The sequence below is a fragment of the Coregonus clupeaformis genome, chromosome 36, assembly GCF_020615455.1.
Source record: "Coregonus clupeaformis isolate EN_2021a chromosome 36, ASM2061545v1, whole genome shotgun sequence".
Classification (NCBI taxonomy): domain Eukaryota; kingdom Metazoa; phylum Chordata; class Actinopteri; order Salmoniformes; family Salmonidae; genus Coregonus; species Coregonus clupeaformis.
This window is the reverse complement of record NC_059227.1, coordinates 1010655-1127544: the sequence shown is the minus strand read 5'-3', so window position 1 is coordinate 1127544 and position 116890 is coordinate 1010655. Positions and strand designations below refer to the sequence as shown.

General features: G+C 44.2%; 1 protein-coding gene across 1 annotated transcript; it reads right to left on the bottom strand.

Annotated features, from left to right (window-relative positions):
- Nucleotides 1–4944: 4944 nt before the first annotated feature.
- Nucleotides 4945–80529, bottom strand: LOC121552615 (tubby-related protein 4-like). The gene is made up of 16 exons (XM_041865580.2): nucleotides 80416–80529; nucleotides 78243–79476; nucleotides 37045–37173; nucleotides 36645–36806; nucleotides 35593–35773; nucleotides 27393–27500; nucleotides 26112–26278; nucleotides 25744–25968; nucleotides 24229–24463; nucleotides 21643–21787; nucleotides 11965–12109; nucleotides 11773–11866; nucleotides 10975–11399; nucleotides 10588–10629; nucleotides 7951–10473; nucleotides 4945–6650 (listed from the first exon to the last, which is right to left on the bottom strand). Exons 2-16 carry the CDS (start codon nucleotides 78492–78494, stop codon nucleotides 6534–6536), a joined length of 4950 nt encoding a protein of 1649 aa, XP_041721514.2. The 5' UTR covers nucleotides 78495–79476; nucleotides 80416–80529; the 3' UTR covers nucleotides 4945–6533.
- Nucleotides 80530–116890: the final 36361 nt, after the last annotated feature.

The window sequence follows — 116890 nt, the reverse complement described above, 5'->3', positions numbered from 1 at the left end:
CAGACTCTGTCACGTCTGTCACATGTGCTCAGTGTGAACCTGCTTTCATCTGTGAAGAGCACAGGGTGCCAGTGGCGAATTTGCCAATGTTGGTGTTCTCTGGCAAATGCCAAACGTCCTGCACGGTGTTGGGCTGTAAGCACAACCCCCACCTGTGGACGTCGGGCCCTCATACCACCCTCATGGAGTCTGTTCCTGACCGTTTGAGCAGACACATGCACATTTGTGGCCTGCTGGAGGTCATTTTGCAGGGCTCTGGCAGTGCTCCTCCTGCTCCTCCTTGCACAAAGGCGGAGGTAGCGGTCCTGCTGCTGGGTTGTTGCCCTCCTACGGCCTCCTCCACGTCTCCTGGTAGCGCCTCCATGCTCTGGACACTACGCTGACAGACACAGCAAACCTTCTTGCCACAGCTCGCATTGATGTGCCATCCTGGATGAGCTGCACTACCTGAGCCACTTATGTGGGTTGTAGACTCCGTCTCATGCTACCACTAGAGTGAAAGCACCGCCAGCATTCAAAAGTGACCAAAACATCAGCCAGGAAGCATAGGAACTGAGAAGTGGTCTGTGGTCACCACCTGCAGAACCACTCCTTTATTGGGGGTGTCTTGCTAATTGCCTAACATTTCCACCTGTTGTCTATTCCATTTGCACAACAGCATGTGACATTTATTGTCAATCAGTGTTGCTTCCTAAGTGGACAGTTTGATTTCACAGAAGTGTGATTGACTTGGAGTTACATTGTGTTGTTTAAGTGTTCCCTTTATTTTTCTGAGCAGTGTATATAAATCAGGCAGACAGGCATCGAGGCATTCAGTCACCGTTCGATTGAATGTTAGAACGGGCAAAACCAGTGACCTAAGCAACTTTGAGCGCGGTATGATTGATGGTGCCATGCGCGCCGGTTCCAGTATCTCAGAAACGGCCAGCCTCCTGGCTTTTGACACACGACAGTGTCTAGAGTTTACCAATAATGGTGCGACAAACAGAAAAAACATCCAGTCAGCCGCAGTCCTGTGGGAGAAAACAGCTCGTTGATGAGAGAGGTAGAAGGATAATGGCAAGAATCGTGCAAGCTAACAGGCAGGTCACAAATAGGGAAATAACCACGCAGTACATCAGTGGTGTGCAGAACAGCATCTTGGAATGCACAACTCGTCGGTCCTTGTCAAAGATGGGCTATTGCGTCAGACGACCACACCGGGTTCCACTCCTATCAGCTAAAAACAAGAAGAAGTGGCTCCAGTGGGCACCCAATCACCAACACTGGACAATTGAGGAGTGGAAAAACATTGGCAGGTCCAACGAATCCCGGTTCCTGTTGCGTCATGCTGATGGCAGAGCCAGGATTTTGTGTAAGTAGCATGAGTCCATGACCCCATTCTGCCTGGTGTCAACGGTACAGGCTGGTGGCGGTGGTGTAATGGTGTGGGGAATGTTTTCCTGGCATTCGTTAGGTCCCTTGATACCAAATGACCAACACCTTGTAGAATCCATGACCCGAAGAATTGTCTGTTCTGGAGGCAAAGGGGGGTCCGACCCGGGTACTAGATGGATGTACCTAATAAACTACATGTACAAAGCACATTTCTGCTCAAACAAAAAGCCAAATCCTACAATGTCTACTATAGGTCACCACCTCATCAAATCAATTCATGGAGAATCCTAAACCAGTGTCCACAGGAGATTTGATCATGTTTTCAGTGGCTTATTCAAATGTCTGAGTTGAATTGAAATAACACACAATCAAAATCAAAATTAACCAGTAAGTCAACATCATGAACATGTTGAAATCCATTGCATGGTGAGAATAATAAACAAAAGGATAAAACGCTTAACGGAGTGAAAAAGGTTGAGCTTTCTAAGTGTGTGTGTGTGTGTGTGGGGGGGGATACACTGAATTAGATAATATAGATATAACACTGATGGGATCGGTGGGATCGGTTGACCTTACAATTGAACACAGACAAACTTCAATTGACAGATACTATACTTCCTTAACAACTAGACTACAAACTACAGTACACTCAACAACATGGTACTTACTCATTCACATCTTCTCCATCCACTGCCAACTTCACATGACACTGACTGAAAATGTGCCCCTCCACTACTTGCCCACCCACCTCCCATGACCTAACAAATAGGCTACACCAGTAACAAACCCTTTTCAACCCAAAGAAATGTTCAGCAAAGTCAACAAGTTATGTACAGCCTTTAGCTTAAGAAATAATCTCATATAAATAAAATGTACAGACCAGCAAAAATAAGTCAAATTTTATAGTCTTTCCACATTACGAGTGTGAAGGTAAAGTGTTGTCAAACAGTGTTGGTGAGGGGAGGACACTTATTTTTTTTAGAAAATATTGCATAACTAAATGGTCTGTTAACACAAAACGAATATTGATGGATATTTTAAATTACAGCGCCTTCAGAAAGTATTCAGACCCCTTGCCTTATTCCACATTTTGTTGTGTTACAGCCTGAATTAAAAATTGACTCAATATTTTTTCCTTTACGCATCTACCTCATAATAGCAAAGTGAAAACATGGTTTTAGACATTTTTGAAAATGTACATACACTACCGTTAAAAAGTTTGGGGTCACTTAGAAATGTCCTTGTTTTTGAAAGAAAATCTTTTTTTTTGTCTATTAACATAACATCAAATTGATCAGAAATACAGTGTAGACATTGTTAATGTTGTAAATGGCTATTGTAGCTGGAAACGGCTGATTTTTTATGGAATGTCTACATAGGCGTACAGAGGCCCATTATCAGCAACCATCAGTCCTGTGTTCCAATGGCACGTTGTGTTTGCTAATCCAAGTTTATCATTTTAAAAGGCTAATTGATCATTAGAAAACCCTTTTGCAATCATGTTAGCACAGCTGAAAACTGTTGTGCTGATTAAAGAAGCAATAAAACCGGCCTTCTTGAGACTAGTTGATTATCTTGAGCATCAGCAATTGTGGGTTCGATTACAGGCTCAAAATGTCCAGAAACGAATAACTTTCTTCTGCAACTCGTCAGTCTATTATTGTATTGTTCTGAGAAATGAAGGCTATTCCACGTGAGAAATTGCCAAGAAATGGAAGATCTCGTACAACGCTGTGTACTACTCCCTTCACAGAACAGCGCAAACTGGCTCTAACCAGAATAGAAAGAGGAGTGGGAGGACCCGGTGCACAACTGAGCAAGAGGACAAATACATTAGTGTCTAGTTTGAGAAACAGACCCCTCACATGTCCTCAACTGGCAGCTTCATTAAATAGTACCTGCAAAACACCAGTCTCAACATCAACAGTGAAGAGGCGACTCCGGGATGCTGAACTTCTAGGCAGAGTTGCAAAGAAAAAGCCATATCTCAGACTGGCCAATAAAAATAAAAGATTAAGATGGGGAGTCTGAGATATGGATTTTTCTTTGCAACTCTGCCTAGGTCAGCATCCCGGATAATGGGCCTTTTTACGCCTATGTAGATATTCCATAAAAAATTAGCCGTTTCCAGCTACAATAGCCATTTACAACATTAACAATGTCTACACTGTATTTCTGATCAATTTGATGTTATTTTAATGGACAAAAAAATTGCTTTTCTTTCGAAAACAAGGACATTTCTAAGTGACCCCAAATGGTATTGTAAGTATTCACACCCCTGAGTCAATACTTTGTAGAACCACCTTTGGCAGCAATTACAGCTGTGAGTCTTTCTGGGTAAGTCCCTAAGAGCTTTCCACACCTGGATTGTTCAACATTTGCCCATTATTCTTTAAAGCAACTCCAGTGTATATTTAGCCTTGTGTTTTAGGTTATTGTCCTACTGAAATGTGAATTAATCTCCCAGTGTCTGGTGTAAAGCACACTGAACCAGATTTTCCTCTAGGATTTTCCCTGTGCTTAGCTCTATTCTGTTTATTTTTATCCTGATAAACTCCCCAGTCCTTAACAATTACAAGCATACCCATAACATGATGCAGCCAACACTATGCTTGAAAATATGGAGAGTGGTACTCAGTAATGTGTTGTATTGGATTTACCCCAAAACAGAACACTTTGTATTCAGGACATAGTCACATTTTTGTAGTATTACTTTAGTGCCTTGTTGCAAACAGGATGCATATTTTTATTCAGGCTTCTTTTTTTTCACTCTGTCAATTAGGTTACTATTGTGAAGTAACTACAACGTCTCTTATCACAACCATTAAACTCTAACTGTTTTAAAGTCACCATTGGTCTCATGAAGAAATCCCTGAGCAGTTTCCTTCCTCTCCGGCAACTGAGTTAGGAAGGACGCCTGTATCTTTGTAGTGACTGGCTGTATTGATACACCATCCAAAGTGTAATTAATAACTTTAACATGCTCAAAGGGATATTCAATGTCAGCTTTTGTTTTTTTAACCAATCTACCAATAGGTGCCCTTCTTTGCGAGGCACTGGAAAACCTCCCTGGTCTTCGTGGTTGAATCTGTGTTTGAAATTCACAGCTCGACTGAGGGACCTTACAGATAATTGTATGTGTGGGGTACAGAGATGAGGTAGTCATTCAAAAATCATGTTAAACACTATTTATGCACACAGAGTGAGTCCATGCAACTTATTATGTGACTAGTTAAGCACATTTTTACTCCTGAACTTATTTAGGCTTGTCATAACAAAGGGGTTGAATACTTATTGACTCAAGACATTTCAGCTTTTAATTTTGAATGAATTTGTAAACATTTCGAAAAACATAATTCCACTTTATAATAATAATATGCCATTTAGCAGACGCTTTTATCCAAAGCGACTTATAGTCATGCGTGCATCCATTTTTGTGTATGGGTGGTCCCGGGGATCGAACCCACTACCTTGGCGTTAAAAGCGCCGTGCTCTACCAGCTGAGCTACAGAGGACCACTTTGACATTATGGGGTATTGTGTGTAGACCAGTGACAAAACATCTCAATTTAATGAATTTTAAATTCAGGCTATAACACAACAAAATGTGGAAATACTGAATACTTTCTGAAGGCACTGATTGTTATTTTCGTATCCGTTATATCTTCTGTTCCTTTTTTATTTTATTTCATCCGTTTTTTTACAAAGAGCTATCCTCCATCATTTTGAACCTACACAGTGGGCTACGATGAAAACAGCTGTTTGTCCAACACCACCAGATCGTTTACAATATGTATGAATGATGTGGCAGATATTTACATTACTTAAAAAAATTATGAAATGGCATAGTTGAAATATACGTTTAGTGTGGGCTTAAGAGTTGGACACACCTACATGCTGACTCTCACTTCACAGAAGTGACAGCAGGAAACAAATCACTTCATTTCAGGGAAACAAAGGTCAGAGGTCAGATTACTAAACTCTGACTTCTAGGACCTTTCTATGTGCCCCTCGCAACATGTCACCATGACATGGGAGATACAGGATAACGGTCACAACTACTCCGTAAAACAGTTTTAACACTGATTTTGTACTGTACATAACAGTATTTCAATTCAGTCTCTGTCTCTCCCAAATAAAGTAGACATCTTGAAATGCATGTAAACAAGGTACTAAGATTGTATGGTAAGAACATGAATACGAACAACAATCATAATGTTAAAATTCATATCTGAATAATGTAGGACCTATTTGTAACAAGGGGAAAAACAGATAAATTAAACAATTTGAGTAACAACATATTTTTTTCCTTCAAATTCCAAGGAAAAGTAGAAAAAGGGACTGCCGTCCAGCTTACATAAATGTTTTCCCTCCCGAGTTCATGACAACAGGGAAATCAAACAACTTGCACATTCGTGTGTGCTAGTGCTCCAACAACACAATGCATATATTGAAACCTCAAATCCAGCCTATGTAGATGTGGAGTGTAACAAAACAAAAGGCAGATAACAAAAAAATTACATTTCAAAAGCCTAAGTTTTCCCCCAGCAAGTTTCATCTTTAGGTGTAAAAAAAAACTAAAAGCAAAAGCAGTGTTACAAAGTGATGATAACAGTTTCACTTAAGTTTCATACAGCAATGGATTTCAATGCCCACTAGTATCTGTGTGCTCTGGAAAGAAAAAAAACGACATCTTCAATCTCCCAGATAGTTTTTTCAAGTATTACTGCTGCTCTTTTTTAAAACCACACAGAGAGAACTCATCTCTCGTACCCATGCTGACAGGAAACCCAAACCGTTATAAGGCTGTCAGTCAAAAGTCTGTTTCCACTAGCTAGTTTCCATTAGCTAATGCAGCAGTTGTTTGCATTATGATTACAGAAAGCTGAGCTCTTGGTCCCTGTAAATAGTACAAGGGATGGCTGACTGTGCCAAGGCAGACTATGGCTCTGCTCCGACGCCTGTAGCCCATGCTTATTGTACTCTCTGGTGGCCACATTGGGCAGTGCAGCGACAGTGTAACGCAACAATGCAATATGCAGAGTTGATTTCAGTCTCTTCTCTAATATTAAAGTAACTTCAAATTAAATAACTGTGTCCTTCCAGCAGATGTTCCAATCCATACTAGGATTCAGGGTAAGAGGAGGGCGGGACCTCTCATTTGAGGCGTTGAGTGACATTGGCCAGAGCCACTGCGAAGGCTTGAACAGCAGAGAACGGGTACTGGAAGTCCAGGATGTAGGCGTTGCCGTCGATCCTGCCAAACTGCATCACCTGGCCACAAACACAAATAAACACACAGTCACTTTCTGATTGCCCTGACTCTATGGCTCTCTGAGCTGTTTCCCTATTGAATGCTGAATTATATTTATATTTGTTCCATGTCATATTCTTACAAATAGATACACTCTCCTACTTTCCTACACTTCCCCATCAGCCCTTGCTATGCAAACTAACCCTTATTTAAGTGATAATGCCCTTGAAGCCGGTGTTTGGAGGATATATTGGCACGGGTCCCGTGCCAATATATCCTCCAAACACCGGTTTCAAGGGCATTATCACTTTTATTCAACGGTTTACCAACATATTCAAATAATGATAAAAAATGTTATTTTGATGAATTTATTCATACTATTTCATCCTTCCACAAGATATAGTCCCGACACAAATCTAGGGTTGCTGCCCAAGCCGGCTGGTCGTTCGTTCTATCTATTCGGTTGCTAGAGACGCGACCCAGTCGTTCAGTTTTCTTGTTTTGTATCTATGGACGCGACCCAGTCGTTCGTTCTGGATTTTCCATTTTTATACTGGCTGGCAATGTTCTTATCCCTTGCTTGCTAGCTAGCCAACTACGGCTAACTTACAGTCACGTCAAAAAGCCAGAATAACAGCAAAGTAGCTGCATTTGCATTTATTTGGATACATCCATAACAATGAGCTAATGAGGCGCGATTTCGCCTGGCATAGAAAATGTGCTCTCTCGTCAGGATACTGTTGTTCAGAGGAGCTAGCCAACAACACAGCTAGCACAATCACTTCAAACTGAAGCTGGAAAGACTGCAAACTAGCTGCACTTCGTTTTGTTTTACATTCTTTCAATGTACATTTCTTTGTATATATCCATAAAAATTATGCCAGCTTTTTCATGACTTCATTCATGATTTCGACTGGTTGAGAAACACTGCCTGTCTGTCTCGTCCCGATTCCCGACACGTTCATTACTATTACTGTACTACAGACAGCAAGGTTTATACAAATCTGCTGTTAAAAACTAAATGTTAGTCTAAAAGAAATGCAAGATAATGTCTAGATGCTTTTTATAGTGGAGATCACGTTTATCAATTGCTTGGCTGGGCTGATGAGACAGTGGATTGCGCAGTCAGATGGAACAGAGTAAAAAGGCATTTTAACATCATAGATTTAGCCGGTGGTAACTTGTGGAATAGATACCGGCTGGAATGCGCTTTTAACTAATAGGATTCAGGATTAGACCCAACAGTTGTATAATAAATAACATTCCTATCGTACAGGAGAAAACTATCTATACCACCCCATCTATCTGAAGCCACCTCACCGGTCTCCCCTCCAATTCGATCTGGAAGTTCTTGGCCGACTCCTGTGTGACGCGTCCCCCAAAGTCCAGCTGGTAGACCTGAGTGGCCTCATTCCACAGTGGCTGCTTGTTTGTCATGACATAGACAAAGCCTTGGCTGCCGAGCCCGCGGTCCTCCTTCTCGTTGGCCTTGCGGTACTTGATCTCCTCCAGCTCACCGGCCGCCCGCAGGCTTCTCTTGCTCTTCCAGCCCTTCTTGCCACTCCGGCACTGGTTGAGCAGCTCGTCCCCACTGATGAAAAGCTCGGGCTCGCTCTCCGAGCTGTCCTGGAACTCACTGTTAGTGTTGTTGGGAGCTTTGCTCAGCTTCTTGGCATTCAGCTGCTGCTCCTTTTGGCCCTTGGGCTTCTTTTTGTCACTGCCGCCCAGCCGCGGGCTGGAGATCAGAGAGTTGAAGTCGGCCAGGGCCCGGCCCTCCTTCTTGGACTTGCCTCCCTCGGCAATGGCCGGTACGTTGGCCTCCTCAGCCCTGACGTCGGCCCGCTTGCGGTTCTTCTTGCCTAACTTGTCAGCACGGCTGGGCAAGGGGCTGTCGTCAAGGGAGAGGACCTCCTGGAAGCCCTCTCCAGCCTCCATGGTCATGGCTTCTGGGGAGCCACCGTGACCCTGCAGCTGCAGCTCTGCTGTGGGTGGGGGAGCCGGTGGGGGAGGAGGGGTAGAGAGGACTGACTTGTCCACCATCATCTGCGAGAGTTTGGGGGGCAGCGTCCCCGAGGGGCTGGGCAAGGGGGGGCAGGGGTTGTAAGTGCCCCAAGGGGTGTGTAGGGTGATGGGGTGCTCGGCACAGGAGCCACCCCCTGGGTATTTGGGAGGGAGGGGGCAGCATGCCAGATTAGCCAGGTTGGCAGGATAGCCAGGTGGTGAGACCAGGGTGGCATCCTGCTGGGAGAACGGGACCGGGACCACCACCTCCTTAGGGGAGCAGGGCCGGGGAGAGCCTGGCATGGGCTGCAGCTGGGACCCACTGTAGGCTGTGCCAGGAGTGTACTGGAGGGTGATCTGGTAACCTGCGGCATCAGCGGCAGCCTGGAAAGAGGCAGCACTGGGGCTGGTGGGGGACTTAGGGGAGAGGACGAAAGGCAGCCGGGAGATGTCGAGGTGCTGGGCCGGGCTGAGGATGAGCGGGGGAGGTTTGTGGGGTCCGGGGGGGGCAGCAGAGGTCAGAGTACTGGTCCGTTCCTGAGGCACCCACACCTCCTCAGTTGCGGCTGGGTCCCACTGGTACGGCGGAGGCCTCTTGACCGTCAGTCCAGACACATCAGCACCCCCTAGCGCCAAATGCCTCAATGAGTGACTCAGTACTTCATCCTCTGTGAAGGCTGAGTTCACATAGTCAGCCCGGTCTCTGTTCCCACCTCCTCTTCCATTACCAGAGCCATCCAAGCTCAGCAGGTTGTAGGATGACTGAGAGGCCTGGGGAGAGGCACTGTTGGAGTGGACAATCACCGTGCTGTGAGGAGCTCCATTCCCTGGAGGGAAATCCTGTCTAATGATTGTACCCCCTGCAATTCCATTCGCACTCCCACTGGGAGCACTGCTGGCAGCACTGCTAAGCCCACTGCTGTTACTACTGCACTGACTGCAGGTGTACAGCGCGGTGGGCACCCTCTGCTGGGAGGAGGCCGCCAGTGCACCGTTTTGGGATTTGGCTTTAGGAGGAAGTGTCCTCTGAGGGTCCAGCATCTGAGAGACTTTGAGAGCGGCCTCTCCACTGTTCTGTCTGAGCGTGAAAGGGATCAGACTGCTGTCCAGCCTCTGTCCGGGGCTCCTCCCCCCTGTGGTGTTCTGATTGGCTGTGTCAGGGTAGGGGGGCGGGTCTCTGCTGGGTATAGAGTAGCGGGGCACAGTGAGCCGGTTGAGGGTGGCCGAGGCGTAGGGCAGCTGGATCTTTTTCCCATCTGATGAGGAGGAAGAGGAGGTGACCCTGAGGGTGGCTGAGCTCCCCGGGCCATGGAGCGAGTAGACGTTCTGGTTGCACACGAGCCGCATTCGAGGCCGGCAGACCTCTTCCACGTTACCGCTACTGTCGAACGTCGTTATCCGCTCATAGCCTAATGGGGTTGGGTAATGTGTCGCCTGCTGGCTAGGAGGATAAAGGGATAACTCGCCCTTCTTCAGGCACAGATCCACTGGTGGCGGTGAGCCGTTACTGCCCACAGCCTGTCCAGAGGAGCCGTTGGCTGCTGCAGCAGATGCTGAGGCTGCTGCGGTAGCGGCTGCAGCCACAGGAGCGTCCACCGTCCCGGGGTAGGGGGGCGGGGGGTTCATCTTGCTGAGCTCCAGAGGGGTATTGAACACCACTGTGTCCCCCTCAACCAGCTGGGGGGCAGAGCGAGTGGGCTTTATTTTCAGCAGTTGCTCATATTCCACGCTGACCTTTCTCTCAGCCACTGCAGGGTGGGGGATCTGAATCTGTAGCGCCCCTTGTTGGAGCTGGTGCACCGTTGCACCTGACACCTGAGAGGGGACGGGGATCTGGAGCTGCATCTGATGGTGCTTTTGTTGTTGTGGTATCTGCTGCTGTTGTTGCATTTGATGATGTTGATGATGTTGCTGTTGAATTTGTTGTTGCTGTTGCATATGCTGCGGTATCTGTTGATGCTGTTTCTGCAGCTGCTGTGCGAGTTGCTGCTGTTGTAACTGTTGCTGTAGCTGGAGTTGTTGTTGGTGTTGTTGCTGGATCTGCTGCTGCTGTTGCTGCATGTTCTGGATCTGCTGTTGGATGTGTTGCTGCTGCTGATGGATCTGCTGCTGCTGCATCTGTTGGTGTTGCAGCATCTGCTGCTGCTGGAGATGCTGTTGATGTTGCTGTGCCAGTTGCTGTTGGTGATGTTGTTGCGCTAGTTGTTGTTGCTGTTGTTGTAGCTGTTGTTGATGCTGAATTTGTTGTTGCTGATGATGTTGTTGTTGATGGCTCTGTTGTTGGTGATGAGAGGGAGGAGGCCCAACCAGAAGCCGGCTCATCTCCAGCCCTCTAAAGATTACCTGTCCAGGACTGGAGTACCTGCTGGGCACCGTGTACTGGGCGGTCAGGGTGGTGTCCTGGCCCTGGTCAGATGACCCCCCGGTCCCTGCAGCAGCTGTGGTGGAGATGGCAGTGGGATTGGACAGGACGTCCAGATGGACGTTCTGATTGGCTAGGAGGGACTGGACCAGGCCGATGCTCTGGGTGGGGGACATGGCCTGGGCAGGGCTGTGGATGGGAGCGATGGGGATGTTGACGGTGCAGGGAGGGTTGTCGTCTGTGACGCCGGAGGCCCCTGTGACGGGTAGGTCATCCTCGTCCTCACTGAATACGTTGGGGCTGAACATGGGCAGGTTGATGTAGTCCATGGAGATCTTACGCACGTCCGGCAGGTAGATGGTCATCTGTCTGGGCTGCAGGTGGAGCAGACTCGTCTTGTAGATCACTGAGAGGGAGATAGTGAGGAGAGATAAGAGGTAAGTGTGGGTAAAAATAAAGACAGATAGAGAGATAACGATAGAAGGGAGGCAGGAAATAGGAGAAAAAAGAAAAAGGGGAGGAGTAAGGTTATTACATACACTACCAGTCAAAAGTTTGGGCACACCTACTAATTTGAGGGTTTTTCTTTATTTTTTACATTGTAGAATAATAGTGAAGACATCAAAACTATGAAATAACACATATGGAATCATGTAGTAACCAAAAAAGTATTAAACAAATCAAATTATATTGTATATTTGAGATTGTGTGTCCAAACCTTTGACTGGTACTGTATATTGGAACCATAGTTAAAAATGCATTTTTTGATTGGTAGTTACCTGCTCCAAGATTGGTTGGCAAGAAGGTGGCAAGTCCCACAATCTTAAACTTTGTTCCCCAAATATTGGATGTGACCTGAGCAAGGTAGTTATGCTGCAAAAGACAAAACCCACAAATAAATCAGTACTTCTTCAAATCACTGTAAATGTATGATGATAGGAGATCCAGGAAAGCATAACACAGGCCATTACCTGTGCGACGTCATCGAAGGGAAACTCTCTGCAGGTGAGACTTGGGGAGCCAATGGAGGGTTTCCGGATGGGTAACCGTGGCGACCAGGAGATGTCCTGCATAGCGCGGGACAGTTTGGGGGACTTCCTAGGGTCAATATTGATCCTGTTGGTAAAGGGACAGACTAAGTATCAACAGAGGAGGTAGCACATGAAAGAAAAGGTATAGACATGCAGTGAAACAAATGAAACAATACCGTGCATTACGATACCGTGCAATACCGTGCAGACGAAACAGTTCGGAAGAGTTCGTGCATATATTATGTATGATATGTATGATTTGAAGCTGGTTCTGAATTCGGGTAAAACAAAATGCATGGTATTTTCAAATGCCAGGCATGTTACTAATCATGTCATTGCTACATTGGATCGACATACTATAGAGCAAGTCAAAGTGTACAAATATTTGGGAGTGTGGGTGGATGACAAGCTGAGCTTCACTGTTCATGTGGAGAACTTGATAAGGAAGCGCAAGCTGAGAATAGGTTTTTATTACCGGCATAAGGCTTGTTTTTCTCTGGAGGCCAGGAAGGAGCTGGTACGATGTACATTACTTGCGGTTTTAGAATGTAGTGATGTTATATACAGTCAGGCCCATAAGTATTTTGACAGTGACACAATTTGCATCATTTTGGCTCTGTACGCCACCACTATGGATTTGAATGGAAAGAATCAAGATGTGCTTTAAGTGTAGACTTTCATCTTTAATTTAAGGGTTTTGTCAAAATTATTGTATGAACCGTATAGGAATTACAACTATTTTTATACATAGCCCCCCAATTTTAGGGGCTCAAAAGTAAATCGGACAAACTAACATAATCATAAATTAAACTGTGAGTTTTAATACTTGGTTGCAAATCCTTTGTAGTCAATAACTGCCTGAAGTCTGGAACCCATAGACATCACCAGATGCTGGGTTTCTTCCCTGGTGATGCTCTGCCAGGCCTTTACTGCAGCTGTCTTCAGTTCCTGCTTGATCTTGGGGCGTTTTGCCTTCAGCAAGTGAAATGCATGCTCAATTGGGATTCAGGTCAGGTGATTGACTTGGCCATTGCAAAACATTCAACTTCTTTGCCTTAAAAAACATATTGGGTTGCTTTCGCAGTATGCTTCGGGTCATTGTCCATCTGCACTGTGAAGCGCCGTCCAATGAGTTTTGAAGCAGATACTATAGCCTTAAACACTTCAGAATTCATCCTGCTGCTTTTGTCAGCAGTCACATCATCAATAAATACAATGGAACCAGTTCCATTGGCAGCTATACATGCCCACACCATAACACTACCTCCACAATGCTTCACAGATGAGGTGGTATGCTTCGGATCATGAGCAGTTCCTTCCCTTCTGCATACTTTTCTCTTCCCATCATTCTGGTACAAGTTGATCTTTGTCTCATCTGTCCATAGGATGTTGTTCCAGAACTGTACAGGCTTTTTTTTGGCGAACTCTAATCTGGTCTTCCTGTTTTTGAGGCTTACCAATGGTTTACATCTTGTGGTAAACCCTCTGTATTTACTCTGGTGAAGTCATCTCTTGATTGTTGACTTTGACACAGATACACCTACCTCCTGGAGGGTGTTCTTGATCTGGCCAACTGTTGTGAAGGGGTTTTTCTTCACCAGGGAAATAATTATTGTGTCATCCACCACAGTTGTTTTCCGTGGTCTTCCGGGCCTTTTGGTGTTCCTGAGCTCACCAGTGCGTTCTTTCTTTTTAAGAATGTACCAAATAGTTGATTTGGCCACTCCTAATGTTTTTGCTATCTCTGATGGGTTTGTTTAGATTTTTCAACCTAATGATGGCTTGCTTCACTGGCAGTGACAGCTCTTTGGACTTCATATTGAGTGTTAACAGCCACAGATTCCAAATGAAAATGCCACACTTGAAATCAACTCTAGACCTTTTATCTGCTTACTCGTAAATCAACTAATGAGGGAATAACACACACCTGGTCATGGAACAGCTGAGCAGCCAATTGTCCAATTACTTTTGGTCCCTTAAAAAGGGGGGGGACCACATCTAAAAAGTGCTGTAATTCCTACAACGTTAACCCAATTTGGATGTAAATACCCTCAAATTAAAGCTGAAAGTCTGCACTTTCAGCTCATATTCATTATTTAATTTCAACTCCAATAGGCTGTGGTAGACAGCTAAAATAATATTAACTTGGTCAATGTCCAAATATTTATGGAACTGACTGTATATGCAGGCCTCAACCACTACCATGAGAGCACTTGATTCAGTATAGCATGCAGCCCTCTGATTCAGTACCAATCAAAAACCTCTAACACATCATTGTGATCTCTACAGCGCCGTTGGCTGGTCGTCATTGACCTTGCGTATGCTTAAACACTGGTATACACTGATTTATAAGGCCATACTGGGTAAAATGCCACTTTCTCTGATCTTTTTTAAATCAGGTCAGTAAATAAATATAAATTATGGTCCCATTCTCATTTGCTATTAACAGAACCAAGAATTAGAACAGGGCATGGTAGAACTAGTTTTAGTTACTCAGCTCCGTGGACCTGGAATTCTCTTCTGAACATTTTAAAATGTGATGATCTAGTCACGTTGGTGGAGTTTAAACACTTGATCGATGTAAATATCATAGAAGAGTGTAATTTTCTTTAGGACAGCTGTTTTTTAGTTATGATATTCGTGTTTCTTTACGTAATATGTAATTGTTGTACTGTATTTGTGTCTATAGTTTTGTTCAATGTTGTGTTAGTGTATGTAAGTAGTTTTGACTGAAACTTTGTTCCCCCTGCTGCTGTTGGACCAGGTCTCTCTTGAAAAATAGATTTGATCTCAATGAGAAAAACCTGTATAAATAAAAAAAAATAAAAAAAATTACAAATACACACAATTATGACGACATTTTGTGATGTTTTTGTTCGTTTTGGACATCGGTAAGGTTTTTTTTCGGTTGTTCGGAAAGACAATTGTTTTTTCTTGAGGCAAGCCGAAGTCTGTAACCGGAGTCTATGTCCCTTTGTCGGTGATTGGTAAACAGTAGGTATTCTTCAGTAAAGTCTGTTGTCATTCAGCAAGAGACGATTCGTTTTCATGCACATTTTTTCATTGAAAAATACTGCACCAAACATAGTTAGTTAGATGTAAAATTGCGTGACTAAGATCTCCTTGGCAAAAACGTCAAAATGAATGACAGATTTCTTGAGTTATTTTAGGTTAATTATACTGAACAAAAATATAAACGCAACATGTATAGTGTTGGTGTTATGTTTCATGAGCTCAAATAAAAGATCCCAGAAATTGTCCATATGCACAAAAAGCTTATTTCTCTCAAGTTTTGTCCACAAATTTGTTTACATCCCAGTTAGTGAGCATTTCTCCTTTGCCAAGATAATCCAAAAAGCTGATTAAACAGAATTATCATTACACAGGTGCACCTTGTGCTGATGACAATAAAAGGCCACTAAAATGTGCAGTTTTGTCAAAACACAACGCCACAGATGTCTCAAGTTTTGAGGGAGCGTGCACTTGACATGCTGACTGCAGGAATGTCCACCAGAGCTGTTGCCAGAGAATTGAATGTTAATTTTTCTACCATAAGCCGCCTCCAACATTGTTTTTGAGAATTTGGCAGTATGTCCAACTGGCCTCACTACCGCAGACCACGTGTAACCACGCCAGCCCAGGACCTCCACATCTGGCTTCCTCACCTGTGGGATCGTCTGAGACCAGCCACCAGGACAGCTGATGAAACTGATTAGTATTTCTGTCTGTAATAAATCCCTTTTGTGGGGAAAAACTGATTGCGATTGGCTGGGCCTGGCTCCCCAGTGGGCCCACCCATGGCTGCGCCGCTGTCCAGTCATGTGAAATCCATTGATTAGGGCCTAATGAATTTATTTCAATTGACTGATGTCCTTATATGAACTGTAGCGCAGTGAAATTGTTGCATGTTGCGTTTATATTTTTGTTCAGTATAGATTAAATTCTGGCTACAGCGTCTCAAAATGGACAAACAGTACTATTGGCTTTTTTTCTAGTTTTTCAAGCAAAGGTCTTTTAAGGGAGTATGCGAGCACATACTTTCAGTTCGCCTAGCCGACTTCAGCTAGACGCCAGCATAACTGAAGCATGCGGACACCTTTAGTCAGTACTCTGTATGGATTAACATGGGTAACCGGGATCCCGGGAACACTTCACATTTACCGAAATAATTAAAATTGAAATATTTTTTTTCAATCCCCAATGTCGCACTAATACAATTCCACATTTACAGCCACAGATTAGCAAAAAATAAAATAGCACTTTATCCAAACAGGTTGTCGCGTATTTACTTCACACAAAGTCGCCATTAATTCAAAGTAGACACATAATTGATACTTCACACGCGACCCGAGTTAATAAACCCTACAGGAAACCCCTTCAGTATAGCCTATAAAATAACATGTGCCTCCTTGAGCTGTCAATGTGACTCTTCAGACAGTCACACATTTGATAGGCCTATGCACAATTCACTACATAGGCATCTCTGTCATAAGCCCTATTCAGACAGGATTAGTTTTACTGGGGGTGGCCGGGTAATGTAATTATGTGCACGAGCACAAAACACCACATATCTGTAATTTTAGTCCAGTCTGAATATGCCATGTCAGTAATTTTTACACGGCAGGAGAGTAACAATTTCAGCCAGAATAACCTATTGTTTTTTGGCAGACTCCAAGGTCCTCTGATAATACTAGTCCGGTGTGAATCGACATCCCTGTGTTTTGAGAGAAATGTCTGAATTTGACAGGTGTTGCTCACGATTTGAGCTAGAAAACAATAACTGATTTGTTGAATTAAACGAAGTGCTGCGCATAAGCTACAGTGCATTCGGAAAGTATTCATACCCCTTGACTTTTTCCACATTTTGTTACGTTACAGCCTTATTCTACAATGGATTCAATTATGATTTTTCCCTAATCAATCTACACATAATACCCCATAATGACAAAGCGAAAATAGGTTTTTAGAAATGTTTGCAAATGTATTACAAATAAAAAACAGAATTACCTTATTTACGTAAGTATTCAGACCCTTTGCTATGAAACTCCAGAGTTCCTCTGTGGAGATGGGAGAACCTTCCAGAAGGACAACCATTTCTGCAGCACTCCACCAATCAGGCCTTTATGGTAAAACAAGATTCTCAGGTCTGATAAAACCAAGATTGAACTCTTTGGCCTGAATGCCAAGCGTCACGTCTGGAGGAAACCTGGCACCATCCCTACGGTGAAGCATGGTGGTGGCAGCATCATGCTTTGGGGATGTTTTTCAGCGGCAGGGACTGGGAGACTTGTCAGGATCGAGGGAAATATGAACGGAGCAATGTACAGAGAGATCTTTGATGACAACCTCCTCCAGAGCGCTCAGGACCTCAGACAGGACAACAACCCTAATCACACAGCTAAGATAACGCAGGAGTGGCTTCGGGACAAGTCTCAATGTCCTTGATAGGCCCAACCAGAGCCCGGATTTGAACCCGATCGAACATGTCTTGAGAGACCTGAAAATAGCTGTGCAAGTTGTAGAAACATCTCAAGGATGATCAATGGAAACAGGATGTAGCTGAGCTAAATTTCGAGTGTCATAGCAAAGGGTCTGAATACTTACGTAAATAAGGTATTTCAGTTTTTTTTTTCAATCACTTTGTGATTATGGGGTATTGTGTATAGATTGAGTAGGAAAACTATTTAATTCATCCATTTTAGAAGGCTGTAATGTAACAAAATGTGGAAAAAGTAAAGGGGTCTGAATACTTTCCGAATGCACTGTATATGTTTTGTGCGTATGAATTGAATATTGCCAAATGCATCAGTAAAAAGTATTGTGCCTATTTAATGTAACCCTTGCTGTTAATAGATGACAAAGCAGCATACAGCTGACCTAAACTTTTGGAAATTGTAAGTTCACTTTCTCATCCATAGACTTAAAACGCATCTCAAGTGCAAGTGCACTGTTTAGCTCACATCTGAAGGCTGGGGGGCATTTAGGACGTCTACTGTGGAGCGCTAAAATATCCTAATGATCACACTTCCGCAATTCAAATATTATGGCGACAATATACCAAAGATGGTTTTGTATGGTTTCGAAACTTGGGAACCAAGCTCGAGTTATCAGTTTAGCCCTGTTATCGTTGGACTTGCTGAAATATCTTCACGCCTAGAAAAAAACCCTCCAGGCTTTCGTCATTACTGTCAATTTATTGAAAATAATTAAGAATTACAGGGGGCAGTTTGGAAAAAACAAATCCCATCCGAATCATCCACTGGAATAACGGACATTCTGTTGTAATACTTACATAACTTTCTCTAGTAATACTAGTCCCGTGTGAATAGGGCTATAGACATAACAAGTCTTAACAATTCAGAGGGGAAATTATATATTCTCCTGTCCTAGAACCTAGGCTATTTTCCTTATCCAGTCCAAATCCCACTGAAACCCAAAATCTTGACTCCTGTCTTGCATGAAAATTCCTAACTTTATTCTGTAATCCATCCTTATCAAAACACGGCTCTCGCCTATGCATATCAAAATACAGCTATAACATTTCCCCCGCTTCTCTGTGCTGTCTCGTACTTAGTGTCCTGTACCCAAGAAAGCAAAGGTAACTAAACAACTATCGCCCCGTAGCACTCACCTCTGTCATCATGAAGTGGTTTGAGAGACTAGTCAAGGATCATATCACCTCTACCTTACCTGCCACCCTAGACCCACTTCAAATTGCTTACCGCCCCAATAGATCCACAGACGATGCAATCGCCATCACTCTGCACACTGCCCTATCCCAACTGGACAAGAGGAATACCTATGTAAGAATGCTGTTCATTGACTATAGTTCAGCATTCAACACCATAGTACCCTCCAAGCTCATCATTAAGCTCGAGGCCCTGGGTCTGAACCCCGCCCTGTACAACTGGGCCCTGGACATCCTGACGGGCCGCCCCCAGGTGGTTAAGGTAGGAAACAACACTTCCACTTCGCTGATCCTCAACACTGGGGCCCCACAAGGGTGCATGCTCAGCCCACTCCTGTACTCCCTGCTCACCCATGACTGTGTGGTCAAGCACGCCTCCAACTCAATCATCAAGTTTGCAGACGACACAACAGTAGTAGGCTTGATTACCAACAATGACGAGACAGCCTACAGGGAGGAGGTGAGGGCTCTGGGATTGTGGTGCCAGGGAAATAAACTCTCAATCAACGTCAACAAAACAAAGGAGATGATCGTGGACTTCAGGAAACAGCAGAGGGTGCACCCCCCATCCATATCGACAGGAACACAGTGGAGAAGGTGGAAAGCTTAAAGTTCCTTAGTGTAAACATCACTGACAAACTGAAATGGAACACCCACAGATTGTGTGGTGAAGAAGGCGCAACAGAGCCTCAACCTCAGGAGGCTTAAGAAATTTGGCTTGGCACCTAAAACACTCACAGACTTTTACAGATGTACAATTGAGAGCATCCTGTCAGGCTGTATCACCGCCTGGTATGGCAAGGGTAGTGCGGTCTGCACAACGTATTACCCGGGGCAAACTATCCGCCCCCCAGGACATATACAGCACCCGATGTCACAGGATGGCCAAAAAGATAATCAAGGACATCAATCTCTGAAGCTGGAGACTCTTATCTTCCTCACTAACTTTAAGCGTCAGTTGTCAGAGCAGCTTACCGATCACTGCACCTGTACACAGCTTTTCTGAAATTAGCCCACCCAACTACCTCATCCCCATATTGTTATTTATTTTGCTAATTTGCACCCCAGTATCTCTATTTGCACATCATCTTTTGCACATCTATCATTCCAGTATTATACGAAATTGTAACTATTTTTCACTATGGCCTATTTATTGCCTTACCTCCATAACTTACTACATTCGCACACACTGTATATATATTTTCTGTTGTATTTTTGACTTTATGTTTTGTTTACCCCATATGTAACTCTGTGTTGTTTTTATCGCACTGCTTTGCTTTATCTTGGCCAGGTCGCAGTTGTAAATGAGAACTTGTTCTCAACTGGCTTACCTGGTTAAATAAAGGTTAAATAAAAAATAAAAAATAAACACCCAAGCCACTGCCTGTTCACCCCGCTATCATCCAGAAGGCGAGGTCAGTACAGGTACATCAAAGGTGGGACCGAGAGACTGAAAAACAGCTTCTATCTCAAGGCCATCAGACTGTTAAATAGCCATCACTAGCACATTAGAGGCTGCTGCCTATAGACAGACTAGAAATCACTGGCCATTTTAAGAAATGGAACACTAGCCATTTTAATAATGTTTACATATCTTGCATTACTCATCTCATATGTATATCCTGTATCTTAGTCCATGCCACTCTGACATCGCTCGTCCATACACTACCATTCAAAAGTTTGGGGTCACTTAGAAACGTCCTTGTTTTCGAAAGAAAAGCAATTTTTTTGTCCATTATAATAACATCAAATTGATCAGAAATACAGTGTAGACATTGTTAATGTTGTAAATGGCTATTGTAGCTGGAAATTGCTGATTTTTAATGGAATATCTACATAGGCGTACAGAGGCCCATTATCAGCAACCATCAGTCCTGTGTTCCAATGGCACGTTGTGTTTGCTAATCCAAGTTTATCATTTTAAAAGGCTAATTGATCATTAGAAAACCATTTTGCAATTATGTTAGCACAGCTGAAAACTGTTGTGCTGATTAAAGAAGCAATAAAACTGGCCTTTTTGAGACTAGTTGAGTATCTGGAGCATTAGCAATTGTGGGTTCGATTACAGGCTCAAAATGGCCAGAAAAAAATAACTTTCTTCTGAAACTATTCCATGCGAGAAATTGCCAAGAAACTGAAGATCTCGTACAACGCTGTGTACTACTCCCTTCACAGAACAGCGCAAACTGGCTCTAACCAGAATAGAAAGAGGAGTGGGAGGCCCCGGTGCACAACTGAGCAAGAGGACAAATACATTAGTGTCTAGTTTGAGAAACAGATGCCTCTCACAGGTCCTCAACTGGCAGCTTCATTAAATAGTACCCGCAAAACACCAGTCTCAACGTCAACAATGAAGAGGCGACTCTGGGATGCTGACCTTCTAGGCAGAGTTGCAAAGAAAAAGCCATATCTCAGACTGGCCAATAAAAATAAAATATTAAGATGGGCAGTCTGAGATATGGCTTTTTCTTTGCAGGTACTATTTAATGAAGCTGCCAGTTGAGGACCTGTTACTCTATCATTACTAATTATCAGTTTCATTTGCTCTGAAATCTTTACAAAGTGGCGCAGCCAAGCTGACAAGGTGGCGCAGCACCCCTCTAATTTGGGGAAAAACCTGGCATTATGACCATATCTTGGTTTTAAACGCTTTAAAAAATGGGCACTGCTGTATTTCCCGGGACTCTCAGGATGAATATGAATTATGCCCAGTACTGAAATTTGGTAGATTTTCAGGAAAATATTAATCTCTAGTACTTTGTAGGTCCAAACAAAACACTTGGGTTTAATTTTGAGCTACACATAACTGAATGGTCCTATAAAATGGTGAATACAACAACTAATCAAAACACATGCTTGTTATTCATTAATGATATGAATTAATGTTTTATGAATGAATGACAGTGCTGTATAATGTCTGTGTTCATTACCTGGGGAGTTTAGGAGACTTGCTGCCTCTGGATAGCTTTGGGGATTTCTTGCCGACCCAGTCGTCACTCAGCTCTATATCACTGGAGTCTGAACAGTTACAGCTGTCGATCATCGCCGAGATCAGACTGTTCCCATACACCTCATCTGGAAGAAGAGAGGGAAACAAGGAATGGAGAGAAAGGAAGATGAGTGAAGTGTATTAAAACGAAAGTGGTGAGGTGAGGAAATGATGGGTGTCTGTCTACAACATCATGAATGATGCCTGCTGGTTGGTCATTCATTGAATGTCACTAACTCATGGGGACCTACAGTGGCTTGCAAAAGTACTCACCCCCCTTGGTATTTTTCCTATTTTGTTGCCTTACAACCTGGAATTAAAATTGATTTTTTGGGGGGTTTGTATCATTTGATTTACACAACATACCTACCACTTTGAAGATGCAAAATATTTTTTTTTTATTGTGAAACAAACAAGAAATAAGACAAAAAAAAAACAGAAAACCTGAGTGTGCATAACTATTCACCCCCCCAAAGTCAATACTTTGTAGAGCCACCTTTTGCAGCAATTACAGCTGCAAGTCTCTTGGGGTATGTCTCGATAAGCTTGGCACATCTAGCCACTGGGATTTTTGCCCATTCTTCAAGGCAAAACTGCTCCAGCTCCTTCAAGTTGGATGGGTTCCGCTGTTGTACAGCTAACTTTAAGTCATACCACAGATTCTCAATTGGCCATTCCAAGACATTTATATGTTTCCCCTTAAACCACTCGAGTGTTGCTTTAGCAGTATGCTTAGGGTTATTGTCCTGCTGGAAGGTGAACCTCCGTCCCAGTCTCAAATCTCTGGAAGACTGAAACAGGTTTCCCTCAAGAATTTCCCTGTATTTAGCACCATCCATCATTCCTTCAATTCTGACCAGTTTCCCAGTCCCTGCTGATGAGAAAGATCCCCACAGCATAATGCTGCCACCATCATTCTTCACTGCTGGGATGGTGTTCTCGGGGTGATGAGAGGTGTTGGGTTTGCGCCAGACATAGTGTTTTCCTTGATGGCCAAAAAGCTTAATTTTAGTCTCATCTGACCAGAGTACCTTCTTCCTTATGTTTGGGGAGTCTCCCACATGCTTGCTTAATTTTTTAATAATGGATTTAACGGTGTTCCGTGGGATGTTCAAAGTTTCAGATATTTTTTTATAACCCAACCCTGATCTGTACTTCTCCACAACTTTGTCCGTGACCTGTTTGGAGAGCTCCTTGGTCTTCATGGTGCTGCTTGCTTGGTGGTGCCCCTTTCTTAGTAGTGTTGCAGACTCAGGGGCCTTTCAGAACAGGTGTATATATCCTGAGATCATGTGACACTTAGATTGCACACAAGTGGACTTTATTTAACTAATTATGTGACTTCTGAAGGTAATTGGTTGCACCAGATCTTATTTAGAGGCTTCTTAGCAAAGGGGGTGAATACATATGCACGCACCACTTTTCCGTTATTTATTTTTTTGAATTCTTTGAAACAAGTTATTTTCATTTCACTTCACCAATTTGGACTATTTTGTGTATGTCCATTACATGAAATCCAAATAAAAATCCATTTAAATTACAGGTTGTAATGCAACAAAATAGGAAAAACACCTAGGGGGATGAATACTTTTGCAAGGCACTGTCTCTCTGCATATGGGGATATAAGTCAAACTGACATTGACCAACAGTGATAGTAATCCATCCTAGCCATCGTGAAGTTCACAACCTTTATTCCCCATCATCACAACAAGCACGTCTTATCCCCAGTGTTAACAGCAGGGGACACACTTCACTCACCTCTTCAAAGACATAAAATGAATGAAATGACATGACATGAAATCATATCCAATTTCAGACACACTTAACACAATCAAACTGTTCAACTTATTTAGTCCCCCAAACTATTGTTTCCAAGTAACTTCTCTCATTCACATGGGGTCCCTGAACTGCGACTACTCCAGTCTAGGTAAAGCACATTTATTTAATGGGCATTTAAGTGTGAATGGGCTGCATACATTTTATGGTTGGTTTCATTTATCACTGTGTGGAGAGGAAGGAGGAGAGTGGGAGGGAGGTAATTTATGGTAGAGCCCAGAGGCCATCCCAGCTCCCATTAAGCATCTTTTAATTAACATGGGCTCAGTCTGCCCTGTACTGTGGCTGGCTGGCTTTGTGACTATTAAAACTGAGAACTATCAATGCCAACCAACACTGTCTAGAACTAACTTACCACAAGTAAGTCCTATATGTTATATGAATGGAACAGTACTGGAGGAGCATGGAAGGAGGCTCTGGCTGGGCAGCAGCCACGAATGATATTTTAGTCATAGGTAACTAACAGTTATTAACAAGAAGAAGACAATGACTTTACAAACGCTTCTTTCCAAGGACAGTCGAGCAAAAAGCAGTCATACGAGAAGCTGAAACAGCCTCCCAAAGCAATGGAATCTATTACAAGGCATCGTTATACAATTATAAGGGAGCAGGATTTCAATGTTATATTTTCAAAACAAGCACCATTAACACTTTCAAACATCCTCACACAGTTTCTCCATTATAACCTCACCTGCTTTGCCGTCCGTCTTGGGGTCCATGATGACGAACTCGGGGCGGAGCTTGCTGATTCGCCGGCCCTTGAGGATGGGCACTAAGCCCCCCAGGTACTCCAGATAGAGGGTGTAGCAGGGCCCACCCACCTCAGGGTTGTCCTCCGTACGCTTCATGGTGCAGTGCAGACGCTCGTTCCCCGCCGTCGGGTAACTCACAAAATCACGCATGTTGTTGGGGTCTGGGATAGGGGTCTGGGAGTAGAGAGTGAACGGAATGATGAGCATTCTAGCACATACAGTGAGGGAAAAAAGTATTTGATCCCCTGCTGATTTTGTAGTGGATGGGTATTCCAGCATGACAATGACCCAAAACACATGGCCAAGGCAACAAAGGAGTGGCTCAAGAAGAAGCACATTAAGGTCCTGGAGTGGCCTAGCCAGTCTCCAGACCTTAATCCCATAGAAAATCTGTGGAGGGAGCTGAAGGTTCGAGTTGCCAAACGTCAGCCTCGAAACCTTAATGACTTGAAGAAGATCTGAAAAGAGGAGTGGGACAAAATCCCTCCTGAGATGTGTGCAAACCTGGTGGCCAACTATAAGAAACGTCTGACCTCTGTGATTGCCAAAAAGGGTTTTGCCACCAAGTATTAAGTAATGTTTTGCAGAGGGGTCAAATACTTATTTCCCTCATTAAAATGCAAATCAATTTATAACATTTTTGACATGCGTTTTTCTGGATTTTTTTGTTTTTATTCTGTCTCTCACTGTTCAAGTAAACCTACCCTTAAAATTATAGACTGATAATTTCTTTGTCAGTGGACAAACATACAAAATTAGCAGGGGATCAAATACTTTTTTCCCCTCACTGTAATGGTTACCTTAAATGGATTAAACTCAAGTAGCAATTTTATCGCTTGTACAACAGATGAGACTGAGCCCCATCCTCATCTTAGCCTGCCAGGTGGAGAACAAACTTGACCTGAAACCAGAAACCTTCCTCACCCTCCTAGACATACATGGAGAGTAAAAAACATTAAGAACACCTGCTCTTTCCATGATATAGACTGACCAGGTGAATCCAGGTGAAAGCTACTGATGTCCCTTACTGATATAACTTGTTAAATTCACTTCCAATCAGTGTAGATAAAGGGGAGGAGACAGGTTAAAGAAGGATTTTTAAGCCTTGCGACAATTGAGACATGGATTGTGTATGTGTGCCAGTCAGAGAGTGAATGGGCAAGCAAAATATTGAAGTGCCTTTGAACTGGGTATGGAAGTGCCAGGCGCACCGGTTTGTGTCAAGAACTGCAACGCTGCTGGGTTTTTCACGCTCAACAGTCTCCCGTGTGTATTAAGAATGGTCCACCACCCAAAAGACATCCTGCCAACGCGTGTGGAACGCTTGACACCTTGTAGAGTCCATGTCCCAACGAATTGAGGCTGTTCTGAGGGCAAAAGGGGGGGGGGGTGTTGTGCAACTCAATATTAGAAAGGTCTTCCTAATGTTTGGTATACTCTCCTACCCCCTGTACCTTGATGGTGGTTGCGAAGGCAGTGGTGACGTAGGAACAGAGACGTGAGGGAATTGTGAGCTTGGCCACGTCCTTCTCCTCCCAGAGCGCCCCAGCGATGCACTGCTGGCACAGCAGCTGCAGGCTGGCCACTCGATGCTCCACCCGCACCACGTAGAGCACTGCGCCGCACGCCAAGAACAGACGGGAGTTCCGGTGACCCCAGCACAGTGTGGTGATGGGACGCTGGAGCGGAGGGGGATGATTATTCTATGGAACTTATAGCATATGATGTGCATTCTCAATATTATGTTTACTAATGTTTGTGTGTGTGGTCCTAAAGATGTGTTGTTTGCCGCAGGAGCTGGTGTAAGTGTGTGTGTTATTACTTGTGCAGGCGTGTCCAGTGTGTAGACGTGTTCTCCGCAGACGTTGTAGAACTTGACGATGGCGTTTCTGGTGAGAGGTGGACAGGAGGGGTCGGGGGATAGGATAGCCCTCTCCATCCCAGCCACGGCCAGGAGATCCCCCTGAGAACACCACTGGACCACCACATCTACCACACACAGAGTGAAAGAAGAGAGAGGGTGAGCATACATACACAGTTTACACACACGCGCACACACAAACCCCTTACCAGTTGAATGCACAGTAGACACAAATAATACTTTTTGTATTAAAATGGTTCTGAAATAATTTATGCAAATATGCAAATGAGGCAATAGCTCATTAAATACCTCAAATCAATTTTTCTGAACACTGGATGAAGTCAACCTAAATATTTTGGTTTCATTTTGATAAAACACTCCAGGACTGGACTTGTCTAGAGCAGATTGTGGATAAATACCTTGTAGTAAAATACATTTTTGGTGAATTTTTCCAAAGAAAATGTTATCTAGAATACATTTTTTACAACATATAAAAAATTCCCTCTGGGCAAGTCTGGATAATATATCTAAGGATAACCACACAACATTTGGTGAATGCAGATGCTATGCTTCTGAAGCTGAGAAAAATGAGTTGGTGTGTGGGAAGAGTCTGACTTTCGGGAAATGGCCGTTAAAGACAAGTACACTGAATTTAGACTACCAAACGCCAAATGCCTATTTAGACCCAATCACCATCTCTTCAAAGGAAGTTAATAAATATAGTCCAGTTTGTAACATTCTCTATGAAATGGGCTTTTAAATTATATTTAAGTTAATGTAGTGACCTTTGAAATGATTGATGTATGTCCATTTTAGTGGTTAAAATTCATTCAAATTATGATGACGCTAGTATGATAAACTAAAGAAAATATAAAACGTTTTTGATATTTTTATATGTTAACTTTTTTTAAAAGACTAATATCAATGTACCAAAATACCAACAAATCTGTGGTGCCTAGCCTTAAAGCGTCAATCAGCAGTAGAAATAATAACAATCTTATATTTGGGGTTCTGATGGGGTACGCTAAGCTCATGAGGCACTTAGAAGTTAAATTATTCAAGAATCAATGGATACATAACATTAAGTTAAAAAAAGCAACTGCTGATTGCCCCTTTAAGAACACCACTGACCTGTGTGTGAAATAGGCCTAGACAGTAGAAGAGAGACAGTGGGAATACACAGACTATCCCCCACCCAAAAGGAGTGAGAGGACTAAACACAAAAATTCAAAACACACATACCTTTGAGGCCAGTGCGGATGAGAGTGGGAGAGAGGTCATCATAGTTGTTCATCAGGCTGATGTCTCCAGAGGTGAAGCTAACCGTCAGCAGAGGCTTCAAACTGTGCACTGCGGAGAGAAAGACCACAACAAGACCAGGTCAGAGAGAAAGAGACCAAATTACAATCAGATAAAAAGAGAGAGAGAGGGCAACAGAGAGATACAAAACCAGTTCAACCATGATCCTATTCAAAAACCAGTGAACAGTTTTAGCGAATCTATTTCAGACAAACAATCCGACTAAGACAAATTACTCTTTCATTTATTTTCAGGAATTCAGACCAATTCCAAGCATTCCCTGTAATACAGTTGAAGTCGGAAATGTATATACACCTTAGCCAAATACATTTAAACTCAGTTTTTCACAATTCCTGACATTTAATCCTAGTAAACATTCCCTGTCTTAGTTCAGTTAGGATCACCACTTTATCTTAAGAATGTGAAATGTCAGATTAATAGTAGAGAGAATTATTTATTTCAGCTTTTATTTCTTTCATCACATTCGCAGTGGGTCAGAAGCTTACATACACTCAATTAGTATTTGGTAGCATTGCCTTTAAATTGTTTAACTTGGGTCAAACGTTTCAGGTAGCCTTCCACATGCTTCCCACAATAAGTTGGGTGAACTTTGACCCATTCCTCCTGACAGAGCTGGTGTAGCTGAGTCAGGTTTGTAGGCCTCCTTGCTCGCACATGCTTTTTCAGTTCTGCCCACACGTTTTCTATAGGATTGAGGTCAGGGCTGTGTGACAGCCACTCCAATACCTTGACTTTGTTGACCTTTAGCCATTTTGCCACAACTTTTGAAGTATGCTTGGGGTCATTGTCCATTTGGAAGATCCATTTGCGACCAAGCTTTAACTTCCTGACTGATGTCTTGAGATGTTGGTTCAATATATCCACATAATTTTCCTTCCTCATGATGCCATCTATTTTGTGAAGAGCATCAGTTCCTCCTGCAGCAAAGCTCCCCCACAGCATGATGCTTCCACCCCTGCGCTTCATGGTTGGGATGGTGTTCTTCGGCTTGCAAGCCACCCCCTTTTTCCTCCAAACATAACAATGGTCATTATGGCCAAACAGTTCTATTTTTGTTTCATCAGACCAGAGGACATTTCTCCAAAAAGTCAGATCTTTGTCCCCATGTGCAGTTGCAAACTTTTATGGCGGTTTTGGAGCAGTGGCTTCTTCCTTGCTGAGCGGCCTTTCAGGTTATGTCGATATAGGACTAGTTTTACTGTGGATATAGATACTTTTGTACCTGTTTCCTCCAGCATCTTCAAAAAAGGTCCTTTGCTGTTGTTCTGGGATTGATTTGCACCAATGTACGTTAATCTCTAGGAGACAGAATGCGTCTCCTTCCTGAGCGGTATGACGGCTGCGTGGTCCCATGGTGTTTATACTTGCATACTATTGTTTGTACAGATGAACGTGGTACCTTCAGGCATTTGGAAATTGCTCCCAAGAATGAACCAGACTTGTGGAGGTCTACAATTTTCTTTCTGAGGTCTTGGCTGATTTCTTTTGATTTTCCCATGATGTCAAGCAAAGAGGCACTGAGTTTGAAGGTAGGCCTTGAAATACATCCACAGGTACACCTCCAATTGACTCAAATTATGTCAATTAGCCTATCAGAAGCTTATAAAGCCATTACATCATTTTCTGGAATTTTCCAAGCTGTTTAAAGGCAGAGTCAACTTAGTGTATGTAAACTTCTGACCCACTGGAATTGTGATACAGTGAATTATAAGTGAAATAATCTGTCTGTAAACAATTGTTGGAAAAATGACTTGTGTCATGCACAAAGTAGAGTTTACAAACTATAGTTTGTTAACAAGAAATGTGTGGAGTGGTTGAAAAACTAGTGTATGTAAAACCTAAGTGTATGTAAACTTTCGACTTCAACTGTACATGCCAATAGAGGCTAATGTCATAGCAACCATGTCAGAGGATGGAGTGATCGATATGCATTTCCAAAGAGGCCATAAAAATTGATTGAGAGTGAGGGACACAGTGTGCGTGTGTGTGTGTAATGGGGAAGAGGTAGTGGGACACTGGGACATTTCTGTACCTTTGGCAGCTGGTCCTAGTGATTCATCTTGGGGTAGTGATTATTCACCTTGTCCTATTCAAAAGCACACAAAGACATGTATGCAGGCTCACACACACATCTCACCTTACCACCATCCATCTCCTCTCGCAGGACTATATATATATATATATATAACACACCTTCATAAAACACAGCCACTGCAGCTTTGTACACCAATGTCAACCTTGGGTCCCTCAAAGGGACTAGGGACTATCGTGACCCATTCTGTATTAATCCATGGTTTTATGTGCAAATATGATCAGTGATAAAGTTGTCAGGAAAAACTCCTGGCCCTAGTCTAGTGATAAGTGCTGATTATAGTATTAGTATTCTTTGCATATTGCTATGCTATGAAGCTGACCTGTCCTGTATTGTACAGTGTGTTATGTTGTTGGTTTGTGTGGTGTACTGGTGTACTGGTGTATTGTTCAGTTCTAAGGAACCCTTCAAAGTTATGATGTATCAAATATCATGTCAGTGTAATCTTGGCAGTCAGACGAGCAGCGTCTTGAAGCCTGGCATCTTCAACCAACGTCTTGAGAGAGTAGTCTGCCAGCTTGCCCGGCAACCTGCCCACCAACCTGCCATCCCTGTAGATCATTTCTCAGCACCAATCAATTACCACAGACTTTTTAAAAGAGTGAATTAGAGCATAATTACCATTCCAGCTAAGGCAAGCACTTCTGAGCTTTACTACACAATGACTGACCAGACTGTAAAAACATTACAGTGGGAGGCCAACCCAGGCCTAGCCATCAATGAAACCGTAGCAACTGATGAGATGCAGTTAAGAAAGAAAAAAACAGTGCCCATAAAATGGATGAATTCTTACTAAACCAAAGACCAGGGAAAATGCAGGAAACAGACAACAGGTTTGTGTAGCACAAGGGTATCTCTAACGAAGCCTATTAAAGCTTTTACATTACATATTTGCCCCTTGGTTAAACTGGTCACCTTGTAACTGTACAGTACTTATTCTAGGTCATTGGAGGGATGAGGGGAATTGGTAGTCAATAGTCATAGAATTAGGGTAGAATGATCATTCCAATTGAAGGCAACATTTAATTCTGTGACCCGACAGACATCCAGCGCATTCGGAAAGTATTCAGACCCCTTGACTTTTTCCACATTTTGAAATGTTACAGCCTTATTCTAAAATGGATCAAATAAAAAATGTCCTCATCAATCTACACACAATAACCCCATAATGACAAAGCAAAAACAGGTTTTTAGAATTGTTAGCTAATTTATTAAAAATGTAAAACAGAAATACCTTATTTACATAAGTATTCAGACAGTGGCATGGACTGGGAGACTAGTCAGGATCGATGGAAAGTGAACGGAGCAAAGTACCGAGAGATCCTTGATGAAAACCTGCTCCAGAGTGCTCAGGACCTCAGACTGGGGCGAAGGTTCACCTTCCAACAGGACAATGACCCTAAGCACACAGCCAAGACAACGCAGGAGTGGCTTTGGGACAAGTCTCTGAATGTCCTTGAGTGGCCCAGCCAGAGCCCGGACTCGAACCTGATTGAACATCTCTGGAGAGACCTAAAAATAGCTGTGTAGCGACGCTCCCCATCCAACCTGACAGAGCTTGAGAGGATCTGCAGAGAAGAATGGGAGAAACTCCATAAATACAGGTTTGCCAATCTTGTAGCGTCATACCCAAGAAGACTCGAGGCTGTAATCGCTTCCAAAAGGGTCTGAATACTTATGTAAATGTGATATTTCCGGGTTTTTTATACATTTGCAAAAATTCTAAAAACCTGTTTTTGCTTTGTCATTATGGGGTATTGTGTGTAAATTGATGAGGATTTTTTATAATTTTTAAAAATCCATTTTAGAATAAGGCTGCAAAGTAACAAAATGTGGAAAAATTCAAGTGGTCTGAATACTTTCTGAATGCACTGTATGATGGGGGCAGGTTTTTTGGAACCTCACTCAGAATTCCATTCATTTTTGATCGGGCTGCACTGGGCCATCATATTCCGTGGGCACATGTACTGCGAAATCACATGAAATCTGGAACCATATTATCCACTCCTCAGTTTCCATGACAAGGGCCCAGGCTGGCGGTCACTAGGGTGGCAGTGTGACGCACAACCAGGGGTCTGGAGACGTGTGCCTTTGACTGTGACAGCTGCTGTCGTCAGCAATTAGGACTTCCTGTGACAAAGTCAGCACAATGTCACACACATCCTCCCCGCGCCCACTGTGTCCTCTACTATCTTTTCTCTCTCTGACCACATCGGATTTAACCAATATTTTTGATAGATTTCTTGATCGTTTAAAAACGATCAAGAAATCTATCAAAAGATATTGGTTAAATCCGATGTGGTCAGAGAGAGAAAAGAGGCATTCACAGAAGGATGCTTCCCGTGTAGAGCATGTACCTCATGTAGCACCATAATGAAATGTTCTAACTTTGTATTCCCTCAGACTTCTATGTCCTATGAGATAAAGTAATGTATAACTTGCACTACTAAAATGAGTTATTTATATGTTACAGTGTTCTTGCAATATGATTTATATTGGAAAAACATCCCGTGCCTTGAAAGTACGCCTTGGAGAACATAAATCCACTATCAGACGTCAAGATATAACCTCGCCAGTTGCAAGACACTTTATAGAACAAAATCATTCTATTAATGAATTGCATTGCGTCGGGATCAAAAAAGTTCATCCGCCACACAGAGGTGAGTACAACAACAAATTACTCCAAAGAGAAGCCATGTGGATATATAAATTAAATTATGTGTCCCACACGGTTTAAACAAAGAAATAGATTTACCTCCTTCCTATAGGCCAAATTTAGACTGTACGTATCAGATTTTGCATATTGTTTGAGTTAGCCCCACATATTTATGAACGGTTGAGCCTGATGTCCTTTGTGGTAAGATATCTCATGAATTGATATCATGTATCCTAGTGAGCAGACACCTAAGGCAATTAAATAATGAATGGTTCACGCCTGATGCCCTCAATTGCTCTCCAATAACAAAATGAAGCTTTATGCAACATCTTTTTGACCTATCACACCTTTTGTTTGTCTGAATTCACAGGTTTTACGCACCACCCAAGCTTCTGGGAGAGTGCGATGGTCCCCTTTTGATTAGTACTTCTCTTAAATCATACACTGTTTTCCATTTCTCAAAACAGGGCACAGCAGGTCACTGGAGGAGGAGAGATGGGAGAGAGGATTTTTTTTGGGGAGAAATAGGAGGAGAGAAGTACCGAGGGAGACCCGGAACAGCTGGACCGAACACTTCCCTGGAATTCTGCTCCCAACATGCATTCATGTCTTATTATCTTATCATCGGACCTAAACCTATTACAGATTAAAATTGTATTCTACGACGCTGTGTACTAGTATTGCTGTCTTGATAGATTATAAATAGAGTTGAAGTCTGAAGTTTACATACACTTAGGTTGGAGTCATTAAAACTTGTTTTTCAACCACTCCACAAATATCTTGTTAACAAACTATAGTTTTGGAAAGTCGGTTAGGACATCTACTTTGTGCATGACACAAGTCATTTTTCCAACAATTGTTTACAGACAGATTATTTAACTTATAATTCACTGTATCACAATTCCAGTGGGTCAGAAGTTTACATACACTAAGTTGACTGTACCTATAAACAGCTTGGAAAATTCAGGAAAATTATGTCATGGCTTTAGAAGCTTCTGATAGGCTAATTGACATCATTTGAGTCAATTGGAGGTGTACCTGTGGATGTATTTCAAGGCCTACCTTCAAACTCAGTGCCTCTTTGCTTGACATCATGGGAAAATCAAAAGAAATCAGCCAAGAACTCTGAAAAAAAGATTGTACGCAAGTATAAACACCATGGGACCACACAGCCGTCATACCGCTCAAGAAGGAGAAGCGTTCTGTCTCCTAGAGATGAACGTACTTTAGTGTGAAAAGTGCAAATCAATCCCAGAACAGCAGCAAAGGACCTTGTGAAGATGATGGAGGAAACAGGTCCAAAAGTATCTATATCCACAGTAAAACGAGTCTTATATGTAACTTTTCAGGGAAGTTAGGAACCAATATACACAAGCAGTTAGGAAAGCAAAGGCTACATTTTTCTAACAGAAATTTGCATCCTGTAGCACTAACTCCAAAACGTTTTGGGACACTGTATAGTCCATGGAGAATAAGAGCACCTCCTCCCAGCTGCCCACTGCACTGAGGCTAGGAAACACTATCACCACCGATAAATCTACAATAATCGAGAATTTCAACAAGCAACAGGCCATCTATAAATCACTGCTAGGCAAATCCCCGCCTTATCTTAGCTCATTGGTCACCATAGTAACACCAACCCGTAGTATGCGCTCCAGCAGGTATATCTCACTGGTCATCCCCAAAGCCAACACCTCCTTTGGCCGCCATTCCTTCCAGTTCTCTGCTGCCAATGACTGGAACGAATTGCAAAAATCTCTGAAGCTGGAGACTCTTATCTCCCTCACTAACTTTAAGCATCAGTTGTCAGAGCACCTTACTGATCACTGCACCTGTACACAGCCCATCTGAAATTAGCCCACCCAACTACCTCATCCCCATATTGTTATTTATTTTGCACATTTGCACCCCAGTATCTCTATTTGCACATCATCTCTTGCACATCTATCATTCCAGTGTTAATACTAATTGTAATTATTTTGCACTATAGCCTATTTATTGCCTTACCTCCATAACTTGCTACATTTGCACACACTGTATATATATTTTCTGTTCTATTTTGCTTTATCTTGGCCAGATTGCAGTTGTAAATGAGAACTTGTTCTCAACTGGCTTACCTGGTTAAATAAAAGTGAAAGAAAAATAAAAGAATAATAATAACAATTATCGACATAAACTGAAAGGCCGCCATAAAAAAGCCAGACTACGGTTTGCAACTGCACATGGGGACAAAGATCATACTTTTTGGAGAAATGTCCTCTGGTCTGATGAAACAAAAATATAACTGTTTGGCCATAATGACCATCGTTATGTTTGGAGGAAACGCTTGCAAGCCGAAGAACACCATTACCAACCGTGAAGCACGGGGGTGGCAGCATCATGCTGTGGGGGTGCTTTGCTGCAGGAGGGACTGGTGCACTTCACAAAATAGATGGCATCATGAGTTTGGAAAATGATGTGGATATATTGAAGCAACATCTCAAGACATCAGTCAGGAAGTTAAAGCTTGGTCGCAAATAGGTCTTCCAAATGGAGAACGACCCCAAGCATACTTCCAAAGTTGTGGCAAAATAGCTTAAGGACAACAAAGTCAAGGTATTGGAGTGGCCATCACAAAGCCCTGACCTCAATCCTATAGAAACATTTTGGGCAGACCTGAAAAAGCGTGTGCGAGCAAGAAGGCCTACAAACCTGACTCAGTTACACCAGCCCTGTCAGGAGAAATGGGCCAAAATTCACCCAACTTATTGTGGGAAGCTTGTGGAAGGCTACCCGAAACGTTTGACCCAAGTTAAACAATTTAAAGGCAATGCTACCAAATACTAATTGAGTGTATATAAAGTTCTGACCCACTGGGAATGTGATGAAATAAATAAAAGCTGAAATAAATAATTCTCTCTACTATTATTCAGACATTTCACATTCTTAAGATAAAGTGGTGATCCTAACTGACCTAAGACGGGGAATGTTTACTAGGATTAAATGTCAGGAATTGTGAAAAACTGAGTTTAAATGTATTTGGCTAAGGTGTATGTAAACTTCCGACTTCAACTGTAGATCATGACCCTGATGAGAGAACAGGAGGACAGGAGATTGAGAGTAGAGCGCCTGCTGTGACACCGGGCTGTTAATGTAGCTTGCAGGGGGTTATAAACATCAGAGGATGCTGGAGGAAGGGGATTTGTACCTTTCAGGTTTGGGAAGGGGTTTTAACTATACATTGTTGGGTGGTTTAAGGCTGGTAAGTGACTGTTACTGTACCTGTGGATTGAGTAGGGGGAGTAATTGTACCTTTGGGAATGTGGGTTGGGTAGGGGCCTAAGGGGTGTAACTCAACCTTGCGATGGGGCGTAGGTTGGGTAAGAGTACTGTACCTTGTGGTGGTGTGTAGTCGTCCGAGTCGGTGTCGCTCTCGCTGCTGTCCTCCACCAGAAAGCTGGGGTAGTTCCATGACATGCTGACGATACCATCTGACTCGTGCAGTAGGATGTGGGCCAGCATGCGCCCGTGGCAGTCCATTACGATCACCTGGCCGTCCGCAGTTCCAAACAACACCTGCAGAGGGAGAGACATAACAACACAGTTACACACAACCAAGGAGAGTCACAAAGGGTTAAGTCATCTACTTGAAAGAATATATAAACGCAACATGTTGGTTCCATGTTTCATGAGCTAATTTAAAAAAAGCTTATTTCTCAAATTTTTTGCACAAATTTGTTTACATCCCTGTATTGAGCATTTCTCCTTTGCCAAGATAATCCATCTACCTGACAGGTGTGGCATATAAAATAAGCTGATTAAACAGCATGATCATTACACAGGTGCACCTTGTGCTGTGGACAATAAAAGGCCACTTTAAAATGTGCAGTTTGTCACAACACAATGCCACAGATGTCTCAAGTTTTGAGGGAGCGTGCAATTGTCATGTTGACTGCAAGAATGTCCACCAGAGCTGTTGCCAGAGAATTGAATGTTCATTTCTCTAACATAAGCCGCCTCCAACGCCATTTTAGAGAATTTGGCAGTAGGTCCAACCGGCCTCAAAACCGCAGACCACGTGTAACCATGCCAGCCCAGGACCTCCACCTCCGGCTTTTTAAACGTTTTAATTAATATTTTACTTTAGTTTATTTAGTAAATATTTTCTTAACTCTTTCTTGAACTGCATTGTTGGTTAAGGGCTTGTAAGTAAGCATTTCACTGTAAGGTCTACCTGTTGTATTCTGCGCATGTGACAAATAAAATGTGATATTAATATAAATAATTGAGTATAACATGTACATAATTAGAGTTATACAGCAAAAAAAAAGCCTATTGGGACAGATCAAAACATGAGTATTAACTCAAACACCGCCCCCATCAGACCAAGGCGTTCCAGATCAAAACAGCTTCTGTGCACCACCAGGTGAGTAGTAGAACTAGTTACCTGCTGGTCGTCGGGGGTCCAGATGCCACAGGTGATCTGGCTCTCCAGGTTGATCTCTGATGACCAGTGTCTCTGGCCGCTGACCGAGCCTACCAGGACAAAGCCATCGCGGTAGGAAATGAGAGCCTGGGCACCATCATGAGACCAGGTGAAGTCACTCACCTACAGGGGGAAGAAAGAAGGGGAGAGAGGACAGGTCAGATACTGTTCTCATCTGAGATTTTCCATTGAACATGCTTTTTAGCACAGGGCTGCATCTGAAATAGGACCCTTTTCCCTATATAGTGCAATACTTTTGACGAGAGCCAAATGGCCCCTAATTAGGGTGCCATTTCAGACACACATCAATCAGGACTAGGCTTAAACTGTGTCCAGGAAACTGGCACATAGTGTCTCTCACCTGAGCCCCGCGGTCATTGACCAGCTCCACTGACCAGCGTCCCTCGTATTGGATCCACACAAAGATCCCTCCGTCTGTGTCACAGGTGGCAAGCTTCTGAAAAGGCTCATTCCATCGCACCAGCACTACCTAGACACACACACACACACACGACAGGAGAACTCAGAATAACATGAGCACAATATCGCCAGAGAGCCAAATTCAGACACAGATTTTCTTCCAATCAGAAAGCGGGTTAGCCTAATTTCAATAGTGACATAAAACAAGTCTTAATATCCTGATTGTCTTAGATAATGAGTTTCTATCAATTCCTACTTCCTTTCATCATGCTGAGCCACTCAGGAGCAGAGGAGAGCACACCAAGGCAGAACAACTTCAGTGTCTGTGTCTGTCTGCTCTCTTTAACACACTGCAAAAAGCTAACAAGCCATAGTCATAACTGAGCACTAAGTGACGGGAAACTTTTGCACCCCACCTGCCCCCCTCCAAAACACCACTCAATCTGGAGAGAGGGCTGGGGGTTAGGGGGTGATAATGATGATGGAGTGGGACCTGATTGGCAACTTTGGCTGAAGAGCTCACAAAGAGGGGGAAGAGTGTGAGGGAGGTGGAGAGAGAAAGACACAGAGAGGAGTGAGAAAAAGAGGGACACAGATGGAGCAAGTATGAGAGAGGAAGTAGAAGTGACTAGGAGGTGCAGCTTGATGACCACACAGAGCCAAACAGCATGCTCCCACTGAAAGCAGAGTTTCACAGTTTTACACTCCCCTACGCATTTATTTGGACAGTGAAGACGCAACTATTAATTTTGCTCTATACTCCAGCATTTTGGATTTGAGATTAAATGTTTCATATTAGGTGACCGTACACAATGCCACCTTTTGTTTGAGAGTATTTTCATACTACGGTTTTACCGTTTAGAAATGAAAGCACTTCATGTATCAAGTCTCCCCATTTGAAGGTCTCATAAGTATTTGGACAAATTCACTTACAGTGCATTCAGAAAGTATTCAGACCCATTCACTATTTCCACATTTTGTTACATTATAGCCTTATTCTAACATTTATACAATTATTGTTTTCCTCATCAATCTACACAGGATAAACCATTATACCAAAGTGAAAACAGGTTTATAGAATTTTTTGCAAATGTATTAAAAATAACAAAATGAAATACATTATTTACATAAGTATTCAGAGCCTTTGATATGAGACTCGAAATTGAGCTCAGGTGCATCCTGTTTCCATTGATCATCCTTGAGATGTTTCTACAACTTAATTGGAGTCCACCTGTGGTCAATTCAATTGACTGGACATGATTTGGAAAGGAACACACCTGCCTATAAGGTCACACAGTTGAAAGTGCATGTCTGAGCAAAAACCAAGACACATTGCCCGTAGAGCTCAGAGACAGGATTGTGTCGAGGCACAGACCTGGGGAAGGGTACCAAAACATTTCTGTAGCATTAAAGGTCCCCAAGAACACAGTGGCCTCAATCATTCTTAAATGGAAGAAGTTTGGAACCACCATGACTCTTCCTAGAGCTGGCTGCCCAGCCAAACTAAGCAATCGGGGGAGAAGGGCCTTGGTCTGGGATTTGACCAAGAACCCAATGGTCACTCTGACAGAGCTCCAGAGTTCCTCTGTGGAGATGGGAGAACCTTCCAGAAGGACAACCATCTCTGCAGCACTCCACCAATCAGGCCTTTATGGTAGAGTGGCCAGACGGAAGCCACTCCTCAGTAAAAGGCACATGACAGGCCGCTTGGAGTTTGCCAAAAGGCAAACAAGATTCTCTGGTCTGATGAAACCAAGATTGAACTCTTTGGCCTGAATGCCAAGCGTCACGTCTGGAGGAAACCTGGCACCATCCGTAAAGTGAACCATGGTGGTGGCAGCATCATGCCGGTTCATCTTCAACAGGACAACGACCCTAAGCACACAGCCAACACAACGCAGGAGTGGCTTTGGGACAAGTCTCTGAATGTCCTTGAGAGGCCCAGCCAGAGCCCGGACTTGAACCCGATCGAACATCTCTGGAGAGAACTGAAAATAGCTGTGCAGCGATTTTCCCCATCCAACCTGACAGAGCATGAGAGGATCTGCAGAGAAGAATGGGAGAAACTCCCCAAATACAGATGTGCCAAGCTTGTAGCATCATAACCAAGAAGACTTGAGGCTGTAAACGCTGCCAAAGGTGCTTCAACAAAGTCCTGAATAAAGTGTCTGAATACTTATGTAAATACAATATTTCAGTTGTTTTATTTTACAAAAAAAAATTACAAACCAGTTTTTGCTTTGTCATTATGGGGTATTGTGTGAAGATTGATGAAGAAAAAAACTATTTCATCCATTTTAGAATAAGGTTGTCACGTACCAAAATGTGGAAAAAATTCAAGGGGTCTGAACACTTTCCGAATGCACGAATAACCTACCAACAGGATATTAAAACTGTAATATCTTATGTTACACAGAGTCGTGGCTGAACGACGACATGGATAACATACAGCTGGCGGGATATACGCTACATCGGCAAGATAGAACAGCCGCCTCCGGTAAGACAAGGGGTGGCGGTCTGTGTATATTTGTAAACAACAGCTGGTGCACGAAATCTAATATTAACCTCTTAAGGATCGGACCCTTTTTTTCAATTTTCGCTTGAAATGACATACCCAAATCTAACTGCCTGTAGCTCAGGACCTGAAGCAAGGATATGCATATTCTTGATACCATTTGAAAGGAAACACTTTGAAGTTTGTGGAAATGTGAAATTAATGTAGGAGAATATAACACATTAGATCTGGTAAAAGATAATACAAAAAAATTAAAATGTGTTTATTTAACATTTTTTATCATCTTTGAAATGCAAGAGAAAGGCCACAATATAATATTGCAGTTTAGGCGCAATTTAGATTTTGGCCACTAGATGGCAGCTGTGTGTGTGCAAAGTTTCAGATTGATCCAGTGAAGCATTGCAATACTGGACTATTTTGTACCAAGTCTGCCCAAATGTGCTGAATTGGTCAATTGATACATATTCAAGAACATATTTGTATTTTGTATTTGTATTTATTAAGGATCCCCATTAGCAGATGCCAAGGCAGCAGCTACTCTCCCTGGGGTCCTGCAACATTAAGGCAGTTATATACAATTTAAAATAGTACATGACAAATTACCCAATACATTTAGTGTGTTCCCTCAGGCCACTACTCCAATATCACATTTTTACAATACAACATCCATGTGAACGTGTGTGTAGAGTGAGTGTCTATATGTATGTATGTGTATGTACCTGTGTGTGTGTCTCTTCACAGTCCCCGCTGTTCCACAAGGTGTATTTCACAAAAACAAGCAGTGATGAAGTCAATCTCATAACTATAGAGAACATACAAAAATGATATGGTAATACAAAATGTAAGTCTACACACTCCCAGGAATGTCATACATGATGGATCATTAGCTTATACACTAACTTTCACACATCTAGATGGCCGGGCGAGGTGGGTGTAGAGCCAGAAACAGCAAGGGTTCAAACTGTAGAACCTCGTTCCTACATTTTAATATAAAAATTGATTTTATCAAACAAAACTATGCTACATTTTATCTCTGGGACCCTCAGGATGACAAATCAGAGCAAGATGACTGAATGTAAGTACATTATTCACCAGAGGTGAATGTATCAAACCAGTTGCTGTGATAGTTTTTGTTGTTGTTGTGCACTCTCCTCAAACAATAGCATGGTATTTTTTCACTATATTTGATCCCCTGCTGATTTTGTACGTTTGCCCACTGACAAAGACATGATCAGTCTATCATTTTAATGGTAGGTTTATTTGAACAGTGAGAGACAGAATAACAACAAAAAAATCCTGAAAAATGCATGTCAAAAATGTTATAAATTGATTTGCATTTTAATGAGGGAAATAAGTATTTGACCACTCTGCAAAACATGACTTAGTACTTGGTGGAAAAACCATTGTTGGCAATCACAGAGGTCAGACGTTTCTTGTAGTTGGCCACCAGGTTTGCACACATCTCAGGAGGGATTTTGTCCCACTCCTCTTTGCAGATCTTCTCCAAGTCATTAAGGTTTCGAGGCTGACGTTTGGCAACTCGAACCTTCAGCTCCCTCCACAGATTTTCTATGGGATTAAGGTCTGGAGACTGGCTAGGCCACTCCAGGACCTTAATGTGCTTATTCTTAAGCCACTCCTTTGTTGCCTTGGCCGTGTGTTTTGGGTCATTGTCATGCTGGAATACCCATTCACGACCCATTTTCAATGCCCTGGCTGAGGGAAGGAGGTTCTCACCCAAGATTTGACGGTACATGGCCCCGTCCATCATCCCTTTGATGCGGTGAAGTTGTCCTGTCCCCTTAGCAGAAAAACACCCCCAAAGCATAATGTTTCCACCTCCATGTTTGACGGTGGGGATGGGGTTCCTGGGGTCATAGGCAGCATTCCTCCTCCTCCAAACACGGCGAGTTGAGTTGATGCCAAAGAGCTCCATTTTGGTCTCATCTGACGACAACACTTTCACCAAGTTCTCCTCTGAATCATTCAGATGTTCATTGGCAAACTTCAGACAGGCCTGTATATGTGCTTTCTTGAGCAGGGGAACTTGCGGGCGCTGCAGGATTTCAGTCCTTCACGGCGTAGTGTGTTACCAATTGTTTTCTTGGTGACTATGGTCCCAGCTGCCTTGAGATCATTGACAAGATCCTCCCGTGTAGTTCTGGGCTGATTCCTCACCGTTCTCATGATCATTGCATGGAGCCCCAGGCCGAGGGAGATTGACAGTTATTTTGTGTTTCTTCCATTTGCGAATAATCGCACCAACTGTTGTCACCTTCTCACCAAGCTGCTTGGCGATGGTCTTGTAGCCCATTCCAGCATTGTGTAGGTCTACAATCTTGTCCCTGACATCCTTGGAGAGCTCTTTGGTCTTGGTCATGGTGGAGAGTTTGTAATCTGATTGATTGATTGCTTTTGTGGACAGGTGTCTTTTTATACAGGTAACAAGCTGAGATTAGGAGCACTCCCTTTAAGAGTGTGCTCCTAATCTCAGCTCGTTACCTGTATAAAAGACACCTTGGAGCCAGAAATCTTTCTGATTGAGAGGGGGTCAAATACTTATTTCCCTCATTAAAATGCAAATCAATGTATAACATTTTTGACATGCGTTTTTCTGGATTTTTGTTGTTGTTATTCTGTCGCTCACTGTTCAAATAAACCTACCATTCAAATTATAGACTGATCATTTCTTTGTCAGTGGGCAAATGTACAAAATCAGCAGAGGATCAAATACTTTTTTCCCCTCACTGTAGTTACTGTAAATTGGACAGTGCAGTTATATTAACAAGAATTTAAGCTTTCTGCCCATATAAGACACGTCTATGTCCTGGAAAGTTTGCTGTTATTTACAACAGTCATGCTTATCACATTAGCGCACGTTAGCTAAACCGTCCAGTATACGGGACACCGATCCCGTAGAGGTTAAGGAAGTCTCAAGGTTTTGCTCGCCTGAGGTAGAGTATCTCATAATAAGCTGCAGACAACACTATTTACCAAGAGAGTTTTCATCTATATTTTTTGTAGCTGTCTATTTACCACCACAAACCGAGGCTGGCACTAAGACCATACTCAATGAGCTGTATAAGTCCATAAGCAAACAGGAAAACGCTCATCCAGATGCAGTGCTCATAGTGGCCGAGGACTTTAATCAGTTTAACCTAATTTCTACCAGCATGTTAAATGTGCAACCAGAGAAAAAACTAAACTCTAGACCACCTTTACTCCACACACAAAGCTCTCCCTCACCCTCCATTTGGCATAGCTGACCATAATTATATCCTCCTGATTCCTTCTTAAAAGCAAAAACTAAAGCAGGAAGCACCCGTGACTCGGTCATTGAAGAAGTGGTCAGATGACGCAGATGCTAAGCTACAGGACTGTTTTGCTAGGACAGACAGGAATGTGTTCCGTGAGTCTTCCGATGGCATTGAGGAGTACACCACATCAGTCACTGGCTTCATCAATAAGTGCATCGATGACGTCGTGCCCACAGTGACCGTACGTAAATACCCCAACCAGAAGCCATGGATTACAGGCAACATCCACACTGAGCTAAAGGGTAGAGCCGTCGCATTCAAGGAGCGGGACTCTAACCCGGACGCTTATAAGAAATCCCGCTATGCCCTCCGACGAACCATCAAACAGGCAAAGCATCAGCACAGGACTACGATTTAATCGTACTACACCGGCACCAAAGCCCATCGGATGTGGCAGGGCTTGCAAACTATTACAGACTACAAAGGGAAGCACAACCGCGAGCTGCCCAGTGACACGAGCCTACCAGATGAGCTAAATTATTTATATGCTCGCTTGGAGGCAAGCAACACTGAAGCATGCATGAGAGCATCAGCTGTTCCGGACGACTGTGTGATCACGCTCTCCGTAGCTGATGTGAGTAAGACCTTTAAACAGGTCAACATTCACAAGGCTGCAGGGCCAGATGGATTACCAGGACGTGTACTCCGAGAATGCGCTGTGTCGTCACTGACATTTTCAACCTGTCCCTGACTGAGTCTGTAATACCAACATGTTTGAAGCAGACCACCATAGTCCCTGTGCCCAAGAACACTAAGATAACCTGCCTAAATAACTACCGACCCGTAGCACTCACGTCTGTAGCCATGAAGTGCTTTGAAAGGCTGGTCATGGCTCACATCAACACCATTATCCCAGAAACCCTAGACCCACTCCAACTTGCATCCCGCCCCAACAGATCCACAGATGATACAATCTCTATTGCAGTCCACACTGTCCTTTCCCACTCTGACGAAAAGGAACACCTACGTGAGAATGCTGTTCATTGACTACAGCTCAGCGTTCAACACCATAGTGCCCTCAAAGCTCATCCCTAAACTAAGGACCCTGGGACTAAACACCTCCCTTTGCAACTGGATCGTGGACTTCCTGACGGGCCGCCCCAAGGTGGTAAGAGTAGTTAACAACACATCTGCCACACTGATCCTCAACACAGGGGCCCCTCAGGGGTGCATGCTCAGTCCCCTCCTGTAATCCCTGTTCACCCATGACTGCATTGCCAGGAACGACTCCAACACCATCATTAAGTTTGCCGACGACACAACGGCGGTAGGTCTGATCACCGACAATGATGAGACAGCCTATAGGGAGGTCATCAGAGAACTGGCAGTGTGGTGCCATGATAACAACCTCTCGAGCAGGTTGAGAGCTTCACGTTCCTTGGTGTCCACATCACCAACAAACTATCATGGTCCAAACACACCAAGACAGTCGTGAAGAGGGCACGACAAAGCCTATTCCCCCTCAGGAGACTGAAAATATTTGGCATGGGTCCTCAGATCCTCAAAAAGTTATACAGCTGCACCATCGAGAGCATCCTGACTGGTTGCATCACTGCCTGGTATGGCAACTGCTCGGCCTCTTACCGCAAGGCACTACAGAGGGTAGTGCGTACGGCCCAGTACATCACTGGGGCCAAGCCTCCTGCCATCCAGGACCTCTATACCAGGCGGAGTCAGAGGAAGGCCGTAAAAATTGTCAAAGACTCCAGCCACCCTAGTAATAGACTGTTCTCTCTGCTACCGAATGGCAAGCGGTACCGGAGCGCCAAGTCTTCTTAACAGCTTCTACCACCAAGCCTTAAGACTCCTGAACAGCTAATCAAATGGCTACCCAGACTATTTGCCTTGTGATTTGCATTGTTGTGGACTTAGAACATCCATTGTTTTGATATTAAGTATTGTTTTTTCAAATTCTGCCCTCTAGAGGATTTCACAGGAAAGAACACATGGCACTTTGAAGTCCGCAATAAATACATTTTGCACTTTATATTAACAGTCTCTTTTCTTTGGTGTTACAGTAAATCTATCCAAATCCATGTAAGAACACAAGGGCATGCTAATTTAAAATATGGCTAGTCATTATTAGCCTGGTTCTGTATGGAATGCAGGCACATTATGGGACACAGGCCAGGTCATTATGAATGATATACATATTCTTTTTTAAATATTGGTGCAACAAAATCATGTGCTGGTGCCACCAACTGAAAAGTTGGTATCACCAGTGCCACCAGTGGAAAAAGTTAGTGTAGTACCCTGAGTGTTCTATGTTAAGGTTATGTAAAATATGTTGCAAGCTAATGCATTTAATGTAAACACGAGTCGTCTCTTGCTAAAGCTAGCTTTAACCAAATTTCTATGTAGCTAAATAATACAAAACACAGATTAACAGTTTCAAGTGGTTTACTGACAATAATGCAATTTTAAAACAAAATCAGATGTTCAGATCTACAAATGTTTGACATATAACATTAGTTACAGAGTGTAGTCGTGATCCAGCAAAGTCCAGGATAGATGAGCAGACGACATGTTGATGACACAATTTACTCTAAAAAGGTCAAACGTAATACAAAAGCACGGGAGTGTGCAGTGCTTCTCAAAATGTTAAATGTACGCATTCTCCACACTCTCGTCCTAATAATAACGTACTGAAGAGAATGCCCTCGAAGAACGCACTCGGAGCATGGAAGTGTGGCGTACGGTAGTATGCATATTGAGAAACACCCTGGGATTTGGCAGTGTTAAAACACTGGGATTTGGGTCCGGAGCGTTCATCCCTGTGGGCTTCCGCTTCAAGATCAGATCCTGAGGTAACTGCACCTTAGTCTTCTGTTCTGTCTCCCTCTCCGGTGGCTTCTAACTTGGTTTCAGATATTCAGTGTTGCCCCTCCATCAGGTGCAATGGATTCTACAGCTGGCTAGGGTCCATCAAGTCTCACCACCCATCGCTCCTCTGGGGTCTGCGAGGCCACTCGAGGCAAAAGAGCGGCCGCACCTCCTCAGCCTTTGCACCAGCTGTTGTCGTCAGCAGCTCTATGGTGAGAAACATCTCGGTTCCTGGGGCAAAAACCCTGTGCTACCCTGGAGCACAAGTACAGGACATTACAAGGCTGCTTCCTACCTTTCTACTGCACGACAGATGCCGGGTGCTGACGCTGTCGTAGTCCATGTGGGGTCAAAAGAAATTAGTGGGGCTAGTTCGGAATTGCTGTAAATTGATTTTAAAAGAACTGATTATAGCTCTGAAAGTTTCCAAAAAGTAGCCAATTATTTCAGATTAAGCAAGCTACTGGCATTACACACCTGGCTAAAAGATTACTGTAGCTCTGTTGGTATTACTTTTATAGATAACTTTGACACCTTCTGGAAACAGAAGATGCTCTACAGGAATGACAAAGTCCATCCAAATAATCTTGGCTCCTGGACTCTGTCCGAGCATTTCAAATACAAATACAAATACAAATGCCTCTGTCGATCCTATAGCTATTGTATGCAGTAATCATGTCTAATGGCGCCGACAGACATGGCAGCTCTGCTGCTAGTTCCTAAGCAACTTTGCAGTATTTTGTTTTTTTTTGTGTTATTTCTTACATTATTAGCCCAGGACATGTTTTGTGGTCAGTACAGGTGCATAAAAGCTGGGACCAAGAGAATGAAAAACAGCTTCTATCTGAAGGCCATCAGACTGTTAAATAGCCATCACTAGGCGGCTTCCACCCGGTTACGTAACCCTGCACCTTAGAGGCTCGTGCTCCATATACATAGACTTGAAATCACTGGCCACTTCAATAATGGAACAATAGTCACTCTAATAATGTCCACATATTTTTGCTTTACTCATCTCATATGTATATACTGTATTCTATTCTACTGTATTTTAGTCTATGCCACTCCGACATTGCTCATCCTAATATTTATATATTTCTTAATTCCATTATTTTACTTTTAGGTTGTATGTACAAATGACATTCATATACTGACTAGCTCTGAAACTCACTTAGATAATACCTTTTATGATATAGTGGTCATAATATGTACAGAAAATACATAAATGCCCACAGGGGTTGTGTTGCGGTCTATGTTCAGAGCCATATTCCAGTAATGTTTAGAGAGGATCTCATGTCTAACACTGTTGAAGTAATATATGGCTACAGGTTCACCTGCCTCACCTAAAGCCCTAACGGAAACCCTGTTGAGGTGGTAAGCCAATGATGGCTCGACCACCGCCGGCTTGCCGAAGCCGCTCTTCCATACCCTGAATGTCCATAGCCAGAAAAGACCTGGTTTGGACACTGGTGGACAAGGGCTTGTCCCAGTTGCATTTGGCTTACGCTAAGCATGCTGGGACCGCTGGGAGAAATTGCTTTCCCGGGATGGTGCGAGAGGGGAGTGTCTTCCCGTCAAACCAGTCCCTTTCGACGCTGCCACCCCCCACTGGTGCGGGCCACTCGATATGGAGTCTGGTCGCTGCCCGTTGGCAGACATTGATAAGCCCATATTTTTCATCGGTTACCGAAGCGCCGCTGAGAGAGGAAGAGGGCCTTGAGCCTGCGGCTTGGGCTTCCTCCATTTCTTCCTCTGGGAAGATGCCCAAATTTTACTCGTCAATGACTCCTTCATCCGCTGTCAGATTATAGAACAGCGGCTGGAGGTCCTCGGGGTATTTGTATTTTATTCCAGATCCCCATTCGCTACTGCCAATGCAGCAGCTACTCTTCCTGGGGTCCAATCACAATTACATTCAATAAAACAATACATAACACAAAACATTATTAGACACTACTCTACCATAAGATATATACAATACAAAATCAATAATACAGCAAAATAACAATATTAAAATGTATGTGTGTGTAGAGTGCATGTGTTAGCATGTGTTTGCGAATGCTGTGTGTGTGCCTGTGTGTCTCACAGTCTGCGCTGTTCCATTTCTGTTTTTTTGTTAAATCCGATTTTACTGCTTGACTGAGTTCCATTATGTGGAATAGAGATCCATGTAGTCACGGCTCTATGTAGTCAAGGCCTAAAATGAACACCCGCCAACTGCAGGTAGATTTTGGCATTGGCGGGTAAGATGTCTATTTCACTAGCCACGTTGGTGGGTGGTCAGGGCTCCACACAGTGCGAGCATTTCACTCACATGTGTGAATAAAATTAGTCAAGTATGATCACATTTATAGTAAAATAAATGCTTCAGTAGGTGTTTTGAAAGTATTTCTGACATTTTGTTTCATAGCTGGTAAATTAATCACACAAAGTCAAAGATCTATGAATCCTATATAGCCTATCCCACCTCGCGCTGCAACACTGCCTGGTTGGGGGCATAAATGTTGGTCTAATTTACTAAAGTGGGACTTCGTCCTTGTGTTTCTTGGCTATTTACATTGTTTTGTTGACAAGCTAGGTTGTTTTTCAATGTTTGAGTTTAAACTGCTAGGGAAGAGAAGACAACACTGCTACTAGTCAGACTCTCAATCACACAGGCACAAACATGACGGACTCGAGTCGCGTTACCATGGTATCCTCCCACCCTTAAAGGGGCAGGTAAACATTTGTCTCTTCTGTGATACTGTATTTAGGTTAAAAGACTAAATGAAATTAAACAATATACCACATTGCTTCTTACTAGTAATACATTTATTGTTTTAGAAACATTACAAAGCATGCTCATCCATTTTTTGGGGCTTTGTTAGTGTAATGTTAGCGGAATCTTTTTTATTTGGTCTAGTAAAAAAATCTGAGTGGCTGGTAGATCTTTAAATCTACCTGCCACAGAGGCTGGTGGAACAAAAATAAACTTTTAGGCCCTCTATGTAGTACTGTACATTTCCGGTAGTCTGTTCTGGACTTGGGGTAACCCTCCGCTACCTCCGCCCAAGTGGATTGAGGTTGCGGGATAGCCTCCTCACCCGTAGGTTATTTTAAGGGTGAAGGGGTAAAAGCGCAACGAGTGCTTCCGGGTTGCATGGTAAAGTCTCTGCAGTGCACGCATGACTCAGGGTTAGCGAGTGCTGCTCTAGCGTGCTCTTTCCCCAGACAGGTGGTACACAAAGAGTGTGTCCATGCCTGACATCGTAGCCCCACACAGACAAGGGTGTTCCAGTAGTGGGGCAGGGACAGGCACCCCGCTCAGTTCTCCCTGTGAGGGGGTAGCTGGCTCCATGGCTCCGAGAAATAGTATTCCTGGGCTAGTTAGCATTCCCCTCGTGGCTAATAGCCTAGCTAGTTAGCTTTGCTAGCCGGCGAGAAAGCGTGTCTCTCGACAGTCGAGCTGTGAAGCTAGGGCGGTTGGTCTAGTCAACATGATACAGTAATTGTGGGTTGAGCTAAACGCGAGAGCAGAGCTAGCAATTCTACCCTTGCGGGTGAAAAGGCTAGTTTGGGGTAGCTAGCCTTGCAGCGAGTTACCGGTTTAGCTAAGACTTATAGCGAGTGCTAGCCCTTTGTATTGTCGTTAGCTAGCTTTCGAGCTAGCTAGATGAGAGACGGGAGCTAGCAGCACTACCGTTGTTTAAGGTAGTACTGCTGGTGTGGTTAGCTTGCCTTACAGCGAGCTAGTCAGGTTACCTTAAGCCTTGCGGCAAAAGCTAGTCCTTTGTTTGCGTGGTTAGCTAGCCTTACAACTAGTTAGCCGAGTTAGCTAAAGCCTTGCGGTGATGGCTAACCACAAGGAAGAGAGGCGAGAGTGACCAGTTTGGCAGGCAAGTGGCTCCCTTTATGGAGAAGCAGGGCTCACCTAATTCGCCACGCGACCTGTCGGTCTCCAACAGACGCTGTGTGATTGGTTACTTCGAGCTTGTGGACACGCCCAGTATTTGAAATAGAAACAATTTCCCTAGAACACACGTTGTGCAAAGTACAGTCAAGGGTCAGAGTTGAAAACCTCACCTGTTCTGGGGTTATGACCTTGGCTCAGATTATAAAAACAATCCACACAACGTACAGATCAAGACCTCGTCCAAACCCACCTTCAAAATTACCCAATATACCTTCAAAAGGCTGAGCAACAAAGTAAATATTCAGCAACTGTCATCTGCCCTCCCTAACACAGTAGAGTTGTTCGTATCTATTTGTCCCATTAACATCTCTACAACCACCTCCAGCTGTATCCAGCCCTCTTTGGCCTGGGCACAAAAGGTGAGCATCTACAGATATAGGATCTTAATTTGACTCTGCTTCTCACAGCAGGAAAATTATCCAGCAGTAACAGGAAATGTTGAATTATTGTGTGGATTATAATTAAATTGACATTTTTGTAGGGGTTGATACATTTTTAGTAATGCAACATTTAAAAGTGGAAATTACAAACTTAAGAAGCCTTTTTAAAACCTTGAATATGCTGCAAGTTTGCATTTACTGCTATGCAGGACATTTCCTGCAACAAAAGGGTGATCAAATTTAGATCCTACATCTGCATAACACCAATCCCTCTCCAGCCTCTCCTCTCAGTCTAAACCCTGTGCAATAAGGTGTCTGTTACGATAGATTTACAGTGCTCTCCCACCCACTTACTCTGACATAAATCCTTCTGTAGTACTATAGGCCTGTCCCCCATCCACAGGGGAGACCAGGGATGCTGCTCTAGGGCCGGAGATAGAACTGTAGGTCCTTCGGATGCAAATTTCGGTCAATTTTCCTGCCGACTAACCGAGCCCCATTAACCGGTTACCAAACGGTTAAATTAGTTCCAAACTGTAAAATTACATGACCAACAGAAAATACTATGCATGGGTACAAGGATCTTACATTTTTCATTAAGAGCTTAAAAAACTTGCAACAATAGCAAGCCTATCGTCTCATATTATTGAACACACAACTACTGTAATGAAGAAGACAATGTAATACATCATTTTCAAAACACTGTTCTAAAAGACCCATCTGATACAAGTGGTTTCATGTGACAGAGATGAACATCTCCGTTGGAAACTTAGAAAGAGGGGAAATCTACATATACAACAACTAGGATGGGTTGTTAATATGACTAGGATAAGAAGGGGTTCAAACAGAATCAGAACCGGGAACGAAAGTAATCTATACTGTTCCGGAACAGAACCGTTATTTTAAAAGCATGTGAACCGGTTAACAACATTATGTTACGTGCTGGGCAATTTTTTGAAGTCCCACAAAAAAACGCAACAAAGTGCCTATGCAAAGCCCTCCCTTTGTCAATCATAAACTTCTTCCAGTGTCTGCCTGCCCACTGAAAATCGCGTCAGTGGCGGTCGGTGCCGATTAAGAGGGAGGATGATAATTTTTTCATGACCATGGCCTTATTTCTAATACAGCATGTTGGATGACTGTCATTCATTTTCCTTTCACCCAGCTCAATGTAACATCAATAGATTTAGGCTATACATGATACTCTAATTTTCCCTGTACCCATCATGAGGTTGCTACAACCTAGCCTATGAATGAAAGTTTACAACGTAGGTGCACAGGTCAAGAGAAAATGTTGAGTAATCAAGGTGATCGACAGTGACACATTCAATACTGCTTTGCACACTCTAGCCTGCATCTAGCTGATCTAGGGTGTAAACATTACTCCAACAGTTGTAAACAAGAGTTTCTATTGGACAAATTCAGGTATGTTTATCTGCGTTCCATTCAGTTTGCTTCCATTTAAGAAAGGTTTTCAACAGAATCAACGGAATGAAAACACCCCTGATCACACACAAACACAATTAACTTACATAGCAGCCACGTACAATCAGCATTATCACTTTGCTCGTTGTATATAAGTAATTCCTACTTGTGTCTATCTACGCGCTCTCCTCCGCTCACCTTTTCACTTTGCTTGTGGATTTCTGTGCACAACACATCAGCTGTCTGTGACCAGGCCACAAAAACCCTTCCAAGCCAAACCATCATATCATGACCGCTAACCGCTACACAGAGCCTACATAATTGACACTAGGGCTGTCCCCGACAAAATACAATATTGGTCGACCGAGAGTCGTCCTGTTCTTTCAAACAATCCATTGGTCGAAATGTTTAATTTTCTCCATATATATATACACACACACACACACACACACACACACACATACATATATACAATATATATATATATATATATATATATATATATATATATATATATATATATATATATATATATATATATATATATGTATGTATGTATGTATGTATGTATGTATGTATGTATGTATATATATATATATATATATATATATATATATATATATATATATATATATATATATATATAACACACACACACACATACATATACACACACACATACATATACATACAGTGGGGAGAACAAGTATTTAATACACTGCAGATTTTGCAGGTTTTCCTACTTACAAAGCATGTAGAGGTCTGTAATTTTTATCATAGGTACACTTCAACTGTGAGAGACGGAATCTAAAACAAAAATCCAGAAAATCACATTGTATGATTTTTAAGTAATTAATTTGCATTTTATTGCATGACATAAGTATTTGATACATCAGAAAAGCAGAACTTAATATTTGGTACAGAAACCTTTGTTTGCAATTACGGTGATCATACGTTTCCTGTATGTCTTGACCAAGTTTGCAAACACTGCAGCAGGGATTTTGGCCCACTCCTCCATACAGACCTTCTCCAGATCCTTCAGGTTTCGGGGCTGTCACTGGGCAATACAGACTTTCAGCTCCCTCCAAAGATTTTCTATTGGGTTCAGGTCTGGAGACTGGCTAGGCCACTCCAGGACCTTGAGATGCTTCTTACGGAGCCACTCCTTAGTTGCCCTGGCTGTGTGTTTCGGGTCGTTGTCATGCTGGAAGACCCAGCCACGACCCATCTTCAATGCTTTTACTGAGGGAAGGAGGTTGATGGCCAAGATCTCGCGACACATGGCCCCAACCATCCTCCACTCAATACAGTGCAGTCATCCTGTCCCCTTTGCAGAAAAGCATCCCCAAAGAATGATGTTTCCATCTACATGCTTCACAATTGGGATGGGGTTCTTGGGGTTGTACTCATCCTTCTTCTTCCTCCAAACACGGCGAGTGGAGTTTAGACCAAAAAGCTAAATTTTTGTCTCATCAGACCACATGACCTTCTCCCATTCCTCCTCTGGATCATCCAGATGGTCATTGGCAAACTTCAGACGGGCCTGGACATGCGCTGGCTTGAGCAGGGGGACCTTGCGTGCGCTGCAGGATTTTAATCCATGACGGTGTAGTGTGTTACTAATGGTTTTCTTTGAGACTGTGGTCCCAGCTCTCTTCAGGTCATTGACCAGGTCCTGCCGTGTAGTTCTGGGCTGATCCCTCACCTTCCTCATGATCATCGATGCCCCACGAGGTGAGATCTTGCATGGAGCCCCAGACCGAGGGTGATTGACCGTCATGTTGAACTTCTTCCATTTTCTAATAATTGCGCCAACAGTTGTTGCCTTCTCACCAAGCTGCTTGCCTATTGTCCTGTAGCCCATCCCAGCCTTGTGCAGGTCTACAATTTTATCCCTGATGTCCTTACACAGCTCTCTGGTCTTGGCCATTGTGGAGAGGTTGGAGTCTGTTGATTGAGTGTGTGGACAGGTGTCTTTTATACAGGTAACGAGTTCAAACAGGTGCAGTTTATACAGGTAATGAGTGGAGAACAGGAGGGCTTCTTAAAGAACAACTAACAGGTCTGTGAGAGCCGGAATACTTACTGGTTGGTAGGTGATCAAATACTTACAGTGAGGGAAAAAAGTATTTAGTCAGCCACCAATTGTGCAAGTTCTCCCACTTAAAAAGATGAGAGGCCTGTAATTTTACATTTACATTTACATTTTAGTCATTTAGCAGACGCTCTTATCCAGAGCGACTTACAGGAGCAATTAGGGTTAAGTGCCTTGCTCAAGGGCACATCGACAGATTTTTCACCTAGTCGGCTCTGGGATTAGAACCAGCGACCTTTCGGTTACTGGCACAACGCTCTTAACCACTAAGCTACCTGCCGCCCGTCAACTATGACAGACAAAATGAGAAAAAACATTATTTTGCAAATTATGGTGGAAAATAAGTATTTGGTCAATAACAAAAGTTTCTCAATACTGTGTTATATACCCTTTGTTGGCAATGACACAGGTCAAACGTTTTCTGTAAGTCTTTACAAGGTTTTCACACACTGTTGCTGGTATTTTGGCCCATTCCTCCATGCAGATCTCCTCTAGAGCAGTGATGTTTTGGGGCTGTCGCTGGCCAACACGGATTTTCAACTCCCTCCAAAGATTTTCTATGGGGTTGATATCTGGAGACTGGCTAGGCCACTCCAGGACCTTGAAATGCTTCTTACGAAGCCACTCCTTCGTTGCCCGGGCGGTGTGTTTGGGATCATTGTCATGCTGAAAGACCCAGCCACGTTTCATCTTCAATGCTCTTGCTGATGGAAGGAGGTTTTCACTCAAAATCTCATGATACATGGCCCCTTTCCTTTACACGGATCAGTCGTCCTGGTCCCTTTGCAGAAAAACATCCCCAAAGCATGATGTTTCCACCCCCATGCTTCACAGTAGGTATGGTGTTCTTTGGATGCAACTCAGCATTCTTTGTCCTCCAAACACGACGAGTTGAGTTTTTAACAAAAAGTTATATTTTGGTTTCATCTGACCATATGACATTCTCCCAATCCTCTTCTGGATCATCCAAATGCACTCTAGCAAACTTCAGACGGGCCTGGACATGTACTGGCTTAAGCAGGGGGGACACGTCTGGCACTGCAGGATTTGAGTCCTTGGCGGCGTAGTGTGTTACTGATGGTAGGCTTTGTTACTTTGGTCCCAGCTCTCTGCAGGTCATTCACTAGGTCCCCCCGTGTGGTTCTGCGATTTTTGCTCACCGTTCTTGTGATCATTTTGACCCCACGGGGTGAGATCTTGCGTGGAGCCCCAGATCGAGGGAGATTATCAGTGGTCTTGTATGTCTTCCATTTCCTAATAATTGCTCTCACAGTTGATTTCTTCAAACCAAGCTGCTTACCTATTGCAGATTCAGTCTTCCCAGCCTGGTGCAGGTCTACAATTTTGTTTCTGGTGTCCTTTGACAGCTCTTTGGTCTTGGCCATAGTGGAGTTTGGAGTGTGACTGTTTGAGGTTGTGGACAGGTGTCTTTTATACTGATAACAAGTTCAAACAGGTGCCATTAATACAGGTAACGAGTGGAGGACAGAGGAGCCTCTTAAAGAAGAAGTTACAGGTCTGTGAGAGCCAGAAATCATGCTTGTTTGTAGGTTACCAAATACTTATTTTCCACCATAATTTGCAAATAAATTCATTAAAAATCCTACAATGTGATTTTCTGGATTTTTTTTCTCAATTTGTCTGTCATAGTTGACGTGTACATATGATGAAAATTACAGGCCTCTCTCATCTTTTTAAGTGGGAGAACTTGCACAATTGGTGGCTGACTAAATACTTTTTTCCCCCACTGTATGTCATGCAATAAAATGAAAATGAATTACTTAAAAATCATACAATGTGATTTTCTGGATTTTTGTTTTAGATTCCGTCTCTCACAATTGAAGTGTACCTATGATAAAAATTACAGACCTCTACATGCTTTGTAAGTAGGAAATCCTGCATAATCGGCAGTGTATCAAATACTTGTTCTCAGCACTGTACATACATACACACACACACACACACACACACACACACACACACACACACACACACACACACACACACACACACACACACACACACACACACACACACACACACACACACACACACACACACACACACACACCTGTTCAAAAGTTTGGGGTCACTTAGAAATGTCCTTGTTTTCGAAAGAAAACGTCCATTAAAATAACATCAAATTGATCAGAAATACAGTGTAGACATTGTTAATGTTGTAAATGGCTATTGTAGCTGGAAACGGCTTATTTTTAATGGAATATCTACATAGGCGTACAGAGGACCATTATCAGCAACCATCAGTCCTGTGTTCCAATGGCACGTTGTGTTTGCTAATCCAAGTTTATCATTTTAAAAGGCTAATTGATCATTAGAAAACCCTTTTGCAATTATGTTAGCACAGCTGAAAACTGTTGTGCTGATTAAAGAAGCAATAAAACTGCCCTTCTTGAGACTAGTTGAGTATCTGGAGCATCAGCAATTGCAGGTTCGATTACAGGCTCAAAATGTCCAGAAACAAATAACTTTCTTCTGAAACTCGTCAGTCTATTCTTGTTCTGAGAAATGAAGGCTATTCCATGCGAGAAATTGTCAAGAAACTAAAGATCTCGTACAACGCTGTGTACTACTCCCTTCACAGAACAGCCAAACTGGCTCTAACCAGAATAGAAAGAGGAGTGGGAAGCCCCGGAGCACAACTGAGCAAGAGGACAAATACATTCGAGTGTCTAGTTTGAGAAACAGATGCCTCACAGGTCCTCAACTGGCAGCTTCATTAAATAGTACCCGAAAAACACCAGTCTCAACGTCAACAGTGAAGAGGTGACTCCGGGATGCTGACCTTCTAGGCGGAGTTGCAAAGAAAAAGCCATATCTCAGACCGGCCAATAAAAATTTAAATATTAAGATGGGCAAAAGAACACAGACACTGGACAGAGGAAGATTGGAAAAAAGTGTTATGGACAGACGAATCGAAGTTTGAGGTGTTCGGATCACAAAGAATAAAATTTGTGAGACGTAGACCAAATGAAAAGATGCTGGAGGAGTGCTTGATGCCATCTGTCAAGCATGTTGGATGCAATGTGATAGTCTGGCGTGCTTTGGTGGTGGTAATGTGGGAGATTTGTACAGTGTAAAAGGGATCTTGAAGAAGGAAGGCTATCACTCCATTTTGCAACGCCATGCCATACCATGTGGACGGCGCTTGATTGGAGCCAATTTCCTCCTACAACAGGACAATGACCCAAAGCACAGCTCCAAACTATGCAATAACTATTTAGGGAAGAAGCAGTCAGCTGGTATTCTGTCTATAATGGAGTGGAATTGCAAAATAAACATGTGTGAAACATTTAAAAGCGGAACTGACAGCATTTTAGCAACATGAAATCTTATTAAAATCTGTTCATTTACACCCCAAGGAAGAAAACACTTTTTAAAAACATTTTGACAAGCGACCACCTTGATATGGTCATTTTCACGTTTTTATAAATTCTTAGAATGTTTGGGAATTACGTATACTAAGGCATTTGTGAAAATTCTATAGCAATATAGAGTGGGAAAGAGGCAGTGTGTTTGGACAATTAATAGACACTGCAGTAAATAAAACATCTGTCTTGTCCAGGAACGGAGTCTATACAGACCGGTGCGCTATAGCCAATCAGAGCTACAGTAGGCCTTTATACAAACAAGCCATTTGCCACACGGGCCTGCCATCATTCACTTTGAACTGGACTCTGTGTTTACAGGCAGTTGCAACAGCGCAACTATATATCATTCTAACGCATTACCAAAAGCCACAAAATAAACCTGAATGGATTTCTGCAAATATGTAAACACCACGGGAGTCCTCTTACATTTGGGAACTTTACAGTGCTATTGATCAAACCACCATGAAAAGAAAGGTAGGCTCTCTCACCCTCAGTTATGCACAACAACAAGATCAACAGCTAATGCTAGCCAGAGCAATATGAGCGAAAATCTAACAAAGGAACATTAGATAAACCCTTTCACACTTTTTCAGCTAGTTGGCAGTCAAAATTGCACTGAAACAGAATTGTAGCCTCCTTTTCCTTCTGCAGCTTGCCTGCCAATTCATGCTTGTCCCAACCAAGCACACAAGCCAACTGGCTAAAGTTGGCTAGCTTGCTAGGTAGCGACGTCCAGAAAATAATTAGAGAACAGCTCACTCTGAACATTTTACTCACCGTAGCAGAGCTGGTTAGGCTGTTTACATGTCATCTTGAGCATTCTTGATTAACTATTACTTTTTTTGCCTACGTTTACTGACACCGGTCATATTCAGCGGGTGTTGCGTGTTCGTAAATTCATCAGTTGTTCTGCACTCTGGCACACTCAGACAAGAGTGCTCTGAAATCGGAGTAGACAGCCAGAGTGAATTTGCGAGAGATATGCTAACTGGATAACAGTCGTTCAAGTTCTTGCTAGCTAACCAAATGACACCTGCATCTATAGCTGTGTATAGCGACCGAAAAACAATATGAGGGGAAAAAGTCAGTCACTCACCCACTCCTCCAGTGGCATGACATTCTCCTAGCAGCTAGCTAGCCATCTAGCTAACGTTAGGCTCCGTGTTTTTAGCTTGCTACATAAATAGATATGCTAGCCTATTAGCCACGTTATGACTGACTTGTGATCATTGCCCTTGCTAGTTTGATTGTTTTGACATTCCCAGCCTTAGTTATATATGTTCGTATTTGTCCGGCGGGCCCCGGTGGCAATAAATAAATAAAACCAAAAGCTTACCTTGACTTGGAAGAGTTCCAGTGTTGGATAGCCATAGCCAGCTAGCTAACATAGCATCCCCTCTCTGTTTGAGCCGGGTATTTGAGTAGGCTAAACTTGCTAGCTGCATTCACTAGCTAAGTAAGTGAAAGTGAAAAATAATACAACTAAATGTAGCCATCTTTCTCTCTCGTGTCTCCTTCATTTTTGATTAACTGTATTTCTTCAAAAGTGTTCAACTATTGTTTTTCTCTATCTTTGAGTCAACTACTGACCACATTTTATGCACTACAGTGATAGCTAGTTGTAGCTTATGCTTTCAGTACTAGATTCATTCTCTGATCTTTTGATTGGGTGGACAACATGTCAGTTCATGGTGCAAGAGCTCTGATAAGTTGGAGGACGTCCTCTGGAAGATGTCATCATTACTGTGCAAGTCTATGGAAGGGGGTGAGAACCATGAGCCTCCTAGGTTTTGTATTGAAGTCAATGTACCCAGAGGAGGATGGAAACTAGCTGTCCTCTGGATACACCATGGTGCTACCCTACAGAGTGCTGCTGAGGCTACTTAGACCTTCACTGCAAAACAGTGTGTTTTAATCAATTATTTGGTGACGTGAATATATTTAGTATAGTTTTGTCTAAAAAGGATAACTTTAATGTTTCACAATTTATATTTCCCTAAAATTCACTGAGGAGGATGGCCCTCCCCTTCCTCCTCTGAGGAGCCTCCACTGCTGTGCGTGTAGGCTACCTGCCCCTCCCCCTCCAAAGCATAGCTGTAGCCTACTGACGTTACAAGTGTTTTAGAAGAAAGGGAGAGGGATTTTTTATTAGAGAAGAATGGATTAACTTTTTCATTGCTAGTTAGGGATACTATAGTTATCACATTTCACATTGGATTTATTAACTACAAAAAGGTAAGACGTGTTTTTAATTCTGGTGCTGCTCTCCACACACAAGCTTATTAGCTAGCTAGCTTCTCTGGTCCAACGTTAAGCCAACTCTGAAATTCAAAGACATTCAAAGTTCCTCCATAGAATCCGCTCCTCTGTAGGTATAATTAGGTGAGCGTAATTCAGGTAGTGTATGTCATCACAAGTTGCCCAGCATTTCAAGCCAAGCCTCCTCCTCCACCCTCTCTCGCTCTCTCCCCACCTGCAAATTTTCAGTTGCATCTGGAGCCCGACACTTCTCTTTTCACCACCCATGTAACCAACTCACTGAGCTAAGCTTGCCCTCCGCACTGCATGATTGGTGAAGTAATTTAATCTCGAGCTAAAATGTAAAAAAAAAAAAAAAGATTTCAGATGTTTAAAAAGGAACAGAAAGGAACTAAATAAACCGTTACTTTTTTTGGTTCAGTTTGATGGTCGGAACTGTGGAACGTAACAAAAAAATTATGGTTCTGTTCAGAACGAAACAATTCGAAAATAATTTTGGTTCCAACCCCTGGTTGCTAACTTTGTTAGCTGCTGCGTACTGCTTCTTTTTGTCTCCCTCTGCTCTTCTGCAGCTGATTTCTATAGTTGCAGCAGCCTGCATCTGAGAGTTGCCTAGCAACGAGTCTCTGATCTGGCTTGCTAGCGCCTCACTGACTAGACAAAGGCATTAGTTGACGTTAACCAAGCTTCTTTCTACTCTATAAACTCACTGTACATTTCTATTTTCGGCAAAACTATAATTCCGGTCGACTGCGACTCTGTTCCGGGTTTTATGACTGACACCAAATTAATTCCATAAAATTATGCAAATTAACCTATAGACCGATATGCATGATCATCAAATGTATTTTCGGCAGCTAACTGACTAATTTCCTCCCCATCTAAATCAAGAGATTCAGGCCTGTGCCCCTGACTACTGCTGTAACAGACTGTATAATACCAACCGACAAATCAATTTAGCTCCAGTGAGGTCGCAGTGGCAGCAGGCTATATACCAAAATAAAATGGTTGGACTAGCCTCCAGAAACATGCATTTTTAGAACACAGTCTGGGGTTTTTCCCCCCTGATTTTTTTCATTCTTTAGGTCCCTATAATGATAGGTCTCTGTAGGGCCCATTTACACACAGCTGAAAGGGCCCCTAGCCATCAATGCTACTGTGTTCAGTCACCAGGTGATGTGGGGGCCGCAGGGCAGGTATAGAAAGCTCATAGGTTTTCACTGTGATTACGCTTTGTAGCGGGATGGACCAGAGGTTGCACTGAAGTGACTATACACAGACAAAATCATTTTTTGTTTTTTTATCGGAGTGGGGGGGAATCTCCAGACTGTGTTCTGAAAATGCATGTTCTGGAGGCTAGTCCAACCATAGTATTTTGGGATATAGCCTGCTGCCACTGCACTGTCTGCAACCTCACTGGAGCTAAACTGATTTGTCGGCTGCTATTATACAGTCTGTTACAGCAGTAGTCAGGGGAACCAGCCTGAACCACTTGACTAGATGGGGAGGAAATACAAATACAGAGTTGGTGACAACAGCTCTGGTGTGTGTGTGTACATATCCCTGTGTGGTGCTGGGGGGGATTAGTGTGAGCTGGTCAGGCAGCCCGAGGGGGACAGCTGAGCGATTGGCCTTCACCGTGAAGCAGCGATTTAGGGTATCAAATGACACATGGAGACAGACGGGATCAGACTGGGCAGCTACAGGACAGAAAGTACCCAGGGAAACACAGCACACCACACCACAGACTCATATACAGGCTAAACACAATATAGTAACCTTAACCTGTCCACGACCCAAACAAGGATTCTCATTTTAAAAAGGGCAGGAACAGGCATAGTAGTCCTGTGTAGCTCAGTTGGTAGAGCATGGCGTTTGCAACGCCAGGGTTGTGGGTTCGATTCCCACAGGGGGCCAGTATGAAAATGTATGCACTCACTAACTGTAAGTCGCTCTGGATAAGAGCGTCTGCTATATGACTAAAATGTAAATAAAATGCATAGTATATGTACAGCCACATAACATTTGACATTTTTAGTAATTTAGCAGACGCTCTTATCCAGAGCGGCTTACAGTAGTGAGTGCATACATTTCCATACATAACATAGTGCCTTCAGAAAGTATTCATAACCATTGACTTATTCCACATTTTGTTGTGTTACAGCCTGAATTAAAAATTGATAAAATATGTTTTTATTCACCCATCTACACACAATACCCCAAAACGACAAAGTGAAAACATGTTTTTAGAAATTTTTGCAAATGTATTGAAAATTAAATACAGAAATATCTCACTTACATAAGTATTCACACCCTTGAGTCAATACATGCTAGAATCACCTTTGACAGCGATTACAGCTGTGAGTCTTTCAGGGTAAGTCTAAGAACTTTGCACACCTGGATTGTCCAATATTTGCACATTATTCCTTTTTTAAATGTTTCAAGCTCTGACAAGTTGGTGGATCATTGCTAGACAGCCATTTTCAAAGCTTGCCAAAGATTTTCAAGACGATTTAAGTTAAAACTGTAACTAGGCCACTCAGGAACATTCAATGTCGTCTTGGTAAGCAACAAGTGAATATTTGGTATTGTGTTTCAGGTTATTGTCCTGCTGAAAGGTGAATTTGTCTCCAAGTGTCTGGAAAGCAGACTGAACCAGGTTTTCCTCTAGGATTTTGCCTGTGCTTAGCTCTATTCCATTTATTTTTATCTTAAAAAAACTCCCTAGTCCTTGCCGATGACAAGCATACCCATAACATGATGCATCCACCACCATGCTTGAAAATATGAAGAGTGGTACTCAGTGATGTGTTGTGTTTGCCCCAAACATAACACTTTGTATTCAGGACATGAAGTTAATTTCTTTGCCACATTTGTTGCAGTTTTACTTCAGTGCCTTATTGCAAACAGGATGCATGTTTTGGAGTATTTGTATTCTGTACAGGCTTCCATCTTTTCACTCAGTCTTTTAGATTAGTCTTGTGGAGTAATTACAATGTTGTTGATCCATCCTCAGTTTTCTCCTATCACAGCCATTCCACTTTGTAACTGTTTTAAAGTCACCATTGGTCTTATGGTGAAATCCCTGAGCATTTTCCTTCCTCTTCGGCAACTGAGTTAGGAAGGACGCATGTATCTTTGTAGTGACGGGCTGTATTGACACACCATCCAAAGTGTTATCAATAACGTCACCATGCTCAAAGGAATACTAAATGTCTGTTTTATTTTTTTATTTATTTTTAACACATCTACCAATAGGTACCCTTCTTTGCGAGGCATTCGAAAACCTCCCTGGTCTTTGTGGTTGAATCTGTGTTTGAAATTCACTGCTCGACTGAGGGACCTTACAGATAATTGTATGTGTGGGGTACAGAGATGAGGTAGTCATTCAAAAATCATGTTAAACACTATTATTGAACACAGAGTGAGTCCATGCAACTTATTATGTGACTTGTTAAGCAAGTCCAGGCTCTGTCGCAGCCGGCCGCGACCGGGAGACTCATGGGCGGCGCACAATTGGCCCAGCGTCGTCCAGGGTAGGGGAGGGAATGGCCGGCAGGGATGTAGCTCAGTTGATAGAGCATGGCGTTTGCAACGCCAGGGTTGTGGGTTCGTTTCCCAGGGGGGGGCCAGTATAAAAAAATAAAAAATATATATGTATTCACTAACTGAAAGTCGCTCTGGATAAGAGCGTCTGCTAAATGACTAACATTTAAAAATTTAAAATGAGGTGTTATGGTGTGGGGGTGCTTTGCTGGTGACACTGTCTGTGATTTATTTAGAATTCAAGGCACACTTAACCAGCATGGCTACCACCACATTCTGCAGCGATACGCCATCCCATATTGTTTGGGCTTAGTGGGACTATCATTTGTTTGTCAACAGGACAATGACCCAACACACCTCCAAGCTGTGTAAGGGCTATTTTATCAAGAAGGAGAGTGATGGAGTGCTGCATCACATTACCTGGCCCTCACAATCCCCCGAACGCAACCCAATTGAGATGGTTGGGATGAGTCGGACGGCAGAGTGAAGGAAAAGCAGCCAACAAGTGCTCAGCAGATTGGTGGAAAAGCATACCAGGTGAAGCTGGTTGAGAGAATGCCAAGAGTGTGCAAAGCTGTCATCAAGGCAAAGGGTGGCTACTTTGAAGAATCTCAAATATAACATATTTTGATTTGTTTAACAGTTTTTTGGTTACTACATGATTCCATATGTGTTACTCATAGTTTTGATGTCTTCACTATTATTCTACAATGTAGAAAATAGTACAAATAAAGTAAAACCCTGGAATGAGTAGATGTGTCCAAACCTTTGACGGGTACTGTATGTATGCATGTACAGTTGAAGTCGGATGTTTACATACACATAGTTTGGAGTCATTAAAACTCGCTTTTCAACCACTCCACAAATGTCTTGTTAACAAACTATAGTTTTGGCAAGTCGGTTAGGACATCTACTTTGTGCATGACACAAGTAATTTTTCCAACAATTGTTTACAGACAGATTATTTCACTTATAATACACTGTATCACAAGAGCGTCTGCTAAATGACTAAAACGTAAAATGTAATTCCAGTGGGTCAGAAGTTTACATACACTAAGTTGACTGTGCCTTTAAACAGCTTGGAACATTCCAGAAAATGATGTCATGGCTTTAGAAGCTTCTGATAGGCTAATTGACATAATTTGAGACAATTGGAGGTGTACCTGTGGATGTATTTCAAGGGCTACCTTCAAACTTAGTGCCTCTTTGCTTGACATCAAGGGAAAATCAAAAGAAATCAGCCAAGATTGTAGACCTCCACAAGTCTGGTTCATCCTTGGGAGCAATTTCCAAACGCCTGAAGGTACCACGTTCATCTGTATAAACAATAGTATGAACACCATGGGACCACGCAGCCGTCATAACGCTCAGGAAGGAGACGCGTTCTGTCTCTTAGAGATGAACGTACTTTGGTGCGAAAAGTGCAAATCAATCCCAGATCAACAGCAAAGGACCTTGTAAAGATGCTGGAGGAAACAGGTACAAAAGTATCTATCTCCACAGTAAAACAAGTCCTATATCGACATAACCTGAAAGGCCACTCAGCAAGGAAGAAGCCACTGCTCCAAAACCGCCATAAAAAAGCCAGACTACGGTTTGCAACTGCACATGGGGATAAAGATCGTACTTTTTGGCGAAATGTCCTCTAGTCTGATGAAACAAAAATAGAACTGTTTGCCCATAATTACAATTTTTATGTTCGGAGGAAAAAGGGGGCTGCTTGCAAGCTGAAGAACACCATCCCAACCATGAAGCACGGGGTGGCAGCATCATGCTGTGGGGGTGCTTTGCTGCAGGAGGGACTGGTGCACTTCACAACATAGATGGCATCATGAGGAAGGAAAATTATGTGGATATATTGAAGCAACATCTGAAGACATCAGTCAGGAAGTTAAAGCTTGGTCGCAAATGGGTCTTCCAAATGGACAATGACCCCAAGCATACTTCCAAAGTTGTGGCAAAATGGCTTAAGGAAAACAAAGTCAAGGTATTGGAGTGGCCATCACAAAGCCCTGACCTCAATCCTATAGAACATTTGTGGGCAGAACTGAAAAAGTGTGTGCGAGCAAGGAGGCCTACAAACCTGACTCAGTTACACCAGCTCTGTCAGGAGAAATGGGCCACAATTCACCCAACTTATTGTGGGAAGCTTGTGGAAGGCTACTGAAACGTTTGACCCAAGTTAAACAATTTAAAGGCAATGCTACCAAATACTAATTGAGTGTATGTAAACTTCTGACCCACTAGGAATGTGATGAAAGAAATAAAAGCTGAAATAAATAATTATCTCTACTATTATTCTGACATTTCACATTCTTAAAATAGTGGTAATCCTAACTGACCTAAGACAGGGAATTTATACTAGGATTAAATGTTAGGAATTGTGAAAAACTGAGTTTAAATGTATTTGGCTAAGGTGTATGTAAACTTCAGACTTCAACTGTAAGTCTGTATGCATGTACATACAGTGCCTTGTAAAAGTATTCATCCCCCTTGGCGTTTTTCCTATTTTGTTGCATTACAACCTGTAATTGAAATTGATTTTTATTTGGATCTCATGTAACAAAATAGTCCAAATTGGTGAAGTGAAATGAAAAAAATAAATTGTTTCAAAAAATTCTACAAAACAAATAACATTAAAGTGGTGCGTCACCACATCAGTCACTGGCTTCATCAATAAGTGCATCGATGACGTTGTCCCCACAGTGACCGCACGTACATACCCCAACCAGAAGCCATGGATTACATTGATCCAAGATGGCGAAGTAGTGCAGTTCTGTTTTTGTCGTGTGTCTGTAAATAGCCTGTAAATACCCAGTTTTTTTGTATTTTTCGTACATATTTCCCTATCAGACTTTTCATCCTTCTATAAAATATACTTTCCTGCAACCCGCCTCACTCAATGTGGAACGGATTCTATTATTGACTTACCTTTTATCTAGAATCTCCAGTTGAAACTAGCTAGCCAGCTAACTAGCTACTTGCTATTAGCCACAGTTAGCGGTATCTCACCCAGAACATTGGATTTTTTCTGCGGGATTAATTTAATCACTGGATATTAATCACCGGATATTCGGCCAGTCTGCACAGCGCGTTATCGACCCAGAACATATCAGTTTTTCTGCCGGAATCACTGAATCACTGGACCTTTAACTCCGGATTCATCGCTACCAGCTAGCTGCAACAAAATGGACGCTGTGGTCTGGCTAATCATCCTCAGCTAGGCCCATCTCCCGGCTATCTACCTCTCTGTCAACCGGACGGGACCACCTAGTGTTGACACGGAGCCCCGCCGATCCTACACGACTGGTCTGCCGACGAAATCGTCTGATGTGGTTACGACGACGTCGACCACGTAGATTCCATCTGCTAGCCCCGGCCCACTAGCACACGCTAGCCGTGGCCTCTTACTCGCTAGTGCTTTAGCAGCCTCCGAACTATCCTATTGCTGTTCACCGGACCTTATGATAACTCAGCTATACAGCTGATATCTGCTGGACTGTTCCTTTTTACGGTACTACATCCTGTTTATGTTTAGCCTCAGCCCAAACATGGTTAGCTTATTGTTGTTTCGGTTATTTCTAATTGTACTATTTCACTGTAGATCCCCCAGCCCAGCTAAACCTGCCTTAGATAGCTCCTTTGTCCCACCCCAAATACACACAGAGACCGACTCAATTGGTGCCTCTAGTGATACTATCTCTTTCATTGTTACCCAACGCTTAGGTTTACCTCCACTTTACTCATATCCTTCCATATCCTTGTCTGTACATAATGCCCTGAATCTTTTCTACAACACCCGGAAATCTGCCCCCTTTATTCTATGTACCCAACACACTAGAAGACCAGTTCTTAAAGCCTTTAGCCGTATCCTTATTCTAGTCCTCCTCTGTTCCTCTGGTGATGTAGAGGCTAACCCAGGCCCTGCAGCCCTCAGTATCACTCCTACTCCCCAGGCGCTATCATTTGCTGACTTCTGTAATCGCAAAAGTCTTGGTTTCTTGCACGTAAATATCAGAAGTCTACTTCCTAAGTTTGAGTTATTCACTGCGTTAGCACACTCCGCCAACCCTGATGTTCTAGCAGCGTCTGAATCCTGGCTCAGGAAGGCCACCAAAAATTCTGAAATTTCCATCCCCAACTATAACATTTTCCGTCTAGATAGAACTGCCAAAGGGGGTGGAGTTGCAATCTACTGTAGAGATAGCCTGCAGAGCTCTATCACACTATCCAGGTCTGTGCCCAAACAGTTTGAGCTTCTACTTCTAAAAATCCACCTTTCCAGAAATAAGTCTCTCACTGTTGCCGCTTGCTACAGACCCCCCTCAGCCCCCAGCTGTGCCCTGGACACCATATGTGAATTGATTGCCTCCCATTTATCCTCAGAGTTCGTACTGCTTGGTGACCTAAATTGGGATATGCTTAATACCCCGGCCATCCTACAATCCAAACTAGATGCCCTCAACCTCACGCAAATTATCAACGAACCTACCAGGTACAACCCTAAATCCGTAAACATGGGTACCCTCATAGATATCATCCTGACTAACATACCCTCTAAATACACCTCAGCTGTCTTCAACCAGGATCTCAGCCATCACTGCCTTATTGCCTGCGTCCGTAACGGGTCCGCGGTCAAACGACCACCCCTCATCACTGTCAAACGCTCCCTAAAACACTTTAGCGAGCAGGCCTTCCTAATTGACCTGGCCCAGGTATCCTGGATGGATATAGATCTCATTCCGTCAGTAGAGGATGCCTGGTTGTTCCTTAAAAGTAATTTCCTCTCAATCTTAAATAAACATGCCCCATTCAAAAAATACAGAACTAAAAACCGATATAGCCCCTGGTTCTCCTCACACTTGACTGCCCTTGACCAGCACAAAAACATCCTGTGGCGTACTGCATTAGCATCAAATAGCCCCCGCGATATGCAACTTTTCAGGGAAGTTAGGAACCAACAAGCAGTCAGGAAAGCAAAGGCAAACTTTTTCAAACAGAAATTTGCATCCTGTAGCACTAACTCCAAAAAGTTTTGGGACACTGTAAAGTCCATGGAGAATAAGAGCACTTCCTCCCAGTTGCCCACTGCACTGAGGCTAGGAAACACTATCACCACCGATAAATCTACAATAATCGAGAATTTCAACAAGCATTTTGCTACAGCTGGCCATGCTTTCCATCTGGCTACCACTACCCCGGCCACCAATTCTGCACCCTCCGCTGAAACTTGCCCATGCCCCCCCCCGCTTCTCCTTCACACAAATTCAGACAGCTGACGTTTTGAAAGAGCTGCAAAATCTGGACCCCTACAAATCAGCTGGGCTAGACAATCTGGACCCTTTCTTTCTAAAACTAGCCGCCGAAATTGTCGCAACCCCTATTACTAGTCTGTTCAACATCTCTTTCATAACGTCTGAGATCCCCAGAGATTGGAAAGCTGCCGCGGTCATCCCCCTCTTCAAAGGGGGTGACACTCTAGATCCAAACTGCTACAGACCTATATCCATCCTGCCCTGCCTTTCGAAAGTATTTGAAAGCCAAGTTAACAAACAGATCACCAACCATTTCGAATACCACCGTACCTTCTCCGCTATGCAATCCGGTTTCCGAGCTGGTCATGGGTGCACTTCAGCAACGCTCAAGGTACTAAACGATATTATAACTGCGATTGATAATAGACAGTACTGTGAAGCCGTCTTCATCGACCTGGCCAAGGCTTTCGACAAAATAGCCTCCAACACTCTACTCAGCAAATTGGATGTAGTCTATCACAGTGCCATCCGTTTTGTCTCCAAAGCCCCATACACTACCCACCACTGTGACCTGTACGCTCTTGTTGGCTGGTCCTCACTACATGTTCGTCGTCAAACCCACTGGCTCCAGGCCATCTATAAATCACTGCTAGGCAAATCCCCGCCTTATCTTAGCTCATTGGTCACCATAGCAGCACCCACCCGTAGTCTGCGCTCCAGCAGGTACAGTGGGGAAAAAAAGTATTTAGTCAGCCACCAATTGTGCAAGTTCTCCCACTTAAAAAAGATAGAGAGGCCTGTAATTTTCATCATAGGTACACGTCAACTATGACAGACAAAATGAGAAAAAAAATCCAGAAAATCACATTGTAGGATTTTTTATGAATTTATTTGCAAATTATGGTGGAAAATAAGTATTTGGTCAATAACAAAAGTTTCTCAATACTTTGTTATATACCCTTTGTTGGCAATGACACAGGTCAAACGTTTTCTGTAAGTCTTCACAAGGTTTTCACACACTGTTGCTGGTATTTTGGCCCATTCCTCCATGCAGATCTCCTCTAGAGCAGTGATGTTTTGGGGCTGTCGCTGGGCAACACAGACTTTCAACTCCCTCCAAAGATTTTCTATGGGGTTGAGATCAGGAGACTGGCTAGGCCACTCCAGGACCTTGAAATGCTTCTTACGAAGCCACTCCTTCATTGCCCGGGCGGTGTGTTTGGGATCATTGTCATGCTGAAAGACCCAGCCACGTTTCATCTTCAATGCCCTTGCTGATGGAAGGAGGTTTTCACTCAAAATCTCACGATACATGGCCCCATTCATTCGTTCCTTTACACGGATCAGTCGTCCTGGTCCCTTTGCAGAAAAACAGCCCCAAAGCATGATGTTTCCACCCCCATGCTTCACAGTAGGTATGGTGTTCTTTGGATGCAACTCAGCATTCTTTGTCCTCCAAACACGACGAGTTGAGTTTTTACCAAAAAGTTCTATTTTGGTTTCATCTGACCATATGACATTCTCCCAATCCTCTTCTGGATCATCCAAATGCACTCTAGCAAACTTCAGACAGGCCTGGACATTTACTGGCTTAAGCAGGCGGACACGTCTTGCACTGCAGGATTTGAGTCCCTGGCGGCGTAGTGTGTTACTGATGGTAGGCTTTGTTACTTTGGTCCCAGCTCTCTGCAGGTCATTCAATAGGTCCCCCCGTGTGGTTCTGGGATTTTTGCTCACCGTTCTTGTGATAATTTTGACCCTACTGGGTGAGATCTTGCGTGGAGCCCCAGATCGAGGGAGATTATCAGTGGTCTTGTATGTCTTCCATTTCCTAATAATTGCTCCCACAGTTGATTTCTTCAACCCAAGCTGCTTACCTATTGCAGATTCAGTCTTCCCAGCCTGGTGCAGGTCTACAATTTTGTTTCTGGTGTCCTTTGTCAGCTCTTTGGTCTTGGCCATAGTGGAGTTTGGAGTGTGACTGTTTGAGGTTGTGGACAGGTGTCTTTTATACTGATAACAAGTTCAAACAGATGCCATTAATACAGGTAACGAGTGGAGGACAGAGGAGCCTCTTAAAGAAGAAGTTACAGGTCTGTGAGAGCCAGAAATCTTGCTTGTTTGTAGGTGACCAAATACTTATTTTCCACCATATTTTGCAAATAAATTCATAAAAAATCCTACAATGTGATTTTCTGGAATTTTTTTTCTCAATTTGTCTTTCATAGTTGACGTGTACCTATGATGAAAATTACAGGCCTCTCTCATCTTTTTAAGTGGGAGAACTTGCACAAATAGTGGCTGACTAAATACTTTTTTGCCCCACTGTATATCTCACTGGTCATTCCCAAAGCCAACACCTCCTTTGGCCGCCATTCCTTCCAGATCTCTGCTGCCAATGACTGGAACGAATTGCAAAAATCTCTGAAGCTGGAGACTCTTATCTCCCTCACTAACTTTAAGCATCAGTTGTCAGAGCACCTTACCGATCACTACACCTGTACACAGCCCATCTGAAATTAGCCCACCCAACTACCTCATCCCTATATTGTTATTTATTTTGCTCTTTTGCACCCCAGTATCTCTATTTGCACATAATCTCTTGCACATCTAGCATTCCAGTGTTAATACTATTGTAATTATGTTGCACTATAGCCTATTTATTGCCTTACCTCCATAACTTGCTACATTTGCACACACTGTATATATATTTTCTGTTGTATTTTTGACTTTATGTTTTTTACCCCATATGTAACTCTGTGTTGTTTTTATCGCACTGCTTTGCTTTATCTTGGCCAGGTCGCAGTTGTAAATGAGAACTTGTTCTCAACTGGCTTACCTGGTTAAATAAAGGTGAAATAAAATAAATAAATAAATAAAACTACAGGCAACATCCGCACTGAGCTAAAGGGTAGAGCTGCCGCTTTCAAGGAGCAGGACTCTAACCCGGACGCTTATAAGAAATCCCGCTATGCCCTCCGACGAACCATCAAACAGGCAAAGAGTCAATACAGGACTAAGATTGAATCGTACTACATCGGCTCTGACGCTCGTCGGATGTGGCAGGGCTTGAAAACTATGACAGACTACCAAGGGAAGCACAGCCGCGAGCTGCCCAGTGACACAAGCCTACCAGACGAGCTAAACCACTTCTATGCTCGCTTCGAGGCAAGCAACACTGAAGCATGCATGAGAGCACCAGCTGTTCCGGATGACTATGTGATCACGCTCTCCGTAGACGATGTGAGTAAGACTTTTAAGCAGGTCAACATTCACAAGGCCGCAGGGCCAGACGGATTACCAGGACGTGTACTCCGAGCATGTGCTGACCAACTGGCAAGTGTCTTCACTGACATTTTCAACATCTCCCTGACTGAGTCTGTAATACCAACATGTTTCAAGCAGACCACCATAGTCCCCGTGCCCAAGGACACTAAAATAACCTGACTAAATGACTACCGACCCGTAGCAATGACATCTGTAGCCATGAAGTGCTTTGAAAGGCTGGTCATGGCTCACATCAACACCACTATCCCAGAAACCCTAGACCCACTCCAATTTGCGTACCGCTCCAAAAGATCCATAGATTATGCAATCTCTATTGCACTCCACACTGCCCTTTCCCACCTGTACAAGAGGAACACCTACGTGAGAATGCTATTCATTGACTACAGCTCAGCGTTCAACACCATAGTGCCCTCAAAGCTCATCACTAAGCTAAGGATCCTGGGACTAAACACCTCCCTCTGCAACTGGATCCTGGACTTCCTGACGGGCCGCCCCCAGGTGGTAAGGGTAGGTAACAACACATCTGCCACACTGATCGTCAACACGGGGGCCCCTCAGGGGTGCGTGCTCAGTCTCCTCCTGTACTCTCTGTTCACCCATGACTGCATGGCCAGGCACGACTCCAACACCATCATTAAGTTTGCCGACGACACAACAGTGGTAGGCCTGATCACCGACAACGATGAGACAGCCTATAGGGAGGAGGTCAGAGATCTGGCCGTGTGGTGCCAGGACAACAACCTCTCCCTCAACGTGACCAAGACAAAGGAGATGATTGTGGACTACAGGAAAAAAAAAGAGGACTGAGCACGCCCCCATTCTCATCGACGGGGCTGTAGTGGAACAGGTTGAGAGCTTCAAGTTCCTTGGTGTCCACATCACCAACGAACTATCATGGTCCAAACACACCAAGACAGTCGTGAAGAGGGCACGACAAAGCCTATTCCCCCTCAGGAGACTAAAAAGATTTGGCATGGGTCCTCAGATCCTCAAAAAATTCTACAGCTGCACCATCGAGAGCATCCTGACTGGTTGCATCACCGCCTGGTATGGCAACTGCTTGGCCTCCGACCGCAAGGCACTACAGAGGGTAGTGCGTACGGCCCAGTACATCACTGGGGCAAAGCTTCCTGCCATCCAGGACCTCTATACCAGGCGGTGTCAGAGGCAGGCCCTCAAAATTGTCAAAGACTCCAGCCACCCTAGTCATAGACTGTTCTCTCTGCTACCGCACAGCAAGCGGTACCGGAGTGCCAAGTCTAGGTCCAAAAGACTTCTCAACAGCTTCTACCCCCAAGCCATAAGACTCCTGAACAGCTAATCATGGCTACCCAGACTATTTGCACTGCCCCCCACCCCATCCTTTTTACGCTGCTGCTACTCTGTTAAGTATTTATGCATAGTCACTTTAACTCTACCCACATGTACATATTACCTCAACTACCTCAACTAGCCGGTGCCCCCGCACATTGACTCTGCAACGGTACCCCCCTGTATATATAGCCCCCTACTGTCACTTTATTTTACTTCTGCTCTTTTTTTCTCAACACTTTTTTTGTTGTTGTTTTATTCTTACTTTTTTTGTTTAAAATAAATGCACTGTTGGTTAAGGGCTGTAAGTAAGCATTTCACTGTAATGTCTGCACCTGTTGTATTCGGCGCATGTGACCAATAAAATTTGATTTGATTTGACACACTCCAGCCACATGAGGTCTAGCATTGTCTTGCATTAGGAGGAACCCAGGGCCAACCGCACCAGCATATGGTCTCACAAGAGGTCTGAGGATCTCATCTCGGTACCTAATGGCAGTCAGGCTACCTCTGGCGAGCACATGGAGGGCTGTGCGGCCCCCCAAAGAAATGCCACCCCACACCATGACTGACCCACCGCCAAACCGGTCATGCTGGAGGATGTTGCAGGCAGCAGAACGTTCTCCACGGCGTCTCCAGACTCTGTCACGTCTGTCACATGTGCTCAGTGTGAACCTGCTTTCATCTGTGAAGAGCACAGGGCGCCAGTGGCGAATTTGCCAATCTTGGTGTTCTCTGGCAAATGCCAAACGTCCTGCACGGTGTTGGGCTGTGGACGTCGGGCCCTCATACCACCCTCATGGAGTCTGTTTCTGACCGTTTGAGCAGACACATGCACATTTGTGGCCTGCTGGAGGTCATTTTGCAGGGCTCTGGCAGTGCTCCTCCTGCTCCTCCTTGCACAAAGGCGGAGGTAGCGGTCCTGCTGCTGGGTTGTTGCCCTCCTACAGCCTCCTCCACGTCTCCTGATGTACTGGCCTGTCTCCTGGTAGCGCCTCCATACTCTGGACACTACGCTGACAGACACAGCAAACCTTCTTGCCACAGCTCGCATAAATGTGCCATCCTGGATGAGCTGCACTACCTGAGCCACGTGTGTGGGTTGTAGACTCCGTCTCATGCTACCACTAGAGTGAAAGCACCGCCAGCATTCAAAATTGACCAAAACATCAGCCAGGAAGCATAGGAACTGAGAAGTGGTCTGTGGTCACCACCTGCAGAACCACTTCTTTATTGGGGGTGTCTTGCTAATTGCCTATAATTTCCACCTGTTGTCTATTCTATTTGCACAACAGCATGTGAAATGTATTGTCAATCAGTGTTGCTTCCTAAGTTGACAGTTTGATTTCACAGAAGTGTGATTGACTTGGAGTTACATTGTGTTGTTTAAGTGTTCCCTTAATTTTTTTGAGCAGTGTACTTATGTCATGCAATAAAATGCAAATTAATTACTTAAAAATCATACAATGTGATTTTCTGGACTTTAGATTCCGTCTCTCACAGTTGAAGTGTACCTATGATAAAAATTACAGACCTCTACATGCTTTGTAAGTAGGAAAACCTGCAAAATCGCCAGTGTATCAAATACTTGTTCTCCCCACTGTATATGTGTATTAAAGTAGTCAAACGTTTAGTATTTGGTCCCATATTCCTATCACATCAAGCTTGTTTTGGTTGCGTTTCAGATTATTTTGTGCACAATAAGAATGTATAATATATTCTGTCATTTTGGAGTCACTTGTATTGTAAATAGGAATACATTTTTCTAAACACTTCCACATTAATGTAGATGCTGCCATGATCACGGATAGTCCAGAATGAATCGTGAATAATGATGAGTGAACATGTTAGACAAACAAATATCATACCCCCAAGACATGCTAACCTCTCACCATTATAATAACAGGGGAGATTAGCATTTATGCATAAACGGTTTGACCGATATGGTCAAAATCCAAAGTGCTGGCGTACAGAGCCAAAACAACCAAAAATTTGTCACTGTCCCAATACTTTTAGAGTTCACGGTACATAGAGTGCATTTGGAATGTATTCAGACCCCTTTACTTTTTTCCACATTATGTTACGTTACAGCCTTATTCTGAAATAGATTCAATTGTTTTTTTCCCCCTTATCAATCTACACACAATAGCCCATAACGACAAAGCAAAAATCGGTTTGCAAATGTATTACAAATAAAAAACTGAAATATAATATTTAATCAAGTAAACATTTAATCACTTTAACACAAGTAAATCAGACCCTTTACTCAGTACTTTGTTGAAGCACCTTTGGCAGCGATTACAGCCTTGAGTCTTGGGTATGACGCTACAAGCTTGGCACACCTGTATTTGGGGAGTTTCTCCCTTTCTGCTGCCACTACGATGCTTCACCGTTGGGATGGAATTGGCCAGGTGATGAGCAGTGCATTCAGGCCAAAGAGTTCAATCTTGGTTTCATCAGACCAGAGAATCTTGTTTCTCATGGTCTGAGAGTCCTTTAGGTACCTTTTGGCAAACTCCAAGTGGGCTGTCATGTGCCTTTTACTGAGGAGTGGCTTCCGTCTGTCCACTCTACCATAAAGGCCTGATTGGTGGAGTGCTGCAGACATGGTTGTCCTTCTGGAAGGTTCTCCCATCTCCACAGAGGAACTCTGGAGCTCTGTCAGAGTGACCTTCGGGTTCTTGGTCACCTCTCTGACCAAGGCCCTTCTCCCCCGATTGCTCAGTTTGGCCGGGCAGCCAGCTCTAGGAAGAGTCTTTGTGGTTCCAAACTTTTTCAATTTAAGAATGATGGAGGCCACTGTGTTCTTGGGGACCTTCAATGCTGCAGAAATTTTTTGGTACCCTTCCCCAGATCTGTGCCTCGACAAAATCATGTCTCGAAGCACTACAGACAATTCTTTAGACCTCATGGCTTGGTTTTTGATCTAACATGCACTGTCAACTGTGGGACCTTATATAGACAGGTGTGCCTTTCCAAATCATGTCCAATCAATTGAATTTACCACAGGTGGACTCCAATCAAGTTGTAGAAACATCTCAAGGATGATCAATGGAAACAGGATGCACTTGAGCTCAATTTCGAGTATCATAGCAAAGGGTCTGAATACTTATATAAATAAGTTATTTCTGGTTTGTATTTTTTTTTATAAATTTGCAAACATTTCTAAAAACCTGTTATCGCTTTGTCATTATGGGGTATTGTGTGTAGATTGAACAATTAATACATTTTTAGAATAATGCTGTAACATAACAAAATGTGTTAAAAGTGAAGGGGTCTGAATACTTTCTGAATGCACTGTACTTCACCGCACAGTTAGCTATGCTAGCTAGCCAGCCAAACTTGTATAGTTAGCGAGCAACTGCTACTTGCTAGCTAGCTACACTCGTGCTGTAGCGCCGCCATGCACGTCTCCAGAAACAACGAGGTGCCCAGCTGTGTTGACATTTCACCTTTCCACATCATCCACTTATCCGAATAATATAGCTCTTTGCTTACGCACCGTTTCACCAGCGTCAGCCCATCCCATCCAACATCTCCCAACAGTAGAAGTGCATCGCAGTAAGCCACAGTAGCAACAGGTTGTAAACAGGTTCGAGCCCACAGGTGTTAGCGCTAACATGTTTGTAGGTAGGTGGTCCCAAATTAACTAAAGCCAGCCCTATAACTGATACTGATAAGTCAGCCAGAACTTACAAGTCATTGACACGGATTTCCACAAAGTTCCCACTTCGGTTTTGTTATTAGTAAGCTCTGGGCATCGTCTTCCAGCTGAAAAAAATTGATTTTCTATGGTGTGGGCGTTTAACACCTAGTCATATCCTCTCATAATTACCTTCCACTCAGTGGCCCTCTCTCCCAACTCCATCCACTCCTCTCAACCTCTACTACCCTCTCTGTACCTCTCATATCCTCCATTCTTCTCTCTCCAACACTCGCTCTTTGACCACATTTCTCACCAATGAAGAGCAGGGTGTGGTGTGGGAGACAAAAACGAAACAGATGGCAAATATCTAGACCGTGTGTCACATTTCAAACGCGCTCACACATATGCACACACTCTTTTGAAGCTAGTACCTTGTAATTATCTTAGGGCCTTGCTGAGGGTAAATAAACAACAAACGTTCATCAGGGAGGTTGGACAGATCTTTGACAACCTTGTCAATACCTCGACACGACTTCTTCAGACGCTCATGATCTTAAACCTAAAAATAGGTGTGTTGGTGGGGCCATAGAGCTGAGCTTCCTGAAGCCTCTCCTCTCCTGCCCTGTCAGCTTAAAAGCCTTTCTCGTCATTCGCTATGACCCAATACTGGCCAGGATCCAAACAACTAATCCATTCAGACGTGATTTACAATTAAGATCGCAGGAAACACTGAAGGACTAAACTAACCACAACCTTCGCTGCTCTGGTGATTATGACCACTCTTATCCTGTCTGTCGCAGTTATTAACCTTGGCTGTTCTGTATATGAGCTAACATTAGATGTTGGCCTGTTCTATTCTGTGAGGTGTCCCATCTTAGATGATGCCACATCATTACCCATGATGATCTCTAAAAGGACAGTGGCAGGGAAGCCCTTCCCATAACTGCTGAGGAGGCAACTTTTGAGGTCAGATGAGAGATCTCAAAGTGTTTCAAGAGTGTTTATCCCACAACATCGGCAACGGACCAGATGACTCCCATGTTCACAACTTCATCCCAAAGTACTCTGTACATTGCATTCACAACGTGGATGCTCCAAATAAGAAAATCTGTAAATAAAGTGGATTCTCCAGTTCAGTTCAGTTCAGCAGCATAACTATAGTGGGAACCCTGGTCGGTTGGTCATGGGAGTGGGGCCTCTCCTCTCCTGTTCACTACTCATCAGAGCGCTGATGTGATGTGAGGGAGTACATCCGTCATAGCCATACAGAATTCATAAGGCAACCTTATTTCCCCACTGTCAGAGACACCGAATTATGCGCCGCGTGACCAAATGATGGATTTTACATTTCCCAAAGTGTACACTTATTTATTGCTTTATAACAAATATGGGCTGGGGAAGTACATTATTGTCTTCATTACTAGGAAAAGTATGAAAGGGGGAAGAGGGGAACTATTATTCGGATGAACGTGTACTTGAATGAATGTGACTAGAAGTGGATAAAATGAGAATCAAATGAAATCCTTTAAAAACACACAACCATTGTCATATCATACTTTGCAAACCTAGTTCATCAAACCCATAAAAACCTTTGTGTCACTATACTTGGAGCTACAGTATGCCTGCAAGTGGCTGTGGGCACACAGTGAGTGGAGTGGACAACACTTCCGTCAGTGCTCCAGTCACTGTAGGGGTTCGCTCTAGAATCAGCTGCCTTGTGGAATGCTGACACAGCAGCTTGGTCCATCTGACCCACAGTAACCAACAGCCTCTCTCTCTCTCTCTCTCTCTCTCACACAGGATACACAGTAAGACCAGCTCACTGAACACTGTTCACTGTATATGAGGGAAATTAAATTGGTAATACAATGCTACTTTCCCCAAATGTCAATATTTGAATGATATCAATTATAATCACATAATAAAGACATCTATTACCTCACTATTGTGTCCTCTCAGGTTGAAGTTGATCCTCTGCGGGGTAGTCCGATCCCTTCTGCAGTGGCTGGATGTTAACGTTACCCCAACAACCCCTCTCCCGTTCCCTGTGGCGAGCCAGCCTTCCTCATAGTAGCGCCGCCGGCACACCGGCTTCTCCTTCTCACTCTTGGGTACCCGGCCCTTCCATGACAGGCAGAGGATGTTGGAGTCACTGCACATGATGGGGCCATGCTCCACTGCGGCGAACATGCCTGCCGACCGCAACTTGTTCCTCGATTTGTGAAAATAATCTGGTAGGTCGTGTGCCTTTCAGAGAGGCTGGTGGTCCAGCTATGAGCACTTCCACTCTGCTACAGGGAAAATCGTGTCGGCGCCGGGGAACAGATAGCAGACACGCTGCATAGTATTTGACATTTCAGTAGTTTATCTGGGTGTCCCCATACGTTTTAAAGAAAAAATCAAAGTGGATAGTTCAAGTTTGTGCATTTCTGATCAGTTATTGATCACCAAATTATCTGCTTAACATGGCTGGCAAGTGGTGATTTTGTAGAAGATTGCATAAATGAAAAAGGCACAAATGTAGGACATTTTGATTTGTTACATTTGTTAGTCCTGTCAATGTGATACTGAATCCATGAGTATTGACCATGGTGCAGGTGAAAGATTAAAGTATTGGCCTATAATGTTATGCTATCAAATGTTATCCATGCCCAAAAGTGGACTTTAACTACAGTTGATGCGTTCACTGAATAAGAAAATCTATTTTCCTTTTTGTTTGCAGTCGTAGGCTACAGTGCTGGAACAAGTTTGAAACTCAAAGTCAACTAAAAATAACTCCTTCAACAACATTCAACCATGCAATACTTTTTTTTATTTTTTAAACGTTCCTTTTTGTTGTCTTGATTCACTCTTTTAGAAATTAGAAACAAATTAGTTGAGTGCATGTCAAACGGCAAGTGTCCTAGCACACAAAAAAACGTCCTTGTCGTCTAGAATGCTAATATCAAATCTCAATTTCAAACCATTCACTGCTTCAATATGGAGCATCCTATTATTCTGAATATGGCCCAATTCGGCGTTTCATCATTACTGAACCGAACGCCTGTTCTGTGTGCGTTGTCCACTGTGGTACTAGAGACTGCACGCATCAGCTGTCAACCCCAACCCACACGTTTCTGCCCGTAAACATCATTACGTCACCCAGCTTGCCTTCCAATCCCGTCAAGGAGTGCTGTGAAAAAGGGAGAGAAAAAACATGTTATGGGGAGAACTCAAGGAGGACTGATACCCTTGAATATACAATCTAATAAATATGCCAAGACCCGCCCGAATTCCTCGTTTGTGTTCACACTGTTGAGAGGGCGAATGGCCATAGACCACGACGCAAAAAAAAGGACTACAAAATACTAAAGCTAAATAGTTTTAGGCAGTGATGCGAGGCACAGTGCAGTGGAGCCTTCCCAAACCTATTGCCTTGGTCATCCCGTTCGGTTTACAAATCATTGATTCAAACTATGTTCCGATACAGATTGCTACATCAGCTAGCTAACAGCTCAGTGCCATAATTCTCTACAACATATTTGATTTCCAATAATAGCATACCCTTATAAACCCCTGATAGCTAACGTTAGCATCCAGAATCAATAAACTGGGGATATTTATTTATTTGTTGCCTCAATCTTTTGGAAAACTGCCAGTCTATCGTCGCTACCAACTATTTTGGCTGCACAGCCCAGTCAGTGGCGTTAGCGAGCGAGCTAAATATCAGAGTGACCAAAACAATAACACCCATCCATTCGGCCAAATACTGGCAGTATTTGCATTAACCAGGTAGCAATTAAGCAGCGTATTCACTAACTACATAAAGGGGCTAGCTAAATATTTACCTAGTAACCTTAGACCAGACAGAAATACCTGCATTATCCCTTTTTTTTATCTGGACATTTCACAAATCTAGTTAGCTAACCAACTACTGGCATCGGCATTTTCACTGTAAATTGGTTGGCTACCTAGCTAACGTTAGTCGTTTTGTTTTCAAAAGACTCGTTTATGTGTGGCTAATTACAATAACAGCGAGGGAGTAGGTATCGTTGTCAGTATGCCAAAATCATGTAAGACCTATCGTCAATATCGCCGGATAAATATCAATTGACAATGATCAACCGCTTACCTATCTCTCGTCTCTCTGTTGCTGTCGCTGACTGTACGGATTGTGTAAACGCAGAGAGGAAGAGGCGAAGCGAGAAGTTTTACTCCGCTCAAAATATGTCCAAAAAAATAAGCCCACTAAGTGAGAATTTTTGAATGGAGGTCAATGAGAGTGTCGAATTTGGTCAACAAAACATTTAATTCCTAATTTGCTACAGGATGCTTATTTGATCGAATACAAGTTTTGTAATGGTTAGGTTGTTACAAATGCACGGATATAAGTGGACTCATCATTGATATAACCCGTTTTAACAATGACATTGCCATTGAGGGCTTCCACCATTTAAAGTAGTTAAGTGGGTGGGGATTCCTATGAGCTGGGAGCCATCCGTCAATGAAGAAGAAGAATATTGACTACTTTTAAATGTAGATAACCTCAATGGCGCTGCCGATGCTGTCACAGATGCTATAATCAAATCAAATCAAATTGTATTTGTCACATACACGTATTTAGCAGATGTTATAGCGGGTGTAGTGAAATGATTGTGCTTCTATCTCCGACAGTGCAGTAATATATAACAAGTAACATCTAACAATTTCACAACATATACCCAATACACACAACACTAGTAAGGAATGGGATTTAAGAATATATACATATATGGACAAGCAATGACAGAGCGGCATGGATACAGTAGAATATTATAGAATAGAATACAGTATATACATATGAGATGAGTAGTGGCAGATATGTAAACATTATTAAAGTGACTAGTGTTCCATTTCTTAAAGTGGCCAGTGATTTCAATAGGCAGGAGCAGCCTCTAATGTGCTAGTGATGGCTATTTAACAGTCTGATGGCCATGAGATAGAAGCTGTTTTTCATTCTCTCGGTCCCAGCTTTGATGCACCTGTACTGACTTCGCCTTCTGGATGATAGCAGGGTGAACAGGCAGTGGCTCGGGTGGTTGATGTCCTTAATGATATTTTTGGCCTTTCTGTGACATCGGCTGCTGTATGTGTCTTGGGGGGCGGGTAGTAATGACACAGATACAAAGTTGAGTCATCTATCAAAAAATTCAATTTCCATTCAAAGGGCTTTATTGGCATGGGAAACATATGTTTACATTGCCAAAGCAAGTGAAATAGATAATAAACAAAAGTGAAATAAACAATCAGAAATGAACAGTAAACATTACACTCACAAAAGTTTAAAAAGAATAGAGACATTTCAATTGTTATATTATGGCTATGTACAGTGTTGTAGCAATTTGCAAATAGTTGAAGTACAAAAGGGAAAATAAATAAACATAAATATTGGTTGTATTTACAATGGTGTTTGTGCTTCACTGGTTGCCCTTTTCTTGTAGCAACAGGTCACAAATCTTGCTGCTGTGATGCCACACTGTGGTATTTCACCTAATAGATATGGGAGTTTATCAAACTTGGATTTGTTTTCGAATTCTTTGTGAGTCTGTGTAATCTGAGGGAAACATGTCTCTAATATGATTACCGTAGGCAGGAGGTTAGGAAGTGCAGCTTTGTTTCCACCTCATCACAAAAAATAAATAAAAGAATTGTGGGCAGTGTGCACATAGCCTGTCTTCTCTCAAGAGCCAAGTCTGCCTATGGTGGCCTCCTATCTGATGATATGCCATTTAGCAGCCACTTTTATCCAAAGCAACTTACATTCATGCGTGCACACAATTTTACGTATGGGTGGCCTCAGCGGGAATCAAACCCATAGCCCTTGGCATTTCAAGCACCATGCTCTATCGACTGAGCCACACAGGACCTAGCTCTATGGCTTGTTGTTCACATGGGTATCTGCCCTCTCATTAGCATGGTCCCACCTGATCTCTCCTCATCTCACCTGCCTTCCATCTTTGAGGACATGTATTTCCATTGTTAAAGCAGTCAATCGACTATCTCGTTTGGCATGGGCCCTCAAATCTTCAAAAAGTTCTACAGCTGTACCATTGAGAGAATTTTGACTGGCTGCATCACCGCCTGGTATGGTAATAGCACCGCACTCGATCGCATGGCGCTACAGAGGGTGGTGCGGACAGCCCAGTATATCACTAGTGCCGAGCTCTCTGCCATCCAGGACATCTATATCAGGCGGTGTGCTAGGAAGGCCCGGAAAATTGTTAAAGACTCCAACCACCCAAGCCATAGACTTCCGTACGGCAAGCGGTACCGGTGCATCAAGTCTGGCACCAACAGGCTCTTGAACAGCTTCTATCCCCAAGCAATAAGACTGATAAATACCTAACAAAATAGCTACATGGACTATCTGAGTTAACCTTGTATCCTTATTGACCTTTTATTTTTTATTTTTGCACTGTCTCTATGCACACTCACAGGGCTCTACACACTCTAAGATACTATATATGGAAATGTTCTAAGAACCATACTAAGGATCATTTTGCTATTTGATTTTGAATTCTAAGACCCCTGGAAGTATCAAAATAAATAAATAAATATTTGATGGAAAAATATTTTTGGCCTTAATGCTATTACCCCATACAAACACATTGAATAACATGTTCAATACATGGAACAACAGATAGTCCCCACAAAAAATCTAAAGGAAGTTTGCTCTGAAGTTTTTGTTCTATATCTGAGAGATAAAAGCAAGCAGGAAACATTTTTATTTTAATTTTTTTACATGTATTTAAACCTTTATTTTTGGCACTAAACAGTCCATATACAGTATACTTACATTCATTTTTTCAACTGGTAGTGGGGGACCTTCAGACGAGTCTTGTGAGGCCTGTGGAGATCATAGAGCAAAACAACTGACATGAACGTGTTCGTGAGAGTTTCACCTTTCCACGGAGGGGTCATGTTAGTATGTAGCCCAAACTGTTCAGACACTACCAACAGACGTTGGCAGATCGGCTGTACCGACTTCAGACGAGTCCCAAGACACTTGTGGGGGTCATCTTCATGAGAGTCTAATCTTTCAATAGAGGTGTCATAATAGTTTGGACGCTAAAGACGATTTTGTGAGAAGAGCAATTTTTGGGATGTCTCATAGTCTTACAAACACCGCTCTAGCTCTGTCACCTTTCACCGCAGACTCGGAAGTGCGACATACGCGGATGGGTTGGACTGAGACGCATCCAATGCAAAAAGAGATACCTCTAGCTTAAACTGACAGATTTTTATGGGGAATTTTTTATTATGCTAATCCTATTTCCGCGGGGACGTGGACATCGACCTTAGGGGGATATCATATAATAGATGATCTTTGGTAGGAGCCTGTGCCTTTTGTAGAAAAATGGCGTGTTCCACAGCTAAGGCGAGGCGACACAACAACCAATGATTGCGTGCCACGTCATCGACAGTGTCATCGACTGATAAATTGCTATAACATATGATGTGGTAAGCTGATACTTAAAATACCTGTCCAGGCATTGTAAGATCTGTCAGGCGTCAGCAATGTCTAAGCATATGAATGCGCCCACAAACAGTGAACATGACGAGACACGAAGATCTTCAATCTAAATAGTCTAAATTGCGAATTTTGAATATATGCAGTTGATGAGTTAGTGAAGAAGCTGGTAATAAAAATGGGCTTTTTCTATAGAAATAGGTCATGCCTCTTGCTAAATAGTAGAAAATAGTTTGTTGGTGTCATGTAGAGAGCTGCCCTTCATAATGTCATTTGACCCCACATGAACCATGACAGTATCAGACTCACAGCTTCGGGAAGCAACCTGGTGATATCCTGAACTTTTGCCTCAGGAAAACACAAAGTCTTTGCCCCAGGTACAGAAATATGCCTCATCATCGAACTATCTATCACAATCGCCGGAATGATCCGGCCTCTGCCGTATCTCGAAGCAGATTGCAAGGCCAGAGCCACAGAACTCACCTGAGAAGAGGGCTGCTGAGACGCCGGCTGCGTGCATGCCTCAACCGCCAAAGGGACAGAGCTCTGATCCAGAGAGCACAGCCCAGCGGAGGGGGGCCGCAGTGGTCCAGGCTGTGCCCAGGCAGATTGACTAGGACCGGGAGATGTAGCTGGAGGGTCATCCACAGCCATGGAGGGAACACCCAAGCCCCCGACAGAGGACAGCTGGTATAGGGGCTCAAAGCGATTTGAAAGTCTTAAGTCTGGACGCAGGTGAAGAAGACAAGCACGCCGAGAATGATTCTTCTCCTTCATTCTGGTTCCGACACGCATCCATTTACTCTCACCTGGAGTCGAACAGTGAGCAGCCATTTTCTGGTTCAAGCTAGTAGAGGGGTGCAGTGGCGGAAATTGATCATAGTCCAGGAAGGTCCCATTATGATCCTCTTGGATGTTTTGATAGGAAGCATTTAAACAAACATTTCCCGCCTCTGCGGGGACTTAAATGCTCCCTCCTTGGCCGCAGACGCCCCCACCAGCCCCCCGCACAACTGTGTTGTTGTCTGTCTCTCGTTGAATGTGAGCGCGAGAGAGAAGTGCAGGGGGGCAGGTGATGTCTGGGTCGGTTATCAGTGGCAGGTCGCCGGCTGTTCCTTTCTACGCACCGGCCTGGCTGAGTGTTTGTGTTCGGTGTAGCCTCTCAGAGCTGTGTGAGGCGTGTCCCCAGTGTCTTTAGTAGTTTTATAGAAAACGTTGTATGAGTTGAGCTCTTCGTAGCCTGGCTCGGTTGTTTGTATCCAGGTACTAAAGCGTCCGGGGTGAAAATTTTTGGGAGGGGGTAGAAGGATTACTTTATACTATTCCAGGTATTCCTTAAAGAGGTAGGGTTTCAAGTGTCTCCGGAATGTGGTCAGTGACTCCGCTGTCCTGGCGTCGTGGGGGAGCTTGTTCCACCATTGGGGTACGAGATTAGCAAATACCTTTGACTGGGCTGAGCGGGAACTGTGCTTCAGTAGAGGTAGGGGAGCTAGCAGGCCAGAGGTGGATGAACGTAGTGCCCTCGTTTGGGTGTAGGGTCTGATCAGAGCCTGAAGGTAAGGAGGTGCCGTTCCCCTCACAGCTCCGTAGGCAAGCACCATGGTCTTGTAGTAGATGCAAGCCTCAACTGGAAGCCAGTGGAGTGTGCGGAGGAGCAGGGTGACATGAGAGAACTTGGGAAGGTCGAACACCAGACGGGCTGCGGCGTTCTGGATAAATTCTAGGGGTTTAATGGCACAGGCAGGGAGCCCAGCCAACAGCGAGTTGCAGTAATCCAGACGGGAGATGACAAGTGCCTGGATTAGGACCTGTGCCGCTTTCTGTGTAAGGTAGGGTCGTACTCTGCGAATGTTGTAGAGCATGAACCTGCAGGATCGGGTCACCGCTTTGATGTTAGCGGAGAACGACAGGGTGTTGTCCAGGGTCACGCCAAGGTTCTTTGCACTCTGGGAGGAGGACACAATGGAGTTGACAACCGTGATGGCGAGATCATGGAGCAGGCAGTCCTTCCCAGGGAGGAAGAGCAGCTCCGTCTTGCCAAGGTTCAGCTTGAGGTGGTGATCCGACATCCACACTGATATGTCTGCCAGACATGCAGAGATGCGATTCACCACCTGGTTATCAGAAGGGGGAAAGGAGAAAATTAATTGTGTGTCGTCTGCGTAGCAATGATAGGAGAGACCATGTGAGGATATGACAGAGCCAAGTGACTTGGTGTATAGAGAGAATAGGAGAGGGCCTAGAACTGAGCCCTGGGGTACACCAGTGGTGAGAGCACGTGGTGCAGAGACAGATTCTCGCCACGCCACCTGGTAGGAGCGACCTGTCAGGTAGGACGCAATCCAAGAGTGAGCAACGCCGGAGATGCCCAACTCGGAGAGGGTGGAGAGGAGGATCTGATGGTTCACAGTATCAAAGGCAGCGGATAGGTCTAGAAGGATAAGAGCAGAGGAGAGAGAGTTAGCTTTAGCAGTGCGGAGAGCCTCCGTGACACAGAGAAGAGCAGTCTCAGTTGAATGACCAGTCTTGAAACCTGACTGGTTTGGATCAAGAAGGTCATTTTGAGAGAGATAGCAGGAGAGTTGGCTAGAGACGGCACGCTCAAGAGTTTTGGAGAGAAAAGAAAGAAGGGTTACTGGTCTGTAGTTGTTGACAACGGAGTGATCGAGTGTAGGTTTTTTGAGGAGGGGTGCAACTCTCGCTCTCTTGAAGACGGAAGGGATATGGCCAGCGGTCAAGGATGAGTTGATGAATGAGGTGAGGTAAGGGAGAAGGTCTCCGGAAATGGTCTGGAGAAGAGAGGAGGGGATAGGGTCAAGCGGGCAGGTTATTGGGCAGCCAATGCTAATATGCTCTTAAGACACTATTTACATGTCTGTTAAATTGACATTTAGTTTTTAGTTTTGATACATTTGTGCCTGCTTTTTGCCTACAGTACGGTATGTGGCTCGTTTGCCTTTAGTTCAACTACTGAAGCAAGTTCTGGTACGCTTTCATTCTATCACAAAAAAATATTTTTAATACAAATGTTACATTTTGGGGATTGTGAAAAGCGCTTTATGAATGAAATACAGTTATAAAGTAATGAGTTATTAGTCCATGTCCTTAGTAGAGTGACCTTCAAATGTAATATTTTACACTTGTTCTGTGTAACAATGTTTTAACTCGACCCAAATGTAGATCATTATTGTATTGCAAAACAGCATGGTGTGTGTGTGTGTGTGTGCTGTCACCTAAGTGAATGTGAATATCTATTGATTAGCTCTGGCACTGTCTGATAGACAGATCTGTGTTAATACCACTTAAGACAGACAGCGTCACATGCACGCATGCTTAGTTTTTCTCAGATTGCAATTTGAGTGTGCACATCAAGTTCAACTGAAGCTTTAGTCTGATGTTTGCACTGTTTGGTTCATGAAATAATATAAATAAATTATAATAATCAATCCTATTTTATGAACTCTTATCTTGTGAAATAATACTTATTTAGACAATAGGGCTTTGTTTCAATGAGCTATAAAAAAGAAATATATATTATTGTACATTCTCTGACGTGATGTATGTTCTGAAATGCAGGAAATATAAATTAATCATGTGTGTGTAGGAAAGGGAGGGGGTGGGATGGTAGAGAAGGCAAAAATATGCAGGCAAAATTGAAATTAGGATGACACTGAAAATAACCCAAGGATTACATTAATCCCCCAACCCAATATGCTGGGTTTATGTCAAAACCCAACACACTGGGTTGTTTTAACCCAGCAATATAATCTATTTTACCCATTAGTTGGGTCAAGCGTTCAACCCAAGGCGAAGAAGCACAACCCAAATCCACTGGGTTGAATTAACCCAATGCTGTGTTTTCCCAATATTGACCCAGCGCTGGGTTGTCGAAACAATAATTCATTTTGGAATAATTATATGAATTGCCATATTAGGCATAACTCAATTTCTACCTTTTAAGATTCCAAAATATAAATAGTTTTCAGTAATTGTTTTCAGTATCCTAGTTTTGTTTTTGTTTTCTGATTGTTTCAGTGCATGTATTCAATAAGCTTACTACTACTGTTTGCCAGAAGCCTGTTTTTTTCGGTAAGGGAAAATAACTACAAATGCCACGATAATCTGGATGAGACTGCCGAATCGACGCAAAGGTAAGAATCTCTGGATTAACTTTTTAATGTTAGCTAAATTTAGTAGTTCATAAATTAGCTAAATGTCTTTAAATGGACAATTCTGTGAACTGTCTTATGCACGTTTTAAATTGACACAATACCTGTTAGCAAAGGTGTCAGCTAGAGATGACGTGCAGGAGCTTGCAGGGATTTGTAGTCTTGCATGATGTCTACTTTGATGCTAATTAGCATTTTCGAATCTGAGAGTAAATAGAGCCAAATATATTGATAAAAGTCACCTTGTCCGAGAGAGATTTACATGGTTATTAAAGCATCACGCCAGGGTAAGCCTACACAAAACACAGCTCTTATTTTAAGTGTTTTTAAAATTTCCTATGGGAAAAATGAATGGTGGACAAATGATTGGAACCATTTCCCTGTTTGACCGCTAGGCTTTATGGATATTAGGACACCTCCACGTGGGGCTCTATATGGCGACCAGAGTATGGGTGAGTGGATGTGTTGACAGGAAAGTAGTGGGCTTGTGGAAAGGAGTGGGTGTGTCAAACCCTAAAGGTTAGACGGTTTTGAATGAGCTGTTTTTTTCTTCAGTTTTTTACCATGCAACTACATGTACATTGAGCTACCATACCGCAAGAGTTAGAATTTCTGCTTGAGTCTGAAGCCGAAACCACACAGAGAGACCCCGTCAATGGCGTCAACATTTGCGTGCGAGAGTAGAGCGCTGCGCAGTGTATGCCAACTTAATTGTCATGAGAATCCATAACAGTTGTATTTGTTATGTTCGCTATGTAGCCCTTGTGAATTATTGTTGGGTGTTCCTTTTGACTCACCTTATATGTCCTACGGGAGCCACCATACCTGCCTCCTGTTATGTTGGCTGAGAAACTTGAGGAGAGTTGTAGCTAATACACCCTAGCAGTTTATAAAGAATTTAGCTAGTCTCGTTCTTTCTACAAAACACTATTCTCTCATGAACAGAGTTACTTGAGTTTCCCAGCAGTAGCCTGCCTGGGCTAAATGCCTGTGCTCAAAGTCAACAAAGGTAGGCATAAAGTTATTGTTTTCAAATATGTATTATTGGCAATAGCAGCTAAACTTATCAACACTAAATAGACACTTTTTTAACTATGCATGTCACAATTCCAGACATACTGTGCCTTGCAAAAGTATTCATCCCCCTTGGCGTTTTTCCTATTTTGTTGCATTACAACCTGTAATTTCAATGGATTATTATTTGGATTTCATGTAATGGACAGACACAAAATAGTCCAAATTGGTGAAGTGAAATGAAAAAAATAACTTGTTTCAAAGAATTCAAAAAAATAAATAACAGAAAGGTGGTGCGTGCATATGTATTCACCACCTTTGCTTTGAAGCCCCTAAATAATATCTGCCGCAACCAATTACCTTCAGAAGTCACATAATTAGTTAAATAAAGTCCACCTGTGTGCAATGTAAGTATCACATGATCTGTCACATGATCTCAGTATATATACACCTGTTCTGAAAGGACCAGAGTCTGCAACACCACTAAGCAAGAGGCACCACCAAGCAAGCGGCACCATGAAGACCAAGGAGCTCTCCAAACAGGTCAGGGAAAAGTTGTGGAGAAGTACAGATCAGGGTTGGGTAAAAAAAAAATATCCGAAACCTTTAACATCCCACGGAGCACCATTGAATCCATTATAAAAAAATGGAAATAATATGGCACCACAACAAACTTGTCAAGAGAGGGCCGCCCACCAAAACTCACGGACCAGGCAAGGAGGACTTTAATCAGAGAGGCAACAAAGAGACCAAAGATAACCCTGAAGGAGCTGCAAAGCTCCACAGCGGAGATTGGAGTATCTGTCCATAGGACCACTTTAAGCCGTACATGCCACAGAGCTGGGCTTCACAGAAGAGTGGCCAGAAAAAAAACATTGCTTAAAGAAAAAAATAAGCCAAAAGGCATGTGGGAGACTCTCCAAACATATGGAAGAAGGTACTCTGGTCAGATGAGACTAAAATTGAACTTTTGGCCATCAAGGAAAACGCTATGTCTGGCACAAACCCAACACCTCTCATCACCCCGAGAACACCATCCCCACAGTGAAGCATGCTGGTGGCAGCATCATGTTGTGGGTATGTTTTTCATCGGCAGGGACTGGGAAACTGGTCAGAATTGAAGGAATTATGGACAGCGCTAAATACAGGGAAATTCTTGAGGGAAACCTGTTTCAGTCTTCCAGAGATTTGAGACTGGGATGGAGGTTCACCTTCCAGCAGGACAATGACCCTAAGCATACTGCTAAAGCAACACTTGAGTGGTTTAAGGGGAATCATTTAAATGTCTTGGAATGCCCTAGTCAAAGCCCAGACCTCAATCCAATTGAAAATCTGTGGTATGACTTAAAGATTGCTGTACACCAGCGGAACTCATCCAACTTGAAGGAGCTGGAGCGGTTTTGCCTTGAAGAGGCAAAAATCCCAGTGGCTAGATGTGCCAAGCTTATAGAGACATACCCCAAGAGACCTGCAGCTGTAATTGCTGCAAAAAAAGGTGGCTCTACAAAGTATTGACTTTGGGAGGGGTTAATAGTTACAGTGGGGAAAAAAAGTATTTAGTCAGCCACCAATTGTGCAAGTTCTCCCACTTAAAAAGATGAGAGAGGCCTGTAATTTTCATCATAGGTACACGTCAACTATGACAGACAAAATGAGGAAAAAAAATCCAGAAAATCACATTGTAGGATTTTTTATGAATTTATTTGCAAATTATGGTGGAAAATAAGTATTTGGTCAATAACAAAAGTTTCTCAATACTTTGTTATATACCCTTTGTTGGCAATGACACAGGTTAAACATTTTCTGTAAGGTTTTCACACACTGTTGCTGGTATTTGGGCCCATTCCTCCATGCAGATCTCCTCTAGAGCAGTGATGTTTTGGGGCTGTTGCTGGGCAACACATACTTTCAACTCCCTCCAAAGATTTTCTATGGGGTTGAGATCTGGAGACTGGCTAGGCCACTCCAGGACCTTGAAATGCTTCTTACGAAGCCACTCCTTCGTTGCCCGGGCGGTGTGTTTGGGGTCATTGTCATGCTGAAAGACCCAGCCACCTTTCATCTTCAATGCCCTTGCTGATGGAAGGAGGTTTTCACTCAAAATCTCACAATACATGGCCCCATTCATTCTTTCCTTTACACGGATCAGTCGTCCTGGTCCCTTTGCAGAAAAACAGCCCCAAAGAATGATGTTTCCACCCCCATGCTTCACAGTAGGTATGGTGTTCTTTGGATGCAACTCAGTATTCTTTGTCCTCCAAACACGACGAGTTGAGTTTTTACCAAAAAGTTATATTTTGGTTTCATCTGACCATATGACATTCTCCCAATCCTCTTCTGGATCATCCAAATGCACTCTAGCAAACTTCAGACGGGCCTGGACATGTACTGGCTTAAGCAGGGGGACACGTCTGGCACTGCAGGATTTGATTCCCTGGCGGCGTAGTGTGTTACTGATGGTAGGCTTTGTTACTTTGGTCCCAGCTCTCTGCAGGTCATTCACTAGGTCCCCCTGTGTGGTTCTGGGATTTTTGCTCACCGTTCTTGTAATCATTTTGACCCCACGGGGTGAGATCTTGCGTGGAGCCCCTGATCGAGGGAGATTATCAGTGGTCTTGTATGTCTTCCATTTCCTAATAATTGCTCCCACAGTTGATTTCTTCAAACCAAGCTGCTTACCTATTGCAGATTCAGTCTTCCCAGCCTGGTGCAGGTCTACAATTTTGTTTCTGGTGTCTTTTGACAGCTCTTTGGTCTTGGCCATAGTGGAGTTTGGAGTGTGACTGTTTGAGGTTGTGGACAGGTGTCTTTTATACTGATAACAAGTTCAAACATTTGCCATTAATACAGGTAACGAGTGGAGGACAAAGGAGCCTCTTAAAGAATAAGTTACAGGTCTGTGAGAGCCAGAAATCTTGCTTGTTTGTAGGTGACCAAATACTTATTTTCCACCATCATTTGCAAATAAATTCATTAAAAATCCTACAATGTGATTTTCTGGATATTTTTTTCTCAATTTGTATGTCATAGGTGACGTGTACCTATGATGAATATTACAGGCCTCTCTCATCTTTTTAAGTGGAAGAACTTGCACAATTGGTGGCTGACTAAATACTTTTTTTCCCCACTGTATGCATGCTCAATTTTCCTGTTTTTTTGTCTTATTTCTTGTTAGTTTCACAAAAAAAAGTATTTTGCATCTTCAAAGCGGTAGGCATGTTGTGTAAATCAAATGATACAAACTAGGAAATATAGGAAAAATGGGGGGTGAATACTTTCGCAAGCCACTGTAACAATGCACTAACAATCTATTTTCTGGCAATTTATCCGCTCACTTTACCAGCATTGCTTTGCGTAGACGCAAGAAAAATAGACTAGCTAATTTGAAGTGAATGATGCTTTTGACTGGTTGACGCTTGCTGCCTGTTTGTTTTCTCTGATTCACTGCTGTATATTCCAATTCCAGTGGGTACACACTCATTCACGCACCCAAAATGCCATGCTGACCACACCGCCCGCAAGTGTTGCAAAATAAATGTACACATGTTATTCAATAATTACATCCAAACTGCTTGCACGCATCAACGAGCGTCTCCGAAGCCACACGCTAAAATAGAACGTGGTTAGATTTTAGATACTTGAGGTGCTGCAAGTCCCGCCTCTCCCATCTCCTCATTGGTTTTTAGGAGAATACTGTATACCCACGTGGGTGATGGAAAGATGAACAAGGTCCACATTCCAGTCCAGTTGGTTACGGTAATGCACCTTAAAGTTGGTTGCCATATAAAATCCACATAAAAATAAGAAGAAGACACCTTGATAGGGTTACGGAGGAGGAATGGAGGGGAAAAGAGAGGCTGAGGACGTCGAAGAGAGAGAGGGAAGAAGATGGCGATTGTTTGTTGAGGATAAGAGCGTCTGCTAAATGACTAAAAAATTAATAAAAATAAGAAGAATGGTAGAAAGTGTATGCCGAGTGAGCTGTACACCGTATCGAATACAGGAGGAGAAATTGAAGTGAATTAGGGCAAAATATCGGAGGTGGTAGGTGTGGTAGTTCTCGGAGCCCGAGGCTTGCACCGAGGGTCAGGATAAAGATGGATCTGTGATGGTAGGAGTGACATTTTTTGAAAAAGTGGACCCTTGCCTTTTGGCTGATCCATTTGTGATTTCAGGGTTGGTGAAAACGGAGATGGGTGCTGTGGAATCGGTGAAGGTAACCCGAAGTGGTCTTGTGATAATTGTTTGTGTTTCTGCTGGTCAGAAGGAGCAGACGCGCCGCATCAAACGACTGGGGACAAGAGATGTGAATTGTTTTGATCTCAAGAAAAGGGTGCCATTGAAAGGAGTGATTATTGGGGTAGCTGTAGGGGAAGATTCCCGGTGTTTGTGATGCTCGTCGTTTGGTGCGACGCAGACAACCTCTCCCTCAACGTGACCAAGACAAAGGAGATGATTGTGGACTACAGGAAAAAAAAGAGGACTGAGCACGCCCCCATTCTCATCGACGGAGCTGTAGTGGAACAGGTTGAGAGTTTCAAGTTCCTTGGTGTCCACATCACCAACGAACTATCATGGTCCAAACACACCAAGACAGTCGTGAAGAGGGCACGACAAAGCCTATTCCCCCTCAGGAGACTGAAAAGATTTGGCATGGGTCCTCAGATCCTCAAAATTATCAAAGACTCCAGCCACCCTAGTCATAGACTGTTCTCTCTGCTACCACACGGCAAGCGGTACCGGAGTGCCAAGTCTAGGTCCAAACGACTTCTCAACAGCTTCTACCCCCAAGCCATAAGACTCCTGAACAATTAATCATGGCTACCCGGACTATTTGCACTGCCCCCCACCCCATTTTTTACGCTGCTGCTACTCTGTAAATTATTTATGCATAGTCACTTTAACTCTACCCACATGTATATATTTCTTCAACTACCTCAACTAGCTGGTGCCCCCGCACATTGACTCTGCTCCGGTACCCCACTGTATATATAGCCTCCCTACTGTTATTTTATTTTACTTCTGCTCTTTTTTTCTCAACACTTTTTTGTTGTTGTTTTATTTTACTTTTTTTATTAAAAATAAATGCACTGTTGGTTAAGGGCTGTAAGTAAGCATTTCACTGTAATGTCTGCACCTGTTGTATTCGGCGCATGTGGCCAATAAAATGTGATTTGATTTGAGACAGGGTGGCGTGAGTGGAGAAACAGAACAGTCGTTGTCTGTTCTTTTGAGTTAGGATATATTTGTTACCAAGTGGCGTGGCGAGAAGCTGTCTCCGCACCACGTGCTCTCACCACTGGTGTCCCCCAGGGCTCAGTTCTAGGCCCTCTCCTTTTCTCCCTATACACCAAGTCACTTGGCTCTGTCATATCCTCACATGGCCTCTCCTATCATTGCTACGCTGACGATACACAACTAATCTTCTCCTTTCCCCCTTCTGATAACCAGGTGGCGAATCGCATCTCTGCATGTCTGGCAGACATATCAGTATGGATGACGGATCACCACCTCAAGCTGAACCCTGGCAAGACGGAGCTGCTCTTCCTCCCGGGGAAGGACTGCCCGTTCCATGATCTCGCCATCACGGTTGACAACTCCGCTGTGTCCTCCTCCCAGAGTGCGAAGAGCCTAGGTGTGACCCTGGACAACACCCTGTCGTTCTCCGCCAACATCAAGGCGGTGACCCGCTCCTGCAGGTTCATGCTCTACAACATTCGGAGAGTATGACCCTGCCTTACACAGGAAGCGGCACAGGTCCTAATCCAGGCACTTGTCATCTCCCGTCTGGACTACTGCAACTCGCTGTTGGCTGGCCTCCCTGCCTGTGCCATTAAACCCCTACAACTCATCCAGAATGCCGCAGCCCGTCTGGTGTTCAACCTTCCCAAGTTCTCTCACGTCACCCCCTCCTCCGCACACTCCACTGGCTTCCAGTTGAAGCTCGCATCCGCTACAAGACCATGGTGCTTGCCTATGGAGCAGTGAGGGGAACGGCACCTCTGTACCTTCGGGCTCTGATCAGTCCCTACACCCAAACGAGGGCATTGCGTTCATCCACCTCTGGCCTGCTAGCTCCCCTTCCTCTGCGGAAGCATAGTTCCCGCTCAGCCCAGTCAAAACTGTTCGCTGCTCTGGCACCCCAATGGTGGAACAAGCTCCCTCACGACGCCAGGACAGCGGAGTCACTCACCACCTTCCGGAGACATTTGAAACCCCACCTCTTTAAGGAATACCTGGGATAGGATAAAGTAATCCTTCTACCCACCCCCCTAAAAATTGTAAAGTGGTTATCCCACTGGCTATAGGGTGAACGCACCAATTGGTGAGTCGCTCTGGATAAGAGCGTCTGCTAAATGATGTAAATGTGCCCTTGAGCAAGGCACTTAACCCTAATTGCTCCTGTAAGTCGCTCTGGATAAGAGCGTCTGCTAAATGACTAAAATGTAAATGTAATGTAAATGTTATTCCGTACGAGCTTTTGTGCTGAATACATTACGTTGTTACAGGTGTCAAGCTTATAGGCATGTGTCAGCAGTGTGTAGGAGGGAGGTTCCTAGGTGTAAGAAGTGAGCAGAAAGGCATGAGAAAAAGGTATGTGTAGTATAGGGGAAATAATTGGTATGTGTTAATTGTAGGGGTGCCCATGGGGCTGGGGATCAGAAATGTCCGGTGACTGAGTGGCAGGTTGAGGTTACCAGGGTTAGTGTAGTGCAGAAGTTGTCATTTGCTGAGGCAGTGAAGAAAGTAGAGGAGGATGGGTCAAGGGGGAGGGATCTGTCACGGCCGTCTACGGAAGGAGTGGACCAAAGCGCAGCGTTTGTAGCGAACATGACTTTATTAAAGTTAAAGTGCACGAACAAGAAAACAATAAACAATGACGGATAGTGAAGTCCTCAGTACACAGACTGAAACATGGAACAAAAACCCACAACCCTAAGGTGAACACTGACAGTTTAAATATGGCTCCCAATCAGAGATAACGAGCCGACAGCTGACACTCGTTACCTCCGATTGGGAGTCACATGACGAGACAAGACACTACAACCAAAACCAAACACAACCAAATGAACACACCCTATACCCAACACAACCAAATGAATACACCCTGGCTCAAACTACACAGTCCCGGAGCCAGAGCGTGACAGTACCCCCCCCTAAAGGCGCGGACTCCGACCGCGCCTACACCCCAAAATAGGGGAGGGCTGGGTGGGTGTTGCTCCTCGGAGGCGGCTCCGGCTCCGGGCTTGACCACCACCCCACTTCACTCCCCCCGTAGTGCCCCCGGTCCGATCTGACCCCGCTTGCTGGATCAGGACCTCCGACGCGCACCCCTGGCTTGGCGCGTGAGGTAGGAATGGACCGGACCTGGCAGACGATACGCACCCTTTGCCTGGTGCGTGGAGCCGGAACAGGCCTCACCAGGCTGAAGACTCGCATCCCTGGCTTGGTGCGAGTAGCAGGAATGGGCTGGATCAGGCTGACGGCTCGCACCCTTGGCTTGGTGCGAGTAGCAGGGACGAGCTGAACCAGGCTGACGACTCGCACCCTTGGCTTGGTGCGAGTAGCAGGAACGGGCTGGACCAGGCCGACGACTCGCACCCCTGGCTTGGTGCGAGTAGCAGGAACGGGCTGGACCAGGCTGGCGACTCGCACCCCTGGTTTGGTGCGAGTGGCAGGAACAGGCCGGGTCGGGCTGGCGACGCACACCGTAGGTTCTGTGCGTGGAGCAGGAACAGGCCGGGCTGGGCTGGCGACGCACACCGTAGGCTTTGTGCGTAGAGCAGGGACAGGCCGGGCTGGGCTGGCAACGCACCCCGTAGGCTTGGTGCGTGGAGCAGGGATAGGCCGGGCTGGGCTGGCGACGCACACCGTAGGCTTTGTGCGTAGAGCAGGGACAGGCCGGGCTGGGCTGGCGACGCACACCGTAGGCTTTGTGCGTAGAGCAGGGACAGGCCGGGCTGGGCTGGCAACGCACCCCGTAGGCTTGGTGCGTGGAGCAGGGATAGGCCGGGCTGGGCTGGCGACGCACACCGTAGACTTGGTGCGTAGAGCAGGAACAGGCCGGGCAGGGCTGTCGACGCACACCGTAGGCTTGGTGCGTAGAGCAGGAACAGGCCGGGCAGGGCTGGCGATGCACACCGTAGGTTTAGTGCGTGGAGCAGGAACAGGCCGGGCTGGGCTGGCGACGCACACCGTAGGTTTAGTGCGTGGAGCAGGAACAGGCCGGGCAGGGCTGTCGACGCACACCGTAGGCTTGGTGCGTGGAGCAGGAACAGGCCGGGCTGGGCTGGCGACGCACACCGTAGGTTTAGTGCGTGGAGCAGGAACCGGCCGGGCTGGGCTGGCGACGCACACCGTAGGTTTAGTGCGTGGAGCAGGAACAGGCCGGGCTGGACTGGCGACGCACACCGTGGGCTTGGTGCGTGGAGTAGGAACAGGCCGGTCCGTACCGGGAACACACACCACTGGCCTTAACTGGGGATCAGGAACGGGCCGGACCGGACTGGTAACACACATCAGTCTCTCACGCCGTGCCACAACAACTTCCCTCCCTCTACTCGCCAATGGCTCCCGTAATCCGATAGCCTTCTCTCCACATCTCCCTGTGGCAGCCTCCTGCTGCCCAGTCGCCCATGCCGTGTGCCCCCCCCTAAAAAATTATTGGGGGTGCCTCTCGTCCTTCCGACGATGGCCCTGCTGACGCCGTTGCTCCTCTCCTGCCAGGTTCTCCCCCTTCATCACCCTCCGGTACCGGACGGCCTCCTCCTGCGTAATATGTCCCCAGCCGAGGAGGACATCCACCAGCGTTCTCTCCTGCGGGTGTTCCTGTATACGCTGCTTGGTCCTTTTGTGGTGGGTTTTTCTGTCACGGCCGTCTACGGAAGGAGTGGACCAAAGCGCAGCGTTTGTAGCGAACATGACTTTATTAAAGTTAAAGTGCCGAACGAGAAAACAATAAACAATGACGGATAGTGAAGTCCTCAGTACACAGACTGAAACATGGAACAAAAACCCACAACCCTAAGGTGAACACTGACAGTTTAAATATGGCTCCCAATCAGAGATAACGAGCCGACAGCTGACACTCGTTACCTCCGATTGGGAGTCACATGACGAGACAAGACACTACAACCAAAACCAAACACAACCAAATGAACACACCCTATACCCAACACAACCAAATGAATACACCCTGGCTCAAACTACACAGTCCCGGAGCCAGAGCGTGACAGGATCCTAAGAGGAGTGGTGTGAGTAGTAGATCTGTACCAGTACAAAGGGATAGGCCAACAAGTGATACAGTGAGGGGAAAAAGTATTTGATCCCCTGCTGATTTTGTACGTTTGCCCACTGAAAAATACATGATCAGTCTATAATTTTAATGGTAGATCTATTTGAACAGTGAGAGACAGAATAACAACAACAAAATCCAGAAAAACTCATGTCAAAAATGTTATAAATTGATTTGCATTTTAATGAGGGAAATAAGAATTTGACCCTTCTGCAAAACATGACTTAGTACTTGGTGGCAAAACCCTTGTTGGCAATCACAGAGGTCAGACGTTTCTTGTAGTTGGCCACCAGGTTTGCACACATCTCAGGAGGGATTTTGTCCCACTCCTCTTTGCAGATCTTCTCCAAGTCATTAAGGTTTCGAGGCTGACGTTTGACAACTCGAACATTCAGCTCCCTCCACAGATTTTCTATGGGATTAAGGTCTGGAGACTGGCTAGGCCACTCCAGGACCTTGATGTGCTTCTTCTTGAGCCACTCCTTTGTTGCCTTGGCCGTGTGTTTTGGGTCATTGTCATGCTGGAATTGTCAATGCCCTGGCTGAGGGAAGGAGGTTATCACCCAAGATTTGACGGTACATGGCCCCGTCCATCGTCCCTTTGATGCGGTGAAGTTGTCCTGTCCCCTTAGCAGAAAAACACCCCCAAAGCATAATGTTTCCACCTCCATGTTTGACGGTGGGGATGGTGTTTTTGGGGTCATAGGCAGCATTCCTCCTCCTCCAAACACGGCGAGTTGAGTTGATGCCAAAAAGCTCAATTTTGGTCTCATCTGACCACAACACTTTCACCCAATTCTCCTCTGAATCATTCAGATGTTCATTGGCAAACTTCAGACGGGCCTGTATATGTGCTTTCTTGAGCAGGGGGACCTTGCGGGCGCTGCAGGATTTCAGTCCTTCACGGCGTAGTGTGTTACCAATCGTTTTCTTGGTGACTATGGTCCCAGCTGCCTTGAGATCATTGACAAGATCCTCCCGTGTAGTTCTGGGCTGATTCCTCAACGTTCTTATGATCATTGCAGCTCCCCGAGGTGAGATCTTGCATGGAGCCCCAGGCAGAGGGAGATTGACAGTTATTTTGTGTTTCTTCCATTTGCGAATAATCGCACCAACTGTTGTCACCTTCTCACCAAGCTGCTTGGCGATAGTCTTGTAGCCCATTCCAGCCTTGTGTAGGTCTACAATCTTGTCCCTGACATCCTTGGAGAGCTATTTGGTCTTGGTCATGGTGGAGAGTTTGGAATCTGATTGATTGATTGCTTCTGTGGACAGGTGTCTTTTTATACAGGTAACAAGCTGATATTAGGAGCACTCCCTTTAAGAGTGTGCTCCTAATCTCAGCTTGTTACCTGTATAAAAGACACCTTGGAGACAGAAATCTTTCTGATTGAGAGGGGGTCAAATAATTATTTCCCTCATTAAAATGCAAATCAATTTATAACATTTTTGACATGCGTTTTCTGGATTTTTTTGTTGTTATTCTGTCTCTCACTGTTCAAATGAGCCCACCATTAAAATTATAGACTGATCATTTCTTTGTCAGTGGGCAAACGTACAAAATCAGCAGGGGATCAAATACTTTTTTCCCTCACTGTATATGCTTCAGTAAGATTGGATTTTTAGCATTTATAGCAATGGTTATCAACTGTACTGCAGGGATGGAACGTAAGTCGCAGAAAATTGAGGTTGTGGTGGAAGCAGCAGAGAAATATTTGGGTGTATGAGATTTAACATCAGAAGAGTTACAAGGTGTGTTGAGTGGTGGTGTCCTGTCCTTTCAGACTGTTTGCCTGAGGTACGACTAGATAGATTTAGTGGAGTATGGTGGTGGGTTTTTAATGAGTATTAGGTTAGAAGGTAGGATATTTGTTGATTTATTTCCTTTTTTCCAAGCAAAGTATAAGGGAGTTATACACCAGTCTAATTTGTGGCGGTAATGCAACATTTATTGGATGCCAACCGCCGTTAAACTTCATCGAAGAAGTCGAAGACTAAACCGAGGAGAGATTACTAAAATTAACTAGGTTTCCCCTTTTATCTGTGGATTAATTGTTGGAGTAGAGAAAGCACGCGATGGCATACACATACGCGTGTGCATGGCCGGTGTAGTCAGTATGTTACACTTTTCGTTTGATTTGGGCTTGAGTCATATTTCACTGTTAGCTGTACACAATAATTGTACATTTTCAGTTATAAAACTGACGATTGTTATTTTTTATTCATACAACAGGTGGGTCTAATCCTAAATTATGATTGGTTAAAACCGCATTTCAGCCGTGTCTATTCCACAAGTTACCACCGGCTAAATATATGACATGAAAATACCTATTTACTCTGTTCCATCTGACTGCGCAATCCACTGTCTCATAAAGCCCAGCCAGGCAATTTATAAACTTGATCTCCACTATAAAAAGCATCTAGACATTATCTCACATTTCTTTTAGACTAAAATTTAGTTTTCAACAGCGGATTTGTATAAACATTGCTGTCTGTCTCTCCGACATTTGCAACATTGTTTCAATATTCAAATTCGATCTCCAGCTGTCCCATAGTAATGAACGTATCGGGAGTCGAGATGAGACAGACAGTCAGGCAACGTTTCTCAGCCAGTCAAAATCATGAATCAGCATAATTTTTATGGATATATACAAAGAACTATCAATAGAAAACAGGTAAAACAAAACAAAGTGCTGCTAGTTTGCTGTCTTTCCAGCTTTACATTGAAGTGATTGTGTTGTTGGCTAGCTCCTCTGAACAACAGTGTCCTGACGAGAGAGCACATTTTCTATGCCAGGCGAAATCCTGCATCATTAGCTCATTGTTATGGATGTATCCAAATAAATGTCACTAGAAAACAGCTTAAACAAACCCAAATGCAGCTACTTTACTGTTATTCTGGCTGCAGTGTTTGACGTGACCATAAGTTAGCCATAGTTGGCTAGCTAGCAAGAAAGGGATAAGAACGTTGCCAGCCAGTATGGCAATAGAACCTTTAGAACGAACGACTCGGTCGCGTCCATAGATACAGAATAAAAAGACTGAACGACTGGGTCGTGTCTCTGGCAACCCTAAATTTGTGTCTGAACTATATCTTGTGGAAGGATGAAATAGTATGAATAAATTGATCAAATAACATTTTTTATGAAAATATGTAAATCATAATTTTTATATGTTGTTAACCCGTTGTATAAAGGTGATAATGCCCTCAGTGTTGTTAGGCCCGTGCCAATATATCCTCCAAACACCGGCTTCGAGGGCATTATCACTTAATAAAAGTATTGATAATGGGTGTACTGTTGCTTCATGTGTTGCATGCATGTAATGCGGCTGTCACCCCGATAATGGCTACTAGGTAGCCCCACTCCATTGCCGGACAGTAGTGTAGACTGTATGTATGTATGTATCAAGGTGACATCTAGATGGTTATGGTCTTGAGTGGTAACAAATCTGCCCAATTAGCTGATTCGCTTTCCATTCACCCACTCCTTTCGACACACCCCCTCACCCATACTCCGGTCGCCATATTGGGCAGCAGCTACCCATTCTTGGTTCTAAAATTATGTTTAAATGGGGGGCTTCTTTTTATTACACATATTAAAGGGGTCTTAGCTGAGTTTACCCCCCCCGAGCCTAGTAGGCCCCCTGCTACAGACTGTAAAGCGCTCTGTTCCTGTATTATTTTAGGGCAGGCTGCTTTAAAACCATCGGCCACCAGGGGGCTCTGGCCACCTCTGGCCTCTGCCAGGTGGGGGTTGATGAGGAGGAGAAGCTGGTCCATTGTAGTAGCTTTGTAAAAGGAAAAAATCACAAATTGGATTTTCATGCTATGCCACCAGGGGGCACACTCTGATAGCAGTGTGTACCCCCTCTCACCTCTTCCTCTCACCTTTCAGCTACTCATTGTGCTGATAAAAAATCATGCACTATTTCAAACTTGGTCAAAAACATTGAGCACCTTTTTACATTTACATTTACGTCATTTAGCAGACGCTCTTATCCAGAGCGATTTACAAATTGGTGCATTCAACTTATGATAGCCAGTGGGACAACCACTTTTCTATTTCATGGGGAGGTGTCATTCATCATTTGATGCTATTTGATTAACGTTACCATTGCTAAGTGCGAAGAAGAGGCATTTAATGTGATTCACAGCAACTGAGGTTGGGAAATTAGAGGGCATAGGGAAGAAAGAGGAGACAAGCTGTATGCGTTATAACAGAGCTGTAGAGAGGGAGGGAGGAAAAGAGTGGTTGATGTACATGTTAACAAATGTCTTACTCTCTGGGGCCCCTAGGGTGGAAGTGGCGTGGGGGTCTGGGAGGCATGCCTCGTCCTAAGGGGTGTGGTGGGCGCCCTCTGAAGCCAAGGTGGCCCGGGGGGAGGTGGAAGGGGGCCGTGTCTATGGGGGGCAAGGTACAGTGATTTCCAGAGCTAACACTAACACAGAGGACATTATATTATATTGATATTATTGATCAATGATGAACTGATTAACACTTTTGATGACATCCATGATATAGTGGATGACAAGTTTTCTACTGAGTGACTCATATGTGGCTAAACTGGTAGGCTTTACCTGTGCATTGTTGGGTAGGGGCCTCTCAGGTGCATGGGTGGGGGTGGAGGAGCAGGAGCAGGAGTGCCCATGCCCATAGGTCCGACCCTCCCCATAGGACTGCCCCTCCCTCCTCTCCTGCCCTTCATGTCTGGGTACGTCCGCATCCTCCCCGTCCCTCTCCTGCAGGCATAAGAGGCAACAGGGGAGTATGAGTCATTCGGTGTGAGTCATGTGCATTGGGGAAAAAACAATACAATTGTGATAATTCACTAACTGTAAATCGCTCTGGATAAGAGCGTCTGCTAAATGACTAAAATGTAAATGTAAATGATAATGAATTCCAGAAATAGCATGTGAATATCTGTCAATCATTCCGCTCCCTGTTTTAACACAACACTGATACCTTCTCATGCATACAGAAGCATCAGTTCTAATCCTCCTTATTCTTATGGCTTGTTTATTATTTTGAGTTGCAAGGCCTGCTAGAGGGGGGATTGGCTGCTCTCTGCTTCTAGAACATGTGAGGGCAGGTCACATGGGTTGGGGAGTAACGAATTACACGTAATCCTTTAAAACTAACTGTAATCCGTTATGTTACCAGTACACATATTGTAATCAGATTACAGATACTTTTGAAAAACTAGACGATTACTTCTAGGATTACTTTAACATTCAGATAGGATGTTTTTATTTATTTAATTACTTTTTACCCCCTTTTTCTCCCCAATTGGTATTTACGGTCTTGTCCCATCGCTGCAACTCCCGTACGTACTCGGGAGAGGCGAAGGTCGAGAGCCATGCGTCCTCTGAAACACGACCCTGCCAAACCGCACTGCTTCTTGACACACTGCTCGCTTAACCCGGAAGCCAGCCGCACCAACGTGCCAGAGGAAACACCGTACAACTGGCGACCAAAGTCAGCGTGCTTGCGCCCGGCCTGCCACAAGAGCGCGATGGGACAAGGACATCCCGGCCAGCCAGTAGTGAAGCCTCAAGCACTGCGATGCAGTGCCTTAAACTGCTGCGCCACTCGGGAAGTCTTCAGATAGGATGTTTGCAGAAAAAATGTGCAGCTTTAAGTTTGTTCAGCCTGAGCGAGTCTGACCACCAGTCAGAGACCACTATGATGACACACCAAATGCATTTGATGGATCGTGGGAAAAGAGCAGGAATAGGTTTTTGTAAGCTACAGTGCAAACTACGTCTTCCAGTGGTGCACTTGCTGTCGTCATCCAAAGATTGTCCAACTTACATTTACATTTTTTACATTTTAGTCATTTAGCAGACGCTCTTATCCAGAGCGACTTACAGGAGCAATTAGGGTTAAGTGCCTTGCTCAAGGGCACATTTACGTCATTTAGCAGACGCTCTTATCCAGAGCGACTTACAAATTGGTGCATTCACCCTATAGCCAGTGGGATAACCACTTTCCAATTATTTTTTTTATTTTTATTTTTTTTTGGGGGGGTAGAAGGAGTGAATAAACTTGAATAAACACTTGTTAAGGTAAGGATGACAACAGTAGAATAGCCTACGGCCGATATGGATATCACTTAGGCCTATTGTTGATATCTACAGTACATAGCAATTATGAACACTGCTGCTCTCTCAATTATTCGCACCTTACGGATTGTGGTTGTTGTGGATGGCTGTTTAAATATGTATAGGTGTAGGTCTACTAAATTCAATAATGGTTGAATTGAAGAAGTGTAGGCTAAGCTGCCTATCAATCATTGTTAACGCGACCCTTGGACAGCCAGTAAAAAAAAAATGGTCTTCCAACAGCTGCATAGTGCAGATCCCAGCCTTTGGAATACAAGTTTGAGGGAGTTCCTCCCTTGTAAACTCCTCCGTGGTATTTTGCTCCACACATACTGTCAGAAACAAGTTTAGTTTAAGAAGACCATGAGTAAGGCTTGTATTGCTCAATGTAATTTGTCCTGATTACTGCCGGTTTCCGTTTTATTTCCTTGTAAGGATGCTAGCGCTGTTAGCATGATTAGCATGCTAATTCCACATTGTACATAGTGTATTATGTTTGCCTAACTGCATTGATAGCATTGCTAGCGCCGTTAGCATGGTTAGCATGCTAACTCGCCACAGTAAATAGTGTGTATTGGTTGTTAATTTACTGTAGCCTTTGTGTGCCTCTGGTATTAGCCTGTTAGTCTAATGCTATGCCGTTTACTGCACTTTATATGCCCTTTATACACTGTTTACTGTTATTTATCTACTGTTTGGTGCTAATATTGCACAGCTAATTCCATTGCTAATGTAGCCATCTGTATCCACTGATTATGCTATGCTAATTAGCTTATTAACCATTTAGCATTGCTGCAATGTTCCATTGCACTGCTCCTGTTAGCACCTTATGTACATCACTGCCAATACATTAGCAGAGTAGTACACATTGCTATTGTATAGTTATAGATGTAATTACAGCCTTTCTGTTTCTTATCCTTAGAAAATGACTATTACTTCCACCATTATCAACACTAATACTTATGCGATTCAATGCTGTGTGTGTTTGTGGCAATGAGTGACTTGAGTAGGTCTCCTGCTGCGTCAATGTCCCTCTGACAGTGGACCCAGGGCGATTGTCCCTAGTTTAAACCGCCACTTCTCTGAGTTAACTGACTATCAGGTGGCGCTCTTTTTCATGGTTCTTTGTGCCGGATTAGAGACAATTACCCCGGAGAAATGACCAGTAGGGGCCTCTCACAGTCCTCTCAGCCCCCCAGCCAACTCCTGGTCTTGGATTAGGGCAGTCCTGACCAGAGTAACACAAGCACACACGAGAAGAGAAAGAGGATGGGAGGAATGACAGCTGCCTGCTCAGGAGGCTCACCATCCAGATCTCCTAGAGACGCTGAGCGAGATGGAGAATGGGAAAACAGGGCAGAAAGCCTTCAACGAGCAACTAGGCAGCCTCTGCCTAGCTACCGGTATGAGCAACCCCTCCAGACGACGTGGACCTCTACACCCACTCCTGGCTATAGTCTGGCTCCACCACAGCAGTGGGACCTACCTAGGACAGTCATGGCTCTACAAGTGCCCTTCCAGGGGAAGCTTCTCTGCCACCCTGCCACAGCTTCGTGGCTACTCAGCTCCTCCCCTGTAGCCAATCTACCCGGACCCGGCTACTGGCTACTCAGCTCCAGCTTACTCGACTCCAGGTTACCCAGCCCCGGGTTATTTGGCTCAGGAGTACCCAGCGTACCAGCCCTCAACGTAGTACTCAGGGCTGGACCCATGGGCGTACTCTTCCCAGCCTGTTGGAGCCACCGTGGTCTCCATGTACCTTTCTCAGCAGTCAATACAGCCCCCGAGCCAGCAGCTGAATCCAGGTACAGCACACCCTCCAAGCCAGCTTTATCCAGATGCCGCTGCCTTCACGTGCCTGCCACAGCAGCCAATCCAGCCCCCGAGCCAGCAGCTGTATCCAGGTGCCGCCGCCTAAAAATACCCTCCTCAGCAGCCAGTATACCCGCCTAGCCAGCCTCAGCCCTGGCCAAGGCCTACCGGGAACATGCCATGGGCCGGTGCCTCCGTCCACCTGTCACTCCCTGACCAAAGATGACAGCAGGGAGTTCGCTCTCCTCAAGATGGCTATTGAGAAACTGTTGCCCCCAGACGAGGATGAAACGGTTCCACCACTTACTTGATTACCTCAAACTGCCGGATGCTTGTCTTATGGCCATGTCACACCTCCATTACCCAGCGCCATACACCGCAGCCATGGCAGACCTCGAGCAGCAATGGGGCCATCTGCATTACCTTGCCCTGGAGGAGATCTCCGCCATCATGGAGTTGCAAGACATCTGGCCAGTGGACACACAAGGCTTCTGTTGTTTTTCTCTTCACATCCAGACCTGTGAGCATGCTCTGGTCACTCAGGGGCCCAGGGGTAACTGAGCTGTCTTGCAGCTCTCACTTTGAGTGTCTCCTGAAGAAGCACCCCTCAGAGTATAGGGCCAACTTCAAGTACCATATGTATACCACAAGCTCCCCACAACCTTCCACACCTAGCACAATGGCTTAAGATGGAAGCAGCAGTGTCCGTATACAACGGGACAAACCTGCAGTCTTTCAGCAGCAACACTCTGGTGCCACCATGTACTATGGGGCAACCGAGCCTCCTCCACAGGAACTACCACCTGCACAGCCCACAGCAGGGGCCAATGCCAAGTGAAAGGCTTACTGCCCCCTGTGCAAAAGCAGGGAACAGTACCTCAGCGGGTGTGAGAGATTCACCTCAGTGACTGTCAAGCAGAAGCTCAAGTGGCTGAAGGACAAGAGACACTGTCGGCAGTGTGGCCGAGCTCACCCTGAGGCGTTGTGTGACCCCAGGAGACTAGGTCCACCTTTCCCATCACCTCTTCACCTCCAGAGGCTGTTCATATGGGTCAGGTGAGGTCCTCAGGCCCAAAGTGGTCAATGTTCTCCTGCAAAACAAGGACAGAACCTTGGAGACCTATGCAGTGTTGGGCGAAGAGTCTGAACGTACAATGCTCCTTCCCGAAGCCGCAAGCAAGCTCGGGCTCAACGTGGTGGCAGAGTCCCTCACCGTGTGGACAGTGCAACTAGGTGAGACCACCCTACAAGGCTCATCTGTCAGCTTTAGGCTCTGCCTCTTGGAGGGACCCAAGAGGGCCTTCTCCATCAAAGGTTTCTTCAATGCAAAGGAGTTAAGCTTGGCGAACCAGTCCTTCCCTGCTGAGGCTCTACAAAGCCAACACTGCCCCCTCAGGGGATTGCCACTCCAGGAGCTGAACCAAGTGACATCTCTGCTCCTCGTTGGTGCTGATTACTCACACCTCATCACCCCAGTCCAGCTTGTTCGATCAGGTATTGAAGGCAGTCCTGTAGCCATTGAGACAAAGCTGGGCTGGGTGGTCCAGGGACCCACAGGTCTGCTTTCGCAGGACCCTGCCCCTCACCAGTGTCTGCTCACCAGCATTCTGACTTCAAGACATATGACCGCATCTACAAGACAGGGTTGCCCCACAGCAGATGCAGCACTGCCTGCTGCCCTCACACGGGGCGGCTATCCATGCAATGGACACCAGCCTGCGGTAGCCCTGATCACACACAGTTGAAGTCAGAAGTTTACATACACCTTAGCAAAATACATTTAAACTCCTGACATTTAATCCTAGTAAAAATTCCCTGTCGTCGGTCAGTTAGGATCACCACTTTATTTTAAGAATGTGAAATGTCAGAATAAAAGTAGAGAGAATTATTTATTTCAGCTTTTATTTCTTTCATCACATTCCCAGTGAGTCAGAAATGTACATACACTCAATCAGTTTTTGTAGCATTGCCTTTAAATTGTTTAACTTGGATCAAACGTTTCGGGTAGCCTTCCACAAGTTTCCCACAATAAGTTGGGTGAATTTTGGCCCATTCCTCCTGACAAAGCTGGTATAACTGAGTCAGGTTTGTAGGCCTCCTTGCTCGCACACGCTGTTTCAGTTCTGCCCACACATTTTATATAGATTGAGGTCAGGGCTTTGTGATGGCCACTCCAATACCTTGACTTTGTTGTCCTTAAGCCATTTTGCCACAACTTTGGAAGTATGCTTGGGGTCATTGTCCATTTGGAAGACCCATTTGCGACCAAGCTTTAACTTCCTGACTGATGTCTTGAGATGTTGCTTCAATATATCCACCTAAGTTTATTCCTCATGATTCCATCTATTTTGTGAAGTGCACCAGTCCCTCCTGCAGCAAAGCACCCCCACAGAATGATGCTGCCACCCCCTGTGCTTCACGGTTGGGATGGTGTTCTTCGGCTTGCAAGCATTCCTTTATTTCCTCCAAACATAACGATGGTCATTATAGCCAAACAGTTCTATTTTCGTTTCATCAGACCAAAGGACATTTCTCAAAAAAGTACGATCTTTGTCCACATGTGCAGTTGCAAACCGAAGTCTGGCTTTTTTATGGCGGTTTTGGAGCAGTGGCTTCTTTCTTGCTGAACGGCCTTTTAAGTTACGTTGACATAGGACTCGTTTTACTGTGGATATAGATACTTTTGTACCTGTTTCCTCCAGCATCTTCACAAGGTCCTTGGCTATTGTTCTGGGATTGATTTGCACTTTTCACACCAAAGTACGTTAATCTCTAGGAGACAGAACGCGTCTCCTTCCTGAGCCGTATGACAGCTGCGTGGTCCCATGGTGGTTATACTTGCGTACTATTGTTTGTACAGATGAACGTGGTACCTTCAGGCATTTGGAAATTGCTCCCAAGGATGAACCAGACTTGTGGAGGTCTACAATATTTTTTCTGAGGTATTGGCTGATTTCTTTTGATTTTCCCATGATGTCAAGAAAAGAGGCATTGAATTCGAAGGTAGGCCTTGAATTACATCCACAGGTACACCTCCAATTGACTCAAATTATGTCAATTAGCCTATCAGAAGCTTCTAAAGCCATGACATCATTTTCTGGAATTTTCCAAGTTGTTTAAAAGTTCAGTCAACTTAGTGTATGTAAACTTCTGACCCACTTGAATTGTGATACAGTGAATTATAAGTGAAATAATCTGTCTGTAAACAATTGTTGGAAAAATGACTCGTGTCATGCACAAAGTAAATGTCCTAACCGACTTTCCAAAACTATAGTTTGTTAAAAATAAATTTGTGGAGTGGTTGAAAAATGAGTTTTAATGACTCCAATCTAAGTGTATGTAAACCTCCGACTTCAACTGTAGGTCGGCGCAGGGCTTTCAGAGATTTGGCAGATTTACTGTTAGAATTTTACCAAGTCAACATTTTGGGTCGCTGTAGCAAATACTCCTTCTAGTCAGGGCTTGTTTATTCTTTTGAGGTGCAGTCTCCCCAGTGACCTGAAATTGGAACTCTTGACCTGTCAGTCACCACCTTTGACCCAGCCCAGGTGGGTTCTTCCAAGACAGATGTGAATACCTTCAGTCACTGTAGGCCGCTGGTTGAGAGAATGCCAAGAGTGTATAAAGCTGTCATAAAGTCAGGTAGGCCAGTTGAGTATTTAACCAGGTAGGCCAGTTGAGAACAAGTTCTCTTTTACAACTGCGACCTGGCCAAGATAAAGCAAAGCAGTGCGATAAAAACAACAACAACACAGAGATACACATGGGATAAACAAAACATACAGTCAATAACACAATAGAAAATCTATATACAGTGTGTGCAAATGTAGTAAGTTATGGAAGTAAGGCAATAAATAGGCCATAGTGCAAAATAATTACAATTTAGTATTAACACTGGAGTGATTGATGTGCAGAAGATGATGTGCAAATAGAGATACTGGGGTGCAAATGAGCAAAATAAATAACAATATGGGGATGAGGTAGTTGGGTGGGCTAATTACAGAATGGGCTGTGTACAGGTGCAGTGATCGGGAAGCTGCTCTGACAACTGATGCTTAAAGTTAGTGAGGGAGATAAGAGTCTCCAGTTTCAGAGATTTTTGCAGTTCGTTCCAGTCATTAGCAGCAGAGAACTGGAAGGAATGGCGGCCAAAGGAGGTGTTGGCTTTGACCAGTGAGATATACCTGCTGGAGCGCATACTACGGGTGGGTGTTGCTATGGTGACCAATGAGCTAAGATAAGGCGGGGATTTGCCTAGCAGAGATTTATAGATTACCTGGAGCCAGTGGGATTGGCGACGAATATGTAGTGAGGGCCAGCCAACGAGAGCGTACAGATCACAATGGTGGGTAGTATATGGGGCTTTGGTGACAAAACGGGTGGCACTGTGATAGACTACATCCAATTTGCTGAGTAGAGTGTAGGAGGCTATTTTGTAAATGACATCGCTGAAGTCAAGGATCGGTAGGATAGTCAGTTTTACGAGGGCATGTTTGGCAGCATGAGTGAAGGAGGCTTTGTTGCACAATAGGAAGCCGATTCTAGATTTAACTTTGGATTGGAGATGCTTATTGTGAGTCTGGAAGGAGAGTTTACGGTCTAACCAGACACCTAGGTATTTGTAGTTGTCCACATATTCTAAGTCAGACCCGCCGAGAGTAGTGATTCTAGTCGGGCGGGCGGGTGTAAGCAGCATTCGATTGAAGAGCATAAATTTAGTTTTACTAGCGTTTAAGAGCAGTTGGAGGCTACGGAAGGAGTGTTGTATAGCATTGAAGCTCGTTTGGAGGTTTGTTAACACAGTGTCCAATGAAGGGCCAGATGTATACAAAATGGTGTCGTCTGCATAGAGGTGGATCTGAGAGTCACCAGCAGCAAGAGCGACATCATTGATATACACAGAGAATAGAGTCGGCCCGAGAATTTAACCCTGTGGCACCCCCATAGAGACTGCCAAAGGTCGAGACAACAGGCCCTCCAATTTGACACATGGAACTCTATCTGAGAAGTAGTTGGTGAACCAGGCGAGGCAGTCATTTGAGAAACAAGGCTATTTAGTCTGCCAATAAGAATGCGGTGATTGACAGAGTCAAAAGCCTTGGCCAGGTCGATGAAGACGGCTGCACAGTACTGTCTTTTATCGATCGCGGTTATAATATCGTTTTAGGATATCGTTTGTTCAACACTTCTTTGGTTACTACATGATTCCATATGTGTTATTTCATAGTTTTGATGTCTTCACTATTATTCTACAATATAGAAAATAGTAAAAATTAAGAAAAACCTTTAAATGAGTAGGTGTTCTAAAACTTTTGACCGACAGTGTATGCCTCTTCACAATTCTATCTCGGCAATCTACGGATTGGGAGCAGGTGTGCGTAATAATGGTTGCCAGGGCCGGTGGTTACTAGACCAGCGACGCCGAGTGCTGGAGAGGGGGAGTGGGAGTAGGCGTGACACATGGTATAGTTTCTGCTCTGACATGCACTGTCAACTGTGGGATATTATACATTGAGTGTAAAAAACATTAGGAACACCTTCTTAATATTGAGTTTCCCCCCCTTTCGCCCTTAGAACAGCCTCAATTCGTCAGAACATGGACTCTACAAGGTACTGAAAGCGTTCCACAGGGATGCTGGCCCATGTTGACTCCAATGCTTCCCACAGTTGTGTCAAGTTGGCTGGATGTCCTTTGGGTGGTGGACCATTCTTGATACACACGGAAAACTGTTGAGCGTGAAAAACCCAGCAGCGTTACAGTTCTTAACACACTCAAACTGGTGCGCCTGGCACCTACTAACATACCTAGGGTTGTTGCGGTGACCATATTACCGCCACACCGGCAGTTATGAATCATGACCACAGTAGAATTCCACGTGATCGTTGAGTCACAGTAATCTCCTCTTATGTACTCTGGACATGCTTTGTAGTACCCAAATTGCTAACGACCATCAGGTCCTAAGGGCATGGTACTTAGGGCTCGATTGTCCCTCTAACCACTGACTCTGACTTCAATGCAAATGCTATCGAAAATCACATCAAACACTTATCATCAAACTATTATCTGCTTTTAAAACTCACCTCACTGTGTTGATCAATTTGAAGAAAGAAGTTCAACAGCAAGTTGAAACTGAGTGTAAAACATGGTCATTGTGGATGTTATTTCAAAGCCTAACATAATGAAATGGACAGCGCTTTCTATGGTGATGATTAATTTGTTATGATTTAACTGGATAAGAACCCAAATGCAGACAAGTACACCAAGCCAGAGAAGTTTTAACAGGTTTATTTACAATGTTCAAAGTCCAGGTTTCCAAATATATGGGAAGAGCAAGTCCAGGTACAGGGAGGGTAACAGATCCAGATCAGGGCAGGTGTGGTACCGTAATGTCCTAGTGTCCGTGGTGAGTCCAAAAGAGAGGTCCGGTAATGGAGAGCAGGATGGTGGTGGCAGGAGTGAAGCGGAGGCAGGAGTCAGGTTCCAAATATCTGTGGCACAGGAGAAAAAGTAAATAGAACAGACCAAAAACACAAAGAGCAAAAATAACCAGGTTGAGTCGGCAGCGAGACTAACATGGTCGTCTTGACTATGATCTGACGATGAGTGGTAAGTTTGACCGGGTCTTAAAGGCTGAGGTGATATGGTGAATGAGCTGCAGCTGGAACCCTGACTCCCGCACACCAGACTTCACTCCTGCAATCAAGGACAGACAGAGGGGAGGGAGAGAGCAGAGAGAGCTACCTATCAGCAGTAGGCCTAACAGTACCCCCCTCTACGGACGCCACCTGGCGGCCGACGGGGTTTATCGGGATGTAACCTATGAAACTCTCGGACCAGATCAGGATCCACAATGAAGCTCCTGGGCACCCAGGAACGTTCCTCGGGACCATAACCCTCCCAATCCACCAGGTACTGGAAACCACGACCTCGGCGGCGAACATCCAGAAGTCGCCGGACAGTGTAGACCGGACCCCCACCCACGATCTTGGGCGGAGGAGGGGGACGAGAGGGCGGGCACAAAGGGCTAACCGACACAGGCTTAATCTGGGAAACATGAAAGGTGGAATGAACCCGTAGGGAGGCAGGAAGCTGTAGCTTAACCGCGCAGGGGTTAACAATAGACAGTATCTTGAACGGTCCTATAAAACGAGGCGCCATCTTCTTAGACTCCACCTTCAATGGAAGGTCCCGTGACTTCAGCCATACCTCTTGACCAGGAGAGTAACCGGGAGCCTGGGACCGGTGACGGTTGGCTTGCCTCTGCATGTACGCGAAGCTCGGGACAGAGCTACCCTGGCCTTCCTCCAGACCTTGAAGCAGCGGCGCATGTGGGACTGCACCGAGGGTACCGCAAGTTCCCTCTCTTGGGAAGGGAACAGGGGAGGTTGATAACCCAGAGCACACAGAAAAGGAGACAAACCAGAGGAAGCGTTAGTCAAGGTGTTATGAGCATATTCCACCCAGGGAAGCATGGAGCTCCATGACCCAGGGTTAGACCCAGTGACACAGCGAAGAGCGGTCTCCATCTCCTGGTTCGCTCTCTCGGCTTGCCCGTTGGTCTGGGGGTGATATCCAGAGGACAGGCTGGATGTAATGCCCAAAGCTTTACAGAAAGCTTTCCACACCTGGGAGACAAACTGGGGACCCCTGTCAGAGACAATATACGTGGGTAGACCATGAGAGCGGAACACATGTTCAACCAAAATATCAGCCGTCTCTCTGGCAGTGGGCAGTTTAGGTAGGGCCAAAAAATGAGCGAACTTAGAAAAACGATCAATCACCGTAAGAATGACAGTCTTACCAGATGAGGGGGAAGTCCAGTGACAAAATCCATAGCGATATGCGACCAGGGCCGGCTGGGTATAGGTAGAGGTCGTAGATGACCAGCGCTGGCCTGGGTGGAGTTTTTACTTCGTGCACATACCGTACAAGCAGCAATGAAGGCTCGAGTGTCCGCCTCCATCGTGGCCCACCAGAACTTCCGTCGCACAAAGTCAAGGGTCCGCGAAACTCCAGGGTGACAGGTAAGGGGAGACGAGTGAGCCCACTGAAGTACCTGGGAGCGAGCAGACTCAGGGACAAACATCCGGTTAGGAGGACCCCTCCCAGGGTCAGCTTGATGATGTTGAGCCTGTCTAACAATCCCCTCGATGTCACATGTGATGACTGCAATACTGCAGGTAGGAGGCAAAATGGGTTCAGGGTTACTACCAGTATCAACAGCCGAATGAACACGAGACAGGGCGTCAGGCTTGACGTTGCGTGACCCAGGACGGTAAGACAGAGAAAAATTGAATCTCCCAAAAAATAGTGCCCACCTGGCTTGACGGGGGGTTGAGCTGCTTCGCTGACTGGAGGTAAGCCAGATTCTTATGATCCGTCCAAACGATGAAGGGTTGTTCCGCCCCCTCCAACCAATGTCGCCACTCCTCGAGAGCCAGCTTAACGGCGAGCAGTTCACGATTTCCAACATCATAATTCCTCTCTGCCTGAGAAAGTTTCCTTGAGAGAAAAGCACAGGGATGCAGTTTGTTATCTTCAGGAGAACGTTGTGACAACACTGCACCTACCCCAGTGTCGGATGCATCCACCTCCACGACAAACTGGCGGTCGGGGTCCGGCTGCATCAGAATGGGAGCCGAGGCGAGCGATGTTTCAGTTCTTCGAACGCTGATTCGGCCCCTTCATTCCAAGCGAACGGTCGTGAGATGGAGGTGAGAGCGGTGAGTGGCGCCGCAATGCGGCTGTAGTCCTTGATGAACCTCCTATAGAAGTTCGCAAACCCCAGGAATCGTTGAAGTTGTTTTGCGGGTAGAGGGAGCTGGCCAGTCCGTGACAGCAGAGATCTTAGCTGGGTCCATCCGCAGCTCCCCCTGAGCTATGATGTAACCCAAAAAGAGGTCTCAGACACATGAAATTCACATTTCTCCATCTTCACAAACAGTTTGTTCTCCAACAACCTTTGCAACACCTGGCGCACATGCAGTTCATGTTCCTGGGAGGACTCTGAGAAAATCAAGATATCATCCAGATAGACAAAAACAAACCGATTCAACATGTCCCGAAGGACATCATTGACTAGTGCCTGAAAAACAGCAGGGGCATTAGACAACCCAAAAGGCACAACCCGATACTCAAAATGTCCCAAGGATGTGTTGAAGGCAGTCTTCCATTCATCACCCTTACGAATGCGCACCAGGTGATACGCATTTCGTAGATCCAGTTTCGTAAAGATGGTAGCACCATGAAGGAGGGGAAAAGCAGAATTAATCAAAGGCAGAGAATACTTGTTCTTAATGGTGATGTTGTTAAGTCCACGGTAATCAATACAGGGTCTGAGGGTCTTATCCTTCTTAGCAACAAAAAAGAATCCCGCTCCTACAGGTGACGAGGAAGGACGCATAATACCTGCCGCCAAGGAGTCCCGAATGTAGTTCTCCATAGCCTCCGTCTCCGGCCGGGAGAGATTGTACAGGCGACTGCTGGGGGAGCGGGGCTCCTGGCTGGAGGTCAATGGCGCAGTCGTAAGGCCGGTGAGGAGGAAGAGAAGTAGCTCTGTGTTTGCAGAAAACGGATGCCAGGTCATGATACACGTCAGGAACAGCGGAAAGATCCATGGACTCCAGTGGAGGTTGAGGCACAGTACTGGCAGGAGTCTGAGCAGAACACAAACAATTCACATGACAAAATGTGCTCCATGAAACAATGCTACCTGTCACCCAATCAATGTGTGGATTGTGTTTTATGAGCCAGGGGATACCAAGGACCAGGGGAGTCTGTGGGCAGTCGATAATATGGAATTGAATGTTCTCCTGATGATTTCCCGACACTCTAAGACAAACAGGAACAGTCTGATGGGTAATGCGGGTCAACAATTGTCCATTTAGACCCTTAGCCTGTAGCGGACAGTCCATAGGAACAGTCTCCAAATCCATTTGTTGAGCCCACTCTCTATCCAAAAAGCTTTCGTCGGCACCAGAGTCAATCAGCGCACTAACAGAGAAATTCTGGGACTGCCACTGGAGGGATGCCTGGAGCAGAATGCGGGGAGAAGAGGAAGAATCCGCTGCTCGGCTCACCAAAACTTCTCCCATAAATGATGAGCCGGCCCTTTTCCCGGACGAACTGGGCAGGAAGGAACGAAATGACCAGCTTCTCCACAATACAGGCAGACCCGAGCCTGAATACGGCGTGCACGCTCCTCTGATGACAACCGTGCACGACCCACCTCCATGGCTTCGGGTTCAGTCCTCCTCGTATCGACTCGGGAAGACACGGCTCTCTCCGTAGGGACGATGCAGGGAGGAGTTTGTTGATGACAGACAGGTTGCTTGGAACTAACACTCCTCTCCCGGCGGCGCTCCCGAATCCGATTATCCAACCTGATAGTGAGTGAAATAAGATTATCCAGCGTAGGCGATTCATCATATGACACCAATTCATCTTTTAAGGTCTCAGACAAAGCATTGATGAACACTCCTTGTAATGCCTCGTCATTCCAACCACTCACTGCTGCTAAAGTCCGAAACTCCACTGCCATCTCCGCCACACTACGAGCCCCCTGCCGAAGAGAAAACAGCCGTTTCGCAGCCTCCTTGCCTCGTACGGGGTGGTCAAAAACCTTCCTCATCTCCGTGGTGAAGGCAACGTAAGCGTTGCAAATGTCCGACTGACTCTCCCAGACCGCGGATCCCCAGGCACGA

What these genes read in the sequence shown, in the direction of transcription:
- LOC121552615 (XM_041865580.2), bottom strand. Translation starts at nt 78,494, where the DNA reads ATGTTCGCCGCAGTGGAGCATGGCCCCATCATGTGCAGTGACTCCAAC. An exon ending in AAGTCTCCTAAACTCCCCAG is followed by an intron (nt 12,110 to 21,642) that starts GTAATGAACACA and finishes CTTTACCAACAG; the next exon opens with GATCAATATTGACCCTAGGA. An exon ending in GCCAACCAATCTTGGAGCAG is followed by an intron (nt 11,400 to 11,772) that starts GTAACTACCAAT and finishes TCTCCCTCTCAG; the next exon opens with TGATCTACAAGACGAGTCTG.